Source organism: Sander vitreus, chromosome 23 (genome assembly GCF_031162955.1).
Source record: "Sander vitreus isolate 19-12246 chromosome 23, sanVit1, whole genome shotgun sequence".
Lineage (NCBI taxonomy): Eukaryota > Metazoa > Chordata > Actinopteri > Perciformes > Percidae > Sander > Sander vitreus.
This window is the reverse complement of record NC_135877.1, coordinates 6,307,878-6,452,056: the sequence shown is the minus strand read 5'-3', so window position 1 is coordinate 6,452,056 and position 144,179 is coordinate 6,307,878. Positions and strand designations below refer to the sequence as shown.

At 41.9% G+C, this 144,179-nt stretch overlaps 5 protein-coding genes across 6 annotated transcripts in view; 2 read left to right on the top strand and 3 right to left on the bottom strand.

Moving 5' to 3' along the window:
• ucmaa (upper zone of growth plate and cartilage matrix associated a) overlaps positions 1–8,704 on the top strand; it is a 9,152-nt gene extending 448 nt beyond the window's left edge. Inside the window, exons 2-5 of the mRNA XM_078243011.1 lie at positions 1,037–1,096; positions 1,189–1,281; positions 6,627–6,725; positions 8,171–8,704. Of these exons, the coding sequence (XP_078099137.1) occupies positions 1,037–1,096; positions 1,189–1,281; positions 6,627–6,725; positions 8,171–8,259 (341 nt within the window). The 3' untranslated portion in view covers positions 8,260–8,704. The remainder of the gene's footprint in view (positions 1–1,036; positions 1,097–1,188; positions 1,282–6,626; positions 6,726–8,170) is intronic.
• Positions 8,705–11,599: 2,895 nt separating this feature from the next.
• Positions 11,600–29,849, bottom strand: mcm10 (minichromosome maintenance 10 replication initiation factor). Of its 2 annotated transcripts, none has more exons than XM_078242980.1 (18): positions 29,631–29,849; positions 28,336–28,387; positions 27,963–28,244; positions 27,176–27,382; positions 26,853–26,996; positions 26,514–26,721; positions 26,258–26,423; positions 23,601–23,768; positions 17,465–17,581; positions 15,838–16,034; positions 15,402–15,496; positions 14,953–15,066; positions 13,864–14,346; positions 13,474–13,604; positions 13,169–13,282; positions 12,088–12,233; positions 11,954–11,996; positions 11,600–11,856 (listed from the first exon to the last, which is right to left on the bottom strand). In XM_078242980.1, the coding sequence occupies exons 2-18, from the start codon at positions 28,340–28,342 to the stop codon at positions 11,776–11,778; spliced, it is 2,703 nt and encodes a 900-aa protein (XP_078099106.1). In that variant the 5' UTR covers positions 28,343–28,387; positions 29,631–29,849; the 3' UTR covers positions 11,600–11,775. The 2 variants fall into 2 exon arrangements, with proteins under 2 accessions (XP_078099106.1, XP_078099107.1); XM_078242981.1 differs by having other exon boundaries at positions 26,853–26,993.
• Positions 29,850–30,699: 850 nt separating this feature from the next.
• optn (optineurin) lies at positions 30,700–42,091 on the bottom strand. The gene is made up of 13 exons (XM_078242579.1): positions 41,964–42,091; positions 40,834–40,958; positions 40,313–40,503; positions 39,920–40,084; positions 39,355–39,539; positions 38,262–38,352; positions 37,876–37,991; positions 35,553–35,702; positions 34,928–35,012; positions 34,631–34,789; positions 34,340–34,482; positions 33,424–33,506; positions 30,700–31,277 (listed from the first exon to the last, which is right to left on the bottom strand). The coding sequence occupies exons 2-13, from the start codon at positions 40,952–40,954 to the stop codon at positions 31,165–31,167; spliced, it is 1,602 nt and encodes a 533-aa protein (XP_078098705.1). The 5' UTR covers positions 40,955–40,958; positions 41,964–42,091; the 3' UTR covers positions 30,700–31,164.
• A 2,569-nt stretch (positions 42,092–44,660) lies between these two features.
• ccdc3a (coiled-coil domain containing 3a) lies at positions 44,661–56,557 on the top strand. Its single transcript, XM_078242516.1, has 3 exons — positions 44,661–45,448; positions 46,026–46,203; positions 54,352–56,557. The coding sequence occupies exons 1-3, from the start codon at positions 44,943–44,945 to the stop codon at positions 54,655–54,657; spliced, it is 990 nt and encodes a 329-aa protein (XP_078098642.1). The 5' UTR covers positions 44,661–44,942; the 3' UTR covers positions 54,658–56,557.
• Positions 56,558–67,110: 10,553 nt separating this feature from the next.
• camk1da (calcium/calmodulin-dependent protein kinase 1Da) lies at positions 67,111–132,718 on the bottom strand. The gene is made up of 11 exons (XM_078242557.1): positions 132,512–132,718; positions 97,371–97,502; positions 95,072–95,146; positions 80,324–80,462; positions 79,393–79,519; positions 74,782–74,857; positions 70,551–70,663; positions 69,794–69,872; positions 69,473–69,560; positions 68,484–68,745; positions 67,111–67,722 (listed from the first exon to the last, which is right to left on the bottom strand). The coding sequence occupies exons 1-11, from the start codon at positions 132,607–132,609 to the stop codon at positions 67,598–67,600; spliced, it is 1,314 nt and encodes a 437-aa protein (XP_078098683.1). The 5' UTR covers positions 132,610–132,718; the 3' UTR covers positions 67,111–67,597.
• Positions 132,719–144,179: the final 11,461 nt, after the last annotated feature.

The window sequence follows — 144,179 nt, the reverse complement described above, 5'->3', positions numbered from 1 at the left end:
TTTTAAAAACATTTTGTAAAAGTTGGAAATGTCTGTGGGTAGAGCAGGCGCACATATACCTCGAGGCTGATGCCTCGACGCAGAGGTCCAGGGTTCGAATCTGACCTGTGACAATTTCCTGCATGTCTCCCCTCCCCTTTCTCACCCAGCTGTCCTGTCAAAATAAAGACAGAAAAAGCCCCCCAAAAAAAATATAAAAGTAAATGTCAATTTGTACAATAAATGCTACTTGTTAAGATTGACTCTCATTTTTGCATCAAAGTTTTAAGTCATATTTTGAGTAAAAAGTACAGGAAAGTAAGAAAAGTAAGCACTGTATGTTTGTCTATATATTATATATATATATATATATATATACGAACCAAAAAAACATGTTTTTTTAATTTAAAGACGGGAAATAACGCTGTTTTTTGCCTGAAGATGTTCAGTAGTCCAGAGGAAAGCCTGAATCTCACAAGCTTAGTTTCCACTATCGTGGTATAGATGACAATCAGCAACACTAATTTGAATTGAGCCTTACCAGACCACAGTGAGTAAAGTGGAATTTGGTAGATGGCAGTGTAAGGCGAAACTTCTTACGATTTATGGTTATTATGAAAAAATGATGCTTATGGCTATTTTAATCTCCTTTCAATCTTCCATTTGTAAAGGGTCAATTATGGTTTCTTTCTGCAATTTCAGGCTTTTTTTCAGGCTAGCAGTGTCATGATCTGGTGCCCCTGCATAGAAGTTTGGGATCGATTCTGTACATGGGGTTTTCATGGGCCACTTTATCACTGGGATATAGTAATACGCACATTTGAATTTTGTTTTTTCCAGCTCTTTATGCCAAATAGTCCTAAATAAAGTTAATTTACATCACCTTTTTTTAAGTATGTACTTTCAGAATCTTGTAAACATTTACAAGTCTGACTGTGCAAACTAAAATAACTGAGATACAGTTTCAGAAATCTCACTATGCATTTTTATAATATTGGCCCCATACACATGCTTTAGTGTAAGGACAGGACATTGTTATTTCTCTTTTTTCTTAAAGTTTGTAGTGTGGTGAGAAGTGCAACAGTGCGGGACAACACAAAAGCGGCCGATTCTAAAGGTGATACATGTTCAACCCTTTTAACTATTCACAAAACCTTGCTCCAAATGTCCTCCTTATATGACCCTAACCTTCCGGCCTCTGATTTTTAGGAGCAGCACGGAAAGTGTTTACGCCTGAGTCAGACGCCTCCAACTTCCTCAAACTCCGCAGTCGCCGCTCAACCCGATACTATGAGTTTCAAGGTGAGTTCATTAACATCTGTAAAGGCGAAGAGAACAGTAGTTGGCTGTGGTTATCCGCCTGGAAGAAATTTGTTTTGAGCTGTCTGCTTAAGGGCTGTCCGCATCTCGCTGGCAGGAAAGCAGCAGGATCATGAGTAAAGTGGTTGGTCTGAATATGGGGGTAATATTTATTTATATTTGGTGTTATGTGTGGTTGATGTGGCCACACTGTGGACAGTCTTAAATATGGCAAGTTTGGCCGCCCATAGAGAAATGACTGTATGTGTGAGTTAGTGGGAGTGTTGGTTTATTGGTTTGTAGTAGGACTCTGAGGATGATATGTTTGAGGTTTTGACTGCAAGATGTGAAAGTTCAAGAGAGAAATAGAAAGAGAGTAATGGAAACTCGAGCAGGTGTGGTTCTATACAGTACTGGCTCTTTAATCACACACACACACACACACACACACACACACACACACACACACACTGGAGCATGCAGAAGGAGTCACAGGATAGTATGGAGCAGGCTCTCTCTCTTTCAGTTTCTCAGTACAGTAAGCTCATTGTTCCACTGCCAGCATCAGTACGATACACAACGCCAACACACTTTAAACCAAATGAACAAACACACGGATGAAAGGTGTTCCAGGACAATCCTGCAAACACAAGGGAACTTGTTATCATACTACTCCCATCACCCAAAAAAACGTTTCACAAATCAAAACACGATTCCTGTTTTCCTTTGGCTCTAAGATAAAAGCATAAAAATGACCAGACTTGCTAAAATGCTGCCGACAACAGTGATATTCATCTTTTCACTAAAGTACGTCCTTGTTAATTTATCTCCTTTCTGGTGGAAAACCCATTAGAGAAGTCCTGAGCAGGCCTCCGGAGACAGGCTGTGGGTCATTTCCCCTTGCCCGCCCATCAGAGCACTGAACGGGGCCTCGTCTCTGGACTAACAGGCCCACATTCTTGGAAAAAAACAAACACTTATGTTCATGACTTATGTACATCTCTTGCCAGCATGGTTCATGAGAACTTGAGGGGGCAGCCGAGTGAGTGATTTAAGGGACGTTTTTTGTTGCCAGAAAGTGAGGCACAGGTTGTGTTGGCCCTGGGAATAGCCGACTGTAGTTTTATCAGTTTCATATCATCTATTTAACCTTATTTAATCTAAAATACAAAATGTACTAAGAGAAATTTATTCCTTGCTGCATTGCAACGATTTTTCGGTATTGGGTATATGCAATATTTCCAACAGATATTGGATGATTGCATAACCAAATGTGACTTCAGTGCACTTTTCTTATAGCATGGCTATTTTCAGATTACAGTGGTGTGAAAAGTGTTTGCCCCTCTTCTCATTTCTCTCTGTGTTCCCTTAGAGCATGTTTAAAGTCACACTTTAAGTAGTTTGGGAATATCAGCCACTTAAACAGTCAAGTGACAACACAGTAAACACAAAATGCAATTTGTAAATGAAGGTGTTAATTATTAAAGGTGAAAAAAATCCAAACCATCATGGCCCTGTGTGAAAAAAGTGATTGCCCCCTAAACCTAATAACTGGTTGGGCCACCCTTAGCAGCAACAACTGCAACCAAGCCGCTTTGCGATAACGTGCAATGAGGCTTTTACAGCGTCCCTGGAGGAATTTTTGGCCCACTCATCTTGCAGAATTGTCCTAATTCAGTTACATTAGAGGGTTTTCGAGCATGAACGGCCTTTTTAAAGGTCATACCACAACATCTCAATAGGGATTCAGGTCAGACTTTGGCTAGGCCACTCCAAAGTCTTCATTTAGTTTTTCTTCAGCCATTTCGGTGGTGGACTTGCTGGTGTGTTTAGGATCATTGTCCTGCTGCAGAACCCAAGTTCGCTTTCAGCTTGAGTACACGAACAGATGGTCGGACATTCTCCTTCAGGATCTCTTGGTAGACAGCAGAATTCATAGTTCCTTTTATCACGGCAAGTCTTCCAGGTCCTGAAGCAGCAAAACAGCCCCAGACCATCACACTACCACCACCATATTTTTACAGTTGGTATAATGTTCTTTTATGAAATGCAGTGTTCCTTCTACGCCAGATATACTTGGACACACACCTTCCAAAGAGTTCCACTTTGTCTCATCGGTCCACAGAATGTTGTCCCAAAAGTCTTGGGGATCATCAAGATGTGTTCTGGAGAAATTGAGACAAGCTTTGATGTTCTTTTGCTCAGCAGTGGTTTTCTCCTTGGAACTCTGCCATGCAGGCCATTTTTGCCCAGTCTTTTCCTGATGGTGGAGGCATGAACGCTGACCTTAACTGGAGGCAAGTGAGGCCTGCAGTTCTTTGGACGTTTGTTGTGGGGTCTTTGTGACCTCTTGATGAGTCGTCGCTGCGCTCTTGGGGTAATTTTGGGCGGCCGGCCACTCCTGGGAAGGTTCACCACTGTTCCATGTCTTCGCCATTTGTGGATAATGGCTCTCACTGTGGTTCGCTGGATTCCCAAAGCTTTGGAAATGGCTTTATAACCCTTTCCAGACTGATAGATCTCAATTACTTTCTTCTCAATTGTTCCTGAATTTCTTTGGGTCTCGGCATGATGTGTAGCTTTTAAGGATCTTCTGGTGGACCTTACTGTGTCAAGCAGCTCCTATTTAAGTGATGCCTTGATTGTGAACAGGTGTGGCAATAATCAGGCCTGGGTGTGGCTAGAGAAATTGAACTCAGGTGTGGACAACCACAGTTATAGTATGTTTTAACAAGGGGGGCAATCACTTTTTCACACAGGGCCATGATGGTTTGGATTTTTTTTCTCCTTTAATAATAAACACCTTCATTTACAAATTGCATTTTGTGTTTACTTGTGTTGTCCTTGACTATTGTTTAAATTGGTTTGATGTTCCGAAACACTTAAGTGTGACAAACATGCAAAGGAACAGGAAATGAGGAAGGGGGCAAACACTTTTTCACACCACTGTACTTATGAGTTCCCCCCCCCCTCCTTTATACCTTTCTTTTAGCATGCAATCTTTTATTCTGAGGTCAAGGAGAGGGTTAGAAAAGACAAAAGGACATTATTTCTTCCACATTGGAAAAGTTGTTGTTACAGTAACATAATAGTCTTCTAATTAGAGTAAGTCTCATGCTATCACTTTAGCATCCATGTTCAATAACAGTAGGCTAAATACTAATGAGAAAATAGTTGATAAATAAGTTCAGGTTCTGTCTATTCAATTCTCACCAAAGAACACCAATAATCTAACAACCAGCTAAGAAGAGGGACCAGAAAGATACTTGATCATGGTGAAGTGAGTGTGAAGGTGGTGAGCCATATTCCCTATACACCTAGTCTCGCTTTGCTAGACCTTCCTCCACAGCGCTGCGGAGGAGGGTCTAGCGAGTCCACACAGCATTACGGGATGGGAGAAAAACATGCTCTGGTTTATTGGCATTTCTTTAAACCAATCACAATTGTCTTGGGCGGCGTTAAGCGCCGGACGGAGCAATGGTCCATCCATCCATCTTCATCCGCTTATCCGGGGTCGGGTCGCGGGGGTAGCAGCTCCAGCAGGGGACCCCAAACTTCCCTTTCCCGGGCCACATTAACCAGCTCCGACTGGGGGATCCCGAGGCGTTCCCAGGCCAGGTTAGAGATATAATCCCTCCACCTAGTCCTGGGTCTCCCCCGAGGCCTCCTCCCAGCTGGACGTGCCTGGAACACCTCCCAGGGAGGCGCCCAGGGGGCATCCTTACCAGATGCCCGAACCACCTCAACTGGCTGGAGCAATGGTGCCTCTGCAAAATAGCCTCGGGAAGGAACACCGGAGTTTAAAATGCCAACACAAAGAAAGCAGAAGGTAACGGACATCGGACGAAAATACATGCATCGGGCGGAATTTCCGGTGGGACTGGAGCAATCTGGGGAAGTGGAACGTTGTGGATATAGACTACTACACACCTAAGCCCCAAATCACTAGCCTACAGTATTAGGTGTAAAATTATGTTTACAGAGTGGATACTGCTCTGTGTTTACATGAAATGTTGTGATGTAATTCCCTACACTAAAAGAAAAACACAGACAACGTTGTAATGTCTGATGTATACAGTGGCTGCCCTGTACCTGCATGGGTGGGGGTGTTTGGTTTTGTACAGGGAGGGAGCAGGAGGGAGCCGTAAGTATTTACACCCATTTCTAATTCATTACAGTGAGTGGTATGGGTTACCCCTACCCACATGTATTTGTTTTAACACAAATTTGTTTTCAACCTTGGCTTAATAGAGTTTAAATGACTCTATTTGGGGTTTTCCCATGTTTCTAATGGGTAACAAGACAGCCATGTTAGCTGCTCTGTGAGGCTGTACTCAGGCACAGAGGTGCTTTGAGCTCAATGCTAAAATCGGCTTGATACACATGCTTACAATGACAATGCTACATTGTAAATACTGTAAAAAAAGAAAGAAAAATATCCCCGCTATGGGCGCCACCATCTTGTGATTTTGGAGCCAGAGTCTGCGCAGTAGTGATCGGGCGGTCGAACCCATAGATATGTGGTCGAGCGCAGTATCAAAGTCCCGCCTATACACCCGCCCGACCAATCACGAGTCAATCACAGCTGTCAATCATCAAACGTTTCCCAGGCTAACTAATAAAAACCAAACTGATCAACAAAATAAATACTTCCACAGACATCAGCGGGATTAGAAGAACCACCTAAAGTGACAGAAACCGTCTTTGGGAAAAGTTTATTTGAGGTGAAGGCTACTTTAGTTTGGCCCATGTCCTAGCCACTAACATGAAGGGGGCTGGGTTTACAACCTATACTGCAGCCAGCCACCAGGGGGCGATCCAGATGTTTGGGCTTCACTTATACAGTCTATGCATCTACCCCTGGTTTACACTTATAGTTTAATGTGTTAGCATGCTAACATTTGCTACTAAGCAATAACAGCAAAGTGCAGCTGAGGCTGTCAGATGTTTGCATTGGTTTTAGCCATGAACCAATGTACTGGAAGTAAAATAAACTGACCCGATGATGGTGCCAATCCATTCAGTAGTTGTTGACACACTAGAGGAAATGTCAGGGGATCATCGAAGTCAATAGGTTTCCTTTCTCTGGATCCTTTAAATAATATCTGGTAGATGGTGAGATATTTCACAGGACAAAGGAAAACTTTGACCTGCTAATGAGGCTAGAGGAAAGATCATGGAATCACTAAAGTAATTACGGCTCATCCTCTGGAACCATGAATGTCCGCACAAAATGTTATGGCGGTCCATCAAATAGCCGTTTAGATGTTTCAGTGATGATCAAAGTGGTTGAAGTGGCTGACCTTCATCTATCAGTATCAGTGACTTTTCCCTTCTTCTCTCCACAGCCGAGCAGAGGGTGAAGATCGCTGCGAACGAGCGGTGGAGGGAGAAGAACGAAGAGCAGAGAGATGAGTACGAGCACTACGTCAGGGAGGAGCGCGATGGTGAGACACGGATGCAGCTGCTTTGGCTTCCATGTCAAATGCTTTCCTCTTGACACTCTTGTCTTTCCTCAAACTGAGGGTACAATCAGCAAAACTACTTCCAACTTCTGTGAAATAATAGAGAACTAACCCTCCATCAAACCCTGCTTTTCACCCCTTCCAATAACAACTGAAAAGACATTTAACAGTACGTGTATCTTAAAATCACTCTGTTCCGATACACTGAAGATGACGCACAGAGACTTCGTATCAGTAAACACATCCTTGCGAAAAACCTAAGATTTACTTGCATGCCAGTCGTCACGAAAGGGCTCACTAGAGAAAACACACACAGAGGCACGATAGAGTTTGGATCTTGAACGAAACTCTCGGCACCCACGAGCCTCTGGACCACAGTGGAGTGCCTGAGACTCCACACCAAATCAAAGTGTCCATTTGTGGTCGACCCCAAGCTGACAATCTTCCCTGCGGTTGTCTGTCTGGTGTGATATAGTTGCAGTGACAGTTTCTAAACTAAGAACTGTTAACCATAAAGATGTGAGTGGGTTTTAAGATACACCGTGTTTTGGGTGGTTTGGGTCAACAAGATGTTATAGGAAAACAAAAAGATCTCCACCAGGCCACGGAACACACTAAGGTTTTGTAGAAACTGGCTTATTGGTCATATTACATAAATCAGTACAAAGGGGAAGAACACAAATACCTCCGGGAATTAGCTATTTTTTATCATGTTATATGTTTGTAGCGTGTCATTAACAAGTGGAAGCGGATACAGACAAAGTTTATTAGCTGAATTCATTGAATTATTGTTAATATTTGATTATATAGTTGTAACTGCCAACGATGGCGTCATTCCTTAGCCATCCTTGAAAACGCAAATTTGCTAACACTAAAGCATACACCTAGCTAAATGCTAACAATTTAGAGCACTAGCGTTAGCCTTAATTAACAAATGTTTTAGCAAAAATTAGTCGCCACTTGTTTTTTTACTTAAACCTGCAATGAAACACTGACATATTATCACCTGATAAGGCTGATATGGCACTAACCATTAGCAAACAGTTGCCTATTTATACATCCAATAGACAGGGAGCATCATTAGCAATCCGTTTTGGTCTCTCTGCAATTCCAGAGGGAAATATCTGGCTCTTCAGTCGCTAAATGCTCCACTATGTTCAGCAGCTAGTCGCTAATTTAGTCCGTCTGTCTTTAAACTCTGATGAGAGCGGTGAGAGTGAACCAAAACAGGAAAGATGTTAGCTGGGAAACCGAAACAATTAGCTAAAAGACGATATAAAGCTCCGTAGAGCTGAGGGAAACTGCAAAGTCCGGTGATAATTCTCACTAAGACTGACACGTCACATTTAAGGAGTCATGCAATCCTTTGATAATTTAGAAAATATTGATCGTAGCCACTTTAATTTAACCTTTTTTTTTGTCCACAGAGCAAAATGAGAGATCGAGGGAGACGAATGAGCAGTACAGAGAGTATCACTACGACGGCCTCCAGCCTCGCTACTACTGGTTCCACTGAGCGTGCTCTGTGGCGTGGAGGGCCGGCCTACAGCACCTCTCATTGGAGCAGTGAAAAAACTGCCATCACCTGTACCAAAGAGGATTCATCACACTTTGAGAGCAAGTGCTCAAGTTATGGCCATATTTCTTTCTACTTTAATCTAAAGGTTTTCTTTGCTTTTTATTTTTTATAAACCAAACAATTGTGCAATATGTCTCCACATCAAACCGTAAAATGTATTAAAAGTGCAGTTTTTGTATTGTAAGCTAAACTTTATATCATATTAAATGTTTTGCATGCTTGTTTTTACTGCCTTTTGTACATGTACAGTACACAAAAGCTATACAATGTCAGCCTGTGGCATTAGCAGCAATAAAAATCAACCCCGTACATTAACAACTGATGTTTATTGTAGTTTTATTTTTGCAAAGAAATGGACTTCAAATAAAGAAGGGTTTCCTGATTTCGAGTACACTGATGTGTTTTAACTTACGGTAGCACCGTCTGGTATTTGGAGTATTTAAAGGGAGGGAGGCGGTGTGGAATAAAAGAGAGGATGAGGTGAGCTGCAGAAGTCATCAGGCTGAAATGAATTCCACATTCCAGAGTGGAAATATTAGACACAAACTGGGCAAAAGAGAGACAGATGAGGCAGAGAGAGAGGAAAAAACAGTAGCAACAACATAAGGAGCACAACTCAATCCCTAAATGTGGCATGGCACTCCATACTTACTAATCACAAAGCTGTAAATCCAAAAGCCTTAATTTACCTCTGTACTGTGATTCTACCTCAGACCATTCCTCTTCACAGCCATGTGGATTGGCTTGCATACTTGTGTGAGCGCCAGCTGGCCTCAGTCATCGCTCCAACACATGGAGTGTGTTTGTGACCATACAGGAGACTGGTTCAGTCCCTATGAAATATAAAACAGTAAGTGAGCTTCTTCAAAAGGCGGTTATGTAATATCTCCCTACTGATATAATAAAGAAGTGCTTTTATATAAGCAACCTGGCTCATCTTTATACTCCGTTTCCTATATTTCCCAGGGTACCTTTAAACAACCCGAGCAGGAGAGGCATTAAAATGCTTTCAATCAAATGTGGTTGTAGATGTTGGCCAAATAAACACCGGACCATTCACCTGTGGGTTTTAGACATCTGTAGTCTCTCATTGCCAGACCTTCCTCCACAGCGCTGCGGAGGAGGGTCTGGCTAGTCCACACAGCATTCCTGGATGGGACCAAAATGTGCTCTGGTTTATTGGCATTTCTTAAAACCAATCACAATCGTCTTGGGCGGCACTAAGTACCGGACGGAGCCACGGTGTCTCTGCAAAATGGCCTCGGGGAGGAACTTGTTTTGGTGGAACGTGTGTACGTTCAAAAGTTGTTTTAGTCGTGCAACAGAAAACTCAGATTGGACAGATAGTCTAGCTAGCTGTCTGGATTTACCCTGCAGAGATCTGAGGAGCAGTTAACCATAGTCCTCAGAAATCCACCAGAGTTTAGAACGCCAACTCAAAGAAAGCGGATGGTGACGGACATCCGGCCGAAATGAAAGACATTCGGCCGAATCTCCGGTGGCACCGGAGCAATCCTGGAAGTGGAACCCTGACGGATGTCTGTGATGATAAGCCCATGCCATTACTCAACCTGCAGGTGGATGCATTATGTTGTATTTGATGCATTGTATGATTTCTACATTCTGATGCAAAAGTTTTAACTACAGAAAGAAGTCCTGAGATCCTGAAAGAAAACTAAACTGATGATTTAAATTGCTCAAGTGTTTTCTGCCCTCAGACAGTTGCAGCTGGAAACAACTGAAACAATCTAGTTGTGCAGTAAATTAAAAAAATAACCAAGTTTACCATTGTATAGCATTGCTAACATGTTTAAGGCAGGCCTTTAAGATTAGCTTTTTGACATTTTGCAGCAGATCAATTTGCATAAGGATAAAACAACTTAGAAATATTGTAGGTTGCCTACCTTTGATGAAATGCCCATTCTTGTTCAGATCACATAGCCATGTGGTGAGACCCTCTTTAGATTTTCTGTTGATCAACTTATATAGTAGGAATACCTATTTGTGGAACGTTTCCAAACACCACTACCCAGTTCTACCATTTATTCAAAAGAAAACCCCCAAAAAATCACAACCGGTGCAGCAGCAACAGACACCACGTTATATATATTAAAAGGCAATGAGTATTTGAAAAGAAAAAGAAGTTTGTGGTTTGTGTTTAAGCTTGTATCTAGAAGGAAAGAGGCAGCAGATGCTTAGGGTCTTCATAATAGGAAAAGCACAGCTGTTACTAATAATAATAATAATGATGGCTCAGTGTGTCCCAGTAAGCTTTGACAGTGAGCACATTATGTCAGGAATTCAGCAATCATTCATTTTATTATCTACACCTGTGCTTTTCCTAATTGTTCCAACATGTCAAAACATGTTCTGTAAAAAAAGAAAAAAAAGAAGAAAAAAAAGCTTTCTTTCCCAGACTCTGGCACTTTTTTCTCAACTGCCTTTTTTCTCAAAAAAAACTCGCCCACATTCCTGTTTGAAGTTCCTCAATTAGTGATACCACGAATTGAGAATGTCAGCCCAGTTTTTCATATGTGCAATCATTGGTGCTGCCAGAAGCTTCAAATATACGTTTATGCTCAACGCATTGTTCGTTGTAGTATTCTCCTAAACATCAGAGGGCGTACAAACAAAATAATCTGTGAATAACAAAGCAGGCTGCCTGGCAACAGTAGTAAACAGATCACACAGATGTTTGTTCAGGCGAACCTGCTCCACTAGTTTTTCCCAACTAAACTCAAAGCGCAGCGCGTACAGTGGGCGCACAGTTACAAAAATTCAGGAGGTGTATGAACATGCGACAGCTCGCGGAGCCTTCGCACTGGAAACGACTGCCGTGGTGACGTCATTTTATGGCTCTCGCGCTGGAACACCATGGCTACCATAAACCTCGCTTTGAGCAAGCACAGCCCGCCCAGTGGCTTGTTTGAATTTGGTTGACCAATTACAACAGAGTGGGCCAACTGACCAATCAGAGCAGACTGGGCTTGTCGGGGAGGCGGGCCAAGAGCTCAGACAGTGTTTCAGGCAGAGGCGCTGCAGCAATGGGCAGTATGAGAAACAGAAGATATTTTTTGAACATCTAAGCATTTAAACCTATTCTAGTAGACCCCAAGAGTACAAATATGACGCTGGAAAGGAATATAATAGGAGCTCTTTAATGTTGCTGGATTAAGTTAAAACATGTTTGCGACATAGTATTAAATATTATAGGATTCCAGATCAACACCAGAATCTGTGTGCTCAGCTTTTTCAGAAACACACATTTGACATAAAATGTTGTAAATTATTGCTTTAATCATCCCGTTTCCATATCCAATATAATCAAAGACTTTTAAATCTCCATAATCAGTTACACAACATCAAACTTTAAAAACATAATTCATACAAATGTAAAAATGCTACAAAGACACTTAAATTACAAAAATTATAAAAAAAGAAATCCTGGTGCGTTCATGTGCTGTTGAGGAACTTGCCGTGCTCCTCTCCTCGAGGCTGCAGAAGCTCTCCGGCGATCTTTGGTCCCTTTTTCTCCTGCAATAAAAAAAACGTAAAGAGCAACATCAGGTCTGTGCTCTTTCAATGTGAGAGAACAAGGAGAGGTAATCCATGAGTCACAGAGAGATTTTACCTTCAGCATCCCATCACGCTCCCATTTAAACAGGCCGCAGTTACTGAAATGGTAAAACATTAATGTACATATCATTTCATTGAAAAACTATTAAAGGAATGAGAAAGAGCTTGAGGAATATGTATTTAATGTACCTGCAGTGTTTGTTTGGCAGTCTGTCCAGAGCGATGGCTCTCTGTCCACAGGGGCATTTGAAGAAACGTTTCAGGGCATCGTGCCACCGCAGGTCATGATTCTCCTCCACACAACGATCCGCCGGCTTGAAGTAGGTGTAACCACACTGGAAACAAAGGAACATAACAGCTTACTTTTCCTTCTTCTAACTGAGACACAGTCAACCCATCATGCTGTACAGTTCCCAGTTTCTACAACATGTTCACCATTTCTAACAAAAACAAACTTACCTCCAAAACGATCAGCTCCCCTACACCCAACATCTCAGACCTGAACGATGGAGCCATCACACGCCTTGCCCTCACCATTGTCAAGGACACCAATCACCCTCTAAATCTACAGGACTCGGAGGTGTAGAAGGACTTGCTTTGGCAGAAGTTTTGTCGATCTGCCCTAGCACTGCTGAGCAAACTAGCTCGCTAACTTTGTATAGATCCAGTGTTGTTGTAGTAAATGTGGTTGTTTCCATGTGTACCTTCCTCCACAGCGCTGCGGAGGAGGGTCTGGCTAGTACACACAGCATTCTGGGATGGGAGGAAAATGTGCTCTGGTTTATTGGCATTTCTTTAAACCAATCACAATCGTCTTGGGCGGTGCTAAGCTCCGCACGGAGCCACGGTGCCTCTGCAAAATAGCCTCCGGAAGGAACTTGTTTTGGTGGAACATGTGTACGTTTAAAAGTTGTTTTAGTCGTGCAACAGAAAACTCAGATTGGACAGATAGTCTAGCTAGCTGTCTGGATTTACCCTGCAGAGATCTGAGGAGCAGTTAACCATAGTCCTCAGAAATCCACCGGAGTGTAAAATTCCAACACAACGAAAGCGGAAGGAAATGGACATCGGCTAAAAAGACATGCATCTGGCGGAATATCCAGCGGCACCTGAGCAATCCCGGAAGTGGATCATCGTGGATATAGACTATGTCAATGTACCTGTCTTTATGCAATCTGTTGATGTATTCTATCTATCAGCATTATTTCAAAGATCAATCTTAACTTTTTTAATATATCTGAACCAAATGGGTGTCAATTTAACTCAGTACCTTTTTACAGGATACAGCACGACACTTCATCTCTCTGATGCCCTTCATCTTCTCCTCCATCTGCTCCTTCTTCACCAGTGGATCAAAGTACTTCTCCTGCAGTTGGTACTCCGCCTGAGAGAGAGAGAGAGAGAGAGAGAGAGAGAGAGAGAGAGAGAGAGAGAGAGAGAGAGAGAGAGAGAGGAGATTCAGAGACCTCAGATCTACCTTACTGTATATCTATGTGCAACAGCTGTAAATTAAAATGGGCTAAGCAAAACAAGTCTTAACAGATATAGCACATGGTAAAGTGCCACTGGTCGTACCGCCTGTAGCGCAGCTCCGTGGCGAGATTTGGCGTTGAGGATCTTTTGAAATTCCTCCGACTGGATGTAGAGGAGCTGCTCTCGCTTCTTCTTCAGGGCCGGCTCCTCTTCCACATTACTGGACGATTCACCTGCACAGTGGGTTAAAGGACCGGTTATAACAAGCAACAATAAAGTCATTTTATATATGACTTTACTGGGAGAAAAATTCTACATTTTACTAATCAAATCAAGTACTCAAATGTCTTCACATTCATTAGTGAGCTCTTTGTGGTCTGCCATGAATTTATTTTCTTATGTGAGCTGCTATCAAGTTAAATATCTAAACTCAGCTAGGTGTACGTTGGAGATATACGGTGGCTGTAAGAGCTCTACGCTGCGACTGTGTACCATTGGGTGAGGTCAGATTCTTCTCCACTCGGGCGCTGACCTCACTGCCGTTACTCCTCTTCCTTTTCACAGCGTTGGGATCTTCCTTTTCAAGCCCCGTCCCTTTGTTTCTCAGCTTCTTCAGAGCAGCCAGCTTGGCGGCTGATAGGCTGAGAGCGGGCACCGGAGGCGGGCTGTTCTCAAAGAAGAGGATGTCTTCCCCCTCAGAGAAGCCTCGGCCCAGTGTGGGAGCGCAGGGAGCTGCGGGGCTTTGGGTGGCCTTGGGGACCTCAGAAGCTGCTTTCGGGGACATCAGACCATCTCGGCCCAGTGAGGACGTAGACCCAGGTCTGGGCCCCACTGAGCTATGCAGCACCCTCTTTTGGAGCTCGTCTGCCCGCCGCCGCCGGTTCTGCAGAAACTCCCGCTGCTTCTGTTTCTGCTGCTTCAGCAGGTCTGAGGCTGAGATGGACTGAACTGGAGCTCCCCCTGCATCTTTGGAGACTAAAGATAGATACTAAAAAGGTTAATAAAATGGGTGAAGGGTGGACTTGAATATCGAACTTCTTATGTTCTTATAATCTACTTGTGGTCTTTTTGGTGCTCAGATTAGAGCTGACATACTGCCTCTTCAAATTTAAATGGGTCGGTAAGCTGCTGTGGAAGAATAATGGAATGGAATGTGTCCAGTGTGTCATCTGAGAGAAATAGAAAATGAGTATCATTTTGTTTTTCTTACTGCCCTTTGTACTGGAAATGTCATGACATTTTTAAATAATGATTTAAAGACTACAAGTGAGTTGATGGATATGAATGACTCACATTGTCTGAAATGGTTGTTTGAAAAAGAGACCTTCAAATTGGCATCTTATTTAGAGAATGCATGGGAGTTCAGGAAGAAAATGTATCAGTAAGGGTTGGGAACTGTTGCTTTTTAAATCAGACCACCTGGACTGATCTGTGACCAGCGCAAATATTGACGTGTTGTAAACGTGTCTTATAATCCAATGAGGGATGGGCCGTTTGATGGCACTCAAACAGAATTAAAGTCATTCATTCATTCTCAGCTAAAGTGGTGAAAAGGCACAGAGATATTTCCAGGTGGTGTACCTGATTGGCTGCCCTGTGCCAAGTGCTTCTTCAGCTGCAGAGCTCCGGGGGTCGGCGCTGACAGCAGGCTCTTAAATTCATTCGTACAACCTGAAACTTCACCAGACTTCAGGGCTAAAAAAGAAACGTAAAACACAAACAAACAAAAAAACAATAATAAAAAAACAAAAAAAAAAGGGGATTGGTTCACCGTCAAGATTAGAACTAAAACGTGTGCATAAGTACATTTTGTTTGTTTGTTTTGGTCATGTAATACAAGACATCCCCAAAAACCCAACGGGTCCTTAAAGCACAGACAAATGTATTGTAGACTTTTATAAGCTGTGAAACTCCAAAATATTTCAATATTTTCAAAAGAGGCAACTAGCCAAGGTTAGTTGGCAGTCTTTGGGTTTGTGTGTATGAGTGTGTGTATGAGAGAGAGAGAGAGAGACACTATCAGTCCTTACCCAGCCTCTTGGCCTGATCCGCGAGCTGAGCCGAGCCTTTCACAAACAGCTTGCTCAGAGTCGTCTGGCTGGGTTTGTTCGGTTTGGACGCCGTTCTGCAACACACAGACCATTTACTGAAAATGCCCGGCGGCTTAGATTCTGCCCAGTCCCACACAGTGTTACTGGCTTCGGAAGTTGCAGTTAGCCTGCACAAACTGACTTTAACAACAACACACTGTCAAAAAAATACAAACAGAATTTCTGCCAGAATCCAAATTGTACCGGGTTGTGGCCTCGGTATGCATCACTGTCTGCTGTCAGTTGAATTTTAAAATGGTGCACACTGTGGCTTTTATTACTGCCTTAAGTATTATTATTATTATTATTATTATTAGTGCATTAAAACACATTTAAAGGAATATACAATGAAACGACAACATCTAACATCACTCACAGTGAGGCGGCGCAGGCGGCTGAGGACACACCGCCATAGTGGAAGCCATCCTGACACAGACGCTCCTTCAGGCTGCCGCCCTTCCCCTTCAACCTGTTGGGAGCTTTTCCTGAAAAAGCCGACTGCAGCTCGGACCTCTTCGAGCTCATCTGCTTATACTGGGCCTTGACGTGATACTGGCAGTACTGGCACTCGTACTGTAATCAAACAGCCACACAGAGACATGAAGGGGGTGCCTTTTGGACATTTTAGAAATCTGATTTTGGACTTTCAAACGTCTCCTTGTAGTTGCTTTACATAGTTGTATTTCTTTTGCATCCTGGTTGTCCTGATCTGTTTATCAAACAGTTTTTCCATCTCGGAAAGTTTTAGTGTCTATGTTCTTATGATGGTGCTGCTTCCTTTTCTGTGTTGTTGTCTTTGTAACTGACTCTCGAATTTTTCAAGTGTAAATAAAGGTTGAATCAATGAAAAAAAGATGCGATGGAATCCTGATCCCTGACACAAAAACTGGGTCCGAACCCGTTCCCTATCACGGAAATAGTGCAATATTTAGCGTGTTCGCCATTTTGTAGTGGTGCTCAAATTCTCCGCGGTTAATTTCATTCACTATATAGTCCACTGTAAAATACCCACTATGCACAACTCAGTTGAGTGTACATACAGGTCCTACCAGACTCTGGTACATTTCATTTGTACAGGCGAGCGAAGAGAGCAGAGGTCTGGCTGGTTCGATGACAAGTGTTAGCTTCCTTGAGGCGGGTACTCTGTTAAAGTTTAAAAACTGTGGATCTGCCATAACCAATCGCTAACGTTTGGTCGTGACGTCGGCTTAAGCGTCGCTAGTTAGCCTTAGCCCAACTCCCCTTCACCACTAACCCGGAGCGAGCTGGAAAATCAAACTTTTCCTGAACAGTGGGGGAGAGACCCATTATCATGGCCACCAACAAAACTCAGCAAAGATTGTTCTTGCTCGGGCTTTAACTTCTGGATATTCGGCAGCGTTGCCTGGACAGATAAGCCGCTCGCATCTTTCTCTGCCGCCATTACGGAACTACAACTCAGACTAGCGACACGACCTCAACGTCATTCTCAGCCACTCCCTGTGTTCGCTGATTGGACAGGTAAAGATTGGCTGGAGAAAACCCAAGAATATACCGCAAACCCAGACGGAGTACTGAAGGAAAATTGAGCGGAAGTACGTAGGAGAGTACGATGTGGCCTCGATTTTACTCCTGTATCCCATAATGCAACACGGCCGTGTTTTCCTGGAGAAGCAGAAGCACCCGCGAAAACTGGAAAGGAAAAATGGAGCGGGCTTTCATTTCTTAACATTGGAAATGTAACATGCAACGTATATACAACCTTTTACTATTCTCCTGATATTTCAGGGATGTTTTAGAAGAGATTTTTGTCTTGGTTTGTTTACATGATGCTGGGCGTGCCCGCCTCCGTCACACAAATAACCGGCGCATCTACTGACGCAAAGATGTTTTCAATGAGAATAAAATCTTGTTTGGTCGTTCCCTATATAGTGCACTATTTAATAGAACACTTTACAGAGAATAGTGAGTGGGAACGGTTTCGAACACAGCTAAACACACGCACACGGAGAAGATGGACCCACCATGTTGACGATCTGAGAGCAGGGGTCTCCGTTCTTCTTCATGCCCTTGCAGTTGCTGTAGTCCTGAGCTTCGCCCATCAGCAACACCTTCTGGGGGTTGTCCACCGTCAGGCTCACCTACACACGTTCAACACAAGCTTTTATATCTGGAAGTGGAAACAGCTTACAGTAGTAACAAGCGATGATCATTGAAATCATCAAGTATAACAAATGCATACAATACACAACTAATCAGCTATTTCCCCGTGTTGCCTTGTCTCATGTTATTATTATTTTCTTCTCCTTGTGGTTGGGACTCATTTTGTACTTGTTGTGTTTGTTTTACAGACTTATGTGTTGTCGTTATTTTACTCAGTTACAATTAGTCAATGAATCGATGAGTTCATCGACAGAAAACTAACGTGCAACTATTTTGATAGCAATTTAATCGTTTCAGTCATTTTTTAAGCAAAACTACAAGGCAATGTATTTATTTATGTAGCACAATGCATGCACTAGAGCAATTCAAAGTGTTTCACAGAATAAAAACAAACAAAAACAGATTACACTTCAACAACAATAAAATACACATTAATGGTAAAAACAAGGACTGAACAAGGGGTGAAATTTGAAAAGAGTGGGAGGAAAAAAAAAAAATCAGTTACAACTTCTGCAGTTGGTAATCTCCAGACATGCGATTTGCAAAAGGTCCAAAAAGCAGAAGAAATATACGGAATTCAACGTCTGCATCCACCCACGCCACGCACAAAATACCACCTTGCCCTGAGCCTATGTCACCATCATACGTTATATTGCTTTTTGTTTGTTTAACTGGTTGCACTTGCAAGAAGCAATGATTCTACCTCTCGAGTACCATACATAGGGCTCAATATTAAGCTTTTTCATGCATATTTGACATTTGTTTACAGGACCCCTAAGAGGCCAAGACATGAATAGATCTTTCAACATGTGGGTTAACAGCATGAAGATGCAGCATCCCTCTAATGTTCATCAAAATCTGACCAGAGATCTGTGAAATGTCACGGTTTAAGGACCTTCAGACACAAAGGGCCAATAGGGACAAAGTTGTCCTGTTTAGGGAACATCTTTACCTTTTAAGTACCTTAAAAAAAACCAAAAAAAAAACAGTTCTCGTAATTTCTAATGCTGGCCTGTTGGTGTCGGCACCATGATTGTAGTATGGATTAATAAACGCACCCAAGAAGATTTCCGGCTTCTTTTTAGCCTTGAGATGTTCAGCAGTGTGTGGGCTCCCTTCTTTTTCTTTAGACAAGATGTGAAATTAAAACCTCTCCGTACGGCTCAGGGCAACCAGAGGATCTCATAGTACTCTGCTACGTACATGAAGAGGTTAACACTTTGCCGGTGGAGCGGCCCTGAATGAGCAATCAGATGCTCACTCATCATTCAGAACACAGCGCAAATAGACTGACATGCCCAGGAGGAAATTCAACCCCGAGGCGGGGAGCGATGGATGGACGGACACCCTTCCACTGTGATACCTTCACTGTGTCTTTGAGTCTTCCACATTTTATTCAGACCGTACAATCTTTTGCCAAGAAATCACTGATACATTTAGACACATTTAAGGGGTCATGTTCATGTTATTAGTTATAATAAGGAGCCAACACTGAGTATCTGCTGATGCAGTGTCCCACTTTAATAATTAGATTTTCCTGCAGTTGTAAACACTGAAGTAGGCCTACTATAAAACACGTAAATCACAGAATAGACTTCAAGTAATATATAACACTGACTAAGAAATGTCTTGATATATGGATAGAATTTTATTTTTGTCCTTATGCTCTAATCACTCCAAATGATTTTGTTAATTTGACTCTGGATGTCAGTTTGTTATGTCATTAAACCAAAACTACATGTAATCAAATCACAGGATGTATCGATTATTCCCAAAACAAAAAGTAAACTGATAATTGATCTTTACTAGAGCTGCACCGATTACAACTTTCTAGGCCGATTCCGATTTTCATTGAGTTAGGCCAGCCGATACCGATTTTAGCCGATTCCATTTTTTCTAACCACTTTACAGCACACACAAATATTTATTTTCTATCTTTTCTTTAATAGAACATTCTGCACAGAACATAGAACATTTTTTGAACAGATAATGGATCACTATAAAATAGAACTATATAAATTACTCCTGGTGTGGGAAATTCACACACATCTAAATGTGATTTTGGTTTTTGGTGTCCTACTTTTTCCCTGCAGGTGTTGCAAACTTATTATCTTCTGCACACACGCTGAAGAATTTCCAAACAGCTGACATGTTGCAGGTTAAGACAATAACCAGTGTATGATGCCGCTTAACCTTGTTTATAGAGATTATATTTTAATCTTCATTACGTTTACAAATATTCTAAAGCATTTCTTCTTCATAAAACGTTGAACTGCAGCTGTGTTTGAAAGGCTCTGTGACACTAAATAAACCTGTTTGGTCTTAAAGTCTAAAGCTACATGAGACTCGTAGTAAACCTGCAAAATGGCCCTGAAAGAAATGCTCCGTGTTTTTAATTGAATTATTTTCTTTGGATGACCAACATGTACCTCCAGACAGAAAACTATATTTAGACCAACTTATATTTTTGGGGGTTTAGGATGCAAATGAGAACTCATGAGTGTTAGTCCCCTGAGTTATACATCAAACTAAGCATGTCATATTACACATGACTGTAGTGCAACTTAACATTTTAAACAGACCAACAAACATGACATCATTTGTATGCATTTATTTTTAAAAGATTGTTTGTGAATGAATGCATATTCTTTTTTTCAGCCGGGCATTAGAGAAGCTTTCTGTACCACTTCTTCTTCTTGTGTTTCTTCATTATCTGGCTCTGAAGATCTACCAGCTGGGACCTCATGGTGCTCTCAGTCCTCTGCCACTCCTGCTCCTTTTCCTGCTGAGTCAGCTTCAGGCTTTCTGTGGCCTGAAGGAGGGATGACTTGTCCTCCTTCCACTTGTTGAGATGACTCTCCAGCTGCTGCTCAGCCTTCTTCAGAGCAGCCACGAGGCAGTCACTCACAAAGCTTTGCTCGTCATTCTGATCCACATAGGAGGCTCTTGTTTTCTGGCTCTCCTCCAGCAGGGAGGTTTTTCTCCTGCTGCCATAGGACGCGCTCACTCTCCAGCTGATGTTCAAACTGTTTAAGAGCAGCCATGAGGTTCTTGTTGTCATTGTCCTGCATCTCCAGCTGGGCTCTATGCGAAGCCTGGGATCTTTCCAGTATGTCTTTTGTCTCCTCCTCCTGTTTTAGGAGAGCTTCCTCCATCTTGGTGAACTCATTCTTCAGCTCCTGAGCGTGAGCCCTCTCAATCTCCAGACAGCTCTCCAACTCCAACTCCACGTTGGTCTTAGCTACAGCGAGCATCTGTCTTTCCTTACGAAGCTCCGTCTTCTGAGTCTCCACATGATTTTTAAGGGCCTCCTTCTCTCCCTTCATCTGCTCCAATTTGACTTTCAGGTCTTCAGTAATCAAGGTCTGCAGGTCCAGATCTTTTTGGGCTTTTCGCAGCATGTTGCAGATTTTTCCCAGCTGGGATTTCAGGTACTCTGTTTCCCTGGATGAGGAGCGGACACGTTCAGCCAGAGCCTCATCCAGCTGGGCTCTATGGGAAGCCTCAGATCTTTCCTGTATCTCCTTTGCCTCCTCTTCCTGTTTTCGGAGAGCTTCCTCCATTTTGCTCAATTTATCTTTCAGCTCCTGAGCTTGAGCCCTCTCAATCTCCAGATTGCTCTCCAACGTCACGTTGGTGATCTTAGCTACAGCGAGCATCTGTCTTTCCTTACGAAGCTCCGTCTTCTGAGTCTCCACATTATTTTTAAGGGCCTCCTTCTCTCCCTTCATCTGCTCCAATTTGACTTTCAGGTCTTCAGTAATCAAGGTCTGCAGGTCCAGATCTTTTTGGGCTTTTCGCAGCATGTTGCAGATTTTTCCCAGCTGGGATTTCAGGTACTCTGTTTCCCTGGATGAGGAGTGGACACGTTCAGCCAGCTGAACTTTCAGGTCACACATCTCCCTCTGCATCAGCTCTTTCTCACGGCTCCAACTGCTGTCCTCTCTCTGTTGTTGGAGCTCATCGAGGACATTGGCCAGCAAGTCCTCTCGGATTATTAGGTGAACTCTTCCCTCAGATTCACACTGGGTGAGCCTCGCCTCGCTGTCCTTCAGTTCACACCGTACTTGTTCTTCAAGTGAACTGAGATAGAAATTAATTTGCGGTTCAATCTCTCTGGAGTTGAATTCCATGTTTTCCAACTTTGTATTCTGCTGGACCACAGTGTTTTTTCTCCTGTTGCAATGTGCACCTTTGGATTGTCACAGTCAAATGACTCTCTGATACAAACTGTCTGAGTGAATTTGTGTCAGAACTAAAGTTGGGTCCCAGTATTCATAGATTCTCAACATTCTTAAAAGTCTTGTTATGACATCATAGATTGCCTATGCCTCTTTATGTTTTCATTCCAAATGGTTATTGATTCTATTCCATTCTATCTTTGATTCTAATGTTGCTATGGGATACCAATTTGTTTATGTTTAAATATACAAATGTAATGATTTCTGATGATTCCTAACATTATGGCAAAGAAAGAACACTTTATTCAGACTAAAGATTTGTGATGAGATGAGTTGAAACTTGGTCTGTAACGTCCTAAAAGCTGCCAGTTCACACCAATGCAACGACTCTTGACTCTTTGTACTTCTGTCTAACTTCCAGCTTTTTAGTAGCTGGATATATCATTTGTTGCGTCTAAATATGAATGTGGATCATGTTAGTGATAGTGAGATGCTTGCTACAGTTGTAGTGATGAATCACATGCCTTGAGTTGAGCTGAGACGGGTCGGTTCAGACCGCTGCAACTTCTCCCTGCAACGTTCTAAAATGGTTTCGTCTCGCCGCGAATCTTTGGTCTGAACTAGGCTTAAGAAATAAAATATTGATGTCTTTGCACAAGAGCAGTACACACAAGGATGCACCAGTTGGGATGCCATTTTCTCTAACTCCAGCACTTAGATACTACCTATTATTTACCACAGCAGACAACAAGGTTGTTTTTTATATAGAAATCTGTCCTATACTTTTTATGTTGGATTTAAAAAGTTGTTTAGTGCTAACTTAACTAGCCCACTACTTTATGATGTTCCCCTTTTCATGTTTGTCTTCTACATGTTAAAAGTTGTCATAATAAGCGAAATATGAAGCTTTATCTGTAGAAGTTTAAAAGGGTCTGTTCTTTGGCGTTTCGGGGGATTTTTCTTTTTATATTTCCCCCTGATTTGATAATAATTCTTAAGAAAAATCACTGATAGTTTGCAGACAACAACATCTGACTGGATAGAAGTCCATCACTCTCCCTTCATTTACACCATCACAAACAAGAAGGAACAGTAGGTAAGAAGTCATAGCATGCATATGGCCTAGATTACACATTTTGCTTTAAGTTTCATTCCAAAGCCAAAATTGTGTTTGATTGACAGCTCTTTATGCAACAAATTTCACATCATCATTTGACCACAGCACAGCATGATTTAGTTCATTAGACACTATAAACTGTGTCCAAACTGTGACTGCAGTAGAGATCATTCCCCATTCCTTCTGTCGTCTGAGATTAGAGGCTCTGAACTAAAACTGCCCTAAGAAGGTGTGTGTGTGTGTGTGTGTGTGTGTGTGTGTGTGTGTGTAGTTGGTAACAGCTTTGGCTTTTGTCGCCACATTCCTCTCTTAACAGCTCTTTTTTGCACGCAATGCTGACAACCTTACTGGCTATTTTCACCCAACACCACCAGTCTGTTTTCGACTTTAATTGGCCGACGCTTTAGTTGCCAGACCAGTCAATGACAAAAAAGTCTTGAAACGCGACTTTAAATCCTTCTGCTCTACTAACATCTACGCATAGCTCATCATCTATTTGTAAAATCAGCAGTGTTCGAGAAGGTTAAGATCCACATTAAAATGTGACTTCTGATTGGTGGAAGTGACTTGAGGCTCTTGACACTGACAGCTGTAAAATGACTGCATCAATGTGAAGGTAATGAAAGTAAACACTGGTTTCTGCTGTCAGAACACTCTCTGCTGTATGTACATTGTATTTAGTTCAGACTGTCCACTCACCCCGTCATATCCTTCTTTCTGCTTCATGGGGTTTGGGTTGAGGAGTCCGATGACGGTGCCCGGCTCCGTCTTCCAGTGCTCTTTGTGAACTTCGCCGAACAGGAGCAGAGACACAAACACTTCCAGGTTATGGAGGTCGTTCAGTTTCCAGATGCTGAAGGTTTTGCCCTGAGGAGAGGAAGCACTCCATCAAAAATGTGACAGTACACAGTGTATTTGCATTTCAGTGGTGTGTGGCCAATGAAAGCTATTACTTTGATTTCCCACATATCAAGATTTGAAGCTGCCAGTTGGGAAAAATCTGTTAAATTGCATTGGCTACAAGTCATTCCACCTATGAAATACTGCCTCTATTCTTGAATAGATGTGTCTGTATGGAATGGAAACAAAGCCTTAAACACCAATAGTTCAGTGGACTCAGTGCAATTCAGGGGTGAAGTTGCAACATTGTTGCATTTGCACGCGATCAAAACGGTCCCTAGTTTATTGGACAGAATATCTGAAATTCGCCGACACTTCAGAAGGCTATTTCACAAAACCTAGATAGGGAATTAAGCCGGGATTTCCCCAGTTATCCTGGATCAATTTAGCCTTCACAAACGCAGCGGCACCTAAGTTACCATGGAGATTTATTCTGTGCAGCTAATTAGCCTGCTCCTGACCAGGCTAACAGCCAGGATTTATTATACCTGGGGACTTTTCTGTTCACTCAGCAGTGCTTTTACCTTTTAGCCTGCATTAAAATACAACAGGTGCATATTGCTGTTCAGTTAAGCACTGTTATTATTTAAAGTTGTTAAAGTTATTTAAAAAATCGTTTTTTAGAATTATTCATGTGACATTGTGTCATTGTTACTGTTATATTGCTGTATGAAAACTTCTGTTCACATATTGTTGTTAGAAGTTTGATGAATATATTACAGCAGTTGTTGAGATATAATACTAGAATTAGAAAAGGCTAATGAAGTCGCAAATGTGTTTTAAATGAAGTCTGTTACTAAGGGCAATACATAAAATGCGTGTTTCTATAGTGGACCAATGCACCTTAAATTATTTTAGTTGATTCATTTTTTTTTTTAATTCTTTAACAATAAGGATCATGTTTGTTCCTCCTCCATGTACATTGTATTTGGCATTCTTAGCACACAATTTGTGTTGTCCAGTAAACTGGGACCATAATTTGGGAGGATTGTACAACTTTAAGAACATATACTAATTGTACAATCCTCCCAAATTATAGTCTTAGTTGACTGGACCAGTAACTATCTTGTGATGTAGGCTACTGTACATTCATGTAACAGGGAGAGGACACCTCAATGGTTTTTGACCTTATATTTAGCTTGGGGGAAATAACAGATGAATATACTCTGTTCCATTCATGTTTACAGTGTGCATGGAATTTATCACTTAATTATCTTTATAGTTTCTAGACTTTAGAGTCCAATTCTTCAGTGTCTTTATTTTCTATGTCCATATATACGAGGGAGCAAAGCATATAATATGTAAAGAAGGAAACAGTGAGAAAAAGTGTGAAAAAAGCGTGGCAGATATTAGCGGACCGACTGAATGATATACAAAAAACTGAAAAAATATACATTTATGAACTACTGTACACTTTGCATTAAAAGTGAGCAGTGGAAGTTAATATGATTTAGGTAATTTATATATTAGCCCATGGGAGAGAGGGAGGAACAGAGTGAAAGAGATATTTACGCATCATATTCTAGCGTTGTAGAAAATGGATCTTCATGGTAAATTTCCTGAGTAACATTATCTTCTGCTTACTTTTAAGGCAAAGAGTACAACTGTTAATTTGTGCAAATGATTAGTAGCCTAGTCATTGAATGGAATGATGATGACAGTTTCAATTCAGAGCAGTGGTCAGTAAATGTCTATATTTAGGCTGCTTAAGCATTCAGTCGGTCCGTGATCATCTGCTATGCTTTCTCTCGCTGTTTCAGCGGCCGTGTTTCTTATCTTTTTTTTTTTTACAAATAAAGTGTTTCACGTCATCATACTTCCACAAGAAGCTGCTGCTCACTCTGTATAAAGTATGATCGACATAGTGGTCTGTTAAGGAAAGCCGTGGACGCGCATCTATCTGAATTACTTCAGCCTGGCTCAACCTAGTCGCTCCTCCTCAGCCTGGCTGGGCCTTCGTGAAACGCACCAAGCCAGGATGCTCAGATTAGACTAGGTCAAGTCTCGCTTTATCAGTTACCCTGGATTTATAAATTCTGCTAACAGGCCCCTGGTCTCAGAAATAATGGAGCAACGCCAAATTCATAACGGCTTGGGTTTTCTGGTTCTGCTTTAGTGTTTTCTAATATTTTAGAGAAAGGCAAACAATGTGAGCAGCTGACAGACAGTGAGTGAAATATCTTTTTATATGGTGAACTAACGTGTATTCAGCTAACAAACACGCCGTGGATGTTGCTGTATCCTTGCTTCACAAAAGTTACTAGAAATAGCAAAATAGCAGAGCTCCAAAGCTTCAAAAAACATTTAGTATTATTGTTACGTATGATAGCTAAAAATGTCCTTAAATCACAACAAATTTGAGATGTGTATGTGATTTGTAACCATTTACATATCGCAGTACTGAGCCAAACACAGAGGGTTACAACCATGGATGGGAGGCTTGAGCATAGACCTACACTGCTGCTGCTTTGTTGTGTGACTTTGTTGACCAGCACAGCGAAGGTCACCCAGTCGCTATCCTCCAGCTTCTCCCGAGCCAAGCGCTCCGGTACCTGGGACAGACGGATTAGGCGGCGGTCGGCCATCTTGCGGTCCATCTCGCTGGAAGAAACGCGCGGTTTTCTGAATCGGAAAAGAGCTCAGCATGAGACTTTTTTTCACTTCAGATTTTTTGATAAAAGACCTGTGTTATCATCACTTTAGTGTCCTCACCTGAGCCGCAGTCCTGAGTATTTCTCAACCCCCACATCTTTAGGAAGGGGAGGAAGCGAAGAAGGTTTGGGCTGTCCTGCTGATGCAGCCGATGCAGGTTTGCTCTGAGAGGCAGGAGGTGAACGCACAGGATTGCAAACTTGGCTGGTGCTCTCTACTGGCAGGAAGGAGCTGCCAATCTTTATCTCCACCAGCGGCCCTCTGTCTTCTGATGAGAAAACCGTGAAATACACTCAAATAAATGCACAAGTATCATTTCATTTGTACATAAATATACCATAACTAAATCCAATGACAAAATGCTTTCAGTAATTCTGGTTCATGTAAATGCTCTTTTACCTGGTGATGTGCTTGGTTTGGGATGGTGAGCTAGCCTGGGTTTACGTTTGAAGGAGTCAGCATTGTTCAGCTGATCAAAAAAGTCAGAGGACTCCTGGAGCTTCAGACCTCCTCCTCTGACTGGAGCGGGTGAAGATGTTGCTGCTGTCAAAAGACAAGGAGAAAACAGAAACACAATCGACTTTTGTTGCCACTGCAGTTATGTGCAGTTGTTTGGGTCTTCATCAATTCATTCTGTACATCCTGTGTAAAATAAAATAACAAAAGTGGCCATTGGACTCAATTTGTCAACCAGTGTGGCTGGTGAACAACTAAATGTCTACCTGATTGTGCCTTGGTCTTCGGTGTCGTAGAGGCTGGTTTGGCCTGGGCCAGTTTGGCGGTCGGCTTCGGTTTGGGAGTCATTGGTTTAGGACGAGCCGTGCTCCCTGCAGCCGTGACCGGAGTGGAAGATGAGGTGGAAACCTTCTGGCTTGCTTCCAGCTGCTGCTGCAACCGCTGCATCTGCTCCTGCATGCGCCTCAGCTCGTCTGAGGAAGGAAGACATAACGCTGGTAAACACAAACATTGCATTGTAGATCAACTAAAAGGCAGGTTAAGGCGGATTTATGGTTGTATGTAGGATCTACGCAGAGCCTACGTAAGTGGCCTGAGGTTTATACTACTTTATTCTGGTGTCTGTGTCGTTCTAGCATATCTCTTTGAGAGAATAGCGGGGCCGGCATGTGTGTATGCTGGGGAGTGTGTGGTAGAGCAAGCGAGAGAGTGGCGGGGATTAGCTTCGGAGCGAGTACCGACTCTAGAGGTGTAGAGGGAGAAACAAAGTGTCTCCCGTGTGCATTCTAACCTGATTTTATGTTGTTTACAGAGGAGAGAAGGAGAACCTGGAAATGAGTAGGGGGGAATGCAACGCTACCAAGCCACGGCCAAATGGACCAATCACAGTTGCTTGGTTCTGCATCGGCACGATGTGTAATTCAATTTTTTGGGAGGTGCACGTCAGACTATGGCGTTGGACCTGAATCTAAGCGTGCCTACACATGTACCTACGGTGTAGATTTAATGCAGGACCATAAATAGGGCGAGAAGAGAGACTTTAATGGCACAAACCTTGTAAATCCTCTTTGGACCTGTCCAGGCTCTCACAGGCTTCTCCATCACTTTCTTTTCTTTTAGTGTCTTTCTCTTCATTTTCAATGTCTCCCACATCTCCAAAGAGATCCGACACATCTCGCCCTTCCTCCTCGACGCCCTCTTTGTACTCTTCTTCCTCATCATTGTCGGCGTCAAACAGGCCGTCCAAGTCGTCTGCCTGCTCCTGACCGCCCTGCTCTTCTCCGACTCCCTCGCTCTCAGCCAGCAGCGCTGTCAGAATGTCCAGATCATCCTCACCTGGACAGAGAAGGCATACAGTGACTTATGTTGTGATCTAGTCATAAAGTTATACTTAAATGTGTTTTAAATCCAATGATGCTGTACTTACTTTCCATTTTAGAGATGCGAATGTTGGTGCTGATTTTAGATGAACTGGTGACCTACGAGAAGGCAGACACTTATATTATTGTGTGGAATGAAGGAAACACTAATTTGGCAGCTCTTATAATAACATTGTTTAGAGACCTAAGAAAATAAGACTGGATCTGCATGCCTTCCTCTCTAGAAAATAAAATTGGAAATATAATTTAAATGTGTGTTGTTTACTGTATTTTCTCGGGTCAGATTAGCACCTACATCAATTGTAGCATATCCGCCCTCTCTTATTTGCTGCAACAATGACAACATTTCCCTATTTACTATTTATTCTCATTTTGCATAATGTTGTTAAACAACATAATGCCTGTTTACCAGTACAACATTTAGTTGCAGTTTCACGGTTTTATTTTCACTTTACCAGTTTGATATTATATTCTGTGCATTTTTGTGTCATGTTTTAATGCACACGCTACTGTATAATATCCCAATGCTCTGATGCAAGTTGGAATGTGGATAGGGGTTTCTTGCACCCTTAACTAAATTAAATGTTGTTTACATGGGCAAATATTAATTGAACCAGTGTCGCACTATATTACACTGTACAAAATAGTATAACACCATAATGTATTTGTACATTGTTAAAGTCCTGCCTTGAGAATACTTTATTCTGATAATTAAATACTACTGGCACAAGCAATGTCTCATTAAAAGTTGGCTGTGTAACCACAACGGTAAAAAAGTTTTGTGTAAACACAGCACACATAGTGGCATACATCATGTCATGGAAAGTAATGTCACATTGTGGAAGCAAAACATAGGCTGACTATAGTGGAAAGAGGTATACGTGCAGTTCAGTGTCCCAAATTCCCCATACAATGTCCTTAATTAATTATGAACCTGCTAAACCACCTGCGCTACCCTAACCCTAACCTGTCTCAAATAAGACCCTCGTCATTTGGGACACTCAAGTTTTTGGAAAATTATTTATAACACTAAACTGCACGTAAGCCGTGGAAAGAAACTTCTATTTGAAAAAGATGAGTGAAGTATTGAAATTCAGGTTCAGCCTCTGTGTCAGAGGAGGCTATGGCCTGCTTCACCGGACCCCTTTAAACTGACAGACAGTTCAACAATTGTAAGTTAAACTAAGAAATAGCTACATGTCAACATTTGGGGGTGTGAAACTCGCTTTTTTTCTTCTGTGAACATCAAAATGAAAAGTAAATTAAAGGTTATCTTTAAAATAAACTGTCCATGTATTTGTATGTTTAACGTTACTCAAAGATAATCAGACAGCCAACTTACCTCTGGTTCTAGAGCTAACGGTAACGTTACAGCTTTGTGTCCTTTGCTAGCTCTAATGCAACTTTGACGGATTTTTCAACTACTTCCAACCTGCCAATGTGTTGTTTCTTCCCCAATAATTAGCACTGCGCGTAGTTATGTACAAGTCATGGGTTATATTTGATAAAAATCGAGATATTAATCTTGTAGTCTTTACATGCTGCACTCGGAGCGAGGGGAGAAAATCTAAACTGGCGCTAAACGAAGGACCCTGCTGTGTTGTCAAAGTTCTGGTAGCTGCCCAACGATCTGCCTAACTGAAAAAATAAATTCCATGTCGTAGAATGGCTTTTAAGGATTGAATTCATTCAAAGTAAATACGGTTGTGAGATACGAATAATATCGAACAACACACATTTCTGCTGATATTGATTGTGATGCAATGGGTTGAGGGGGGTCATAGTTTTGATTTTATACTATTTTATACTTATACTTCAATACTACCACTAGTAGTCGCCAAAGTCACACACCACAACACCATATTCTGCTGCACAATAGCTTACATTTCCAAGTCTTCAAGTCACGTATTTTTCCCTTATGAACACTAACTAACTATTTTGGTAATGTTGACACAAGATATCATTTAAGGCAGAAGGATATTATTCTAACTCAGCTGTTTTTCAAATACTTAGAGAAATAATCTCCCAGGTTTTTTTATGTGACAATATGACTAAAAGCAGACAGAAATTTGCAATCATTTTATTTTCATTCACAGAATTACAACATGGAATCAGAAGTCCTTTATAATCTACAGACTACAGAATCAGCAGGGTGTTGGAGCCTCCTGCACATAGAATTACAAAGGCTGTCGTATACAGTGATAGTTTCATTAACAAGTTAAATATTTTACATTCTAATTACCAGGTATCATCTGCATTACACTCAAAATAAAATATTTATCTTCATATTAAAGTGCCTACATGGTGCATGCTCCTTTTACACACCTCCCCCCCACAACACCAACAACCCAGTCATTAGCCAAAATATACTTTTCAAGCAAGAAATATAAAAAGAATTTCTCGAGGAAACCAATAGCCTTCAGCAACCAAATCCTTGGTAAACAAATACAACTTGTGAAGGCTGCACTTATGTAATGTGCACATGACAGGCAGACAGAACTACACTATAATCTTATCAGGGGTTGTGTGAACTTTCTCTTTTAAAATTCCAGACAAGTTTTTCCTTGAAGAAGTTAATCTTCAGTTTACAATTCTTTTCCCAAAATCTTATAAGCAATCCTCAAATCAAACAAACTACAGAGGACCAATTATTTTCAAAATATATTTATATTTTCAAAAGAACCCTCAATACTGCTTTAAAATCTCTCCATTTAAATCCTTAGAAAAAGCAAAGTGTTGCCACCCGAGAATGAATGTAACAGAGTTTATCATGGAAATATGATGAGTTGTCTCAGGTAAAGATAAAAGCGGAGGAAGACTCAGATTAAGGTGCTAACGTAGCTGCTGTTGTCGTGGATGCTTCTAATGATGGAGGTCTAGTTGATGCAGTCCATGATGTGGATCTGCAGGGAGTCCAGGTCTGGCAGGATCTCATTGCACTTGGGACAGGCGTGTTCGGGAATGTTCCCCTGATGCTGCCAGTCAGTACCTGAGAGTCAAGAGACACTGATCACAATCTGAACATACTGGACAGATGTTCCAGTTACACTGCTGAGCTGTCAATCCTGCACTCCCTTCCACACTGTGTGGTATGTTGCAACAAGTTCCACCAATCACGTTTTAGGTGTTACACAGTCAAGATGGTTAAATGAATGGTTGCACATTTGGAGAAATACACTTATTCTCTTTCTTGTGGAGAGTTAGATGAGAAGATTGATACCACTCTTGTGTCTGTACGCTAAATATTAAAATAGAGCCAGCAGCCGGTTAGCTTAGCTTAGCATAGCGTAAAGACCGGAAACTGAGGGAGACAGCTAGCCAGGCTCTGTCAAAACATAAAACTAATACTTCTAAACTAACTGTAGTAACTATACTAGCATGTTATATCATGTTTGTTCAATCCATACAAAAACTAAAATGCAAAAACTGTGTGGTTTTACGTAGAGTTATGTACTGGAAATATATATTTTTTTAGGCGGGTCAGTGTCTCCCTCCAGTCTTGTCGTCCTGACTTGCCCAGTGTAGAACCTTTGTCTGCGTCCTCCAAAGCAACAAGAAGACTCCACGAAGTCACCGGCCAATCCAAGAAATAGTTCCAGCTCGGTGTTTCGCCCTGCTTCACGTCGTTATGCTAGACTAAAGGCTGTTTCATGCTTCTGCGTCAATGCTTCTATGTTATGTTAGCAAGCAAACATTAGCACAACTGCCCACAAAGTACTGCTTGCTGGCAAAGTGCTAATTTCAAAACGTTACTGACATATAGACACTTTACAAAACGGATAACCCCGTCATTGTAGCCAAAATATATCTGAGCTTATTTGCAAAGCTTATGTCAGTGAACTAGCGTGTTGCTACTCCCCACAGGAGGCTGCTTGAAACACTAGCTAAGTTTCCATCCACTTGTCAATCGAATTATCTGAAGTTCGGTAAAAAAAAACTCATGCGAATAAAGCTGGTGAAAGTGTGGTTCCATCCAACGGCTTTAAAGCGAATACAAACCTGTGCGTAATGACGTCACATTTTGTTTTGCGGTCAAATTGGTATATCGAATTGATTTGAGACATTTTAAGGTGTTTCCATTCATTTTCGCACTGAATCGCACGACATTCAAGCAAACATTTGCGAACAAAGTTTTGCTAGACAAAATGGATCGCGCCATCTACCAACAAATGATCAATATTGCACAAGCTGTAATAGTGTTTATGTGCCAGCTGATAGCGACATATCAAGCTATAATAAGAAAACGACGACGCTATCAACACATTGCTATGATGATGCAGATACAGATTCACGTAAATGCCCGACGACAACGGAGGCGGCCTGTGGTGTGGGAACGACAGCGCTCCAAACAGTTCTGGGAGATCGTGGTTCAGAGACACTTCACGGAAACCCTTTGGTTTTACATCTGTCTTTGTTGACACCCGCCATGTGTGCAAACAGAGCGGCAATACTGGGCGGAAATGAACTAAAACTTCTTCTTCTTCGTTTTGTGGCGGGTTGCAACCGTAAAATGACCTAAAACTTAATCTCAATTCATTATTTATTCGGCAAATAACGTTTCCATCAGCGTTTATCGCATAAGCCGTATATCGATCAAGGGAAAATCCGATGAGACCGAACGTATTTCCTTTGAGTCGATGTTCATGAAATTCAATCAAATTTTACTGTTTCCATGAGGCATTTTTCATTCGATATCACTTAATTCGGATAAAAACGTGTGGATGGACTATCAACACACAGGACGAGTTGACCAATCACAGTCCTTGTGGTCTACCTCGACGCGAAGTTCCAAAGTTTTGGAGGTGCATGTCGAGCTACGGCGGAGGGCTCGGAGGGGGGTTCACGGCGACGCAGAGGGGTCTGCGGGGGTACGCCGTCGATTCGACGCAGAAGCATAAATCAGCCTTAAGCTAACTGTCTCCTTGCTCTAGCATCATATTTATTGTACAGACATGAAAATGGTATTGATCTTCTTATCTACCTTGGCAATAAATAAATAAGCGTATTTCCCAAAATGACAAACTATTATTTTAAGGCTCTATCAATTCAGGTAAAAGACATGGAATTTGGATACAGCCTGAAAGGAAGTATGACTGGAAGGCTACGCTCAGGACATAAAAAAAACCCATGTGTACCTCTTCCAATCAGACTAGCACCAGCTCCGTGTGCATTTCCTCCCTGTGACAAATGTCTCCTCTGCATCTCGTTCAGCGACCGCCTGCGGAGAAACACAAGAAAAAGAGGCGTCTCAGACCGCTTCCAAACTAATTCTGGTGCAGTTCATTTATAGTATTAATTAGTGTCAACGTAGAGGATTTTAGCGGGAACTCAAAAGCTAAACTACTATTAAATCTAACTGCTGTTCGTGAACTGTCAAGAAAGCGATCTTGTATGAGCAAAATACATGTATATATTTATGCAAGATTATTTGGTAACTGTGGTAACACATATGCAGCACAGGTTTCTCTAAATGGGTTCATGTGCCACTGATGATGCAGGATGACATCACCAAAACTGTCCAATGAATGGCTAACTAGTCAGGCCTTCAACTTCATGTTTACAGCTCGGTTACAGAGTGAAAAGGAACCAGACAAGAACTGAAAGGAAACTTTAGGGGTGTAAATCACAAGTTCAAGATACTATACGATATTATATTATATTGATCATTTGGACAACAATACGATTTTTGATTCAATTCAGGGGCCTGCGATCACTATGAGATAATATCATATGCCCATTTAACACAGTTTTATATCGACTCACAAAAAGCAACTAAAATATGATTTGTCAATTTTATAACTAAGCTCTTCCAGACACGTAAATGAAAAAAAACTATTTTTTGAATAGAAATAAATATAAAGTGGGCATTTCAAAATAAAAGGCGCATCGAAAAGATAATATGTATCGATATTTTTCCTTTGCATCGACAATATTGCATCGTTGATCATTGAGTCAATATTGTTACGCACATAGGAACAATGTACTGTATCTTTTTTAATGAACTGAACTCCAGGTGTAAAAGCAAACTTGGTTTTCTGTTTGATTCTATACCTGCCCAGTGATTCCATCTCCTCCTGCAGGTGGTTGTTCTGCTTCTTTACATACTCCAGCTGAGCAGCCAGACGCTCCCTCTCTTCGTGGAGTTTCTCCCTCGCTGCTCGCTCTGCGTAGAAGTCTGAGGAGTAGACCTCTGCCTGCACACAAAGTACCAAAAAAAAAAAAACTGAAGGGAGCCATGTTGGTTATGTGGACTTGTGGTACTTAGGATCCAATGCTAGGGTTAACTAAACATCGGTTAGCAAAGCAGATGATAAAACTTTTTTTTTTTTTACAGCCACTGACCTGAGCCTGGAACACAGATATGGTCTGCAGCTCCTCCTCCTTCTTGTAGATCTCCTGCTTCATGTGATCGATTTGGTTCTGTTTAGCAGCCAGGGCCTCTTCAGCGGCAGTCAGCCGCTCCTGCAGCTGGTCCACCACCTCCTTCTGCACCAGCTGAGACTGCACAACCAGAGGGCAAAGGTCAAACACGTCCAGCTCTCATTTCTAATTGTTTATTCTTATAACTGCATAGGTCTGGTGGAAATTAGATAAAAGTACATTGCGAAAAAGGGTCCTCGTTATGCGATATGAACTAACCTCTCTCTTCTTCTTCTCCTCTTTGAGTTCATTGTAGTCTTCAAACAGCTTGGTGTAGGCATCCTTCAGCTGGGCCAGGTTGTTCCTGTGAGGGGAGAAAGAAGGGGGTTACCGGTAGTCTCGCATTGCCAGACCTTCCTCCACAGCTCTGCGTTGATTTACGGGATGGGAAAAAAAACATGCTCTAGTTTATTGGCATTTCTTTAAACCAATTTTAAACCAACTCAGATTGGACAGATAGTCTAGCTAGCTGTCTGGATTTACCCTGCAGAGATCTGAGGAGCAGTTAACCATAGTCCTCAGAAATCAACTGGAGTTTAGAATTCCAACACGAAGAAATCAGAAGGTAACGGACAACCGGCTGAAATGAAAGATATCTGGCGGAATTTCCGGCGGCACCTGAACAATACAGAAGTGGAACGTCGTAGATATAGACTAGGTTACCGGTGACTCAGTGTGTGCGTCCAAATATATGTTAATCACTACTGAGAAATAGACTATGATGGGGACTCTGTTCCAATGCAAATCATTTCCATAAATATTTTTACTGTACTGGAGAGAAAAAGCAGCTGAGATCAACATTAACATGACCAGTCAATGTCTCTGTATATGTGTCGCCTCTGACCTCTCCTCCCCAGCCTTCCTCTGCTCCATCTGGCCCTGAGCCTGCATGCTGTCCACCTGCAGCTTGAGGCGGTCGTTCTCCGACTGAACAGCCTGCTTCTCCACCAGCTGAGCCTTCAGAGTGACCACGTCCTGCTCCACCTCCCGACATCTAGACACAAAGAGAAAATGAGAATATGTACAGGTCAGGTTTAAGCATAGGAACAGTGATTAAAAGAGAAAAACTTTTGCATATCTGTCTTTGCTTTCCTTTAAAGATCCAAACAGGATTTCCCTGGAATTTGTTTACACAGTTCAGGTATACTGTAAAACACAGTTCAGGTTCATTGTGTTCTTTAACCCCCCCCCACAATGAAGCACAACTAGACTTTATACTTCACAATTATTGTTTTCCATCAGATCGTTTAAGGCTCTGACACACCAACCTGACGGCCGACCTTCGGCAGAAAAGGCAGTCGGACTGACTGCCCCCCCGAGTCAGTCCAAAAAGTGCCTCGGAACACAACGAAGCGGCCACGACTTGAGCGTACGTTCTGCGCTTGCGCGAGACGTAATACGTCTCCATAACAGCAGGCGGCGCTAATCTGTACTGTCGCCCAAAAAATGAAAACCGGCAGCTGAACGAACGCATCACGTGGGTCTGGCTGCTCCCGGATTTCACAACCGAGCATAATGGCGGCTCGTTCGGAATACGATCTCATATTTTACGAAGATAGTTCACCGAAACGTGTTTCTGAAAACATTTTAAGCGAGGAATAGGCCGTGCAGTTGCTGAACCTGTCTTCATTTCAGATCGACAAAAGGTCAGTTTAAAAGATTTTCGCCAGATTTTGAGAGGCTTTAGTCACGCTCATCCCGCTCGTCATTTCCGGGTTAGCGCTCCACCAATCAGATTGGCCATTGAGTCTGACTGCCCGCCTTCCGATTCCACATGTCAAATCGGCCCAAATGAAGGCCGACGGCACGGAACACACGGAACAGACTCGAGTCACTGACCTCACCAGACTGTCCGACGGCCAATAATCAGATCGGTGTGTCAGGGCCTTTAAAGATCTTGACATTTCCAACCGTACTTGAATGTAACGGACGTTCATTCAAAAAGTTACGCACTAGAGCTTTAAAGACAGGTGGGAACAAGAGGATAAACGTACTTGTATCACACGAGGTCTGGCTTGATGTATGTAAATTTCAGTGGAAATGTACCAACTCCCACATATGGCAGGAATTTGGTTGGAAATGTCTTATATGATTTTTTATTACACCGAAACAGAAGGTACAAATTGATGGTGGAGATACAACATGTTGGAGACAGTGTGGACTTCCTGAAGGCCAACCACTGGCATATATTTTGGGACTGCCCAGTCATAAGACCTTACTGGACCGAGTGAGCTTCACAAAACATTAACAAGCATACTAAAAATAGATTTACCGCTCTAGTTCTCTACATTATTTTTTAGGAAACGCTGATTTCCATGCGAGACGGTCTGATGAGTATTTGTTTGGTATTCTGACATCTGCTGGTAAAAAAAAAAACACTCACAAGGTGTCGAATGCTTCCTGAAGCACCCACAATACAGCAGTGGATAGATATAGTAAATGACATCTATGTTATGGAGACGATAAGATTCAAGATTCAAAATCCGTTATTAATCCCACAATGGGGGAATTCACACTGTTGCAGCAGCAAGGGATTAAGAGGAGAAGTAGAAGACACATGTTAACACACAATAATAAATATAATTAAAATAGTAAACCTTGTCTCTTCGTCTTCAGAAAAATGTTTTCATTAAACGTTGGACTAAGTGTGTCAAATATGTGAAGCCCTTAAGGCCAGAATTTGTTTAAATGATCGAATACACGAGTAATGTTTAAATATTCAAAAGGACCCTGAAAAAATGACTAATGTCGTTTGAAAACTTCCTTTTGTTATTTTCTGTCAACATCATTTTTAATACTATTTTTTAAGTTTCTTTAAAGTCCTCCCCGGTCTTTCCAACCTTTGTTTTACGTAAACACTCTGCACTCTACGACTTACCTCTCCCAAACTGTATTAAGTTCCGGTTGTCTTTGTGTATGAAAAAGAAAAATGGACAGCAGAGTAAATGAAACTATTGGTCGGACTAAAAAAAATTTAAATAATAATGAATGGGAAGCTTTGCATTTTCGACGTAGCGCCCGACGACCACCTGACGACCACCTGAGTGTATGTGAATGCAGCCTTAATTGTCTGAGCACGTTATAGGTTGCCATGTTTGATTCTTGTTGACTCCTTCACTAAATGGTCTGGTGTGGGCATACTGTATATGTGTATGTGATGGCCTAACCTGTCCTGCAGGTTCTTCTTCATGCCTTCTGCTTCATCCAGCTTGCTCTGGGCCTGCTGCAGTTCTTTAAACAGCGTTCTCATCTGACACTTCAGATTCTCCACCTCAGATGCTGCCTGAAATATATTTTAATAATGACAGACAGCGCATTACGATGAGCAAACTGAACATTAAAAACATCAGTGGACCATCTGCCAGTTGCGGTTGTAAAGTCAGAGATCAACGACAGTGAACTTCAAAATGAGGTTATTTAAACGTGTGTAACTTTAACAGTCATCAGAACCTCACATTGCAATGCTACAGTTAAACTACCTGTCTGAATTACATTATTCTTTCACTACAACAAACTGCTTTTAGTTTTAGTATTTTCCCTTTTGAGTAGATACCTTGTCCTCTTTCCCAGAATCCTCCTTGGTCTCTGCTTGGGTCTGAGTTGACTCCTCCACATTAGACTTCCTCTCTTCCAGCTCTCTAATTCTGTTTTGGATCATTTGTTTCAAAAACGGTTCAAAATGTCAGAAAAACACAATAGAAAAAAAGACAGGGGGTCCGGGACCCTTAGGGGGTCCTTAGAGTTACTGCAGGGAGGCCCCAAGTTATTGTTTAATCCAAAAAAAAAAAAACGTTTTACTAAAAGTTAAAATGTCTGAAAATATGCATAAACACAAGTCCAACATGTTATAAGCAAAGATAAATCGACCTATTTGTGATTTGTTTTCAAACTTACACAACATTGATGACAGGCTACTGGCCTGTAGGTAAGGTAGCCATCCACAGATACAGTTAAGGATATACTGCTACATGTATGTTTAAAGTGCTCATATTATGTTTTTTGACTTTTTCCTTTTCCTTTATTGTGCTATATATATATATATCTATATATATATATATATATATATATATATATAACAGAAAACACTGTTCACAAACTGCTCCAACCAGCTCTGTTGTAGTCCAGCCTTTACTTCAGAGACAAACGTGCATCACTTTGTAACACACGTGATATGCTCGCCTAGCTGCTAGCGTGGCACGCCCTCATACTCTGCTTCTGACTGGCTAGTAGTCCTTACCTAGCTACTGAGCATGTGCGACTCCCAACAAAGATGGAACAGAAGTGAGATGCCTCACTCTGTAGCTAAAACAGAGAGCTCAACACACAGGGTGAAAAGAGGAGCTGCAGCAATGTGCAGTACAACAAAAATATGATGTTTTTTGAAAATTAAACCATGTAAACCTATTCTGATATAATTATGAACCTGAAAATGAGCATAATATGAGCACTTTAACATTATTATTATTTTAACTTAGTATTGTATGCACTACAAAAAGGTATGTGTATAGGCTTTAGGCAGCCCTACACGTTATTGTAGGCCCAGTTAAATGCAACTTAATTGTATACGTATATATGTAGTGGAGGGGGGGGGGGCTGCAGTAGATTATTTAGTGGTGAACTGCTCCTTTAAATTGCGGCCCTCTAACCTGGCAGAAGAAGCCTGCAGCTCGGCTTGCAGCCGCTCGGCGCGCTGCGTCTCGTTCCTCAGTGACTGGAGGAGCTGGCTGATAGTCATCTCCTTGCTGTCCTGCTGGGATGCCGTCATGCTCAGTTCCGGACGTCTGCTGTGTTCCGAACCACACGCATCGTTCGTGCCGTCTACACCTCCATCCTGAGAAGAAAACCCCCCAGTTACATCTCAAAAGCTTGTTTTACAGCTGTGTATCTTTTCATAATTAAAAAAATAAATAAATAAATAAAAAAATCACAGAATGCTTTATGACTGTATTGCTATTGAAAATCTGATCTGGATTTCTTTAAACTAGCGTGTAATAATTTTAGAATGAATAAACACTACTCTGCTTGTCTAAAACAGCATGGTTGGGGGGTTAAAGTGGAGGCTTGTTGTGTTAGTGAGGCCTTTCTATGCTGAATAGAAGATAATTCAGAGGGAAAAACTGATTGTATAGAATTGTCCGTCTAATTTCTTTAATGTGTGTGTGTGTGTGTGTGTGTGTGTGTGTGCGTGCGTGTGTGCATGTCGCTCTTCACCGAGACTCTGATGATCTCAATGAAGGAGTCGTCTTGTGAGTTGTCGGCTCTCAGCTGCAGCTCAGAGTTCATGGCCACCAGGTCGTTCTTCTCTGCCTGCAGGCGAGCAACCTGGGCACGCAGGGCAAGCAGCTCTGCACTCTGATTGGATTTGGATGACACCGCCTGGAGATGACATCACACGTCATGCAGAATATTATGTGGTTAATGGGTTCATTTTGTTACAGTTTGACGGAAGCTTAAATCTAGTGCAACTTCATATAGACTCAGCCAGCTAAAAGTCTCATTAGGAAATGTATAACATAAAGATAATTTAAAAAATGTGAACATAGGAACATGGCTCTTAGCTGCTTTGATAAATAAACAGAAAGCAGTAGCAGGTTATACCCTCACCAGCAAGCCTCCCCCTGTCCTCCCCTCCTCCTCCGTCCTCTTGTTCAGTTCCAGGGTCAGCTCCTCCATGCGGCCCCGAGCGTCCTCCAGCCTGCTCTCCAGGAAGCCCCGCTCCTCCCGCTGCTTCTCCCGCCACGCAGACAGACCCTCGAAACGCTCCTTCATCGTCAGGTTGGTCTGACGCAGGGCCTCTGAGCGAGACGCACAGATGGAGAATTTGAATAAATTGTGCAAGCCAAGTCATTTGAATTACGACCCTTTCCACAGCTATTATGCCTTCCCCGTCCCAACACCCTGCTCCAGCTGCTCATATCACACCACGACTGGAAAAACTCCACCCTGACATGAGCCGTCAGGAACTCAACGTTCACTGACCTTTGACCCTCGATACTTTGCCCTAACCTGATAAGAGTATTAAGTCTGGAACAGACTTCTTTATTGTGGAATAGTGCCGGAAAAACAAAACAAAAAGCTCAAATAAAAAGACATTTTCCTCAGCTCTGAACCACACCTACTCTCACCTTTCAGGTCTCGGTTCTCCTGGATGAGGATGTTCATCTGCTGCAGGGTTTCCTCCAGCGCACCCGACTGACCCGCAGAGCAAGAGACGTCGCCATTCATCACGGGGCCTCCAGACGCCATGACGCTGAGAGGGAGAAAATTAAAGAAGACGCCGAGATGTTTGATCTTGTATGTAGTTTGATTATTGATACAATATTGCTAATGACACTGTAACTATCAGGGGAAGTAGCCCAGTTGTAGTAGAAGACCCACTACCTGGTCTCTCCATCACTTTAACATGATTCATGTCAATTCCAAAAAATAAATAAATGAAAAGGTGTAGCAGATTTTCTCTTTGGAATATTAGATTTATAATCCGTGTGGAGACCGTGGGATTCACTTTATACACACTGAGATGCAATGTTGATTCAATTCAGAGGTAATTACCATGTAGTCTGGGCATAATCATGTCCACATTTTTATTGTCCATGTTTGTATTTGATATATACATGCCAGAATTGAAAACAAAGTATAAGTATAGGTCATTTAGTCTATTATGAAACACCAATTCATTCCCCTCTGTCTTATTAACTTTACTTGTGTGTTTTCATGTCAACAGAACACGTAAAAAAAAAAAAAAACGCTCCATGCTTACATCACCAATGACTCAGTGATTCAGCATGCAGCAGCAGAAAAGGAGCATACAACCGGAATTATCTCCCCATCACATGATACCTTAATTACATTACAATAGAAGGGGGCTGTATGCTAAGCACACTGTGGTCTGCTTTAGCCCTCACACAATGGCCAAATGACAGACACTATAAATAATAATATCGGCTAATATCACGGTTAACTGTAACCCTGTTTAGCGAAACGACAATGAATACCAGTGGGATAAATGCTACTTTAAAACCACCACTGGATACTACAGACACACTGCCGCACCGTGACAATGTTATGGATGTATGTTTTAATACATGGTCGTATGGTTTTACTTTCACTTTCTTCAAGTGGGCCTATCCGGTGTGCGACACCTGGTATAAACACTGAAAAGTTATAAGTAACTTAACACAACGCGGATATGGTTTAACCTGAGCCAAACTGCGTCACACCAAACGTTAGAAGCACGTATAAATGTTTAACTCACCTGCTGTCAACTTCGGAACTAAACACAGTCTGAATGTTGACTCCAAACGCAGAAACAGTTGGAGAAATGGCAAAATGTGTCGTCCAACCTTGTACTGAACTGCTTCTGGTTACTAACGTTTACAACGTCAAGTCACGTACGGAAACCGAGCACTTCCGGTGATTGTTTTCGAAATAAAATCACACTTTGATGTTTCTTTTGTCTTCAAAAGGTTAAACGAATTGAGCATATGTAGTATCTGATTGACTTAAAGTCTGAGGTATAACAAACATGGTTCCATTTGGCTGAGGTATATGGTTAGAGGGCACATTCCAGAGGAAGTAGCTCTGTGGGAGCAAATGGGGTTACTGATTGATTGACCTACCCCCATCACAACGTCTCATGTTACACACAGCTCAGGGTACATGTCTTCAGGTTTGAACAGAAGAACCTCAGAGCGACAATATTTGAGGATTGGGTTGGTCGTCTCTCCGAGCTCCTGCAGAAGCTTGTAAATTGATGCTGGAATCTTTTATGTAATAAACCTTTTTTATAATCAAGAACAGTGTCAACAAAGTTCCTTCTCCACACATCGGCAACGCAGTGCTGCAACTTAATTTACCACACATACCTTTTGCCAATCATTTCTATTCGATTGTGTTTTTAAAGGGGCTTTTTTTTTCTTAGAAAGAGATACCATTCTAAGTTTTTTTTTATTTTTATTGGCCATTAATGTTATTTAGCCACATAACGGCTAACAGTCACTGAAACATAGAAACAGGGAAAATAGCAACAATGAGATGGAAAAGAGAAATTAGTATAAATTAGTAACAGCTTGAGTATGATACAATTTAGCCGATAATATGAAACAACTTAATCTTTTAATGTGTATTTTCTCAAAAATGACCGAATTCTATTGCATTTAATCTAATGACTCCATTCCTCATTATTAAATCATGTGATACATCTTCACGTTTCATAAACAATGATTTTTTTTTTTACTCAACCTCATCAGTCTAATAATATATTGACACATAGCTATATATTCGAACTTCAAGTTCTAGCTCTTATTTTGAAAGCGCATTTGCCTTACTTCCTATCCTTATTGAACTAAGTTGGCTCGACGCAGCTCTGACTTGAAACGAAGGTTTTCATTTCCTCGAAGTGACGTCGCAGAACAGTGAAGATCTGAGTATAGACGGCAGCAGCGCACTTTGGAGCAGACTGTCACATTTTGTTGCTGTTCATATTTACCCTCAATTCACATTACTTTGGGAAAATGTATTGTTTGGATTCACTCAATGTGATATAAAGCTTTATTCAGAGTATTATATGATACATTTAATAAAAATGGCAGAAGCGCATGAACAGACCCGCTGTGCCGAAACTGTCCATCATCAGGTCCATCCGCTTGTTTTACTCATCAGGGCAGATGAGGGCGGGGACAGCCATCAGCTGACAGCGGGAATTCCCTTCAGGAGTCACCTTGCAGAAACTGGAGACTCCCTAACACCCCCTGTCAGATTTAGCTGACACATATTACAACAATTAAGACATCATGAATCCTGATGTAATACCTGACAATATCATTAGGCTATACAAAAAGGTCACTAGGCTATAGTAATAAAAAACAAGCATCTCTATTTTTTTGTTGTTGCTTTAATCCAAACGTGTGTACAAAACGCCCATAAAGGCAAATATAATACATCACAGCATTTATTCGATTATTTAGATGATCTATTATATAAATAGGACAAATACAAGCATACACATGCTGTTTTGTCAGTGTCCGTTAGATGGCAGTGTTTTCTAAGCAAAAATCCATAGCTGTAAAAAGTCACACCACTGAAATATTTGGCTGTCGTTAAACGAAACAGCCTGAGCAGCAATACTATGCTAAATAAGGTCATTATAGTTTATCATGAGCTATTTTGGAGCCAATCTGTCTGCTATTATATGCAGAATGTATAAAACAGGAGCAGCTGATAGATCCATACAGAATGTTCTCTGACACGTCATGATTTCTGTAGTAGAGATTTAGTAGCCTATTAAACTGATTACGAGAAATGTACAGTCATAATAATGAATGTCATTATCCTAATCTTTATCTCATGTGTTCCACTGCAGACTACTGTTATCCATCAGTGATGCCATTGTGAAATGTATCCAAATTATTCACTTTGAACCTCTTTAAAGAAGAACTTCTCCTGGACATGCTCTCCAACAGTAGAAAGCACTTCCATACTTCACTGGCCTGGGACATTTGGGTTTTCCCTCTAGATGCTTTTAAGAGCGCTATCGGGAAAATGGAAACTTCTTAAAAAGTGCATCTAATGCAGAGTTTCTGAATTCAGTCTGATGATGACATTGACTGGTGAAAAATCTTGTGATAAAAATGTAATGCTTGCGGTTTTCTAGAAAAGCCACTAAAGAATAGGCTGCTATTTGTTTAGAAAAAAAAAGAAAAAGAAAAAAAAGATGTATGGATGAAGCCTACTATTTGCTTTACAATGTTATGGAAATTATCCAGTTCATGCAGTTATCCAGTATCCAGTTATCAACCTTATTGATATTTTCCGAATAATAGCACGTATATGCGCACCAACCAGCTCACACGGAAACATCAAATGTCGGAGCGTCACAATAGTCCTTGAACGCAGCACCCGTGCGCCTTGGTGAAGTGTGTCGCTCCCAGCGCAGACAGACAGATGAGGTGGAAACACTGGGAACACAGCAACAGGTTGGAGTAGTCCAAGTTTCTGCGAATTGATTGGACTTTTGAGTTCTCTTCAAGAGTCTGGAGGTGAAGAGGTCAGAGTTTGTGCAAGTTAAATTAATGGGCAAAGGAACTGTGGTCGAATGTTGTGCAAAAAGTTATTTTGGCATACTTTTAAGAGTTTTTCGTCAAGTAACGTTGGAGCATCCTCAAGCGTCCAGGTAACCATCCCGCGCGTTTAGTTCTACAAACGCAGCATTTACAACTCACTTTTTGCAGCTTGTATGTTTGAAGAGACTGTCCTCCAGCATAAAACAGCCAATTTTGATCGAATACGAAATTACCACTTTTTTTCCGTGACCCTTCTCGGGCCCTTCAGGATGTTGTCCATGGCTGTCCTCCTCCTGGCAGCGCTCGGCGTTTTTGCGCATCTGGGCACTTTTACGCACGGGTGCCAGCTCCCCTCCGAGTGGCGGCCGCTGAGCGAGGGCTGCCGGGCGGAGCTGGCGGAAATCATCGTCTACGCCCGGGTCCTGGCGATCCACCGGGAGCCCCCGGGCGGCGGGGCGGGCAGCCTGTATAACTCGCTGCCCTTCGGGTTCGGGTATGGGTACGAGGGCGCGGAGGAAGGGCTGCTGTACTCTGCGGAGGTGGAGATGCTGTGCGACCAGGCCTGGGGCAGCATGCTGGAGGTGCCCACTGGATCAAGGCTCAACCTGACCGGACTGGGCTACCTGTCCTGCCAGTCCCACACCGTGATGGAGAACTACTCCTACTTCTTCTTCCTCAGGTGAGGTGCAAGGCCTGGACTCATTTATCCAAATATTATCGACAGACACACATGACTCTAAATATGTATTCAACTCACAGCAGCCTAAAATTGAGTTTCATTGCTGTCACTGAAATTAGACTGGTCCCTTAAAACGTTTTGCCAGACAGAAATGCATTTTGCAAAATAGCAACTTTAAATGAACACTCCAATAACTCTTCAGAGTTCTTGTCTTTTGTCAGTCAGATTTAAAAACAAGACAACTGTGTTTAAACATAATCTTGAGGTATACCACTTGAGGCTGCCTAAGTACTTTCCATTAAGTGAGATTTGAAATGTCATACTATTTGTTCACAACATCTATCTGACAGCTGTGGTTGCTATATTTGCAAAAGAAAGATTTTACAATGCAAAGCAAACTACAGGCTCATTAAATATGATGCTTTTCTAAACTATGAAATGCATTGACCTATGGAACAATGCATTGAAACCTGTATTTCATTTGGTTGTTGCAAATTCATAATGCAGCTACAACCCATTGATTCCTGCAGCAGCTTCAGCTTTCTGCTCACAGTTTTCCTGTTTATCTGCTGTGCAGGATGGATGAGAACTACAACATCCTCCCCCATGGTGTCAACTTCCAGGACGCCATCTTCCCAGACACGTCCGACAACAGGCGCATGTTCTCCAGCCTCTTCCAGTTCTCCAACTGCACCCAAGGGAGCCAGCCTTTCCACACCTTCAGCCCTGAGTGGGACACCCAGGAGGACAGCAGGGTAGGGCAGCAAATTGTTTTCACCACACACACACACACACACACACCTTTTCATGTATATAGTACAATGTTATCATGCAACTGTTCTCCCTTTGAATGTCTAAACCCAAGAATTATTACCCTGAGGACTGCCACGCAGCATGATTGGATAGTTGGTTGCCATAGTTATACTTGCTGCTTCCTTAAAAACAAAAATGACTCCCATCTTCTTGTACAACCTCATTACTGTCTGAGAAAAATAAGCTAAAAAAGTCTCTCCATCTTCAGTCAGGTCAGCTTTTTAGGTGTTTAGAGAGGATGTAAACAAACCCGACACTATCTCGTTACCATGGAGATAACAGATTAACAGTCCAGACGAAAAGCATGGTGCAGGGAACTGGAGGTGGGGGGGGGGGGAGTAAGAACTGTGTTTTTTTTGTAATATATGCAGTTTCAGTTTGTGTATGTGTGTGTGTGTGTGTGTGTGTGTGTGTGTGTGTGTGTGTGTGTGTGTGTGGACACCTAATCGTAAATTGAGTTGTGACTCTGCTGACAGGAATGTGGTGAGGATCAGTAGAAACACAGTTTAACTACTATCCTCTAGCACAGTGCAGAGCTACACACACACACACACACACACACACACACACACACACACACACACACACACACTCTGATACGATTCCCAGCATGTGATTGGTCACATGCAATCACATCCCAGCCAGTTGAAAATCAAAGCAATTTCTGATTGGCCAAGGTCCGTCCGTCTGGCTCCTCAGGCAGACAGGATATTGGCCATCCTGAGGTCAAAGATCAAATAGCAGGGATCCAAATATTTGACAGGCAGCAGTTTGGAAGTGTGTCAGTCAGCAGTCTTGATGTACATCATGAAGCAAAATCTGCTGAACTATGACCAGTGATAAGCCTGTCAACAGAAGAAGAAAGGGCTGCAGGATTTATCAATACAGCTTCTCTGAGTGAATCGAGCAGGTCGCTTTACGGACAAGACAGAACACGGAGGCTGGAGACGGAGCTACACAAGTCTTTGCCCTCATTTTGAAAAGTTACCAGGGCAACTGTATAGATGTTGAAGAGGTTTTCACTCGGTGTCATTACAGTCACTTCAAATTCATCATATTTGTATCCGAGTTGTAGACTTGAGACTTGAACTGGAGTTAAGTCACAAAAATGAGGGCTTGAAACATGGCTTGGACTTAAGTGCTGTAAGATTTGACTTCATTTAGCGCTGACTCCTTAAAGACTTCAATTGATCAGTTAAAAACTGAGACTTTGCTTTCAAGCCTCCAGTTTTGAACTGTTGTATCTTGGAAGGACATAACATATAAATAAGATAGTGACAGACAGGCCTTGCATGGCCACAAACAGGTTTGTACTTTGTAGAACCTCACGTCAGCTACATTTTGTCTCAATATAATGGTCAGCGTTGAGAAACCTGAAAGACTTACAATTGACTTGCAATTCCTTACTTGTCCTGTCCTGAGACTTGACTCGGACTTGCCTCCATTTGTCTCCATTGACTTGAAACTTGGCTTCTCGGACTTGTTTCAAATGAGTTTTGACGTCACTTTTTTTCAAAAGACTTGAGACCTGATTTGGGCTTGCCCTGAGGGACTCCATTGACATGGGACAGAACTTGCACTGATTTTGTTTTTCTTTTTAGATTTGTGTCCGCTGACTTGAAACTGGACTTTGAAATGTCTCCATTGCCTTGAGCCTTGACTTGGACTTAACCTCCATTGACTTGACCTGCTATCGCCATTGACTTGAAATCGACTCAGGCTTTGTATCCAGAAAACCAAACAGTAATACTGATCCAACATCACACAGCAGCTGCACCATTTGCATCATTATAGTAACTGCGAAAAATCAATACATTCGCACCTATGTGTGTAATTTGGGACAGGAGATGTTTAAATGTACATCTATGAGCGTCACTGCAGTACAACAGTCAGGATGTTGCACCTTGATCCTGACTGACCTGCACACTGCCTGCAGCAGACGTTTGAAAAGCCACGGTTAATTGGATTGGATTTATGGCATTTTTGTTATTATCAACAGTCAGAACTGCAGAACTAAATCAGGAAAGGTCACAGTGGTGTGGCGTCTTCCTCTTCGAGTTTGACCCCCAGGCTCTGAGCTATATCATCAAAGGGCCAGGGGTCAGGGTTAAACACACTGATCATTTAGACAACGAGTACTCGCATGTAGAGGCCGCGACCCTCAGGCAGGGCGGGACAAAACAGGTGCTTCAGGAATTTACGCCAGATGAGATGAGAGGACCATCTTCTTCCTCTTCATGTCTCTTCTTTCCCGTCCACACTTTTCGCTTTCTTTCCTTCTGCTTTGCTGGGACTGTAATTAAACTTAAATTAAAAGCAACAAGATCCAATTTCGGATTACATATATCTAAATATCCATCTATCTCCAAAGGATCTTGAAAGTGTTTCCCTAGCTGCATCACTCCCTCAGTGCTTTGAGGTTTTCGAGACATCATTCAGCTGGAGTTCAAACACAAAACATGCCTTAAAATTGGAGTTGGGAGGCCGTTGGTTTCAGCCTCGTGGGAACCAGATGCCCCTCCAGAAGGATAAAAAGAAAGACTTCCTCCACTTTTCTGCCAGAACCTTCAATTAGCTTCTGTTAAAGCCTCCTCTTATCAGCAGCACTCAGAGCAGCTTTTACCATGACACTGCTGTAAGCCCACCGTTCATCTGTTCAACCTATCCTCATACAACGCTTCGTATGATATCTTTTTCGTGCGTTATGCTACGAATATCCAGGAACAAGAGCAATCGGTGCGCCTGCCAAGCCCCTGCAGTGCAGAAGCTGTTTCGGCAAAAAAAAAAAAAACCTACTCGGTTAGGGTTTAAAAAAAGATCGAGGTTTGGGTTAAAATAAGTACGTTTGTTACGTACATGGTGTTAAGGACGTAAGTTACGTAACAAAAGAAGGTGAAAATAAGTCATACGTTGTCTTTTGCTTCCACACAGGACACAAACAGTGGTCTGCTGGGTGAAAGTCTTGAAAGTTTGTTTGACCCATTCATCCCTCTTTACATTATGTCACCTGACTTCCTCTTCGGCACCCGTATCCGGGATATTTTGGATTCCCTTTTGTACTTTTTTTTTTTTTACAGTCTATGGTCCTGACTCACAATGACGTGTTATATATGAATGAAAAAGTGCATTACTTTTCAGGTATAAGTAGGGACAGTGAATGTGAACAGCCCGATCTGTTTAATACAGGTTTCCTATTCCTTCTCAGATATTCTGTTTGTATTCTTTTGTGCCCTTTAGCCTGCACTTGATAGCCCACAGCAAGATAGAGACAAATCCCCCAAACACTTTTTAATCAGCACATTTCCATGTTTACATGCGCTCTAATGATTTGATTATAACAACAGCGAGGGAATACTCTGGTTGGAACAGCCATGTAAACACCTTTTACAAGTTTTCTGACTCTCATTAACATTTTATGAGGATGCCTAAAGCAGAGTTTTCAGTCTTTTTTTTCAGCCAAGAACCTCTTACAGGATAGGATAGAGCATATACCTGGGACCCCCTCATGTTTGTCTCTTGGAATAATTTGACTTAGCCTATTGTTTTTTTTAGATAAATAGTCTTATTTATGTGAAAGAATTCCACAAGAGAAATGTAGAACAATATTAGACATGTATTATGCAGATTCTAAGATTTCGATTTGTTAGATTAGAACATAATCTATGAACTGTTATAGATTATATATATATATATATATATATATATATATATATATATATATATTATTTGTTGAACTATAAAGCCTTTTGTAAAAAATAAAAATAGTTTTCGCGGACCTCCTGGCAGAGTGCAACAGACCCTACTTTGAGAATCCCTGGCTTAGAGGGATAAAAGGAGGACAACACAGCCAGCCTGTTTCACTCAGTAGTTAGGCTCCCACTTTCTCCGTCTCGTCTGTTTTCTTCTTCTCTCTGCCTCCCTTTTGTTCTTTTATCTCTTCATCTCTCACTCTCTTTTTGTCTGTTTTCTAATCACCCATCCCTATTCACACACACACACACACACACACACACACACACACACACACACACACACACACGCACACACGCGCACACACACAGTCTGCAGAAATAAATGAGCAGTCAGGTCAGCCTGGACACACACAAAGGCCCGTCTAGCAATCCCTTCAACCCCATTAGGCCTACTCTCTCTTTTCTTCATATTTCTTTTTTTCTTTCATTCTTTCTTTCATTCTTTCTTTGTCAATCTGTTGATGAATGAACAATACTGAACAACACATACTGTCGTCTGATAAGCATCGTGCAAAAGCTCCAGCCTTACGTTTTGCTCATTATGAACCGATGCTTCCCTCATGTGATTGGTCAGTGAGTAGGAAGAGGTGGAAACTGCAACACAAATTGACCTCTGACATTACACAACTGATGCAGTGATCTATCCAACTGAAGGGATCCATCGAACTCTTGCCTCTCTGCTGTCGACAGTAAATGGTAGACATTAAAATAGGCCATGTCTTACATCTGTACAAAAGATGTGTATTTAGTCCATATTTGACCACATATGTTACATGTTAGAGAACTAAATATGTTTTGAATGTTGTTCACATTGTCAGTAGCATGTCAATGTTTCAGCAAGTAGCAAACGCAACACTAACCTTAAAAAGTTGAAATGGCGATCATGTTTCTGGCCAACTGAGTCAGTCCATTATTTTTATTTATTTTTGTAACTTTCTTTGAGCTTTGTTTTTGGTCTCCACCAACTCCTGAAGGAAATATCTGGCTTTGCAGCTGGTAAATGGACCTTTTTCACAGCAGACATTTTGACTTGTCATTGTAGGAAAAGCACAGCTGAAACTGATAACCTTAATGATGGCTCAGTTCCATCAAGTGTCCCAGTAAGCTAGTTCAGTGAGTCAGCAGCACAATACCAGGGCCTCTCCTAAGTGGAATGCAGCCATCATTAATGGTTTGGAATTGGCACCTGTGCTAATCCTAGGGCTGCACAATTAATCGCAATTGTATCGAAATCGCAATATGGACTAGTGCAATATCCAAATCGCAGGGGGGCACAATATTTGTTAATGGCAAAATGTGTGTCAAACCATTCTGAATGAAGTATTGTGGTGCTGCAGAGACGTCCCGGCCTACAAGGCAGACTAAAGGAAGAAATCTTTTGTTGGTACAGAGCCTCGCAAAAATCACACTATAATCATTTTAATTTCTTTCAACGTTAATAATTTTCAATGAAAATGAAAAAGATTATACAAAAAGCTTTTCCTACTATGGCATATCGACATGTCTGCTGTGAAAAAAGGTCTATTCTCCACTGTGTTTAACAGCTAGTAACTAACTCTGTCGATAACTTTCTGCTGAGGCTGGAAACCATGATGAGGGCGGTGAGACTCAACCAGAACAGCAAAGTTGCTGCCCCTAAAACCAAAACAATGAACTGAAAGATGCTAAAATGCTCCAGAGCAAAGTTGGGTGTTAATTATCTGTGGGTTCGTCACAACAAGCGACGATTTTTGTTTTTTTAATGCAGTCTTTTTATTCCATTGTTAGTGTGACAGTGCAGCTTTAAATGCATTTGAGTGGATTTTGAATATATGATGATCTCTCCTCCTCCATATTCTGCAGTCTTGATAGAGTTATGGACAAAAGAGACATTGTCTTTCTGTGATTAAAAAAAAATTGTTACACTTGAATTTGAGGACATGTTGTACATGCATGTGTGTCTTCACATGTCCTCTAAATACTGTTTATACAGATGATGCTAAACAGCAGGCAGGTAACACCCGGATGTTTTGACAGGTGGTGTGTGTGTGTGTGTGTTGGGGGCGCCCCACTGAGAGCCTTCCTATGAGCATGAGAAAGGGTTCAAACTGTTACAAACAAAAAAGTTACATCATCTGGATTCGACCTGTGTTTGGATAAATGGGAAGAAAAATACTTCCCTTAAAGGGTCAGGTCACCCAAATAAAAAAAATTAAAAAAGGTTTAGGTTACCTTTGTTACGTGTCAAAAGAAATGCAACTTCCCTGTCCAGAGAAATTGTCCCCATTACTCAGGATGATCCACAGACCTCATCGTGAACAGTTTTCACACTAACGCAAAGTAGCTCCCATGAAACCGTTAGATTTAATTTAGCTGTCCATTTAATGAAATATATATTCAACATGGAGACAATTACAAACACGTTTTGCATTTAATATATGATAACATGCTAAATCTTTGCATATCAGAACAGAGTCAACAGTACATTCTACTTGTTAAATATTCAAACTAAATATTTACCCAAGAGTGATATCTATCTTCTCATCTTACTCTTGGCAAAAAAAAAAAAAGTGTATTTCCTAAACCTTACTGCAATAACATCATAGTTCTCAAAACTGGTGCCAAGACACACCTTAGAATATGTCTAAAGCAACCACTGAGGCCATCATCATCTGTAGCCATCAGAGGCTGGTGTGAACAGGCCACAGCAAGTTCATTTGCCGGTATGGGAACTTGTTCATTATTGCCAGGTGGGGCAAAAAAAAAAGTACTGTAGCTATTTTCTATCAGTGATATACTTTATGTTGTTTCAATGCATTTAGTAAAGCCAAAAAATATTCATATACTGACTCAAATACAGAATACACTGTCGACACACAGCCACTGGTGATACTGATATAGGCTTGCAGTGCCACAGCACTGTGGAGTAAGGTCTGGCTGGCTGCACCACAGTTATATTCTGGGATAGGAGAAAAAAATGCTCTGGGTTGTTTGCATTTCTTTAAACCAATCACAATCGTCTTGTGCGGCGCTAAGCTCCGGACGCAGCGACGGTGCCTCTGCTAAATAGTCTCTGGAAGGAACTTGTTTTGGTGGAACATTTGCACCCCGCGAAAGAACCACATATAATGTTAAATAAAGTTAACTGTTCACACAATACAGTAATGTGAGCTATTTAAATTAGCTGGATACAAATTTAAACGTCATTTGCTCTTAGCAGTGTATCGCTGTGTGTACTTTGTCCATAGGAATCCCACCAATCAGTCCCAAAAAGTCCCAGTTAGATAGTAAATGCCGTAAACATATCCTTTGTAAATCTTTACAATCATTCCTTGAAAGAACCAAGCAGGCCTGCCTCGTTGCACGATCCAAATGTTCTTCAAAACTTGTCATTTTCAGCGTGTAGTTTGCTAGCTCGAAGTTTGTTGTGGTTTCCCGAAGCGAAGGGATTTTGAAAAAGGCCAAAACGTCCCAGTTAGAGACTAAATGCCATAAACATATTCTTTATAAATCTTTACAGCCATTCCCCGAAAGAACCAAGCAGGCCTGCCTCGTTGCACAATCCAAATGTTCTTCAAAACTGGCCATTTTCAGCGTGTAGCTTGCTAGCTTGAAGTTTGTTGTCGTTTCCCGAAGCGAAGGGATTTGGAGACCGGCAACACGCACAGAGAGCGGAAGGTGAGGGACATGTCAGGCAATTATCCTGGAAATGTACTTCCGTTGATCCAGACTACTGGTGTTGTGCCTTTGTTAGCAAAGTACTAGTGGCACACAAGGAACAATTAGCATTAACCATCAACTGAGGGGACATTTCCTAGATTTGTATGTTCCTCTGACTAAGTGCAGCGGAACATGAACACACATGCGTTCCCCACTGTGACTAAGAGAGCTGTTAACCCTAAGGGCCTTTGTGCTCTACCAACGAGATGGAAAATTAGGGCCCCCGAAATATCAAAGTATGTGACCCTGGAATTGTCCGGGAGGGAAGGGCGCTCCATGTGCATTTATGTTACACAGACACACATAAACTTCGTCCCCTCGTGTTTCTGCACTGGCAGTAAGCAGCCTGTGTGGATAAATGTAAATGACGAGGGTCAAGACCTCCATTTTTATTACCCCCTCCTCTCTCCTTCCAAGTGTAAGGGAGAGTAAGGGAGAAATAACAACACTGTGGACATCAAAGCGAGAAAGACTTTTTCCTTTGCTCAAAGAGGCTGCTGGGAAAATCCCATCCCCAGTGCTCCCACACTACACAACCAGCTGACAAAGATGGCAACTGGTGGTTTACAACAGTCTGGTTTGCCTGTTAGGAAAACAACCCTTCCTGTACTGTATGTTAACTTACTTTCCCCTCTCCAGCTGCTGTGTTCCTCGGTGCAGGCCGCGCTGTTCGAGGAGGAGGAGCGAGGCCGCAAGATGCAGGAGCGCCTGGCCGCGGCTGAGCGCAGGAACCGGCAGCTGAAGGAGCGCGTTCGCAAGGCGAAGCGCTCCCTGAGGAATGCCCGCAAGGCCGCGCGCAGGGCCCAGCAGGAGGCGCAGGAGCTGCAGGAGAAGCTGAAGGCTGCAGAGCGCAGGGTGGGGCACCACCTCAACGCCATAACACAGGAGGAGCCTCCACCCGGGCGTTACGCAAGCACGACGCTACGCAAGAGGATGCAACTTTAACTATTCCAACACCTGCCCCAAACTGGCAACCCACCTGGACTGAAAACTGGCCGCGGAGATCGAGAGACTGCTGGGCGGTCTCTATGTAAGGGACAAAGAAATAGCAAATTACACATATGACTAAACACACTAATAATCTACATAGGTTTTTTTGGTAAATACACTACTTCTCTCTTTTGTTTCCCTGATTGCCGTAACACAAGAGTAATGGTAAGAACAGTTCCTGGTCATCTGACAAAAGAACAACAATTTTCCTGAAAGGGAATCAAACATTTATTTTCCCGATGATTACTCTTGCAGGTGGAGCAGTGCTGTTAGCTCTGCTGCCTTCTACAACTGGGTTCAGTTGCGGCTCTGTCCTCTTCCCAGGCCGTGATCACATAGGATGGGGGGGTTTTGCTCCAGCACAAAGCAAAGCCGTGAGCGAACAACAGTAACAGCAACAGCAGGAGCTTACTGTATTATCGGAATGCTGGTTTTCCCAAGCTGAAGTAAAAGTAGTTTCAGTTTTAAAACAAAAGAAAGTCATGGATAGGTCTGTTTATGCTGGAGCAAGACGAAGAGAACTAATAATTTAAAGGGGCACGTCACCTATTTCACATGTCAAAGTCACTTTACGGTTTGGTTGGACGGAGAACTACTCAGCCTGTGAAACAGGTGTATAATATCTTTTGTGGCTCTGTCGGAGCTTTGTCAATTCTTAAAAATAACCCAAGTGATGTCATTGGGGTTATCTTGGTATGTTTGAAAGTGTTACCCATTTGGGGCATGAAGTTTGAAAGACATACGTGTTTACAAGGTAGGGTCAGGTCGGAGGCAGTGGTGGAAGGAGTATTCAGATCCTTTACTTAAGTAAAAGTACTAATACCACAATGTAAAAAGACTCAGTTACAAGTAAACATCCTGCATTGAAAATGATACTTAAATAACAGTATGTAAGTACCGTCAGGTAAATGTACTTAAAAGTATTAAAAGTAAAAGTAGTCAATGCAGAAAAATCCTCACATTATAGAAACTAGAACGATCCAAACAGTTCTGTCAATCAACTAAGTGTTTAATGGTGTAATCATTTCAGCTGGACTTGTAGGCCGTTATATTGTTGGGTAGTTTAATTTATAATATATTAAATGTTTTGTGTTCAAAATCTTAACTTGTAAAGTATCAACTAAAGCTGTCTAAATTAATGTAGTGGAGTAAAAAGTACTATATTTCTTTTTGAAATGAGTAGAAATGGAAAGTGGCTTGAAAAGAAAAGACTCAAGTGAAGTACAAGTACCTCAAATTTGTACTTAAGTGCAGTACTTGAGTAAATGTACTCTGCCTGCTGTTTGGTGCTGGTCAGGTGGTGTACAGTGGGTTTATTAGAGCTTTTTTTATTCTTTTAGTACAGAAAACATCCCCCTGCTGCGACTGGAAACAACACAGATTAGACTGAATAAAAACAAAACAAAAAAAAAACTAAATAATGAGCTAAAAGATGCCACAAATGTACAGAGAGCTGGGTGGATCTGCAGAGTTGGGTGGTCATTCTCTGTGGGTTCATCACTACAAGCTTATAGCAGATTTAAAGACATATCTAGGACAATCTGCAACAACCAAACATTAGAACTTAACCAAAGAAAAGACACTGAAAAATGCCTTTTATGTTATCACGGCCTGGCGAAGCAATGATACGAAACATTACATTTCATTCGAAATGATGTTGTGATTTTTCGACTTTTTTCTTACTTTGTGAGCAGAGAGAGGTGTAACTGAGAATGAGAAGTCTGGGGTGTTTGAGAAGGGTCATTTATTATTAATTTCGAGCTTTTGAAAGTTTGAAACATCAGCTTGCATGTGGATATATTTTTTTTTGTAATGTTTGAATGTTCATCTGCATATAAAATTGAACTTGGATGAACACCAGTGTGAACGTGACAATGTTTGAAGAAGACCATAACATCTGGGTCAGCGGAGTACAAAAAAACAAACAGCCAGACACACAGCCACACACACACACACACACACACACACACACACACTCAGCAGTTCAGCTAAGCCCTACAGCATCACGCAGAGAGTGTAAAGAGAGGTTAAGGTCAGAGGAGACACTGTATGTGTGTATGTGTAGTATATAGGGAGAGAAAGAGACGTGTGTGTGTGTGTCTGGTCCAGCAAGTGACTGGAATGTGTGTGTGTGGGCAGCAATGTTCTGAACAGCGGGACGTCGCTAAAATATTCCTCTAATTCAGTCTGGAAAACCAAAAGCTCGGGAGGGAGCCAAGCAGCCGTCGCATCACGAGTCCACAGCAAAGGAAAACACATCGTCGAAAACACGACAAAACGAGAGGCAGGGTGGATGGAGAGGGATGCAGAGAGAGAGAGAGAGAGAGAGAGAGAGAGAGAGAGAGGGCGGTCCGTTCATCAAAAGCCAAAGTCAAAATTGCCATTTCTCTCTTGTGGGACATAATCAGTGAAGGTGAGGCGAGGAATGCAGCATAAAATAAGGAATGTTTTTACATTGTGTCAGACAGTCTCCTTTTTGCAAAAAGTGTAGCAGACCTTCATCTTCTTGGTCTATGCTTAGTTAGCATGCAAGTAACCCAGGTTACAGGAAGTACTTTATATCTTTGCTAACAGTGCAGCAGCCAAACATGCATATCTGATGACTGAGTTTCTGAATTTTTTTTTTGCTGCCGAGCACAGAATCATTGAAAGAAATACAGGAACTACTATCAAATTTATTTTTTTTTGTTCCAATAAGTGTTGTGAGACTTTGTATCTGACAACCCACGCTGTACTGTTGACAGAGTTGCTTGCCAAAGGACTCAGTCGTAGTCATAGTCTATATCTTAGACGTTCCACTTACGGGATTGCTCAGGTGCCGCCGGAATTTTCGCCGGATGTCCCTCTTTTCGGCCGGATGTCCGTCACCTTCCTCTTTCATTGTGTTGGAATTCTAAACTCCGGTGGATGTGGACTATGGTTACCTGCTCCTCAGATCTCTGCAGGGTAAATCCAGACAGCTAGCTAGACTATCTGTCCAATCTGAGTTTTCTGTTGCACGACTAAAACAACCTTTGAACGTACACGTGTTCCGCCGAAACAAGTTCCTTCCTGAGGCTATTCATGTTTACTCAAAAACTCTAATAGTCTCCAGACAAAAAAAACAAACTAACTTTTGATTGAAATAAATGGTGCAGGTAAAGTGCACAGTATGAAGCAATTAAAGCCAAGAGAAAACAAAGAAAGAATAAAAGAAGGGCTGGCATAGGTGGCGAGGAAAATATTGTCACTTCTCCAAGTAATCCATTCAAATGACAGCAGTGATGGCAGACAGTGAAATAATCAATATTGTGATTACTCCATGTCTAATTCTTGTGATAAACAGTGAGTGAATGGCCACAGCACTGCACTGTAAGTAGGCTTAACACACTGTCACAGACAGTCACTCCTGTGAACACATCACTTAGAGTAAACAGCGAGCTATCGCTGCACCATGGACACTTTGGAGCAGGTGACAGTTCTGGCCTGATTCACCGTCATCTACCAGATTTCCTGTTTATGGTTGCGAGAGGATGTTGAGATGTTGAGTAAATGCATTTAAAAGAACATAAGCTTATACCAAAGTCTTTTCTAAAGTTAAAATGTTTCTTTATGGCATTGCTGGTGTAATTGTGCTACTGTGAGAGGATTTTCAACACAGTTTAATGTTTGGTTTTAATTTGTAGCTTACTAACTGCTAGCAAACAGACAATAAAGGGGAAACATCACGTCACCCCCTGCTGTTTAAATTCAGAACTGTCGGCCCAAATGACACGGATGGTCGTTGCACAGTTCCAATTCCCCCAGCGTGCCATGATCCCACCTCTTAATTTTTTCTATTAAAAAACGGTGTGTTATCACACGGTTTCAGATGATCTGCCTTTTTTTAGGCAATTAGTTTTATGGAATAAATATACGCTGCTTAGTAAAGAACAAAGCAACATGTCTCTGCGGGGGAGAGAGGAGAGAGGAGGGGAAGGAAGCCTGCAGCGAGAGAAGGGCTGGAGGAGAGGATGAGAGAGGGTAAAAAGCCCTGAATTAAAGATGAGAAAAAAATCAGTTTAAGAAGCAAAGAGATCAGTGACTCTGAGCACAAACACACTTACAGCTTGACAGCCAAAGTCAACAAGCTGTGTGGGTATGTGTGGGTATGTGTGTGTGTGTGTGTGTGAGTGTGCACGGGCATGTTTATACGAATTTGTGAAAATGACAATGGCAATTTTGATTTAACAGAAATACAATGTTGCTGCTTTGTGTGTGTGTGTGTGTGTGTGTGTGTGTGTGTTTGAGCCTGTGATGCTGTACATGTGCATAGTATTGTGCATGAGTGTCAAAGGGATTTAAAATACTTTGATTTCACAATTTTCATTTCAGTGCTTTGGGGTGTGTGTGTGTGTGTGTGTGTGTGTGTGTGTGTCAGAGGGATGAATAATTTCGAATGAGCATTCAATGTGTGTGTGCTATTCTCAGTGCAGAACCGAGATAGACGGGCAGTCAGGAGGAAAAACTCCAACTGAGACGGAGGGAAAAGCAGAGGAAGTGTCTTGACTTGAACCACAGGAAGCTTCAAACTCTGCTAATAACAGACCAACATTAACACAACTTTCAGTATCTGTGGTGAGCAAATACAAACCTTCAGGCTAACGCTGCTCAGCAGGGAAAACTCAACATCATGTCAAGCTACAGGAAGTCACTTCAGTCGAGATTGCTTTTAAATATAAGCAATGTGTATTAGCTTATTAACTATAGCGTAGAGAGGGAATAGAAGGGCAGAGGGTAGCCTGCACCTTTTGTTGCTATATCACCTCCCATTGTTTTCTTCTCTCTTAAGTTGTGTTCAGAGAAAATACGGCACCGATGCATATGAAGTCAATGGAGAAAAGAGACGCATATTTACTGCGGTGCAAATTGAAGTTTGTTTCCACTCCAGTGAGAAACAATCACGAAGTTGAGCAAAAGTCAAACGAGCATCGTTGGGAACCCCAACCAGGCACCAAATGCAATCGAGATGGAGAAGCCGGAAAGTCGTGGTTTGCTGTGATTGTGTAAACGTACAGAATGAAAAAGACTACTGCTGCATTCACAGAAGGACAACGCCTTTTGGACAGAGCGGGAAAAACAAACACGGGATGGCAGGATGGCAAAACGAAACATGCGTGATGATATGCTGCTATCGTGATGTCGTATTGTTTACAAAGAATAGAATAAAGCATATTAAAGGGGCGGTTCAGAATTTTGGACATAGGACTTCATTTCCAAGTTAGCCAGTGTGTTAGTTATCAGTGGAGACAGTTTTCAACCCTTTTCATCCAGTCCTTCCAGTTGCAGAGTTCGCTGGTGCTAGGCTAGCGCAAGTCAATAGTATCTGCTAGCCTGCCACTAAAAAAACAGTCTTACCCACTCCACAGTACAGCCGAGGCAAATAAATTATAACGCCAGACTATCGATGTAAATGTCTGTGTTGATAGAATAATGTTAGAAAGTTTTATTGGAAATGAGGTCATATGTCCAAAATTCTGAACCACCCCCAAAATGTAGTGTGTCTATTGTTTACGTAATTACTCTAATAATGCATGTTGCTTCTTGTAATATCTCTGTAGGATTTAATTTCTCCTTGTGTGAGGGAGCTACAGAACATCCGGTTGTAAAATCCATTTTGGAGGACGGAAAAAAATCCTAGATTTTGCGAAAACTCACGAAAATTCTTGTGAGACTTGCTGCTCAACGACCTCTCCTAACCCTTAACCATTCAAGGCCAATGCCTAACTGCAACCATCTCGCGAGACTTTCGTAAATCTTGAGTTACCGTCTACACGATATTTGACATATTTGATGTTAAACAGCAGCTTATTTCACATCTTCCAATAATTCCAATAATGTTGATTTTCAAAGTAAAAATATCATTAACCATTAATGGGTTTTGCTTAATTCAGCCAATACCTTATCAATACCTACTGAATCATCCACACTTTGCAGCCGTGAAGATTCAGAGATGTTTGGAAACTGCTGTCCCAGAAAAAAACACTAATAAGGCAGAACTACTGAGTAGTATTTTCTGTTTTTTTTCAAGGCTGTTTTTATCTGAACTCTTACTGAACCCTTAGTTTCAACTGCACAATCATTTACTGAAGTGTAAGGAGGCTGAACACATTTTTTTTTTATGGGGAAATAACATCTGTAGACAATGTGTTTAATGCTTTACGCCTAATAATGTATCCCATGTGCTATTAAAGGCAACATGTGCCTTATGTGTTTGCAACATCTGTCTTCTGTCTGCTAAACACCTGCTGTGCAGCATATCTAGACAATATGTCGGTTAAAGTGGGTCTGGTGTCTGCTTTACATCCACATGCATGGATCCTGGAGTTGCAAGCTTTGAAATACTGAATACACACACACACACACACACACACACACACACACACAAAAAGGAAATGTACTCCTAATTCTAATAAGTGGTACTAATAAGATAAGTAGTACTAATAAGCCAGCCCTATTTTTTCAGACCCAAACACAAAAATATATTACCATCATTCAGGATTTATTCCAGGAAAAAGACAAACAAAACACAATCAGTCGCTCTGCCCTGTGTTGTCATGGTAACTCTGATATGTGCACATGATTGTCGAAGGCATCTGATATACAAGCCCCATTAACAGAAAGTCATCATCATCATCATAATCGTCATCACAGCACATTAAGTGCGGCAGGCGGTGCCTGCTCTGAGAAACATGGGTGTCGTCGGCGTGGTGACGGTGCACAGGATGGGAATTCGTTGTGGTCACATGCAGAGAGTAAATACAATACAGCCAGCTACAACTCAGCAGGGTCTGGACGAGGACACCCACAGGGAGACACTGGGTCCCAAAAAAGGAGATTGTATAAAGTTTTAGTCCTACAAACAATTCTCAGAGGCAGAGCTGCTCTCATTAAATTAAATGTGAAATTCCCCTTACGGGATAAATAAAGGCATGTCTTCTTCTATTAGTTGAGTCAAATATTGAGGTAAAGGGCTGTTTTTAACATTAGCTGCTAGCAAGGCAGCTTTGCACTGGATTTACTAATGCTTACAACCTTTTGAGTACATGAGAGACAATGCTATTATTGTGACTCCTAAAGTATTTGGCAACAATTTATACCGAAACATTTACATATAAGTAAACTCACATCTTTGTTTAGTTCAGTAGAAGAATTCTGAGCCAAAAAAGCAAATATATTAATGTGTAGAATTAAGCATGACATCCACCGCTAACTATGTAGCCTAAGTAAAGAACATAGCCAATAGCTATGGACTTGACTTCCTTGGAAGCAGAGTTAGCAACAGTGCTAGCCTTTGCTCGTTTGGGATAAAATAGTCACGATATATATACACAATGCAATCTAAGTTAGCTACCTAGCTTTCCAACTAGGCCTACAAGGCTATTGCTAGCTAGGTAAGTTAATGCACATAGCCAATAGGACATAGCCAATAGCTACATGTAGCCTACTTGAATTACTTAAAAGCAAAGTAAGCAACAGGGCTGGCCTTTGACTTTTTGGAATACATTATATAAGCTATCTTAGTTAGCTACCTAGCCTAGCTGAATTTCCAACTAGCTTTATAAGGCTATTGCTAACTAGGTAAGTTAAAGTAAGAAATGTAAAGGTCATGAATGAATAAACAACATTCCTTGCCACAATACAAATGTTATTGTTAATAAATAATTTTCATGCCATGTCCACATGTTATGCAGGAAATCAGCTGGAAGTCACTCTCATAAGCAGCATTAGAGCAACTTACATTGGAACATGGTATCCAGCCCTCCTTATTTAAATGTCAGTTAGCTGTGTTGCAATAAGTGATGAGATTATTTCCGCCTATCAAAACTGTTTGTAGAAGTGAAACTCTTCTACTGAGTAAACTCAGCCTTTTGTGGACTTGAAACTCTCAACCTGTGTACATCTTTACATATTACAGAGATACTAACATCATACAAGGGCATATACGATTATGCAAAACACTCATGGTGAAGTTGACTTCTTGAAGCACTTTTTTCGACATGCTTGTGTTTTCATCTTTTGTGACGGCGACTTCTTTAAAAAAAAAAAAAAAAAAAAAAAAAAAAAAAGGGAGTGTGAGCTCAAAGGGGAAAGGATGGACGAGAGCGCCCCTCGTCCTTAACAGTGTGTTTCGGAGTCGGTCACAGCTTTGGATTTCTTCCTTTAGAATGGCAAAATCATAAGCCTGAGTTCAGTAAACGATGCTTTCACTTTTAGTTGGACTGACACTGAAGTGGTGGTGGAACACTAATGGCGTTAAACTGCACTGTGTAGCTCTGCAGATGGCAGCCACACAGTGCTGGACAGTATATATGACAGCAAACTGTAAAGGGGATTTTTTTTAGCTTTTTTTGTTTTTACATTAAACATTCCATAGAGAATACAATCAACTTCCCTCGACACGCTCACTCGCTTACTCGTTCACTCTCACATGCCTTAACAGCAAAACTTTTGTAAATATTATCTTGAAAATGATCATTCATATTCACAATCTATTTACAGTGCAGTAGTAGTGTACAGTAGCATCTTTAACATGAAAAGAGTCATTCAGAAAACTTTTTAACAGCAGACATAAAACCACAGAGCAGCATGAACCTGAACCCTCAGCCTGCCTCCCGATACATTCGTAAACCCAAACGTCCACACTGAAGTGGACGACGTCACATTTGACGAAACATATTCTTAAAGTGTTGGCTGTCGATTGGTTAACAGCTTTTGCGCCAGAGGAGAAACCTGGTACACCACTTTTACAATGACGCTCATTCAATAATAATAATAATTATAATAATAATTAATAGTTAAGTGATTGTAATTGTCTAAGATCTGGCAGGTTTTTTTTAACTATAGGTGCTGATGTTGTTTCCTGATCCCACTTCCAAGAAAAAGCATAGACAACACTTCAAAATGTTTAAAAAAATGCATAGCAATCAATGGGGATGTACAGTATACATGGTTACAGTGAATAATTAGATTAAGGTGAACATTGGAATAAAGCCCTTACATGGTTAAAAGTTCCCCTCATTGACACATGGATAACTACATGGATTGACTTTAGAGTTTGGTTAGTAGAGAAACATGTAACACAAGACCCCACTGTAAAAACGTCAGAATAAATATATATTTCTGAAAGGTGAACGGTGTAGTGCAATGTGGGTGCTGTAAATCAGTAAGAAACACTAAAACGTTAGCTTTCTCTATGACTGCACATTTAAAATAAAATAAATCAGGCTAACTGGCCTTTTCTTACACACCGAACCCTAACAAAACTATTGAACATAAATAAACTCTATTATGACTGGATTAGTTGCTAGGACAACGTTCCTAAAGTTTCACATCTGCAAGTTTCACACTTTATGCCTAAGTGCTTGAACAACAACATACAGTAGATCTGGTGTGCGTGTTTGGAGCCCCATACATAGGAACGAGGTGGACAATTCCCGTGTGATTAGAGGTTTCTGACAAAAATGTACTATCCTTTTAACGGTTTGTCTTGTTTTTACATTCCTACAACGCCAAAAAGAAATTAGAAATCAGTTTCGCTAAAATGTTTTCAATTACACCGTGAGCCGTGTATTGCAGTGAGTGTAAATCCTAATTACTGTGAATGACGGCTTACAACCAGACCGCTAATATAAAATTGTAGATTTACATGTTTTAGTATACTGATGTGCACATTCAGGGACAGTGATTTGGTACTGCATTTCTGCTGGTTAATAAAGCAAAAACTTAAGATTCAAAGTAAAACTTTCAACCAATAGCTGGTAGCCTTTTTCGTTACATTAGGCTCTTTCTCTTGTCGACTACAGATCTGTGACTCAATTTGAAAGATGTAAGTCTTCAGTTGGAGCCAATGGGCTTGGGGCTGAGAGCTACAGATGGGGCAGGGAAGGTTGTAAAGTATTGGGGGGGGGGGGGGGGAGGACTAACACATTTTTGGTTTAGGAAAACAGTGGGAAAGAGCAGAAAATCCAAACACACTGAAATTGTCCTTGCAGAGCTTATTGAAGGAAGTAGGTGCTGCTGTCGAAGGACGGAGAACACAGTAAGGAGGGAGACAGATTTAGACTGGACAGCATCCACAAATGCCTTGTCATGGTTTGTTTTAGTCAACTTCAGTGCCAAATCGGTGGAACTCAATACACACGACGCGTCGAGCCAAAAGTGAATTCCAGAAAGCTTGGGTGAGTGTTGATTTACTGTCATTTGCCTTTTATCCAGCTGTGATCTCACTTTTTCAGCAGCACTCTGTGTAGCTAATGAAAAGGTAAATGGGAACAGATTAGGAAGGGATCAAAGGCGAATACGTTTCTCTCCAAACTAATTTGCAGCTAGAGTTCAGCCCTTAGTTGTAGTCCACTCGAACAGCTTCCTATCTAGTTCTGTTCTCCCTAATTCATCGAGTAGAATGAACCAAACTATCTTTGCACCTAGCACTAGTCTTTGGCTACAATTCACAATAAAGGGATCAGAAGAATTGCATCATGACAATCTGATATGTGTGCGTAGGGAGGCACCCAACATCGTACAGTTCTGCCCTCTGAGTTATGTCTATAAAGACATTACAAGCAGTGACACAATCCAGGCTGCTGCAATCATGAGTCAGAGTCGTGAGAAGGTTCCATCAAGAACAAATTAAAACAAAGTCAGTCTGTCATATGGAACTTAGAATTATTAAAAAGGGACTCCAAGTTGTGGATTTAAGTCATTCATACCAGAATCAACTGAAGTGATAATGAGGTGTAAACAATAAATGAATACAAAATAAAACTTTCCTTGACTGGGTTACAGGTGCGTAGCATTGGCGACAGCGACACAGGATATTAATTGTTTGCCCTCTGTCACTAACAGACAAGTTCGCAAACTCTAACTTGAAGCACTGAGACACGTTTTTCATTATTATAATTTTTAGGGGGGCTGAGATGAAATTTAGGGGGGCTTGAGCCCCCCTAAAAAGGGTCTGAAAATCGCCACTGGTGTGAACCACGCCACGCTAACCAAGCTTCCGATTTCGGTCACAATAACTGTCTGCTGTTGGGCCATAAAGGAAGGGATCCCCGAATACAGCAAGAACTAACCTATCCTCCATGTTGTTTTGGCGCTTCCGTCCAAATCCCGTCAAGCAAAGAGCTCTGACTCGCTGTTCCAGGGTTGGGGACTGCGTCAACAAAATAGAGAAGAGCCAAAAAATTGCGGAACAAGTTCTGCAAGATGATCGAGTAAAAAAAACAACAACCTTGGAGTCCTCGATGGAATAGTCTGGGCCCAAGTCTGAGTCTTCAATATTCAAGTCAGAAGTCACTACAACACTGCAATGGGGACGCAGCTAACGCCTTGAGCTCTGGATCATTAACTGTGATGCCACAACACCTGGACCAAAAACACTGACGGAACAACCTAAACCAGGAAAATGGGTATTCACCAGCTCACAGTGCAGCCACAGTTTTCCCTGAGCACTTCTGAACTGGGTGCAGCTTGACGATGCAAAAATGGCTTCTTTGGAGGAAGGGGGGGAGCAAAAGCGGCAGGCGACAGCCTCTCCATCTTGTCTCCACCCAAGCCAAATACTCTGAGGACCCATGTGGGAAGCAGTTTGGTGTCTTGAGATGCTTTGTAGCATGTCTTGTAGCCATCTTGGAACTGCACTGCGCTGCTTGTGGCTCCTTAGTTTAGGAAAATCAAACGCCAAGCTATCGTGTCGTCGCTAACATTCTCAACTGGAGGCAGTTTCCAGCAAATACCTCTATCCTATCCTATTCTAAACCTGCTGCATGTTCCTTAGTAACCTGTGTGTGTGTCCCTTAAAGGGTGATTGTTATATAAGTCTTATAAAGTAAGAAAATAATAAACAGATCAGAATCTTTCAGGCAATAAACAACCTGTACAATGCTCTAACATCCACTCTGGGTTATTATTTCTTTTTTTTATATATATAAAGATTTACAATCTTTACTCTCTGATAAACATAGGTGGATGGCGGCTAATCTGTGTCTGAAAACATATCTGACCCTCTGTGTGCAAAATACATAAAGCGCTTAGTCGTGTTTCCCCATCTCAACAGTCGTATGGTACTTTTAAAGCACTTATTAAAGCACAAACAGACAAACAAGCCCATAAGGACATAAAGTAAAATGTCTCAAAGGTGCAATATGTAGCGTTTTCACATGACATCATTGTCACATTAGTTTGCTACATTAGTACAATTAGTGCAAACGAATCAGATCATCCCTAAGAACACAGCCTCTGTCACCAGGTCAGATTTGGAGGTAATCTGCTGGATGTGACTCATCGTCCCTGCGATGGTCGTGATTATTTCCAGTAATTATACCAAAGTAGCACTATCAATTTTTTTAAAAAGTTACACATACCACCTTTAACATTAACTGTAATAATCCAATTGTCAACAGTCAAACCTAATTTGGAAGGAAAAACAAAAGCTAAATAAAGTGTCGAAGGAAAGACCAGATTCAAGAGGGAAGTTGATGTTGACTGACATTGAATAATATGATACCACCGGCCCCACCGTGAACCACCAATTAACTGCGCGAGCTCGCAGCAGTCGACACCCCATTTATCATTAGACAGCAACCAATCACAGCCGGCCGTACAAACGGGCGAACGTAAAGTACGGCGCAGTGTGGCTTGAATCGGTGGGGCAGGGGTAAAGTCATCTGCTCTCTCTGGAGCAGGGCGGGGAACTTGCTGGGGGGTGGGGGGGGCGCATCCAAGTAGAAATGCAGTGAGGAGAGGGAGGAACGAAGAAGAGGGGGGGGGGAGAGAAGAGGGAGCTCCTCTTCCTCTTCTGTCGTTCTCCGTCTCTTTCCGTCTCTCTGCCTCACAGCGCCGTGGCCTCCCAGCTGGTTCCCCGCGGGACCTGGCGTCACTTGGTCTCCGTGAGCACCGGGGCGGCGACCGCGGAGGGATGTGGCCGGTTCAGCTCTGCCCCGGCGGCGGGAGAAGAGGCTGCAGACGCCAGACTGCAGGGCGTGATCGGTGCAGCTGCACCTGAGAAGGAAGAGTCGGCAGAGGGATCAGCAGCGATGTATGTTTTCTTAATAATGCTGTCGCTGACCCTTCTCTAAGCCACGTCCCCTTTCGTTACGAAACCGTACCTTCTATTCACACACGGCACGTGTGCAATATAAAAGCACGTGTATTTGAGTTTGTGGGGTGACCTTTTGGAATGGTCTAAACAATGAGATCAAACAGAGTCATAATATTATACAGTTCAAAAATAAATTCAAGAAAACAATACTTGACAAATACAGAAAGGTGACCTGAATATATAAATGGGAATGTACACACAGTGTATAGTTGTATGCTGTTTAAGTTATTGGCTTATTGTATGACTTAAAATGTGGTATGCTTGTTTATGCATATCTGTTTGTTTTTTTATGTAATAATATGATATTGTAAAGTAGGGGCAAGACTTTATAAGCATTATGCTTCTGCCTGCTCCTTGTCGAACTCATCCTTTTTGTTTAATCCATTCCCCACATTTATACTCTTTTGTTTTTTGTTTTTGAAAACACTCTCCACACACCACCCTCCACACTCTTTATACATACAGAGTATCACTCTACACATCACTTCCGCTTGTGGGGAAATCCAAATGAAAGGACTGCTGTGCCTATTAGCGGTTGCTAAACTAGGATTGGACAATTGCTGTCCAGGGGAGGGGTTTTAGCCAATTATCCATTCTTTAACTTTGTGTAATACACATATGTTCTCTTGACTTTCTGGTGCTACTGATACTACTGACTCACATTCCTTGCGGGGAGCTGCTATGTTGTTGTCTATGGAAGAGCTTTTGCTGGCGGCTGTGTTGGCGCTCTGGCTCTGCGCCGCCTGGCCGGTGTTTTGGCTCTGAGCTGGCTGGTTCTGGCCCGCCTGGCTCTGGCTCTGGGCCGGCCTCTGCGTCTGGCTCGGCCTGTTCGGCGGGTTGGAGGCGTCCACGCTGCTCCCCATGCTGCTGCCAAGCTGCAGCCGCCTCATGTGCCGAACCACGGCGGTGGCATTGAACGCTTGCTGGAGAGAGGTAGGAAATGGGAAGATGACAATTTTTTTTTTTTTACATTTCAGTAGCATCTTTTATGACGTGTCTCTAAAATAAGATGTTTTGTGACATAATGGCAACGGGTCATTCAGAAGTTTAAAACAAAGGAATATCAGTTGAGAGGCGGGAAGGAGCAGAACTTCTCTGTGATGGTTTTATTTTTATCTTTTGGTTCAGGATGAGGTCTCCGTACTATCAGTGTGCTGTGGAGCAGCAGGGGATTATACTAAGGATTATTAAGGATATTACGTCATTGAAAAGAAAGATTTTTCATTTCATAATGGCTCTGAGGTTGCAGACCAGAATCTGCTTTTGATGAACTAGTGCACAAAAGCCATGATAGTGTCTTCTGTTGCACTTTATCTTTGATTAAAAACGTGCAAGGTTTAAATATTACACAAGCTGGATGTGCTATTAACACCCAGAGCTGGAAATGGCATGCTGTGTGAGGAGCAGTTCTTAAAGAGACAGGAATTTGTTTCGAGGCTGCGGGTTAGTCACTCTTCTTCTAAGAGCTGCAGGAGGAAAAGTGGATGATGAAGGTCAACTCCTGGCCATATGGTGGTGGGCCCGGTTTTTACTTTTACGGAGTGATTCATCTTCTAAAAACACAGACAATCGTTTGAGGAGTCGTACTGGAGTGATATGCTGCAATAGAACCGAAACCACAAAGAATAAACTGCAGTAAACAAAATTTACCCTCCATTTGCTCTTGGCGAAGTTCTTTTTGATCTGTCGGCTGACTGACTCATGGATGTTCTTGCAGAGTGCTGTATCCCCGGCGATCCTGATATACACACACAAAGTCTCTGTTAACATTTCTGACTGTAAATTAATATCTGTATAGATTTTATGTCTTTTTGTTAGCCTGTGTACATTCTGTGTGAGTGTGTTCCTCACTCTACACACACACACACACACACACACACACACACACACACACACACACACACACACACACACACATACCCAAATGCATTAATTCCTGTGCATGACATTCTGTGTGAGTGTGTTTCTCACCAGGGGTGTCTGAGTGCCTGATCGCAGGTGAAACGCTTGGCTGGATCTTTCTCCATCAGACTGCCAATGAAATCCTTGGCTGGGAGAAGAAAAAAAAAAAGAAAGAAAAAAGATTGAAAGGGCAATTAAACAATAACTTTAGACCACAAAACACCATACCAACTTGACACAGCATTTTGAAACCTTTCTTTGTCAGGGTTTCTGCAGGTTTCAACAAGTCAAATGTACGACTTTTTAACATGGTAAACACATCTTGACGTTAGTTTAACGACAATAGCTTGTTGAGTTCGGGTTTCAGTGGTGGAAAAAGTGGCACCACAGACAGAGCTGCATCTTCAGTTAAGGTGAAAAATGATTTTATTTCTTACAAAATAGCAGAAATCTGCAAAAGCCCACGTAAATATGGAGATTTCCATTTGATCTGAGCACCGTCTGCTATCTTTGCTTCAAGAGGAAACCTGACACTTTTGAAAACGAGGCTTTACCTGACAGCACATGAATGCTATTTTATCCCCAATCGACACACACACACACACACACACACACACACACACACACACACACACACACACACACACACACTCCCAAATGCATTAATTCCAGGCAGATGCTGTCAGGCCGTGATGTAGAGGTGCTGTGTGGTCCATATGTGCCATGTGTGGTGGACGGAGGAGGAGGAAGGGAAAATGGTCAAGGAATCAGAGAAAGAAGAAGGTGGAGGAGGAGGAGGAGGAGGAAGAGGAGGAAGAAGACTAACCTGAGTCTGATATGTCGTCCCAGTAGGGTGTGTCAAACTCGTAGTCGGCTTTCAGGATCTGTTCGAACAGCTTGGAGTCGTTTTCATCGTAGAACGGAGGGTAGCCACACAGCCTGCAGACAAGACACGTACTCAGTCAACCGTTGATTCGTTCATTACGTCTTTCATTTAGTCTATTCCTCATTCAGTCGTTTGCTAACTCACTGTGTCATTTCATGCAGTACAAAATACGTTAATTTACTGATTGCTTTATCTATTAACAGTCATTAAATCATTCATTCATTTGCTAATGTATTAAGTCATTCATTTAGGGCTGAAACAATCAGTTGTATTATCACTGGTTGGACAAAACATTATTATTTTTTTTTACTAACTAACAATTATACGTTAAAGTAATGGACATATTCATTAATGAATGCAACCCTACAGTACATTCATTTACTCATTCTGATGACTCGTTGATAAGAGTGGTAACAATATATCATGAACACCCATAGCCCTGGAAAAGGCCTGGGCAATATTATATTACTTTATATTGACCTTTGGTAGAATATTAAGGTGAACATATGATCATGTTATCATTTTACAAAATATCGCTGTCTAAATTGATGATTCCAACCATATTATAACTATACATGAACAAAATGTGTTCAGGTTTTTTGTCTCTACATTTGCATATATCTGCCATCATGGGATTTGTATCAATACCTGGCAAATTGTGTCCGTTTGTTAATGGTTTTCTTGCCTGTATTTGTTGCAGGGGAAAAAGTCATGTTGGTCCAGCAGTAGTTAATGTGACAGCCTCTTTATTCGTAGTCCTGGCAGTAGTTGGCTGTATCATCTTAATCGGGTGAACATTAGATAACTGGTTCTCAGTGCCAACTGAAGCTTCAGGCTCCAGTCTGATTCTCCATAATGAGCCAACTGAACCAACAGCTGAGCTGCTGCTCAACCAAAAACATCATCTGCACCTCATTACTAAAGTTCTGGATGCACCAAGAGATTCTGATAAAAACTCATTAAAATGCCGTTCTCCATCAATACACACACACACACGCACACACAAACGGATTGAAAGAAAAACACACCGGGAAGAAAGGAAGGAGTCTGCCTGCCGTGAGGAAAGTAAGGCTTTCCGTTTGTTCTTCTGGCTTCTCATTTAGTTACAGACTCATCTGTCACTCAGCCAACCCTCCACTCCATTAAACCCACTCACAACACACACTCATACACATGTTTGAACACACACACCAGGAAGAAACTAAGTGTCTGCCTGGTGTCATAAGATGCTTCCCTTTTGGTTGGCGACTCAGCCGTCACTCACCATCCATCCAACTGAACACACACACACACACACACACACACACACACACACACACACACACACACACACACACACACACATCCCAGGTGATTATCATGGCTAATTACCTGACGTGATCTTTCCACCTGAGCAGCAGCTAAAAGCTAACATGGTCTGAATCCCAACACTAATTGTGCTAATTGCCAGCAGGGAGCTGCTCTTTCTCTCTTTCACCCTCACACGCATGCATGCGCGTGCACACACACACACTCACGCACGCACGCGCACACACACACACACACACACACACACACACACACACACACACACATATACACACACACACTCCACTAAGATGGCAGCTGCACCAAAACCTAATTTCATTCATTTTTATAGAAAAAGATTAATTTAACATGTGGTTCACAGACATATAAAGAAACTTATTGTGACACCAAAAACTCACCAATGTATATAATAGAAAAAGAAGGCCGCGACACAGAGAGAGAGAGACAATGAGAGACCTTTGCAGAGTACCCTGCTGTAGTTGGCCGTTCTGTACCATACTGGGATGTTTGGTTTTGATCCCCGTGTGGAGGTTTGAGGTAGTCATTAACTGATTATTAAACAGATATTTAGATCAGATGTGCTGACATAAAGCAAGTAGGCTTACACCTTTCAATTTGTGCAATATTAATATTTATGTGCTGTCAAACTCGTTCATATGTGCATTCTGTATGTACAGTTGAATGACAATAAAATCTATTCATCCATCCATCATCATCTATCTATCTATCTACAGTATCTATCTATCTACAGTATCTATCTATCTATCTTTGCAACAAGAGTCAGCCACACGCATGCACGCACGTACGCACTCATGCACGCACACACACACACACACACACACACACACACACACACACACACACACACAGTAAAACAACCTTATGCACATAACAGTAAGCTTAGCACACAGATGTTGGAGGTTTTAATGTTCACGCACACTGAAACACGTGCACAGACACACACACAAAAAAGTGAAAGTGTGTGTGTGTGTGTGTGTGCATGGTGGTAAGAGGTGAGGGGGGTGACACGGCAGAAGAAAAACAAAAAGCAGAGAAAAAGAAGTCTAGCCTGCAGCTCCATGTTCATACAAGGCCATTACACAGAGCTCCATCTGGCCCTGATGACGGCACACACACACACACACACACACACACGCGCACGCACGCACGCACGCACACACACACACACGTGGGACCAACAAAAGTGTTTCAAGTTCTGTTACCTTTGAGGGGAGAAGGCTCCATACACACATTTGCGTTTACTAGCATTGCAAGCTTTGAAACTTTTGATTGAGATTGCAGTTGCTAGAGCATAACAAATTGATGCTACCTAGCTTAATGAAAAGAATGTGGAGGTGGTTTTAGGTGTTTAAGTTAGTAATACATCCCCACTCAGCCAGTGGTTGTGTGTGTGTGTGTGTGTGTGTGTGTGTACAAGCTAAGCTCCAGGTGAGTCACTGTGTGTGTTTCCAATAGATGTCACTGATTCCTTCGTGAAGGAGAAGACAGATGTCTAAGCAGGACTGTTTTCAATTGATTTGAGAGACGTTCCAGCACTGTGGGGTGCAGATATTATTTACCCGTGTTTTATAAGATTTGCAAATGTAAATACGGTTTTGTGAAGTGAAACAAAAATTGGACACTAAATATTTGTGCGCAACAAACTAAATTCACATTTGGACATTTCCGTGCACAAATTCACACAGCTGGATCTCTCAAGTACTAAACTGGTGTCGAGAGTACAAATCTTCATTTGTGGATGTTACTGTAATATGAGACACTTGAACAGAACAGATCCATTGTTAATGTTATTAGTAGCCCCTGTGCTGTCCTTGCTATGACAATGTAAATGTTGCTGTGAAAAAAAGTCTATTCAATTGAATTAAGACTAAATGAATGGATATTATTAATTTCTATTAGCCTACAACCTCAAAATTAGTTACAATAACCCCGCAATCACACAGGTGTTTCCACTTGTTCTGGCTAATTGACCCTTCGCAGCAAAAGATAGTAGCAGAACTCTGCGATGTGTTCAGCCAACTTGATTATAATACATAAGTATATATATGAAGTTTTATATATATAAGTTTTATAAATACATAAGTTTACGTAAAACTTCTTATTGTTGAGTCAATCCTGAACCAATCATCTGTTAGATCAGCTCAGAGCCAGGCGCTTCCCATCATGCCCTGGGTCTTGCAGTCGGTAGAAAAAAACTGTGTGCGGCCGCATCTGACATGAGGTGTTAATGTGGCTCCTGGTGAGAAACTCATGTAAACTGTGAACCTGACACCAGTGTTGTAGTACTCGAGACCGGTCTCAGAATTGACCGCGTCTTGTCTCTGGTCTCGGATGAAGAGGCCTCTGGACAAAATCTAAAAGAAAACCCACAGCAGCGAGTAAATTCTGCGATGTAACGCTAATCGACACAGGTGGGACCACCTACATTTTATATCTGCACTAAGGATAGGAAGCATAAAGAACGGTAAGTATAAGTGATGCTAGCGAAGCTAGCTGGCTGATGTTATCGATCTGCCTCTGTACCAAAACTTTAAAAATGTCTTCACCCCTAACTCAAAGGGATTCAGTGATTATTAGCTATACATATAAGTTGTGTATATACTGTATGTTTCAGTTGTCTGGTCTGGTCTTGGTCTTGTCTCGGTCTCAACCCCTTAAAGTCTCGGTCTTGTCTTGGTCTCGATATGCTCTGGTCTTGGTAATGACTTGGTCTCGGTTTAGGTGCTCTTGGCTATAACACCGCCTGACACCAACTGAACATGTGCTGATCAGTCAGGCTGCCTGGATGAAACCACTTGCTGTACAGTGTGATGTAATACAAAGAAGAGCAGTTGGTACTTACAGGATGTAGGCGATCACTCCAATGGACCAGCAGTCCACAGCCTTACTGTACGGCTTCTGGGCAAGAACCTCTGGAGCTGAAAGAAAGAAAGAAATGGTGGGCTTTAGTCGCTTGCTTTTGCTACTAATAGGCTCGTTCGAGATGAGCTGCGCCTCGCCTGTAAAGTGGACGGGAGCAGGCGGCAGCAGCAGTGGGCGGTGACAAAACGCTGAGGTGAATTCAGACAGTTTCCAGCCGTTTCAGGCAGCCTTCACTCTGAACAGGAAGTCACAGAAACTCACATCCTGTTCAATCAGGTCCAATTCTGATGTATTAAAATGTTACCAGATCCATGTGTCAGCTTGCCTGAGAGCCAGGCGTTTCCCATCATGCCCTGGGTCTGGCAGTCGGTGGAAAATGCGGGCGCATTGATCTCGTGAGCTTATCGTTGCCCGCGTGTGCGTGACGTCAAGTCGGGATCAAGTCGGACAAAAAGCTGACCGTCATGCATTGGGCGGCGATAGCCGGCGAGTGATTCCGCGCAGACCTGGCCTATCTCGAACGAGCCTAATGTTACTCCATGTTGCAGTAGCCTGGTGTTTGGAGAACTAAGCTTAAATTGGGATTGTGTTATTAGGAGCATATTCCTTTCTTGTCAGCTTGAGGTCCAGTTAAAACTCCCGTGCGATTTTTACATGGAAATGTAGCTGTTTTATGAGCCTGAATACAGAGAAAATGTGCAGACTCTCCAAATTGAAATCACATGTCAGTGCGGTTAAAGGTGGGAAATCTTCTGCGGGAGGTACAGGTTCTCACGGCTGCAAGAAGTTTAACTGACATGAACAAGACCTAAATTAAAAACCCAAACAAAGCAATGATGTCATGATTTAGCGACTATATTTATCTTTTAATGCCGCCTACACATGATCAGCGGTAAAACCGCTCTGCGCTTGCTGTGCCGTTGTTTTACTATGGGGAGATCGGTGGAGTCGAATCGGAGGAAGCGATACAAAAGAAACTATTTCTCTTTCGGCTGTTTTGTAAAATCTTCTTCTCTGTTGTTTTCTCTGATCTTGGTGTTTATACAACAGACAGGCCTGGCCTGACCTTCCCCTGCGACTCATTAGCCTTGGACAGAGCAAATTACTGACAACAGTGAGCTCACCATAACATCCCCTCTCACACACACACACACACACACACACACACACACACACACACAGACAATTTGGCACCCAACCACACACGAGCAAGATATGAAGAAATACCAATCATATCTGGGGCAAAAACAGAAACTTTGCGCACATGTGCTGAATCAGAGCTTTGTTTATAGATCGACCCTGACTCATTTGGAAGATGTGTGTTGTTTTTCTGGATTCAGAATTAGGACATTTTTACACACTGAGATCATTTTGCCTGATGCACACTACTTCACAAACTGAGTTCAGGGTAAAAAATGATCTAAATGCAGTATGGTAGTAATCTGAAACGTTGACACTATATATAGTTCCTTATTAACAAGGCCCCGGACCCCCACCACCTGACACCCCTAGTCACTACACTTTGCATTGACTTCCATCAGTGGGCGGTTCTAGACCATTTCAAATGGAGGGGCCAGGCTGGGGGCACCTGCGATTTTAGGTGTAGCAAATATACTAAGCACAAGTGTAACAAACCACCAACCCTCCATAGGTTTGGTTCTACAAAGTACTAACGCTACACATTTAACATGAACACAAGAATACTCATTCAGTGTTAACCTATATTTAATTTATCAGTGCACATGAATAATATCCCCTCTTTGGGGATATAGGTGGGGTTAAAAATGCATGAAGATATTTGCCACAGTTAGGGGGGCCATAAGGGGGGTCAAGGCTTAATATTACGGGGCACTGGCCACCCTTGGCCTCTTCCTAGAACCGCCACTGACCTCCATCCTGGACGATACACCTGCCAATTACACATGCTACATATATCTTTTGCACATTCTGCACTTAACCCATTGAGCCTCCTTTTTCTTATGTTAAACACCTATTTTGTATATATTTGTTTTTGTATTTCTTGTTTATTTCATATTAATGCTTAATATGTTTGTTTATATATGCACCAAACTTGTAAGTGTAACTTACTTTGACAATAAGCCCTTTTCTGATTCTGATCATTCTCATAACTTTGGTATTTCTACACAGCATGCTCTACATATCACCTGTCAGACTCTGGGAGGGACCTTATCATCTTTGTGTTGGACTGTTTGGACTCTGTTTTTAGTTGCTGTTGCTGCTGATTGTGTTGTGCCAGAATGTGTGTGTGTCCCGTTACACATCACAGACCCGTCAGACACGCGACAGACAGTTTGTGCGTGCCTTCCTCTCTGCCACCTCGCACGCTCTGCATCCCATCAACCTCTGACTCCTGATCTGACCTCACGCTCAAGATAATAATAGCTCTGTTCGAAACCTCATTCCCTCACTCACTATTCCCTACATAGTGTTTATGGAATAGTGAATTATATAGGGAACGACCAAACCGGGTCCTTTCTGCTTTTTCTTCTCCTCCCGGAAAACATGACCGCGTTGCATTGTGGTATACGGGAGTAAAATGTAGTGTAGGTTCCAGGGCTTTTTTTTTTTTAGCTGAGTCACATTTAGAGTGGAAATGCCCTGTGGCCAAGCAAACTTCTGCAGGAGGGCGAGGAGGCTCGGAGTGGGGGGTGAAGCCCAAAATGAGCTGGATGAGAGAGGTACAGAGAGACATAGGAAGAAAGAGAGAGAAAAGAGAGAGAAAATGATGTGAGGATTTGACCATTTAAAGAATGTAGAGGTGGTGTTTAAGTTAGTAATACATCCCCACTCAGCCAGTGGTTTTGTGTGTGTGTGTGTGTGTGTGTGTGTGTGTGTGTGTGTGTGTGTGTACAAGCTAAGCTCCAGGTGAGTCATTGTGTGTGTTTCCAATAGATGTCACTGATTCCTTCGTGAAGGAGGAGACAGATGTGTAAGCAGGACTGTTTTCAATTGATTTGAGAGACGTTCCAGCACTGTGGGGTGCAGATATTATTTACCCGTGTTTTATAAGATTTGCAAATGTAAATACGGTTTTGTGAAGTGAAACAAAAATTGGACACTAAATATTTGTGCGCAACAAACTAAATTCACATTTGGACATTTCCGTGCACAAATTCACACAGCTGGATCTCTCAAGTACTAAACTGGCGTCGAGAGTTTTTAAAGAGTTTATTTGCAAAACGACATCTGAAAGAAAACACACAGCAGTGTGTAAATTCTGCAATGTAACGCTGACTGAGACAGGTGGGACCACCTCACATTTTTATCTGCACTAAGTTAGGAAGCATAAAGAACGGTAAGCTAAGTGTAAGTGACGCTAGCGAAGCTAGCTGGCTGATGTTATCGATCTGCCTCTCTGTACCAAAACGCTCCATAATCTCTTCACCCCTCATCCAAAGGGATTTAGGGATACACATAATCATATACATATTAGCAAGTTGTGTATATACTGTATGTTTCAGTTGTTTGGTCTGGTCTTGGTCTTGTCTCGGTCTCTACATACACTCTGGTCTTGGTAATGACTCGGTCTCGGTTGACTACAACGATGGTGTGTTTTGCCTCCACATGTGCATATCTGACTCATTCAACAAATTCTTGACTCAAGACAAATTCCAATCAACTATGTTGACATGGCAATAAAGTTTTGAATTGAATTATGATCTGCGGTTTTTGTTGAAGTCAAATTTCAAAGGTTTAAAAAAACAAAAAACAAGATCAAAATGAAGAAAAGCAGGCAGTTTATGAGAAGCTGATTTAACTAAAACTACTACAAATATTGAACTGTTACACAACATGGACTCCAGCTGGGTGTAGTAAAGTTGGCCCAGTGGCGGCAATACAAAATCAATTTTCAAGTTCAACATTAAAATTAAAACTGTATTTCTATGACAGATTTGTTTATGACAGAGTTTGTATGCTGTTTGTCAGAACAACCGGTCTGTTTGTGCTCCAACATGGAAGTGTGTGCGCTGTTAACACTGATCATCTGTCTCCTATAATAACAAACACACACGCACGCACGCACGCACCAGTTTTGTTCGGCTTCATGTTGACTCTACGGTGGGGGGGGGGGGTCCTGTCAGAGAGTGATAAGCCAGATCTGTGAGCGTGTGTAAGTGTGTAAATGGGAAATATGAATGGTGTCAGATGGGAACAACATGCGCTCTTTTCATTTTTCATGTGTTTTGTTGGACCAACGCCTGCAGGAGTCCAAAGAGACAGCTCAGTTCATGTTTACACCAACATGTAGTGACATAATGAGACATAAAAACCAGTGGGAGCTACGACCGCCATCACCAAACCGCGACACCGATATGATAGATAGACATCTACAAATCAAGGAGCCATTGTTTCAAAAAAGATTTTCGACACACCATCACGTGTATGTGCCGTGCAGGAATGGAAAGCTTAACCGACAGACGTCTCTGTTAACTGTCTCTTCAGAAAGGTTTTTTAGTGTTCTCCAACAGTTTCCAGGACACTAGAGCATGGTGACTTTGTTCAAGGGGAAACAAAGAAGTAGAAGAAGGATTACAGACTGTTGGAGGCCAGGGAAGACTGACTAACTTACCCACATATCCCGGCGTGCCACAGGCAGTGGACATGACATCCCCGCTGCCCTCCATCTTGGAAAGACCAAAGTCGCTGATCATGATCTTTGACTCGTCTTGGGGATTAAAATACAGCAAGTTCTCTGGCTGGAGGAAGGAGACAGAGAATGAGAGTGAGAACCAAGTGTTTTGATTTGATTTTTGAGGTTTTCATGGGTTTTAAATTTAGGGTTGTCTTATGTAAAAAAAAAGAAAAAAGAAAAAAGTCTTACGGCTCAAAAGATCTGAGCCGCTAATATTTATACAACTTTAAAAGTGACAGACACAACCCTCTTTTATGGGGGTTGCTCTGACCAATCCCCTTCCTTCTAACAGCCGGCACGCGAAGCGCTGACCCACAATTCACTGCATGTGTCGAGACACTGCTCTTATTGCTCCAGTAAGTCATTGGCTGTCAAGTGAGAACAAACGGCTCGTGTGGTTTTAAAATGTGGGGAGTGTTTGTGTGTGTGTGTGTGTGTGTGAGTCTGTGTGTGTGTCAGAGATGGGAACTGGAGTTTGAGACTCAGACTTGAGTCGCACACGCACACAGTGACTTCAGACTTGACTTAAGACTCGTCCTCAAAAGACTTCAGACTCGACTCGGACTCGAGATGCGGGACTTGTGAACAATCTTTATTTTTAGGAAATGTCTGATGAGCTGACCGTAACCTACAAACCTACCTACGTAACACATAACACGTAACATATCTGCTGCACGCAGCCACACGTGAGGACAACAAACATGTTGACCGCACCGGCAGCTGCTGTGTCATTCATCTGAAATACTTCAGACAACAAGGCCCAAACAAAAGAAGTGCTGAATGCTAAATATGTGGACTCTAGCTCAGAGACAGAGAGTGTGAGTGTGTGTGTGTGTGTGTGTGTGTGTGTGTGTCTGTCTTACAGTACCTTCAGGTCTCGGTGTACAATGCCCATCTTGTGCAGGTAGTTCACAGCGTCCAGAACTTGTCGGATCAGCGTGCTCGCATCCTTCTCCGTGTAGAAACCTTTTTCCACGATTCGGTCAAACAGCTCTCCGCCAGACACCCTGCAAAACGAGAAGGATTGTGTGTGTGTGTGTGTGTGTCAGTGTATGCTTGTTAAAAACATTAGCATGCATGCACAAACTCTGCCAGGCACACATTTACACATGGCAGTAACTGGTAAAAGGCTGGAGGGGGGGGGGTCTTGCTGGGTCTAGATTTCTGGTAATTTATGAGCTGTAGATGTTTCCAGCCAAGAGTGTGTGGAAGCTGTGAGCCATGTGCTACCTCACACCTAAACACATAAAAAACTCATATACGCTGCAGCGTTGACCATACCTTGTAACATGTTGCTTTTCAAAGTGTGATAAAAAGTTGGAAAATGCATCCTCCTATAATCCTGGACACTGTTTCTATTTTTTTTTTTTTTTTTTTTACAAATGTCCTGACTTGTCTGTTTCCTATGCAGCTCCAAAAAAAATCCTAGAATTCCGAGATTATTGCTTGCAGCAGAAAGGCTTTAACTAAAAGATTGCCCTGGAGTCCTGGGAAGGTAAAAGCTGAAATGCACAGGTGTTTGTGTGTGTGGCTTTGTAAACCATAAAGATGAGAATATTTCACGTGTTTAAAATAGATGATAAAAAAAATCGACCCATACAGAAATCCAAAAACTTGCAGTAATGCAGCTATACATCCTTAATGTCCTGACCTGAAAACATGTAGATTGGATTTCAAAATGAATGAAATCCCAATATTATCACAATAGCACAATTTCGAGAACAATCTCAAACAACTGTTTTGCTTCTTTCAAAGGGAAATTACAAACCATACTGATAAAATAATGTGAAATTAGTAGTTTAGTAGTTTTTTTGCTCCATTTTCAAAGAAATATCTGTTCTTGAAAGGAGTCTACGCTCCTGCCAAGTTGATAAAATACTCTGACGTACTTGCAGTGCAGCTCTGTGCAAGCAGAAAAAAAAAAAGACACTTACATTTGACACAAGAAAAAAAAACAGTTTATCTGTAATTTCTCCCCTGTGGCAGATTCTTTCAATATTTAGTTTGATGTTTTACGACTCCAGACCACGTGACATGACTTGTTCAGGTGTGCAGACAGTATGTACAGATGGGAACTGGCTCACCATCTGCTGTACAGACACATAGCTCCCCCTGCTGGAGGATCACCTCCTCCTTCACCTCTCCATATCACCTAATCTAAAGGTTTGGACTATTTGCAAGTTGTAGCAAAAAGTGCCAACGTACTGTATGTAAGCAGCATGTAAGTAATAAATGCAGCAACACAGTAGCAGTACTTGTAATATATACTGGTAGTAATAATAATAGTAGTCTGTGTTTTCCCTAGGTTTGTGGAAGACTTGGGTGCACATATATTATTATTACCATTTCTGTGTCTAAAATGTTGCAAAAGCTAGAGCAGATAATACATTAATAACACTACAATCAGATCTGCGGAAAGTAATTTAGTTAGTTTTAATGCTCACATAGTTTTCTCTATATACTGCATGTTAATACTACTGAAGGACACACAGGCACACATGCATATGCACACACACACACACACACACACACACACACACACACACACACACACACACACACACAGGCACACACACACACACAGGCACACACAGGCACACATGCATATGCACACAAGCACCAACATACACTAGAGGCAAGAAATGTGCATGTACAACACCACAGACACACAAGTATGCACAAAGGCAAACTGCGTGCGCGCACGCACACACAGAGTTGTGAGGCGTATCTGCGGGGGCGTCGCCACGGCAACAAATCAGATTAGAGCCTGTGGACGTTAAACTCTAATGAAGTTTTCTGAAAAAAAGAGATCAGAATTAATTGCTAATCCTCTCTCTCTCTCAGCAGCGACTTGTTCGGTTTCAGAGGCAGTCATGTCTGGGAATGACAAGAAAGGGGTAACACACACACACACACACACACACACACACACACACACACACAGAAAAAGGAGATCAGCCACAAGGCTGCATGGTTGCGTAAAGAGACCATGGCATTCAGATAGAAGCACCCACACAAGAGAATACACACACACACACACACACACACACACACACACACACACACACACACGTTAAAAGCAAGCGTGCACACACAAACGTGCAAAGGCATGAAAAACCCAAAGACACACATACAAGGTCACGCACACATCAAACAAACACAGCACACACACAATTAATACGTTGTCACACAATACACACAGCCAGTCAAATAAGGCTGTGCGATTGTCAAATAAGCTCAGATCACCTCCTTTCATTTGATACACAATAGAAACTCTTAAAACATCCAGTAGAAAAGCCACAAGCACCTTGACAATATATGAATATAATCATATTTACTATAGCACACTATATTTACTGTCCGCCATTTTTATTTGATTGTAAAATGTAAACTCCCTTCTCCCTGATGTTAAGCGTCAAACACTTCATTTGCTGCATTCTGAAATGTCTTTATTTATGTGAAGGAAAACACAAAATTCAGGAAGTAGGTGACAATTCAAACTATAAAAATATAATGGTATTATGCAGTAAGGCGGCACCTGGGCCAGGGACCTGGGCCCGGATACGAGTACACTTGACCCCAACGTCCAGTTTGTTTGATAAGTGTGAACACTGTGTACCGTAACCGGTTGCTCGATCCCAAACTGAGATGGCATTAGTGGTAGCTTTACAACAGAACATTCAGTTCCAGTCACAACAATGCAGCTTGGCTGGTTTATCAGACACATGTGTAAAATATAGCAGCTGTGGATGAGAGGGGAGTTTACTGCTCAAAGTCAAAGACGTTTTGGTGCTGGTGATTTTCCTTTGGCGCTGGCTAAAACCTCTTTGAGGGGGGCGCCAACAATTCCTCAATGCAGGAAAAATCCTGGGAATAATTGCCCTCACTTATAAGCAATTTTTTTTTAACCGCATGAAACTTTTTTTTCCCCTGTGACCTCAACCCCCACTTTCACTTAGGGACAGTTCGTTATTTATTTCAGGGGCCACCGGAGGAGTTTTGGGATCTTTAGTCAAAATAGAACTGACCCTCCCTTCACCAGCAATAGATTTTGGATGACCCTCCAAAATGATATGGTAAAAAAAGGGATGACCCTCCCCAACAATTTATTGATGCCTTCTGTACTGGTTTGGGCTTGACAAAGGCATATAGATAGCCATTGTTTTTTATACAGCCATGACTTGCGTGACTAAACCGCTGCATTCTCATCTTACGCATCCCACTCCTCTGTTATGGTGTGGGGGCCATTTCAGTAGATTTACTCACTAACATTGTTGTGGAAACAAATTCAACACTGGTTGCTATGGACTCATCACTAGGCTTCCTCAGTCATTGTATATTTTAGCATATAGGTAAAGCTGCCGAAGCTGAACATTATCCAAAACTCCATTTCTCAGACGAGCGTCAATTTGGGAGCTTGCATGCTACCACTCCTTCCTTCTCAAATGCCTTGAAAAGGCTGTCGTTTATATATATATATATATAGCCTGGAGACCTCCCGTCTCATGCCCTCCCAGGTTGGTGCAGTCCGCAAGCTTTGACTTTTCAAAATAAAAGTTTCGTACGGTGTTTTGGATGTTTTTGAACTAAACAGTACGGCAATCATGCTAATGAATAAAATTATTTTTTCATCAGATGTCTTAGTTACAACACGATGGAGCTAGCAAAGCAGTTTTGTGTTTATATGTGCGAGCGGGATTTATTCAGTTTGGGAAATCCCACGGTCTCTAAAGCTACAGTTCAAATTGTCTGGCTGACTAAATAGGGAGGAACCCATCTGCTAGCGATAGGGGCCGAGACTGAGAGAGCTACATGGAGCTACATGGATAAATATGCACCAAACAAGCCACTTTGAAATGTTGCTGTTCTCATGAATACAAAAGTTGGGTAACCCTCCCCGCTAGACTAAAAAAAATTGGATGACCCTCCCCTCAACAAAGAATAAAAAGACATGACCCTATTTTCCTCCGGTGGTCCATTCCATAAATACCGAACGGTCCCTTATTAATGCAGATTGAAGATCTTCTGAGCACTGTGTGGGCGTGTACAGACTGCTTTCAGTGGGCGAGCTTAAAATCAGACCGGCACAGAGCTCAAAATTCGGCACATGCTGCTTTTGCCGACCTGAGTCAACAGCACCGTGCAGCACGTAAACACAACACAATGTGTTCCAGCGGCATTGGTAAACATATAGACTAAAGAACACGTTTTACACACGGCTTCTCGGGCAACAAGCTGCAAAGTCATCTGTTTCTGGGGGTGGAGTCATCTCTACTTTCTAACTATTTGACGGATGAATTTCAGGTATTAACATTTTTCCAGGATAACTGTTGTAATGTCAGGGTTTTTCCTGCAAAGAGAATTTCTTTTTAAAGATTATTTTTTTGGGGCTTTTCCGACTTTAATTGATAGGATAGCTAGGTGAGGAAGACATGCAGGAAATGGTCACAGGTCAGATTCGAACCCTGGACCGCTGCGTCGAGGCATAAACCTCTCAGCATATGTGCGCCTGCTCTACCCACTGTCCCAACCCAGCCACACTTAACATCATCTTTTTTAACCAGTTTTGTTAATTGCGGTTTCATTTACTCAAGGATAATATACATTTTTGTTTGTCGAATTGTTAGAAATAACAGGTAAATGTAAATAGATTTCTGTCAAATAAGGTAACACAGACTCATTGCCTTTACTATACGCAGACCGGTAATGCTTACTGCTGTGCTTAGCCACCGCCCCCCCTCTCCCAAAGGCCCATTTTGAGCCAGGAAAAACCCTGAACGTTCCTCCCTCCTTCCTGTTTCACCCTCCCTTCATCCATCTCTCCTCCGTCAGCTCATCTGTTTAGCAGCTGGCAGCCGTATCGCTGTCTCGAGGCGATAGTTATGCATCATGGCTGACAGCAAGCCTTATTTTCAAGTGTGTGTGTGTGTGTGTGTGTGTGTGTGTGTGTGTGTGTGATACATGCTGTTCAAAGTGGCTGAGATGAAGAGCCATCACAGTCTTGGGAGACCTGACTAACTAATCCCAGTTGCCCCGCTGTTTCAAAGGCTGCCCTTTCTTTGCTTTCTTTGATCCAGTCGTTGGATCCAGTTGTTTTGGATCAGATTAAGGCATTTCTGTGGAAACTGTCACGTAAACACTATGGTTACACTAACTGTTAAACTCCTAATCTTTGTACACATCACCTGATTACCACAGAGAGACAGTAGTTAAGCAATAGATCAATAATTAGATTTTTTTTGGGCATTTGTTCTTTGAATATGTGTATGCAGCACCATTTAAAATAACGGGAGACCAATAAAATCCCTCCTGTTTCTTATTTAGAAGAATTAGTGAAGTCACACCCTTCCAGACATTAAATAGATTGTTAACTAAACCGAGAAAAAACATTGTGAACTGTGTAAACACTTTCATTTGACGTATAAAGTGTAGTCATATTAAGTGTGAGCACTTTAAATCATTTGGTTTGACTGATTTTAATCTTAAAGCACGGAGATTCCGATTTTGTGTTTGGTCTGGCTTTTTGACAACATTCTAATATATTAATAAAATACAACATATCAGACTTTGTCTGAACGATAACGTCCTGGACTTATTCCCATCTTTGTCGCCGTCATTTACACAGTCCAAAGTTGTTTTCTTTTAAAGACGAAGACAATAATGTCTGATATTCAGAATGAAAAAAAACAACAACAAAAAGTAGAAAATGTAATTAAAAAAAGTCTAACATTTTATGTAAACACAATATCAAACAAAATGACCATCAGATCTAATTTACTTGGCGTAGTTAGCATTGTAGCTAAGCTAATGGTTTACACATGTTCCCTCAGACAGGACTTGACAAAAGAAATCCAGGGCTAGCTGATATGGCTGAAATCAATCCTAATATTGACATTCCATATTGATATATCTATATCTATCTGGAGATAGGTCTTGCAAGCGAGACTACAAATTCACCAATATATATATATATATATATATACACATACACATACACATAATGGTGAAGAATTGCCCAGCAGTACAAAAGGAGAAGCTGCGAAATCAAGCAGCAACTCAAAACCCCACGGAAAACTATATTCTAAGAATTATATTTATACCACACATCTATTTATCTGCAACATATCCTGTCTGAGGTTTGATGACAGCCTCATCCCAGTCAGATGCTGCGTACTTTGAAACTCTTTCCTCTGGATTTGTTAGAAGCCAGTTTCTCTTCACACTACAGTACATGTGCTTTAATCTCTTTACTAATATGCAATTGGCAATACAAACAGCATCAATATCAAGCCCCCGTTGCACTCAGTTGCATGGATTTTCATAGCAGCGCGGACTGATTGCCTCCCTGCGGTGGAGGGTTACGTAAGACGAGCTGGGATGAACGGGAGGGAAGGAAGGCGTTTGTCAGACTGCATCGATCTGCCCCGCCGCAATTACACAGAAAATATTTAGGAACCCTTGCACCTAAATGAGATTCCTGTCTGCTGAAAATTAAACCCTGGCATCTCAATAAATGCGCATAATTATAACACATGAGGTTACTTATTACAGTCGTGACTGGTACAAATGAATGCAGCAGAAAGCCCCACTTTCCGCTTTAATGTTTGCTGAAGCACTGATGACAGATTGCCGTCACCAGTTACAGCAAGCGATGGACACATTTGCTTTCTGTTTCGGCAGATGGGTTGTACAGTGATGAAGCTACTGTGTACAGCAGAAAGAAGAACCGCCTGCAGCACTGGGGCCAGATGAAAAGGAGGACTAAACTACTCTCTCTCTCCCCCTTCTCTCTTGTTACACTGAGTCCTCTATATTTTAACATATTTTTCAGAGTGAAGCGTGTCCTTCTCGGATTCTCTGTCTGAACATAAGACATGCAGAATCTTAAAACAGCACTGTGAAGCCATCAGTCAACTGGAATAAGAAGTGACATAGCAAAGATACAAATGATAACAGAGGTAGTCTCTTAGATTATCTGAACGCTCTCGTCTAGTTTAAAAAAAGAAAGAAAATTCACATAAACAAACAAACATTTCAAAACTTCACAACAAATCCCTCATGCTGATAATGCCACCCTGAAAGGTTATAACCCAGGTGTTACCTTTGACCCTGTAACTATGGCACTCGACCTATATCCCATGAATAGAAAAAGGGTAAAAATATAAGTGAGCAGGCAAAAAGTCAAGAGGCGATGGAAATGAGGTGCAAGAGGAGAGGAAAGAAAGAAAGAAAGAAAGAAAGAAAGAAAGAAAGAAAGAAAGAAAGAAAGAAAGAAAGAAAGCCATTGAGTGAAAGAAGCACAGAGCAGATGGTGTGAGAGAGGAGGGAAAAGATAGAGGGAGGTGTGCAGGAGGACGAAGGAGCAGAGGTGGGGTCTTTCCTGTTTCTGTCTCTGTTTAGGACTGGGTATCGTAAAAAAAAATGTCGATACTGGTACCAATACCAATACACAAAAACAAAAATAAATTACAACATTACAAATTACAGCACAAATCTATCTATTTGTTTTGTTCAGCTCCTACTACGTGAGCCCCGTCTCTCTGTGTAACGTAGAGTTTTTCTCGCCTGCCTCTACGACGTGTAACACTAGACAGCCAATCACAGACATCATTAGATCTTGGTAGAAGCATGCTGCGTGCTTATTGGCTCACTGACGCTGATGGGATCTGCTCCTTAGGTATTGAAATTTGGCATTGAATGACAGGACATTTTTTGATACTCGATACTAAGGAGGCGATTCGGTCGGTGCCTAAAAAGTATTGAATTTGGCACCCAGCCCTATCTCTGTCACGCTTTGTGAGAATTAAAATGGTCTTTTGCTGTGAAAGTAAAAGCAGTTAAATGAAACCGCAGGTTTGTACCGTCAAAACCTCTTGGGATGATGATTTATTGACTCTGCTATAGCAGAAATAACAACATAACATACAAGTAATTAACCATACTAAAACATATAAGTGCCTGGAAGATTATTAATGTTTTACCAGTAAGTTAAAGTGCTCACATTATGCTAATTTTCAGGTTCATAATTGTATTTAGAGGTTGTACCAGAATAGGTTTATGTGGTTTAATTATCAGAAAACACCATATTTTTGTTGTGCTGCACATTGCTGCAGCTCCTCTTTTCACCCTGTGTGTTGAGCTCTCTGTTTTAGCTACAGAATGAGACATCTCACTTCTGTACCATCTTTGTTGGGAGTCACACATGCGCGGTAAGGACTACTAGCCAGTCAGAAGCAGAGTATGAGGGCGTGCCACGCTAGCAGCTAGGCGAGCATTATAACGTGTGTTACAAAGTGACCACGTTTGTCTCTGAAGTAAAGGCTGGACTACAATAGAGATGTTTGGAGCAGTTTGTGAACAGTGTTTTCTGTTGGAGATGGTAAGTCCCTTTGGGGGGGGGACTTCGGGCTTTTCACCAGTGGACACCAGTGGTGGAAGAAGTATTCAGATTCTCTACTTAAGTAAAAGTACTAATACCACACTGTGAAAATACTCTGTTACAAGTAAAAGTCCTGCATTGAAAATGTTACTTAAGTAAAAGTATGTAAATATCATCAGGTAAATGTACTTAAAGTATTAAAAGTGAAAGTACTCGATGCAGAAAAATCCTCCCATTTTAGAAACTGGAAACGATCCAAACAGTTCTGTCAATCAAACTGAGTGTTTAATCTTCTAATCATTTCAGCTGGACTTGTAGGCCTATATGTTATTGGGTCGTTTAACATTGTATTTTATAAACTACATGTGTTTTGTGTGCAAACATTTGAATTTGTAAAGTAACTAGTAACTGAAGCTGTCAGATTAATGTAGTGGAGTAAAAAGTACCATATTTCTCTCTGAAATGTAGCAGAGTAGAAGTAGGCAGTGGCAAGAAAAGAAAAGACTCAAGTAAAGTACAAGTACCTCAAATGTGTACTTAGGTACAGAGCTTGAGTAAATGTACTTAGTTACATTCCACCACTGGCATTCACAATTTATTTCCGTTAACATTACAAGATAGGACATTTGTGCTGCATTCATGTGGTGTCAAGAGTAATCGGAAAAATAGTTCCCAATCATATCTCATGGCTCACAGGATTGGGGATCACAACAATGGGAATGTATAAACGGCCTTGGCGGAGGTCTGCGTTCTCCGAGTGCCATTCTAGTTTCCACCTGTTGCTACAGTGAGTGCTGTTCAGCAAAAGTGGCAAAACTCTAAGCTTTAAAGCATTCTGGATCTAACCTGTTTTCAACTTCATCCGTGAAAAAGCATGAATTCATTCATGTAGTACTTCATGAAATATGATTAATGTACAAGGATTAACAGTACTTAATGCAGGAACAATACATTCATTAATGCATCAATTAAGGTATTTGAATCATCATGACTTCTGATTTCTATGATGTTCATGTCTTCTTTATCAGGGAGTTGGGTTGGGAACCGGAGGGTTGCTGGTTCAAGTCCCCATACGGACCAAAGTATGGTGGTGAACTGGTAGCTGGAGATGTGCCATTTTGCCTCCTGGGCACTGCCAAGGTGCTCCTGAGCAAGGCACCGAACCCAATTACTCGGGGCACCTTTCCATGGGCAGCCCACTCACTCTGACATCTCTCCATTAGTGCATGTATAGGTACCGAGCATGTGTGTGTAATTCATTCTGTGTGTAATGTGTGTAATAATAACAGAGTGACATTGTTTCCTTGTGGGATTAATAAAGTATACATTATTATTATTATTATTATTTATATAGTTCTATTTTATAGCGATCAATTATCTGTTAAAAAATGTTCAATGTTCTATGCAAAATGTTCCATTAAAGAAAAGATAGAAAATAAATATTTTTTCGGGAATTTTAGTCCTTTATTTCCATAGGACAGAAGAAGACATGAAAGGGGAGAGAGAATGACATGCAGCAAAGGGCTGCAGGTAGGAGTCGAACCCGCGGCAGCTGGGTCAAGGAGTAAAACTCTATATATGTGCACCTGCTCTATCAACTGAGCTAACCCGGCCATGGAAAATTTAATATTTGTGTGTGGTGTAAAGTGGCTAGAAAAAATGAAATCAGAATCGACTAAAATCAGTATCGGCAGGTCAAACTCAATGAAAAAACGGAAATCGGAATCGGCCTAGAAAATTGTAATCGGTGCATCTCTACTTAACATTACTTCTTCAATTCTTCATCATGAATTCATGATAATTCATGTACCATTATTTTAAAGTGTTACCAATAAAAAATACCCCTTAAGTATACATTAACAGGGATACTATTATGAATGCCTTAAGCCATACAATCTCCAGCAGAAACAGTTTTCTTTAGGTGGATGCCTGTAGCCTGGATTGAAAATGTCACTGCAGCTATACATGAATACCATTAAATATCAGTGATGTCAGTTAAAAGATCCATTATCAGATGAGGTCTGACGTAACTATGTCACAGTAACCTATTTAGGAGCCAAATCCTATCAACCTATTAGTGAGAATGTTACTACTGTACGGCCACACCACAACAACCGGCTGAAGCTACAGTGGATCTCTGTTTGCCACTAACACTAACATGTTTGCCAGTTTTCTTCCACATTTGTTGCTATTACATTGATACTGATACACTGTCACCCTTTGATTTGCCTGTCTTTTAAAAAATATCGTGCTCTGTGGGCTGTAAACCTTTGATAAGCTTTAAGCCTACTGGTCCATCATCACCATAAATGTAGTCCCGCTTTGCCAGACCTTCCTCCACCGCGGCCCTTCCGAGGAGGGTCTGGCTAGTCCACATAGCATTACGGGATGGAAGAAAAACGTGCTCTGGTTTATTGGCATTTCTTTAAACCAATCACAATCGCCGCGGCAAAATAGCCTCTGGAAGGAACTTGTTTTGGTGGAACGTGTGTACGTTCAAAAGTTGTTTTAGTCGTGCAACAGAAAACTCAGATTGGACAGATAGTCTAGCTAGCTGTCTGGATTTACCCTGCAGAGATCTGAGGAGCAGTTAACCATAGTCCTCAGAAATCCACCGGAGTTTAGAATGCCAACACAAAGGAAGCCCTAAATGAGTGAAATCCGGCAGGGGGGTAATGGGTGGGTGGGTGCAGAAGAATAAGATTAAAAGTGTGAGAATGACAGAGATGGAGTATTTTGTGTAGGAATGCACCGAACCCAGAGTTTGGGTTTGGGTTTGGCTGAATATTGGGCTTTTTGACGGAGTTTTCTTCCGAAATTAAGAATGTTTTTCCACCGAACCGAACTCTACCAAAGAGAAGTAACAAGAGGCGAAACTCAATAGAACGTTCCATTGAGTTTCACCTCTTGTTACTTCTATACTCTTTGACTCTACGCTTGCACTACGCGCGCTACGCTAGTCGACGTAATGCCGCCGCCGTTGATTACGGGAAGGTGTTTACGTAGGTGGACCGTTCAATGCAGTAGGCTGTGAGAAAGTAAAAATGGAACTCGTGAGCAGAAAAAGTGTTGTTTGGCAGTACTTTCAGTCAAAAGAAGGCCATTCAAGTCCAGCTACATGTTCAATTTGCAATGTCGATTTGTCTCTCGTGGTGGCAAGGACCCTAAACAATACACAACATCGCCGCTGTTAAGACATTTGCGTATGAAACATCCAAAAGAATACGAGTTGTGCATGAAGGAATCTACGGACAGCAGCCAAAATGCAGCAACTTCAGGTACGGCAAAGGAAGGACAGTCACAGCTAAAAACTTAGCCTTAGACCTACTTAGCCTACTTTATGGGATTATAAATCTAAAAGGCTAATATTTTGGATATTGATTGGATCTTGAGATAGGGTAAACATTGGCCTTGTCAAAAATAGTTTATCCCACTTGTGTGCCTGGTATAATGTTGCCTATTCTTTTCTTTTTTTACAGTTAAAATAAAATAAAATGAAAAATGCACTGCTGTGGACATTGTTTACTTCATTAATGTGTTTACTGTGTTAATGGACTGAGGATGGGAGTAGGATTCGGTTCGGTTCAGGGTTCGGCAGAATCTTAACCAGTGGGTTCGGTATTCGGCCGAACCCCAAAAATCTGGGTTTGGTGCATCCCTAATTTTGTGTATAAAGTGTTTTATGAATAACTCAAGAAAGAAATCCCTCTGTAAACTACCAACTATTTAAATCTAAATCAAATAACAAAGTTGTCATCAACTAAGAAATTATAGCTCTTATATAGGGCTGCACTTCAACTTCAACTTTATTTGTGTCCTCAAAGGGCGATTAGGTGTGCAGCAAGTATAAACACAAACAAGACACATAAATACATACAGGTTCTACAAACAGTCCAACTGGAACACAACCGTACAACCGTAACAGTACGAGGACAAATGAATACCAGTACAAGGATGCATGGATAGCAGCGTCAAAGTAACCTACAGAGGATAGGAAAAAGTGCATATCAGCCTACAAAGTTGACACAATACAATCAACAATGACCATCGTCAACAACGACATCAGCATCCATTACATTACATCACCAACCCCTTTTATCAACGTTTCTGACATCCTCAACACATAGTCAACAGACTAGAATATATAACCAACCAAGGAATAAAGAAAGAAAGAAAAGAAAGAGGACGAAATGAGGTAGCCAAGAGTTCAAAGAGGACTCCTCCCCTGACCCTTATTCAAGAAGGATATGGCTACAGGTATAAAGGAGTACTTGTACCTGTTACTCACGCACGATATGAGGAAAATATGCGATATGTGATAAGGTTGTTGAATATCGCGATCAACGATATTTCTCGCGATAAATAAACAGATATTGAAGTGTATTCAGTTCTGCGTTTCTGCAGCTTTCAGTATTCTGCTAAAATACAACAAATTGCGTGTTAAATTTAAAACAAACAAATTAATTTCCAACATTATTTTATTGACCACATTTAACATTGAATTGAATATAAAAGGCAGCACTAAAAAAAGAAGAAAGAAAAGAATGAAATTATTTTTAAACTGTAATTTTCTACTGATATTTTCTTTCAACTAACACAAAAAATCGGAGTGTCTATCGCGATATGTCGCAGCCTTTCGCGATGCGTATATAGCGCCAGTTGACATTGCGATAACGATAAAAAAACGACATATTGTGCAGCCCTACTCTTATATTATATAATATAGAAATATTACTAAAGATAAAACTCCCAACAAACAGCAAGTGTATATTTTGTCTAGATTCAATATAAAAACAAAAAAGTCTGTCAGGATTAAAGGATTCAGGGTGCCCGGTTAGCTCAGTTGGTAGAGCCCCGGGCACATATATAGAGGTTTACTCCTTGACGCAGCGGGTGAGGGTTTGACTCCGACCTGCAGCCCTTCGCTGCATGTCGTTCCCTTTCATGTCTTCAGCTGTCCTGTCAAAATAAATGCCTAATATGCCCAAAAAATAATAAGAAGGATTCTTTGTTTGATGTGAAAATCAAACACTCAGAATAGTATAGTCTTTCCTGTCGCTCATCATGTTTGCTTAATAGTTTACTTCAGCAATGTAGTATTTCACTTACCCAAAGAGACAGATTAACAGCGGAGGCCAAAATAATATTTTGGGTCAAGCTCCAAAAACACTGTATCCTACATTACCCACAATGCAGTTAGATATAGTAGCATATTTTCATTAGTCATGTGTCAGGAGTCTCAAAGTCAAATGACCTATGGGTTAGCCCTACATTAGACCATCCCTACCTCCTAAATGCCCACTTCTTCCAAACCCCATATCTTCAATTTGTAACAAACTGGAGTTATGTAAATATCATCAGGTAAATGTACTTAAAGTATTAAAAGTGAAAGTACTCGATGCAGAAAAATCCTCCCATTTTAGAAACTGGAAACGATCCAAACAGTTCTGTCAATCAAACTAAGTGTTTAATCTTCTAATCATTTCAGCTGGACTTGTAGGCCTATATGTTATTGGGTCGTTTAACATTGTATTTTATAAACTACATGTGTTTTGTGTGCAAACATTTGAATTTGTAAAGTAACTAGTAACTGAAGCTGTCAGATTAATGTAGTGGAGTAAAAAGTACCATATTTCTCTCTGAAATGTAGCAGAGTAAAAGTAGGCAGTGGCAAGAAAAGAAAAGACTCAAGTAAAGTACAAGTACCTCAAATGTGTACTTAGGTACAGAGCTTGAGTAAATGTACTTAGTTACATTCCACCACTGGCATTCACAATTTATTTTCGTTAACATTACAAGATAGGACATTTGTGCTGCATTCATGTGGTGTCAAGAGTAATCGGAAAAATAGTTCCCAATCATATCTCATGGCTCACAGGATTGGGGATCACAACAATGGGAATGTATAAACGGCCTTGGCGGAGGTCTGCGTTCTCCGAGTGCCATTCTAGTTTCCACCTGTTGCTACAGTGAGTGCTGTTCAGCAAAAGTGGCAAAACTCGAAGCTTTAAAGCATTCTGGATCTAACCTGTTTTCTGGGCCTTTGGTTGACGACAGCTCTGCATGACTTCATCCGTGAAAAAGCATGAATTCATTATCATTCACTATCACCAGATTACCTAATGAAATGATCTCCCAGGGATGAGTTTGGGGTCTGTTTTCTCAACAGCTAAATTGATCAACACTGCCGAAAGCTCAAGTAGAGAACAACAAAACAAACATCAAACTTTGACTCACAGCTGCATGATCAGGTAGAGGTGGTCAGGGCTCTCATGGATGTCCTCCAGTGCCACAATGTTCTCATGCTTGATCCTGCAAAGCAAAGGCAAAAGCGTTTTTTATTTCATAGCTGCAACATGCATCACACAATAACCCATTAACAGAACTAAACTTTTAATCCTACATGATTGCTGTTAAACTGCAAACATTTTTGCTTCCCCATTAAACTTCTGCCACATGTATGAACCCAACTGATAATCCAGATGAGAGACTCCAATGGTGTTTTACCTTGGGTGGCTTTATAATCCAGACATCAGTATCCAGATTCACACGCACGCACACACGCGCGCACACACACACGCACACGCACACACACAGCAGGTGATCAACACTTATTATGGAGCGTGCGACCTGTGCGACGGAAGGCAGGCGACGCACCGCAGAGCTGAGGCGTGACTCACACACGTGTCATGTGTATTCGAGCCCTGCCTGAGATAATGACGAGAGTGTAATGGCAGAGCAGAGCCAGGAGGCGTTCAGAGAAACCCTCTCATACATTATCTTTAGGCTTTACGCTACAGCCAGTTGTTCTCATTCATGGCTTTCTCCTGCATGTGTCCTCTATTACTGCTGTACAGATGGAGCTGCTGTGCACTACCAGATGTAATGTGTGGCATTTTTATTTATTTTTTATCTTTAAAAAATAAATAAAAAATTAAGTCATTTATCAAGTAAAATTCACAAACCTCCTCTTATTTCAGCTTTACGGTTGTGAGTATTTGCTGCTTTTCTGTTATGTATATATAACTGTAAACTGAATACCTTTGACTTTTGGACCGATTAAAACGATAAATCAATTGATAAATATTGAAAATGATCCTACGGTATTGACAAGGAGACTTTGCAATCACTGTTGTGGTACAATTTCTGAAAACTGATAAGACCACTGGTTTGCTCTCTTTAGCACTCGGGCTGGGACACTCCCTGGACATTTTCTACCAGGGGAAATTAAGAAGAAATGTCAACTATGAGGATGATGCTGTTGGCCTCTACCTACTGTAATACGGGTGGTGTTGTTAGTTGTTTGTGTTCCTCCAAATAAACATCCAATTCTTTCCACCAGCTGCTGTCACAAGATTCCCGGAAAGCGTTAGCTCTATTTGCTGAGGAAGAACAACATCCTCTTCCTGGTTTGTGCAAGTAAAGTAATCCATCGGATTTCCCTCCAAAGTCAACCTGGTGTCTCACAGTGTACAGGCTAATACAGACTGCCAGTCGGCTCACTTATGCTCTCAAGTGTAGTGACGCTCATTTGTCTAAATTCAAGTGTGAATCTCTCCTTCATTACTGGAGGCCATTCTCATTTTCACTAATGTTACACAGTGCAGCCGAACGACCAATTTTATCGTCTCTAATAGAATAATACATCTCTATTGCCACAGCGCGCAGAAGCCCAGCAGTTTGATATTTCCGTGTAATCGGGTGGTTACATGCTTGTGTGTAAGGGGGAGACAAACAGATAGTCCTTGTTCAAGTCCTGTTTTTTTGTTTTTTGTTTTTTTCTTCTTCTGAACGTTTTTTTGTAGAAAGTACACCTTACCTCCCTTGCATGCTAGTGTCATGGATCTATGTTGAACACTGCATGGTGTATCCAAACATGGCATTCATCCCAGTTCAAATCTGCTCATGTGCGGCACATCGCTTCCAACAAACGCAAACAGCACTGGTATCTTTTTCTGTCTCTGTCTGCTCGACTGCTGGCATACATTCATTCCGTAAAACAAATATAGTGATGTGTGACTCTTGGTGGCTGTTAAATATACAGTACAGCATACTGGCCCTGATGGGTTGAATCATGAATATGAATGAATATGTAATTTTAGGTGGTGCTGCTTCATATATCGTTTTTTTGCTCAGGAGTTTTTTTTTTCACAGTTTTAAAAACAATGGATGTCTTTCAATGCAGAGAGTGCATTTCTGACTCTGGCAAAAAGACTTCTTCTCGTATGAATTTCAGAATGATGTTGATACTTTACCTCTTCGTGGACTGGAACATTCACATTTACTTGAAACTCCAGCAAAAAGAAACAGGATCCAAATAGAGTTCCCTACAGGATTTGTGTGGGTAATATTGTGAAGCTGTGTTGAGCTCAGACAAATAGAAGTTTCAGTCGTGATGTGTGTATATGTGGTAGGTGGGCTGTGGATCGTGACCTGGGGGTGGGGTGTGGGGGGGGTACAGTTGCCCCGGTAACTAGGAATTAGGAGGCTTATGTTTCGTGTGTGTGTGTGTGTGTGTTTGTCTAACTGCACTCACTTCCTCAGCACGGCGATCTCGTTCTCGATGCTGCTCTCCTTCCCCTTCAGAGCCTTCTTAGGGATGCACTTCACCGCAAACATCCGTCCGGTCAGCTTCTCCTGGGCCAAGACCACCTCGGAAAACGCTCCTCTGTCAACACATACACAAAAAGTCACGTGAGTCACAAGCAGATCATTCACTGGATGACATAACCTGGCAGCCTGTTTCCATAAACAATTCGTACATATAGCTACGAAAAGAAATGCACTGTAATTCAGATCTACAAGAAATTCAACTGAAATAGAGGAACTCATCCTTAAGTCTATACCCTTACATAGACCAGCGTGATAAAAACAAGCAGAAAATGGTTCTTCTAGTAGTCGTATAGAGGCTATTTGAGGACAAAGACAAGTTGCCGGATTTCTTCCTGGCTGAAATCATTCCAGATGTTTCATGCAGTAAGAGGTTTAACTGTCATTCTTTTTTTAAGATCAATTTTTTATTGTTTTTTTATTTTTTTTAGCATTAAACATACAGAACGGAGAAACACAAACTGAACAAGAACAAAAACCCTCTCCCACCCCCCACCCTCTGCGGTCTCGAGGAAAACTGTCATTCTTAAAGAAGTGCGTCAGTTATTTAGTATTGCACTTCCATAAATTTGGAGCAGAAGAGACACATACAAAAAGAATCAAGCTCGAGATAACCTTACTTTTAGCCCCTGGTGCGGGTCAAGCTCCAAAAACAGTGCAGTGCCCCTTTAAACCCTAGCATTTGGTGGGTATTTCCTGTAGTTGGTTGATTATGTACTACCTCTTAGAGAACTGAGACTCACATGTCCAGTGCCATTGCTGTAGCCACATTAAACATAGCAAACAAAAGCGGGAAAAGTATATAATCATGAATAAAAAACAGTCAGTGTAGCTCCGGATTTAACACTATGTGAATTCAGGTATGTTGCTGCCTTATAGATCCCATTCACAAAAAGGTACAGGTTTCTGATAATCTTAATATGCAGAATATTACACCGCAATGACAATGTGATCGGACCTGCCAAGTGTAACATTAGATCATTAGCAATCTTTTTGTTTATTCACTTGTAACGGCGGCTACGGTTGAAGATAATATCAAATCTTAGTCGCCGGCATCATCAAATTTGACGACCCTCAATAATAATCACCAATATTTCTTGTATGTGTATGTGTGTGTGTGTGTGTGTGTGTGTGTGTGTGTGTGTGTTTGTGTGTGTGCACCAGGAAGACAAGCAGGGCGATGAATGAAGATGAGCCTATTGCGAGTTAATCTGCCTGAACCGTGTTGACGCCTGTGTCGATCTGCCATCAGCCGTCGCATTAGGGTAAACATCCTTATCTCTTCTCTCTCCGTTTCTCTGCCCTTCTTCTGTCTCTTCCTGCACAACATTAAAACTACCTGCAGCTGACACAAATCCAGATTTATAATGTTTTAAGACCCGCTAAATGCACAATGATATTGAATTTAAGACCACAAGAAGGCTCTTTTGTAAAGCCCTTCATGGCCTGTCTGCTGTCTATACTATACTTCTGACTTTTTAGTCCCATATGTGCTTGTACGTAGCTTAAAAAACCCTCAGCCAGAGGTCTTTTTCTGTTTTGGAGTCCAGGCTTAGAACTAAGCGGGAAAGAAACAATATGGCACTAGAACGAGCTGCCTGTGGAAATAATGCTGGCTGAGTCAGTATCATCTGTTAAATCTCATCGTAAAACGCACTTTTATAGGAGAGAGCTTTTTGCATTAACAGATTTTTTTTGTCCACTTTTGGACAGAGGAACAAACTGTTAACACAACATTTGAATGTTATCACCTTATAAAGTTGTTCAGGTGTATTAGCATGTTCTAGAAGGCGCAGACATCTTCAGTCGCCTCTCCGTCAACTCCGCAAAATGTATGCTGTATTGTCTATTTTACAAATATTACTTTGTAAAATAGACAATGGTGATGGCATGTGGCTATGACTCAACTTGCCAGTCTCCTGCCCACTTTGCCTAACTCCTGCCAACTATGCTAGCCAGGCCATCAAGGTTTTCAAATGCAATCAGAGTATCACCGAGAAGCAAGACCATCAAGACATTAGCATTCAAAGTGTTTCTGGACTCCACAAACTCCTGGGGTAAACAGTTGGCTTTTTGCTGAATGCTCCACTACTGTATGTTCATCAGCTAGCTGCTAACTTTACTGTCTGCCGTTGTGGGCCGTAAAACCAAAATAGTTAGCTGAAACGTATAAATGCAGTTGTGTTCAGAATAATAGGATGGGATTGAGGTCTGGGGATTGGGCTGGCCACTCCATAACATCAATCTTGTTCATCTGGAACCAAGACTTTGCTTGCTTACTGGTGCGTTTTGGGTCATTGTCTTGTTGAAAGACCCATTTCAAAGGCATTTCCTCTTCAGCATAAGGAAACATGACCTAAAATTCATGAGTATTTTGATGTATTGAAACTGATCCATGATCCCTGGTATGCGATAAATAGGCCCAACACCACAGTATGAGAAACATCCCCATAACATGATTTTTGCACCACCATGCTTTACTGTCTTCACAGTGTACTGTGGCTTGTATTCAGTGCATGGGGGTCGTCGGACAAACTGTCTGCGGCCCCTAGACCCAAAAAAAACAATTTTGCTCTCATCAGTCCACAGAATGTTGCCCCATTTCTGCTTTGGCCAGTCAATGTGTCCTTTGGCAAATTTCAACCTATTCAGTACATGTCTTTTCTTCAGCAATGGGACTTTGCGGGGGCTTCTAGCTGATAGCTTTGCTTCACATAGCCTTCTTCTGATCGTAACAGTACTCACAGGTAACTTTAAGTCTTCTTTGATTTTCCTGGAGCTGATCATTGGTTGAGCCTTTGCCATTTTGGCTATTCTTCGATCCATTCGAATGGTAGTTGACCGTTTCTTCCCACGTCGTTCAGGCTTTGGATGCCATTTCAAGGCATTTGAAATCATTTTGGCTGAGCAGCCTATCATTTTCTGCACTTCTTTATATGTTTTCCCCTCTCCAATCAACTTTTTAATCAAAGTCCGCTGTTCCTCAGAGCAATGTCTGGAACGACCCATTTTTCAGTGTATTTCAGTGTGAAATGCACTATAACCAGCATGCACAACATTTGCTTCCTTCCTTCCTTAAATATGGGCCATAATTGACACCTGTTTCTTCACAGAATCAATCACCTCACTAATTGAACACAACACCGCTATTATTTTGAACATGCCCCTTTCAATTACAGATTCAATTACACAGAATGAGCAGCATGCATGTCATGACTGTTGGGTCTGTTGGTTTTCTATGACTCTACAACACTTACTAGTAAATTATTTGCCATGTAGAAATATCACTTCTACCAAAAAATGTTATTTATGAGGTAAGTGATGTTGGACTGCTATTATTTGGACACAACTGTACCTGCAACGCTAATGGCATTACTATTAGCTTCAGATGTCCTGTGTATGTGTTTAGTGCTAATTAGCAAATGTTAGCATGCTATCACGCCAAACCAAAATAGTGACCACAGTTAATTACATCTGCTAAACATCAGCATGTCAGCATTGTCATTGTGACGTAGCATTTAGCTCAAAGTGCAGATGTGCAGCCTCACATAGCTGCTAGCATGACTGTAGACTCTTCAGCTATAGCGTAGACCACTGCACTTCATCAAACCTTCCTCCTCCTCCATGCTGAGGTTTTCATTCCTTCATTGTTACGTTTGTGTGTATTTCGGTGTGTATATTTGTGCTGTAAGTGTGTTTAACCTCCTCATTCGAGTGGAAAGAGTCTGCTGTGAATGAGCTCTCTATCACAGCGATATGTGCTGCTGTGCAGAAAGCCCTGGAGCTCTTTAGAGTGAAGCACATTTGACAAGCCGCCCATCTGCCACCAGGGTGACTGGCAATAAGAACACCAGCGTGCCATCACAGCGGTAAACACTTTGTTGCCGCCGTCCCTGAAGCGCTTGCTCCAGGTGTTTTTCTCACGACTCTCAGCGAGAATCTCGCTCTCTTCTCACCTTCACTGTCTTCTCCCTCGCTCTGTCACCCTCTCTTTGTTTGTCACCTCACGCTCCGCACATCTTTTTCAGCGACAAAGTGATCATACTGCCGGTTGCCCCTGGTGATCAAGGTGGACTGTCTGGCGACCAATCAGATCTCTTCAACTGCCTCACACACACACACTAAAGACACCTGCTTGCACTGATAATGGCTGTTGTGGGTTTAAGTATGCTCACTACTAGGGGTGGGAAAACAAATCGGTTCACGTATGTATCGTGATTGTTTTTGCGACGACTTTTGAAAAAATTTATATATTTTTTAATAATTCACCTTAAAATTTTCTGTTTATACGGAACCGCCCGTGGCGACTACATCATATCTGTTTCCAGCAAAACAGAGCGAAAGCAGAAATGTTATGTACTTCTTTAAAGGTCCAGTGTGTAACATGTTTAGTTCATTAACAAAATCTGTGTTGCCCGTTCACAAACTTGTCCTTTTTCATGAATATTTACCACCACCATCAATTCCGAGTATTCCTTTTGGCTTGAAATTTTACGTTTGCATTCGCATGAACTGGGGTAGACGCTCCATATTCATGCGCCATCTTGAAATACGTTAGCCGGTAAGGGACATACGGGACATACTGCTTCGCCTTTCGCGTTTTCGCTGTCACATGATGAAGTCACAGGTACTGCTAATGGGTATCGTAGCTTCCCGGCACCGGCAAGTTTGAAGAAGGAAACGTGGGGGACCAAATCCAAATTTCAGGAACAGGAGTCCTCTGTTTTTGAGACCGGCTTTTTGAGGCGTGAAGGCTACCGTAGCTGTAATACGTACTTTGAACTGCGTGGTGTGAGAGAGTTGATTGCGATATATGATCTCAACGCTAGAAATTCCTACACATTGGTTCCTTTAAAAATGTGCATTATTTAAAAAAAACAAAAAACAATTAGGTTTTAGAAATGTAACATGATATATTGTCTCTAGAAGTGTATTATTCAACTTTTGTTTTTGTTAAGGAAGGAAAAGAAAATCGCAATTCTATCGAATCAGCACCCATATGTCGTGAAAGAATGGAATTAGGACAAAAGCATATCGCCCCAGCCCTACTCACTACCTCTCAATCTCTCTCCTAACACAAACTCCGGGCCTGTGTATGTGTGTGTGTGTGTGTGTGTGTGTGTGTGTGTGTGTGTGTGTGTGTGTGTGAGTGTGTGTTTATATGCGGGGTGTCTTCTACCCAACCGACAGTACACGAACACAACCTTAATCTGCACTGAACTCCATTCCCCCTAATCCCAATAATCTCACAATTACAACAGATAGAGAACAAACTGAAAATTCCTGTTTCCTCAGTCACTGTAAAATAATAACATGGCCACATTAGTGTAATTACTGTAAGCAAACATTCCCATCGCATCCCCATTGCACTGGTTAGCTTTAACCCCATCTCATCACACCAGTGGCATTGGTAATAATGACACACAGTGGCTTTTACGTTTTCACTGCTGCAGTGCTTATTAATCATTACACGTGGGCAGATGGCAGCTGCAGTTGTCTTTGTGTTGTGAGTTTGCCAGTAAATCCAGGATTTAAAGAAAAATACAGTATATCCCTAATAAATAATGGGTGCAAAAAAAATCGGTGATAATACATTATGCATCAGGGGAACAACTGTTAAAACCCACTATCGTCCATGTCTTTATAATAGCGTTGGATCAAATGACCATTTGCAATGTTAAAAAGGGCGCATCTGCACTTTACCCCAACTCAGCTCATTGTTTTGGCTTTGCGGCTCACAACTTTATGACTTTGGTTTAGTCTCCAAGGGAGAGTAAGGACAGATCAAACCATTCTCTATGGTTGAGAATTGGTTTTTGTTTCTACCTCAAAGACAGTGTACTTCTAAGAGGGATTGTTGTTCTACAAAAATTGTTCCACAAAATTGAACAAATGTGACAGAATAAGATCAGACACTTTGAATGAATGTCTGATGAAAACGTGTTCTTCCAAACTAACTTTTTCAATTTTAAAATGCCAGACAAACAACCCCCAAATCAACCCTACTGTGGCTCTCATGGCGAATAGATCTCAACCAAATACAGCTTCAGCGCTCTCCACCACCATTATCAAAACACTGAATGAAGAAATAGGCATCCGTCCTGTAGAATGTGTCTATTTCAGGATGCAGTGAAGCTTTTTTTAAGGCTTGTAGTGGCTCAACATGTTAAAAAGACACTTTATGTTGTCACCCGGTGGACGAGTCCCTCATAAACTGCTGCGCTGATTGGAACCTATCCTGCTTTCAGAGTCACAATCACAACAGGTAACGCTAAAAACAATGATCAACACTGATGTGACCGTCAACAACATGTGGATGGGCTTTAATCTCCAGTTAGCAATTATGATAATGCGACCGGGAGCAACAATAATTGATTCCTACATTAGTAAAGAAAGGATGTGTACATCATTTGCATTTACACGCACTCTCTCTGTTCATTCATGCTGAATGTTGTGTCTGAATGGTGGGAAGAAGTGAAAGAAAAGTGAGGCTAAACTGTACTGAAATGAGGAAAAAGGTCAGGAGAGAGAGGGGGAGAGACTGTGTGTGTGCGTAAGTGTGTGTGTGTGTGTGTGTGTGTTACAAATGTAAATGGAGGCAGAATGGACCAAATAAATAAGCTACTCACAGGTTCTGCATGCAACACAGACACACACATGCACGGACGCGCGCGTGCACACATACACACACACACACACACACACACACACACACACACTAAAGGACCTGTTCATTTGTTCGGAGAATGGGGGCTTGCATAACATCTGGCAGCCGAGTTTACAAACTGGGCTGTGTGTGTGTATGTGTGTGTGAGCGTGTCGGGGTTGACTGGCTGGCAGTCCTCGCTTGCAGTTACCCGCGGCAACAATGATTGCATTTCCTCCTGTATGAACCTGTGTAATTGTGTCAGTCGAGCTCCACTGCCTCTGTCAGTGCGCCGCGCAGGAAGAGTATTGGCAGCAAAGGTGTGTGCATGTGTGTGTTTCTCCATCAAGTGCATATCCAACAGGGAAACAGTCTGTCACACACGCACGCACGCACGCACACACACACACACACAATAAGACAGGGATAGGAACGAAGAGAATAGAATAGGCTGACAAGGTGACAGTGACACACTTAACAAGGAGACTGACATCAGCTCTCAGTGTTTCTCAATGTCAAGGTGAAAATATACGGATTATAAAAAGTTGTTCAGTCATCAGATTCCTCTGTGATCTTACACAGCAGTGTTCACTAGGGGTGTCCCCGACTAAGAATTTACATAGTCGAATGAGATTCGTCAAGTCTTGCCTACGCGACTGATTGGCAGTAGAATTAGGCTCCTTCGATTGAAGCAGTGGATATTGGACTATTCAGGGTCACCTAGTGTTTACCATTAGGTTTTGGTGTCAAAGAGCAATAGCAAAGTGGCCTTTCTGAGGGCCACCATGACACCATATACACAGAGAAATCCATTATAGAAGAGGCTAAGAGGTCATAGTAGGAAAACAGACCAGAATGCAATGCGACAGCAAGATGAGTGGGGATGTGATTAAAACAAAGACTTTACCACCAACTGCAGTGGTACCAACTTTGCTTCAACAACAAGAACACATGTTCCGCCCCCTGATTAGTGGTGCAGGGTTGTGTGCGGCGGGGGGGGGAGTGTCAATGAAACGTCTCATTTGTGTGACGTCCCGTTGTGTTCTTAACCCCCCACCCCCACCCCAACAAAGCACAAGTAGACTTTATATTTCACAGGTACTGTTTTCCGTCCGATCGTTTATAGATTTCGACGTTTCCGACCGCACTTGAAGGCAGCTTATTTCACTGGGGGGGAGAGAGAGAGAGAGAGAGAGAGAGAGAAAGAAAACAGACGAGCGAGGCATAGCGAGTGCTTAGTGTTGCAGGAAACATTCAGCTATTACACAAACTCCCGGGCAGTTCAGTGCTTGTGATTCGTTTTTTTACCCTCGTAGTGTTTTAAACTAAAGCGATAAAGGCAGCGATACTTCCTGTTTACTGTACGGGATTCTCACACCGCCTCAAACCAGAGCTCAACACACTCTGACAAGTCTGATCTCCGGTTACATGATTGGCCAACGCAGCGTGACGTGGGGTTGCGTTCCTCCAAAAGTTGAGTGGGCCTCATGGTGTGTACTGTTCTTATACTTCCTTTTGCTGCTGTTACATTTTTCCCTGCATTGGATCAATAGATGGTATAGATATACCAGTGTTCACCCTATATTTGTACAAGCCTGGTGGGCTGCCAGGCCAACGGGAACCCCCGCCAGGCCAGAAAAATCATTTTTTTTATGCCAAAAAATATCGCCAAATATCCATTAGGTTTTCCCTATATTCACTCTGCAGCGGCGTAGTGCCATGAACTTCGGCGAGGCACTGCTGTGAGTCCATGAATGAGGCAACTGTCTGTGGTTAGTTCACATCTGTAACAGCAGGACAGTCGAGTGTGTTATCTAAACTGCTAAATCAGTTGAAACGTTGTCGGTAGCCTAGTCTCGCTTTGCCAGACCCTCCTCCAAAGCGCTCTGAAGGAGGGTCTGGCTACTCAACACAGCATTCGGGGATGGGAGGACAACGTGCTCTGGTTTAATGGCATTTCTTTAAACCAATCAGAATTGTCATGGGCGGTGCTGAATGCCGCACAGAGCCGCTGCAAAATAGTCGTGCGAGAGAAAACTCAGATTGGACAGATAGTCTAGCTAGCTGTCTGGATTTACCCTGCAGAGATCTGAGGAGCAGGTAACCATAGTCCTCAGAAATCCACCGGATTTAAAATTCCAACACAAAGAAAGCGGAAGGAAACGGAAAATGCATGCATCTGGCGGAATTTCCTGCAGCACCGGAGAAATCCCGGAAGTGGAACGTGAAGGATAAAGACTAACTAACTCAGTAGCCTAACAGTTACAAACAGGCTTGGTAGTGAACGACACACTAACACGCTGAATGATGATGTGTTTTAGCTGAGCTGGACTAGAGAATATTTGGTTGAAACAGATCAGTGAAGCTGTTTTGCCCTCATTGTTCTCCGTGAAGTTTACTGGAAGTGATGTAGTATAGTGTTTAAAGTGGAGTGAGAACGTAAAAGAATAGCCTTTTAAATATTACATTGCTTGTCATTGCTCAAGCTTATGTCTAATTGGCATGATTTCACACCTGTATTAACAAACCTCCATAAAAAGGGTCATTAAACAAGAGTCAGTTATGTAGACACGTATCCTAGACAACACCAGAAAGTCCATCAACGCCTTTCTGCTCAGGTACAGTGGAAGTGACATAAATTGAGGCAGTGAAATGGCATTAATGGCGCACAGCAATTGTAGCAATTCATTAAGTGCAAAATGTTAACACGTCTATCACGAGATCAGGCTGAAGGTTGGTTTGGTCAGCAATCGTACTACTACTAGCCTTCTAGGCTACTACTGCTTGGAGTGAAGCTGGATGTTTCAACCATTTATCCATCAACGTTACTTTTAGCTTATCATTTGAACTGATCATGCATTACTTTTAGCTACCTGTTTAAACGTCTGTGCTCGCTTGCTGACTAGTTTTTTCGCACACTCTTACATAACTGCAACATGTAGTATTCAGGTGTTACAGTTGATTTAATGTTAATACGTGGATGTATATATATATTTTTAATTAAATCATATATTTTATTTTTCACTGCTACTTTAGGATCTTTCCAAGTACCCCTGGTTGGGAGTCACTTAAGTACAGCTTTGAAAAAACACTGATTTAGCCAATGAGAATGGGAGCTAAATGACATATATTGTTACAAAAAAAGGCAGCTGGGAAAGAACAGGTTAGCTCTCTGGATGCATATGGTTTACACGCACGCACGCAGAGAGGGATAAGGTCAGCTCTGTAGGTCTGCTCCAGCCCGATCAATAATTAGTAGTTTAATCAAAGCAGAAGTGGTTGCCTCTGAGAAGACTCACACACCCACGCATGGACACACATCCAGCGGGCAGAAGGCCTGATAATGACAGAGCGTGGACAAGGACAATTGTGCAGCGCCAAGCTTCCGTCATTGCTGAGCAGACCACGTACACGCTCATTAACACACACGTGCACCGTTATCTTCGTGTGCTTTGAATACAAAGTAATCTGCTTGAATCGCGTGTCATTGTCTTGATGCCATTGAAAACATAGGCCAGTTCCTGACACACACACACACACACACACACACACACACACACACACACACACACACACACACATAGTTGATAGGCTGTAAATGAGAAAAAGATACAAGGAATCAGAGAGAAAATGGAAAGACAGGAAGAAAGAATAACAGTGAAGTGATTACTGTAAAGGGTTTGTGTGCAGCAGATGAGGAGGAGAGAGAGAGCGACCCTGACAGGTTTGATGAAGAAAAAAAGCCCTGGCTCGTTCCCGCTTCAGTTTTGGGCACAAGGCATTTGGCTCTCAGACAGAAACATTTCATCTGAAGCATCTTCCACTACCCAGCAGGCTGAGTGGTTTTTTGGCACACTGGGAGTCCAACGCATGACCTCATGTTGCATTTATTGTACAGAATTGGGTTCATTTAGGCTCAAATTGCCCAATTGCAAGGCAGCCAGGGCTATCAGTTTTAACAATTAAGTTTTAGTAACACATCGTCCTTCACCCCCTTAATCCATTGCATTTTGAAGTCCTTCCTTGTATCCAAGACTCACAATTTCTTGGAACTGACATTTTCAGGAGTCTCAGTGTTTCTGCGGTTTCGGTGCCACCACAGTTCACATCTGCAGAGTTCAGAGAACGCAGCCTATTACACACTGAGCAGTGTGTGGAGGGAAGTCTCTTTACACAGCAGCGGGTAGGTGAACTTGGTGGCAACACGAAGATAGGAATACATTGAAGCCAGGTTGCCATAGCAACATTAACAAAACATAGCACAGCCCACTACTATAACACAGTCTAAACATAAATGTGAATGAAGTGATGCAAAAGAAACTGAATATTTTCACCTCTTTTCATTCATCTTGGGTTTAAATATTGAACACAGCATTCCGGGGGTAAGAGAAAAATGTGCTCTGGTTTATTGGCATTTCTTTAAACCAATCACCAATTGTCATGGGCGTGCAAAATAGCCTCGTGAAAGAACTTGTTTTGGGTGGAACATGTGTACATTTGAAAGTTGTTTTAGTCGTGCAACAGAAAACTCAGATTGGACAGATAGTTTAGCTAACTGTCTGGATTTACCCTGCAGAGATCTGAGGAGCCGTTAACCATAGTCCTCAGAAATCAGCCGGAGTTTAGAATGCCAACACAAAGAAAGTGGAAGGTGACGGACATCGGGCTGAAAACGAGGGACATCCGGCGGATTTTCCGACGGCAACGGAGCAATCCCCTGAATGAATCATCGTCGATATATACTAACGGCCATTTGTCTACCTGGAATTTTTTTGTGTTAGGCCGACGTCTCGATGATTCAGTCTGTGAGTCGGTTGGTGAAATGAGGTAATAACATTAACGGTCACACAGTGTAGCTTAACTGGTCAGTTTTTCACGTTCATTTAATTAGATGACAATTCAAACGAGGCCAAGAGATCAGCCAACAACACTTGGAGAGAAATGAGGGAAAGAGAGCTTCCATGTGTGTCTTCCTTCCCCTTTTTTGTGACTGTGTGTGTGTGTGTGTGTGTGTGTGTGTGTGTGTGTGTGCGCATTATATGCTTTAGTTGCAGAGTGCGTAGGCTTAAATAGCACTGTTGCCACGGCAGCAATTAAGTGCCAATTATAGTCTGTATTCTCACTGTGGCTCCGACAGCATTAGATGAAGATGAGAGAGAGATTATGCCTGTACAGCCTTCTATACAATTAGGACAAAAAAAATGCAGAAAACAGACATGTCAAGCAAAATGTGGTCTAAAGGCTCCGAACACTGTAATCCAATCCATTGTCCATATGGGTGTGAAGAATGGGCTCCACTCCACCGGTAATACCACAACAGATGGGACATGCATGCAGAGCTCTGTAGGACAAAATTAAACATTAACAGAAAAACATGAACCGATTCATGCACGGCAAGATTGCTTACAGGTTACGGGGTCGCGATCGAATGATATAATAAACAGTCAAAAGAGGTGAATCAATGCACATCCATAATTCAGAGGAACCCAAAATAGAGATTCAACAAAAAACAGATGCAGATGCTAGTAGCCAAGGAAGACACGGAGGGTAAAAAAAAAACACGATGGACTCTTCACAAGAGGTAATTACTAGGGTTGGGTACCGTTTGAATTTTTACGATTCCGATGCCGAACCGGTACTTTTAAAACGATTCCGATTCCTAAACCGATTCTTGAAAAACTGAAAAATGACATCAAAGAAAGGCTCTTTTATGGAGTTTTTTTAAAATTGAAAATTATTTAAATTTAACAATATATTAATGTTTTAAAGTACTCAAATATATAATAAGTAAACCTAAGTCACCTAATAATAATAATTTATACTTTATTTATTTAACAAATAACAGTTCCACTATTAACAAGTAACAACTAAATAAATGTTGTTAAGTTGGTATGCCAACCAGCTTCAAACTTTAGCAGTTCTTTTGCAGAAAAATGACCATATTTGCCTTCTCTGGCAAGAAATACACCTCAACTGACTTATGGCATGTCCTGCACAGGAGAAAACTCTCACATGGTGTCAAAGAGGCCTGTACACACAGGTATGAGTTTGAAAGGGCAGACAATTTGGGGAGGCTGTCCCGCCTCCCCCACCACCAGGCTGCAGGGTCTTGTCCTGAACGACAGACTAGCAGAGCAAGTGTAATATGTTTACTAGCGATCACGTGCAGTCAATGGTTAATATGCCTTTACGTCCGTTTTGGTGAGCCAAGAGGGTAAATATGGCATTTTAAAAGTAGCCTACATTAACGATAGCTTACTAACGGTAGACTACAGAGAAAGTGTGATATTTTTACGTCCGTTTCGGAGCGTGTACAAAAAGCCGTCTATCGGCTGTGATAGTAGAGTGCATGTCGGGGGAATAGCGTGGGCACGCGCGTCACACCGCGAGTGGGCACGTGCGCCACTGGGCAGAAAAGGGAGAAAGAAAAAAAGAGTCTGCCGCTGTCCGGAGCGGACAGAGGGAAAATATTTCAGTCTGAACCGAAATGAGGAACCGAAATTTGCGTTCTAATCCGGTCCGAATACTACCGTTTGCGTAGGAACCGGATCCATAGTGGAACCGGGTTTCGGTACCCAACCCTAGTAATTATCTTCACTCAAGTTTCTGCGCGGGAAAGTCACCGGACGACACCGGTTTCTAAACATAGCCATACTGAGAAATACAGAGAGTTGAGTGAAGCTGATAGTCTTAATCAGCTTTGTAGCAACTCATTTGGCAACGGCTTGAATGTAACGGACGTTCTTTAATATCAAAAAGTTACACACTTAAGCTTTAAGGGACCACTGTGTTTAAAGATCATGTATAAGGCAGCAGGCAACATGCAGTGTATATTTCTTTCAACTGTAAGGACTGTTAATGTTTAATTATCAGAATGTTTTTATACCTTTTTTGGCAGCATCAGTCATTTTTCGTTCCCCCAATGTTCAGTATTTGTTATTTGAAAATGTTTATGAGTTAACTGATTTTGTTTCATTTTCTAGTTTTAGCTAATTATTCTTAGACATCTTGGCAGAATTGTTTTTCTAAAGTACAGTACATGCTACAAAGCCTGATCAACTGGACTCCCATGAGACATGGGAAACCGAATTCAGGAGTGGCATAAGAGGTGTGTGTGTGTGTGTGTGTGTGTGTGTGTGTGTGTGTGTGTGTGTGTGTGTGTGTTATTAAGTGGAAAATGGGAGTGACTACACAGGAAAGAAAGAAAGGTGATGCTTCCTGTCTGCTTTGTGTGTTCACATCACACAGACATGGGCACACAGGCACACACACACACACACACACACACACACACACCAACACAGCCTCTGAGGTATGGATTTGCCATGGCAACAGCCCTGGCCACTACTGGGATGTCAGGAGACTTCCCTTGTGTTTACATGCGAGAGAGCATGCGAGGAGTTTATCATGAGTGCAGCGGATGTTTTTAAGAGGGAAAAAAAAGAGGGAAATGAAAGGGAAAAACATAAAGACACATGATGACAACCAACCTGCCGGCAACACCACTCAATGGATCAAATGTGTAATGGGAGTAGGAGTAACTACATTGTGTAGTGTCTTGCAATTGCGAATCTACAGATAATATGACCCAACCATGCATTTCCCCTCAGCTCTACCGAGCATTTTAACACATCTGAACGTCTTGTTTTGGTTTTCCGTTCCGACATTTTGACTTTTTTGGTTCACCCCTCTCATCAACTTTTTTTCCAGACCAGATTGCAGGCAGCTGTTTTCAGACAAAAAGCTGTGACAGACCCTCTGTATGCTAGCTGCCCAGATCGGCAGACACATAAAGTTAGCGACTAGCTGGTCAACAAAGAGCAGTTGAGCAGCTAAAGAGACCAATATTGCTCTCAGGAGTTGGTGGAGACCAAAACAAAGCTAAAAGGAGAGTGAACATTGGCGTGATATCGTCAGCTGGTCAGAAACTCTAAACCAATGCTAATGATGCTGTACATTTCTCAAATAGGCAACTCTTTGCTCCTTATATACATATGACATTTAATAATGGCCTAAATCAACAATAACAGCAAAACACTGCTTTAATAAACTGCCACAGCGAGAAAGCTGTTTTGATGACGGAGCAGTAGGTGACTCGGCAATTTGTCTGCTGTGACCTTGGAGATACCCTAACCACAACACACACACACACACACACACACACACACACACACACACACACACACACACAGGATGGCCCGCAATAGCATCCAATGTGGCAAATAGGTACAGGCTGACTGCAGTGACAGCAACATGAACACTGCCAGCACAGCACCACAGACTCCCAGTCAGTATAACAAGAAACCATGATGCTTAGTGAGAGAGGCATACAGAGAGACACAAAGAGAGAGAGAGGGGGGGGGGCAGTAAAATAATTGAAACAGGAGATGGGGCAGACAGAGAGAAACATTTCCTGAGTCTTCTTTTTTTTCAAAGGCTAGAAATAAAAACACATGACCTGACAGGTTGAAGGTCCTCGGCTCTAATAACTGGTGTGGAAGTAGTGGTGAGGATTGTAAAAAAGGATTTGTTAGGAGATGAGAAGGAAGACACTTTCATGGCATCTGGCCTGAGTGGAAATGTCACATGTGTAGAGCTAGTTAGTGTAAGTCAGCTAATTTTCGAGAAGTATGGGGTTATACTATTTATAATTCAGTATACACATTACAGTCACAAATCCAAAAAATGGTTGTCTTGCAAGGCCATATTTAGCTATAGTATAAGTTAACACATATTTACTGTATTGTGACATAAAATACAACTTTTATTTGTGCCTTGGTGATAACCCAAATCCAGCCAGGCCTTAAGAAGCCGAGTACAAAGACAACTTGTGAAAATCTATTTATATTTTGACAGCCCTGTGATTGCCTGGAAAGCTGTGCAGGGTTTACCCCACCTCTAGGCCAATGTCAGCTCGGATCGGCTAAAGCCCCCCCCCCGCGACCCTGAATAGGATAAGTGGTTACAGATAATGGATGGATGGATGGATTTATATTTTGCCACAGAAGAGGGGAAAACAACTACATTGCCACTCTTTAGTACCTATTGTGTCAGAGGCGATATTATCTACATGTATCTCACGCTGAGTAAACGTCATTGTGTTTGCCTGATATGCAGCCCTTTCATTAAGTTTCCAATCCTGTTATCCCCCCAGGGGGGGGCAACATATGGTCTTCCTCTTACTTTTCTGTTAGCAGAGTGACACAGCCACCTCGTCCTTTTAAAGTATAATGTACCATAAATACCCACAATCCAAAATCAAAACGCAACAAAAAGTACAACGGAGACGCAAATCCTTTCATCTGTGAAGCAGAGGTGACTCGTGCGTAGGGCTGCACAATATATCATGTTTTTTATCATGTCAGCGCAATATTAACTGGCGCAATAAACATATCGCGAAAGGCTGCGACATATCGCGAAAGACACTCAAGAGCTTTTTTATCAGTAGAACAAAAAAACTACACTTTAACTGTCATTCTTTTTTAGTTGTGCCTTATTTATTCAATTCAATGTTCAATGTGTTCAATAAAAGAATGTTGGAAAGGATTTCCTTTCATTTGTTTTAAATTCAACAAGCAATTTGATGTATTTTAGCAGAACACTGGAAGCAGCAGAACTGAGTACACTTTAATATCTGTTTATTTAACGCAAGTAATACTGCCATTGCGATATTCAACTACATTATCGCATATGGCACATTTCCCTCATATCGTGCAGCCCTAATCGTGCGTTAGCTGACTGGCATCAGCTCGGTCTCATTATAACAAAAAAAGAATTACAATAGGATTTCACCTTACGTAACCTTCGCAGACAATTAAATGAGAACATGAATGAGTGTTACTGAAGGGCTCTACAGCTTCCCCTCAACGAGCTGTTGAGATGTAGCTCTTTGTCTCCAGTCTGGCTGTTGGAACTGGAAACACATGGAAATAAGTCCTTAACAAGCAAATCCTCCACCATAATGGAGGCATACAGTACATGGTTGCTTTAGAGATTCGTGATCAAACGGCCTCTATTGTATTGGTTGTATGAGTATAAATAAGCCTTTTGCTGCCAATATTTGAAGATGATGTCGTGAGGTGGCTGCTGTTTTTTAAAAATCCTGTAGCCAAGTATCGGCACACACACATGCTCGTACTTGTTTTTCCTTCTGATGAAACTATGCATTCACTTTCCCAGCAGGTCTACTTTATCTCTTTCACACACATACAAACCTAACCAAACATATAACTCCGTCACACCCAGACACAGTCACATACACACACACACACACACACACACACCTAAGTACAGTAGTGGGACTTTGTGAAAGTACGTCTGCTATAATACAGACACACACACACACGCGCACACACACACACACACACACACACACACACACACACACACACACACACACACACACACAAGATAACAGGTGTTAACAGGACTGTGGTACAAGCATTAGTCAGCTTTATCTTGGCTCCGTTCAACGGAATACAAATTAATTTAATCGCTGCTGCTGACGTCACAATAGCTTAAGTTACACATACACAAACCTAACAAGGGAGGTGTGTAAACAGCAGCAGAAGGCTGCGTCGGGGTGCGGCAGGCCCTGAGGTTACACAGAGAGAAAGGCATCCAGCAACAGCAAAGCGAGCCCGCGTATTAGGGACAACTATGGGTGATAGATAGATAGATAGATATGAGTGTTAGCTACATGAATGAAATGTAAATGTTATATTAGCGCTGAAGTGGGGCTGGGCGATATGACCTAATGATGTCACCCCCCCGGCATGATGCAGACTCCACGAGTCAATCCGGAGCCAGTGACTCCAAATTGTTTAGTTTTGTGTAAAAAAGATTCAACAGTGTTTCAAGAGAGTTTCATCAAATCTACCCAGCGGCGTCTGAGATATTTAGTGTATATTTGTTCGAGAACAGGGCTGCAACTAACGATTATTTTCATTGGCGATTAATCTGTCGATTATTTTCCCAGTAAATCGATCGGTTGTTTGGTCTATAAAATGTCGATCAGTGTTTCCCAAAGCCCAAGATGACGTCCTCAAATGTCTTGATTTGTCGAAAACTCAAAGATATTGGGTTTACTATCACAGAGGAGCGAAGACACTCGGAAATATTCACATTTAAGAAGCTGGAATCAGAGATTTTTCCTTTAAAAATGTCTCAAACCAATTAATCGATTATCATAATAGTTGCCGATTAATTAAATAGTTGACAACTAATCGATTCATATTTGCAGCCCTACTCAAGAAACCTGGTTACTCTGAAAAATGATGTAATGATGTAATGATTTGTGTGTTTGTGGTTTTACGGAGCAGTTATGTGCTAAACTATTTTATAGAGTCTTGTGGGCAGTCAACCAGCTGAGCTGTCGTTTTTACACTTTGGTTTTTGTACAGATACCATGCTTATTAGTTATTAGTTGAGTTACAGAGTTGTAGATGAGTGGATTTTGTTACCTTTGGACAGAGCCAGGCTAGCTGTTAGGCCTATCCCGTTTCCAGTCTTTGCGCTAAGCTAAGCTAACTGTTGTCTGACGGTGGCTTCATTTTTAGCGTACAGGCATGAGAGTGGTGTCAATCTGAAAGCGGATTTCTTGTCTCTGTGACGTTCACAAAATCTGGTTACTGCAGAAATGCCAACAGTAATCCAGTTACTCAAGTGTGATGGATACCTACAGAAATCTGTGAATTACTCCAGCGCTCCCCGTTGGCCAATCAGTGTAGTTTTAATACCAGGAGGGAGAGCTGGTATGCATCATTCCCCAGACTTCTGCCAAAACCTAACCAGTGATGTCTGAGAAGCTGAGAATACAGATTTGAGCTCAACTATAAGCCCTGATCTGTATTTGCTCCCTACGGTTTTCCCACTACAGACAAAAGGAGGATGATCGACTATTATGTTCCAAAGATGTCATCACACCAACATACAAATTAAAAAGGACGAAATAAACACCTGCTAAGGAGCTTTGGCTGCATGTACTGTGCCTATGTGTGTGTGTGTGTGTGTGTGTGTGTGTGTGTGTGTGTGTGTGTGTAGCTCAAGTGGCATTTGTACAAAAGACTGAAAGCTAGACAGTGCTGCTCTGACTAGACTGCTGATGTCGCAGTCGTAGAACATTTTCTTACACACATACCAACACACACAGCTGTGACCAAACAGTAAAGTGTGACGCATTTTAAAACTTTGACACTTTAAGAATTGTGTTTGTCTCAAGGACAACTTGAGTGGAACTGGGCCAAGCTGCGCCCCATAAACAGCCGACACACACACACACACACACACACACACACACACACACACACACACACACACACACACACACACACACACACACACACACACACACACACACACACACACAGATCTAAGTACAGTAGTGGGACTTTGTGAAAGTAGGTCTGCTATAATACAGAAAAAGCTGCCAAGGTGCAGATGTGTGTTTATGTGTGTCATTTTACAGTAATATGATGTATGTATGTGTGTTAGTTAGTGTGAGAGAGAGACAGAGAGTAAAATTCAAATTGGCTTTTTACCGAAATATCGTACGTCAGACCACATTTACACTCTGCACACCCTTATTAAAAACTACACCAAAATTAAAAATGGGAAAATATTTGCATGTTTTATAGGCAGACACACAGAGAGAGAGAGAGAGAGAGACAGAGAGAGAGAGACAGAGAGAGAGAGAGACAGAGAGAGAGAGAGACAGAGAGAGACAGAGAGAGAGAGACAGAGAGAGAGAGCGAGACAGAGAGAGAGAGAGAGAGAGAGACAGAGAGAGAGAGAGAGAGCGAGACAGAGAGAGAGATAGAGAGAGAGACAGAGAGAGACAGAGAGAGAGAGAGACAGAGAGAGACAGAGACAGAGAGAGAGCAAGACAGAGAGAGACAGAGAGAGAGACAGAGAGAGAGAGAGAGAGAGAGAGAGAGATCCTCTGACATTTTCAGATACTGTGTTGTTATGTTTTTGTGACTTGGCTCATGTATGTGTGTTTCTGTGCGCATGTCTGCCTCTTTATGTGTGTCTTTGAGTGTGTTTTCTGTGTGTGTGTGTGTGTGTGTGTGTGTGTGTGTGTGTGTGTGTGTGTGTATGCAGTGCCCTAAATTACCTGTCCAGAAGACAGAGTGTGTGCTGGCCAGCGGTGTAGCCGCTGCAGCCCTGCTTCCATTAACGGTAGCAATCATTCACAATCTGATGGGCAACAGCAAGTCCGTTACCACGGCAACCTGCTGCACGTCTGCCAAATATTATGCCATATATTATTTGGGTACACGTCATTAATTAATAAAAGTGTAACACTTGAATTAATCTCAGCAATCCGATCGCTATAGGATAAAGTCCCCAGAAAGGTTATTATGGTGAATAAAATGTTAAATGAAGAAGCAGGTGAGTTATTAGCTAATAAAAAAATGACTCAACATGATGAAGATGTATTTTCCATTGGTCACAGTTACCCAGTCGATCACACCGATCCCACGTCAAGGCTGTACAGTCTAAAGTTGTATTTGAACTAAGGCGAGGGGTGGTGCTGGGTAAAGTGTGCAGAGCCGTTCGCATCTCAGAGCCCTTCGTAATTTCGTCATAAACAGTCTTTTGCCGTTACAGGCAGACGAATCTCGTCTCTCCTGTTAGACATTTTTGTCGGCGTCTTCGTGTAATCCACCCTTCTTCTTCACCCGTGGATATTAGTTTTCTTCTGGTTTTGCGCAGGCCGCATAAAACGTCATCAACATGCCCACTCGCTGGCTGGGAATTCTTGCACTTTGGGCTCAATCAGACATGACAGACTTTGTAGCAGGTAGCTGGCAGGGTAAAGACCATTTGATGTCTGATTCAAGTGATTCGGACATTTGCGTTCTCACATACAGCTCTGCCAGTTCAACATGACAGCATGACTTCACGTAAACATGCACGCCACTTTCCTAAACGCCAAGTGGCGTGTTATCTGTACGCATTTTGAGCTATCCGCATGTATGTCTACGCTGTATACAGTGGACAGCAGTCTGCAACGTCACGCCACTTTCTAAAAAGCCACGTGTCGCGTTATCGCGAGGCTACGTGTTATCGCGAGGCTACGGTTGGGTTTAGGAAACGTCACACGCGGGTTGGGTTTAGGACAAGAAAAAACGTGGAAAGGAAACGTCGCACGCCAGAACTAGTTGGGTTTAGGAAAAGAACAAACGTGGAAACGTCACACGCGGGACACGATCCCCGGTCTCCTGGGTGAAAGTCCTGTATTTTCCCCATCCTCCGCCCCGAACGACCGACCTCCCTACGGGGATTTTCAGCCTTTCATACAACTCGCTACGGCGTCAATTCACACGCAATGGCGAGGTAATGTAAGTCAATGGACGCCAAACGGCGTGGATAAACACACTAAAAAGCGAGTATGTGTCTTGATAACACGCCAATAATGGCACACGAATTGGCGTGTCATAGATACGCCACTTCATGAGATCAGTCTGGCTGGTTAATGTCTAAAATCAGGTTTGCAGTGCGTGTGTGAAAGGGGCTTTAGAGTCATTGCAACTGTACATTTACTGTAAATGATTATTTAATATATTGTTATATAAGTCTTTTAAGATTTTTACTAAACAATGAGGTTTATATTCGTTCATATTCATGAGCTAGCACATTCTGCAGAGTAAAGCTAGCTGAAAGCCTAATTACAACACAGCACTTTAATACCCATCCTGTGGAGATTGGACTGAAGTGGTTTCATAACCAATTCCAGAATTGAATATTTTTTAAGTTTTAAGGCTGAAGAGCACTCCAGGCCATGAGGACGAAGACATTGTGCGCCATCTCGGACTGAACACGAGCACTGACTTGCATGGAAATCACCCCTTTCCTATCAGAGTCATCTTTCTTTCTGTTGATCCGTGATTGCCTGACGCAGAATTTTTCGTTGTTAAAAAGACATGCATTCCCTAAGGTGAATCTGTTTTTCCGTATCAAATTTTCTAAATGCCTTGACGGAAATGTTCTAGATCCCTGCAATAGCCATCTATGAATAGGCATGGGCCGGTATGAGATTCTGACGGTATGATAACCTTCAGCAAAAATATCACGGTTTCACGGTATTACAGTATTGCAATGACAGCTATAAATGTATTATTTTTTAAATGCCTGCGTAAAAAAAAAAATATATATATATATACTTATATACTTAAAAAAAAATTTTTTTCCATTTAACACAATGTATTTTATTTTTAAACACACACACTGGCAGGGAGAGGGATTTCTAAACTGCACTTTCTGTCCTTGAAGACAAAAAAGAGCTCATACCTTAGGAACGGTATGACAGAAAATGACTTTTTCAAACCTCAGTATACATTGAAACCGGTAACCGGCCCATGCCTACTCTATGAACATGACGTGATGTATGAAGATCAGATTTCAGCTAATGCCGACACAACATATACAGTGTTAAGTGTTCTTTACTGATGCTACGCTATACTGTATGTTAAACCAGCTGAATGTAACGGCTTCCACTGTATTTACACCACTTCTCTGGCTACTTTTGAACAGCATTTTGGGAAAGATTTGTTATCACTTTAAACACAGACAAGAAAATGAACCTGGTCACTTTGTATTAGCTCCGGCGCTGTTTTTTATTTGTTCTAGGACTGGTTCATCAGCATATTGCATTCATGTGGACACTAAATCTACATGGTGAGTACATTTGCCATGTGAGCGCCCAGAGATGATGCACTTGTATCTCACAAGAAGACACAGTCACCCACATACAACCAATCATGTACATACATGCCCGTTTACTGATAGCAGCCTGAATCTCATCTACCAGGGAACCCTCACAAACATCACGGCCAACTAAATCCTGGAAATAGAATTGAGTTCTGTTAATTATGGAACTGACGATACTGTTTTTTTTCAATTGACAGTGAAAATGAAAATCTTTAAGTCAAAATGAATTAATAATAATTTTGGAATGTTACAAAATCCAACACAAAACCTTGTTTAGATGCTTTAAGCAATTAATTAATAAATTAGAAACTTTCAACATAATACCCAATAAAAGAGAGTCAGATAGTGTTGAGGGCGGGACTCATCAGCGGTGAGTGAAAAAGAAGCAGAGGGACAGACACGGAGCTGTAGCCGAGCCAAAGTAGACCACTTTTTAATTCATTAACTTTATCGGTTATCAGGCAAATACAGATACAGATAATCTGCAAACTGCCAAAAAAAAGGGCCCGGTAATCGGTCTATCCCTACTGTTATTATGGCTAAAACATTGCACTGCATTGTTGATCGCCTGAGGTGAGAAGTACCCCACATTTTTATTCACCACCACATCTCTGGACTGGGCCGAATCTCTTCTCTCGTCTCAACGGGAGATGAGCAGAAAGAAAGGAAAGCTCAGATGTCCGTGTTCCTGCAGAGGACAAAGCCTTACAGAAAGAGAGAGAGAGAGAGAGAGAGAGAGAGAGAGAGAGAGAAAGAGAGAGAGAGAGTCTGGTTGATGATTCGTTCTGGATTCTGAACAGCGCCCCACATTCTCTCTCAACTGGCCAGTCGTTTCTCAGGTGAGCCAGACACCAATAATTCATTATTACCATGATCTGAATCCTTATTGTGCAGATCGTAAGCATCTGCCAGCTCCTTCTCTCCATTTGACATGATGAGCCTCCAGGTTGTATTTGGAGGGAAATCACAGAGGGGGGGAGCACGGAACAGGAAGAGAGTGCTGTTCTTTCAGACCAAAAGCTTTCAGAGTTTGTGGTAATGACAGATGGTGGAAGGAAAGGAAGGCAAATTGGAAAATGACTTCAAACATATTTATCCTTTAGCGGTGGAACAGGACTCCCCTGAGGCCAGCCCCCTTAAGCTTATATGTGCTTCTATTCCACACCCTCATTGCTTTTCATTACAATTCCTCATTTCCAGTCTGTTATATCTTCTTCTTCTTCTTCTTCCTCCTCCTATGCTTTGGTATTTTGTTATATTTTGCCCTGCCACAGTCAGAAGCAGCAGAGCCTCAAGGGAAAATATGCTAAGCTGCTTTCTGACATGCCTTTCTGTTTAGGTAGCGTCAGAAAATCTGTCAGCAGTATCACAGCCATTCGGTTTACTGTTGACGTCCTTTTAAAAGTAAACAAAGTCCTTTATGTTTAGTGCCTCGAACTGTGACGAAATGAATTATGGGAAATCTGAGAATGAATTAAGCATTGACCTGAAACCCAGGTGTGTTATACATACAGTGTGACACTTAAACTGATCACTGTTGTGGTTTGCTGCTCAGCAGGAGTGCTGGTTATGTTTGAGTGATTCACGGGAAATTAGGGCTTGACGATAAATCGTAAATTTCATCAGCATCAAAATTCTGAAGCTGTCATTGACGTATTTTTCCAATGACGATAATTTATTTCTGTTGATAGGCCTACTCTCCCCTTAAAAACATTCTACCGCGTGTGCAGGGTCCGAAATTAACACTCGCCAGTCGCCAAATGCCAGGGCGGGCCGACACACACACACACACACACACACACACACACACACACACCCCGGCGCACACACCAGACACCAGCCACTACCTTCTGTTTACTGATAGCTGGCAATTTTGGCAGCCAGCCTTCCAAAAGAAAGCACAATGAAATTAAATTTGAACCGATCATTACCCGTTGACCGACAAGCAGGAAACGGAGTCTCATTTCACCCGTCCGGGAGGCTCTGACACACTTTCCACACTCCGTGTCCGCCGATCCTGTCCCCCGTGTCCTCACTCCCATCTCGTAAAATACGGACGCTTGGTCCGGTGCCATTGACGTTGTTATTGACGCTAAAAGTCTCCTTTAGCGCCATAGAACGCGCTATATCCAAACGCCCTTGGTCGGGACTATTGGCGTCCCTTTTGACGCAGTTATGTTAACGAAAAGGTCGTGGGTGGGCTTACGTTTCCGTGACACGCGGGAAGAACGGGACGGTTGGGTTTAGGAAAAGAAGAAAGCGACTTTAGGAAACGTGACACGCGGGACACGAGCCCCGGGTCTCCTGGGTGAAAGTCCTGTGTTGTTTGACCCATCCACCACCCCAACCACAATCCCTACGCGGAATTTCTGCCTTACATACTACCCGCTACCATAGTCGCTCTTAGTGTTACGTCATCTTCAAACCCTGCGTAGCTGCTGCTCACAAACACGCTGAGGGGCGCTTTGTTCGTCGCTTCAGACGCTGACAGCCACTGTCCAAACGTCCGTATTTTACGAGTTCGGAGCGAGAACGTGTTGGTCCAAGCCTGTCTCCAGCGCTTCCACCGGCAGGTTGTCAGCTGTGTGTCTGCCTGGTATACTCTCGGACGGCCGATTTAACTCGCCGGTCCTCATCACTATAGTTTCATGTGTCACGTAGCTCTCCACAAACAGAAAAAAAGAGGACGCTACTTGCTGGTTCAAAGTTAGGACTGACAAGTTAATTAACAGTAACGAAATAGATTGTATAGCCTATTTACATTTTTATCACGCAAAAGATGTTTTTTCGAATCACAAAAAAGTTTAATTATGGTTCATTTACCGTTATCGAGGTAAAATGTGCAATTAATCGTGATTTTGATTTTAGCTCATATCGTGCAGCCCTACGGGAAATGTATGGAAGCTTGAAGTAAAACTACGAGCAATGTCATTCCAACACACAATGCAGTCCCCTGAGGGTAACCACAACATTTACTGACAGATATTTCATCTGATCAGTCATATTTCAAATCCCCACAGGCAGAGCAGCAGCTGTTCCAATGCTCTGCTCAAAGGAGAGGATCCTTTCTCTGTAACGTTCAGGTTTACCCAGCAGGTTCAACATTCTTGTCTCTCCCTGCTTTATTTTGCCAAAATACTTGTACACGGTGGTGGTTTTCTAGCAAGTGTAGTTAACACGGCTGTAGCCAGGATTTCAAGGACCCATATTGTAAAAAGGTAGATTTCCATGTTTTTTTAATTTATTTATTTATTATAGAGCGGGTGTAGGTGCTATATAAATACAGTGAAGGTATCAAAATGCTCAATCCACAGAGAAATGCACACAGCCTGTATTCAGAAACGGTGCTTTTAAACGAGCCGTCCGGACTTCCGTACGGTTGTGTCACAACTAGGGCTGGGTATCGAATTGGTACTTTTTTGGGTACTGACCAAATTACGTCAGTACTACCGAGGACCGTTTCACTTTAAATCAAATGGTGCCAAATTTCGGTACCTGAGAGCGCGTAAGCGCAAGCTTATCTGTCCACTCTGCATGTTGACAGAGAGCGGGGCTCCGACACATGCAGACGGAGCGAAGCTATGTCGCCTCGGCAGTTTGTTTAAGTCACAGTGAGTGTGGTTACAGTTTGTTGCAATATATTATAATGGCGACCCCAAAGCGGTTACACTTCCTCTGAGACAGACAGGCACAACAATGTTCTCAATGACCTGGTGACTGTTCCCGGTGTAAGATTTTTCATTTCTTTATTTTAAAAGGGACAACGCTCATTAATCAACATGAGCACAAAGTCATGTAAATGGGCCAGATTTAGCCATGCAGACTAAAAGAGTGTAAAATGTTCTAAATAAATGTTATGCTCAGAGTAAATAGGATAAAAAGGTTTTATTTAGGTTTTTATTATTTTTTTTATTACATATATATGTATATATATATAGGTAGGAAGTGTAGTTACAGTGCCGTTACAGTTAATCCCCGGCTGCAATGAGAGTGCAGATGCAGCAGACCCAGAAACACTGACCAATCAGAGCTAACTGGGCTTTTTGGGGAGGGGTCTTGAAGAGACAGGCGCTAAAACGGAGACTTCAGACAGAGGGTGAATACAGGTACTGTATATTCAGACAGACAGTGTGAAAAAAATTATATTATATGTTCTAGTAGAAACCCAAAATATCCCAAAGTATGAACCTGAAAATAGCGTGATATGGGACCTTTAATAAATACTGAGGTCATGAGTAAAATTCCCCCCAGCACAGCACAACCCACCAATGACATATTTGACTAGCCAGCAAACATACTATTAGTAAAACAAAATCGAAAACATCCCTTTTATCTATTCATTCAACTATTTAAATGTATGTCAATTCTATGACACATGACAGTCTAAATGCTGTTTTAAGCCTTCTTCACACTGCCAGGATACACTCCGCTAACTGACTCTCCCCAGTTCCCAGAAACAATACAGAAGATAGACCTCAGTGTGAATCCTCAGATTCCTTGGCAATTGCATTTGTCAAAGGCAACTAATAAGATACTAGTCATGTTTTCAAACCAAGATTAACCATGTTAAAATGTTAATGCCTTGAAAATGCATTTTCTCAGTTAGCTTCTTGCTACAAGTAACTGGCTCCTACACGAACACACAATTGCCTCCCAAAGTCAAAACTGTTTTGGTTAATTACTCATTACAGCTGGGCGATATGGAGAAAATCAAGTATCACGATATTTTTGACCAAATACCTTGATATCGACATTGCGGCGATATTGTAGGGTTGACTATTGGTGCTTTCACAAAATATTTACACAATGAGATTTTTTGATAATAATAATAATCCTCAGTAATGTGGATATAATGACTCTGTGGGTAAAGGCAAAAGAACAGCCTGGTAAGTTCAGAAAATGACATCACTTTACTGTAATGTAGCCTTTAAAACCAGGAAAAGACAACACTGTGTTATATTACAATATACTTCAAATTTAAGATTATATCTAGTCTCACATAGCGATATAATATCGATATATTGCCCAGCCCTAATTTTACATCAAGGATTTCTGTCTGTGTTGTTTTGTCTGTGCTCTTTTAACAGTTTCAAAGGGGGCGGGGCTCAGTTGGAAAAAGGTGCTTATGTCCATGTCATAGTGTTTACAAGATCAAGATCAAGATTAACTTTATTGTCCCACAATGTGGGAAATTTGTCTTGGGCACTCAACCCATGCTGCAGCCATAGTAAAAACAAATGAATACAGACAGCATGTACAAACAACAAATACTGCACAATACTATACCACAGACCGTACTATGGTCCTGATTGTGTATAAAAACCCAACACGGTGTCATGCAATACACTGGTTAAACGTACTCAAAATAAATAAATCAAAATCAAAATCCCCAAAAGAAAAGAGAGATCACAAATACAACAATTACATATCTTCATCGTCATTCAGGCCTATTCTGCCTATTAGTTGCGGCTATTTAGAAGCTTAATAGACACTGGGATGAATGAGTTTTTGAGTTTTGAAATGCAACCGCTGCTGACTGTCGACATGTGTGCTCCAGGTTAGTGACTCGTTAATATAAACACCAAGATATTTATATGAGTGGGCCTGAGTGATGGTTTGGTTGTGGATGACCACAGGCCTGTGGTCACCGACTCCCCGAGGGTCAAACAACATCTCTTCAGTCTTGGAAACGTTTACAACAAGATGGTTATCGTCGCACCATCTTGTTCTAAACGTTTCCCATGTGTGTCATTTCTAAAAGCCTAACCAGGGACGAGGACTGCAAATTAGCCTACGGCTAGAAGTCTCACATACATTGCATCGGGTTGCACTTTAGATGTAACAACGCCTATATGTATTGTCCCTGACAAATAAACTGATACAAAATAAAAAATAAAATGTATTTCTTTGCACCAATTAGGATTTATCATCAACATTTGAAGCGGACACTTGTTACTCATGAGCGTTAAACTCTTAATAAATAATACCTAGGGGTGTTTCTCTCTGACCTTTAATTTAGCCATGAAAATGTTATGTTAGAGTGAGAAATACTTAAGACTTGAAACTAAGTTTAATAAGGACTGAATTGATTTATTTGGCTTTTTTTTTCAAGCACTTATTCATACATGGTGTAGCTCCTCTCTGCAGAGAGCAGCGCTGTAACAAATGGACCACGGGATATCTGCTGTTGACTTCTAATGATGCTTTGACAGCCCAACAGCCTGCAGGAAGACAGTAAGCAACACTGCTCACGTCCCCACAACTCTGCTGCCCCACCAGCAGCACCCTGTCATCCTTGATCACCAAAATACGGTCACCCGACCAACTGCTAACCTCATCATAATAAATAACATTTGTCCCCCAGCAGGCTGTGGCCCTGATTCCCCTCTCGAACAACAGATGTTGTTGTCGGGACCTTTTATGTTGCGAAACAGGCCTGAAACCAAATCCGCCAATCAGGAGAAACAAACTGAAGCATTACCATCGGGTGTCCCGTTTCCTCAGCTTCCCAAAAGCACCTGCATTCATTTAGTCTCCCTGCGTACTGCGTGTACCTCTTCTGCGCTTGCACATTGAATAAAGGAAAGAATGGGAAATATCTTCAGTGGGAGTAAGTGCACTCAGCAGACATCTTCACCTGTGTTTCCTGAAAGAGTTGTCATTTAATAGGTCATGGGGAAACTGCATTTTTGTCTTCTTTGTCATTTTTACTTCCATAACTGACAAAAATGGAGTCACAGTGGGATACCAGGACAAGTTGCCCCAGACAAAAAAAAAAAGTTAAGTGTTGTTGATGCGTAATGGCCCTGCATTCACAAATATCTGTCTCTTTTTATGTGCTCGTAGGGTTCAATTTTAAGGTTGTTTTTCACTTGTGCGGTCGGGCAGGTGAAAAAAAAACATTCTACTTGCCCAAAGTCAATTTTTAGTGGCCCCTATACAAATAGGTTTTTTTTTTCCGAAGAAATGTTAACAAAAACGTTTGAAAAAAACATGTCAAAAGCGCAAAAAAAAAAATGTGAGTAAAAAATGCTCAACTCTTGTTGTTGAACCCAGGCAACCAACGGTTGGTTTTTTTTTAAACGTCTCCATTTTTTTTTGCAATTGATAATATACGTGTTTTCTTACATTAACATTCTCCGTGCTTCTTTTTTGAAGATGGTGACTGTGGTTACATACGTGAACAGCAACACACTGGCGTGCACACAGCTGTCGGACAGAGCAGAAGGGGAGACGGGGGGGGGGCATTATAAGCTCGATGTGGTTGCCGAGAAGCTTAAAATGGAGCGCTGATCCGATAATGGACTAAAGTTTATTATCATTAATACTCAGAGGTCTGGATACACGTGTCAATCTGTGCAGAGAGATTCCACACACGCACACACGTACGCACGCACACACACACACACACACACACACACACACACACACACACAATTTCACATTAAATGCATTTAGTGATGAGGAAAGTCCTGACAGCTGGCAAAGGCACGTGTATTATTTGCAGCATGTACCAAAAGGAAAAACTGACTTCTTAAATGCTTTTAATTGTGTGGGCGGGGTGTGTGACATGACCGTAGCTCAGATTTAGTAGCACTGAGTTAAGATCAGCATATTCAGTGTTGTGCCTGTGTTGAAATCCTCCGCTCGCCTAGAACTAGAAGACAGACTAAAGTTTCAACATCAAACATGATGAATAGCATCAGCAACAGAGTCATCAACAAAGCAACAAGTACAACAGTAGTACTATTAAGCTTCATACAATTTGGTCTCATTTTTGTAGATTTTAATTCATATTTGTAATATTAACATTTCAGTCGCCAGAGTTTGCTACAACACGGTTTAACAAGGAAAGATTTTACCGTAGGTGTGCTCACTTTTCTTTCCGCATCAGACTTTGTTGTAACCATGTCGCGGTGTTTCGTCTGTTACTCTGGTGAATGGGATGTTATCGCGATGACTAGAAATGGTCGCCAAAACTATGAAAGTGATAAAAGTAAGGCCCAAATTTTCATCGGGTCCTTCATGGGTGTGTGTTTTCCCCGCACACCCATGAAAGTCCCATTGTAATAAACCACAATTCTCCCTTAATATCAGCATCACAAACAGCATCAACAACATCCGTTCAACATAAACATTAACATATCATGTTTATTAAAACTTCAAAAACATTAATAGCGTTGTCAATATATTCATCGACATAGCAGCAGCCATAACAAAGTCAACAGCAACATCCAAACACAGAACAAAGGTCGATGCCAAAACATTAATAGCACCGAAAAACAACACAATTCGCCCATCATCAAAACCACTAACCAGTGCTGTAGGCAAGACCTACTTTGTTGAGTCCAAGAAAAGTCAAAGAGCCAGACTAGTCGAGTCCATGTTGAGACCAAGTCCAAATGAGAGACAGTTAAGACCGAGACAGAAAATAAATCCTCTTCAAGACCACTTACTTACTGTGTACGTCCTGAAGAATCCATAGTACAAAGTGTTCGTCGACGTCGCTTCCAAAATGAAAATGACTGATGGCTCCGTGCGCGCGCGCGGCGTGGAGACATATGGCGCAGCCAGGCCCAGGCATATACCATGGGGCCGATGTCAATGCTCGTTCTAGATGGATTTTGAATCAAACCAATACCTGTTTTCTGAACAAGCGCGCTTTATCAATGGTGTTGTTTTGAAGGAGGAAGTTACTTATAAGCTGGACTCGGACAAAACCAACTGAAATATTTGGCGAGACCAATGGCCAAGTCCGAGAACAAATACCAACGAGTGCAAGACGTCTGGAGTCTGAGCTACAGAACTACAGCACTGCCACCTACCATGTCATCATCATGTTGGCATGCTGTTACTGTCAGCAACAGAACAGAAGCAACAGCGTGATTGTTGACGTACGTCGGCAGCATCAACAATGCCAACGACATCGTCATCATCATCGGTGAATCATCACGGCAACAAACAACACGGACAATTTCATCAGTCACATCAGCAATCCCCGCCACCATAATGACTCATGACATTACCAATGCCATCAAGCAACAACTGCTTCATTACACCAACAAAATCAGCAGCTGACAACAAGGAACAACAACAACAACCAATCACAGCCTGAGAGAGGGACTCGAGAGAGAGAAGGAAAACTGGCAGAAGAAGAGAAGAACATAGAACAGATGGATAGACGAACAGAGGACAAGCCTGCCGACATACTGTGAGTATTCAAATTCCACTGTGTTTGTGACAGCGCACACGCAACGCACACACTTCACAAACACACACGCACGTTCATCTAAAAGTACACATCTAGGCACACACACTCGCACACACGCTGTTAAAACGTGGGCTCGCAGTCCACTGATGAAGTTGGCTTTGTCACATAGCAAACAATCATCTTTTGTTCTATTTATAAGACATTATTTATAACAGGGATAAAAGAATAAAAACTTTCAAATCTGCACCCTGTCCTCACTAGACTGTGCAACAACAACAAAAAAGAGGAAAAGCTTGTTGGAGTTTAACACAGGGACACACGCAGGGAGGTGTATGACGGAGCTTCAGACATACAGAGGGAGATATAGAGAGACATAAAGAGAGAGAGAGAGGGGGGGGGGCTCTGCAGTCCCAGAAACAGTGGAGAGAACAGTGCCAGCAGCAGGGAAATAGAGCATCAATTAAGGGCAGCGTGCCCTAGATGGCACAGTGATGTTCCCACCATGCACACTCACACACTTTGTCTTTCTGTTGAACTACTTGGAAAGACCTTTCACTGTGTCCACTAAGTCCCTGACCCCTCGTCTAGAACACGAGGCCAATCCAAACCAGAACTGCAAAAACATGAATCATCAATGAATGGATCGGTTGTCAACCATTAAGTCAATCGACAGTTTTTATGAAAGAGTCAAAGTAAAAATTCTCTGATTCGTGCATCTTAAATGTGAATATTTTCTGGTTTTCTTCTCTCCTCTGTGACAGTAGACGGAATAGCTTTGAGTTGTGGACAAAACGAGACGTTTGATGACGACATCTTGGGCTTCGTGAAAACACCGATCAACATTTCCCCCCCATCCCCATGTCCTGACATTTTATAGACCGAACAACTAATCGATTAATTGAGAAAATGATCGACAGATTAATCGGCAATGGAAAGTAATCGCGCGTTGATGATTGATAGCACGCTGAAATTTGCTCACGATGACAAAAGCAAACACCCGTTCTCTCGCCTTCTCTCTTCTTCTTTACTTTTGCATTTGTTCTTACTGTGATCCTTCCTGCTGAGAGCTGTGGCTCTACCTGAGACTCACACGCACGCACACAAAGAACACACTATGTTGAATTATTGAATAGTGAGCGACAGGGACACACACACACACAGAGCCTACACACCAGGGGACGGTACTATGACACCGAGGAGAGCCTTTTGTACATGCCTGCAACCTGGCAAGATTAATCCAGTATTAGGTGGAGGAGAAAATGGTACGTGACAAACTGAGGAGGTGTTCAAGTGCACACACACATGCACACAAACGCACAGCCAGGGTGATTCAGTGTGAGCAGACAAAATGTGATGGGTCAGTATCAGATCTGTGACATCACATCCTGTCAGTAGAGATACAGCTCAGAAAACGCTGACGGACAAAATATTCATCACGGCATTAACACTCGGACTTGTGCAATAACAATAAAGTCTATTCTATTCTGTTAAGATTCTGTTTTCACACATGTGCCGTTGCACCTAAACACAACGCTGCTGCTGCTGTTGCTAGTAAATGCAACCATTCAAATCTGTATTTCTGTTCATTTCACTGCCATTGATGACAATCTCTCTTTGGCTGGTCATCCAATCATATGGCACATTTCGGACAACAACTCATTTTTGATTGGTTCCAGGCTGCTGCTTTCATCCCTACTCTGTTCACTGATTAAAAAAAACTCATCTGTTTCCTACTGAGTCATAGCTACCAACTCTCCCCCCCCATCACTCACACACACACACACACGCGCGCACACACACACACACACACACACACACACACACACACACACACACACTCACTTACTCTTTTTTGCTGATGCATCAGGTTCAAAGAGACGTCAGCAGCTCCGGTTAATGTTTGGCTAACAACATCTCGGATCATTGAGTCCTGTACTAGTCTGCATCCATACGTGTGTGTGTGTGTGTGTGTGTGTGTGTGTGTGTTTTTCACATCCGGTCCAAATTTCAGGTGATTTGGAGTAACGAACTCTAGCCCGTCCATCCTCATTCAGTCATTACACAACATTGATTGAACTTTCTTTCTATTCAGGGGAGGTTTTCCTAATCCCTGTGCAGTTAATCCCCCCCAATGTCCCCCTCCAGGCTGCAGTCAAAACAGACGAAGCTCATTCCTCACAGCAGGAAAAACAGAGCGATGCTGACAGGGACTAGCTGTCAGAGATTTCAAGGAACGTCAACCTGTATTCTGTTCCTGTTTGAACGTGAAGGAGAGGGAAGAGGACGACGGAAAAAGAAAAGATGGAACAAGGAAGAAGAAGAGGAAGAGGAAGAGAAGAAATGTCCTAACATGGAGCTGGAGAGTAAAATCTCCTTTATGACCCAGGCGAAAGAGAAATAAAAAAGTGAGAGTAATGGTGAGACTGTTACTGCTTCTGAGAGACTGAAATTCCTGCGGTCGGTTAAAGCCTTTATTTGCTGTCATCAACAAGAAAATCCCCTCCAGGAATATTACAGAATGTGCCAAAAAGATAAACACTACCAGCTCACTTTTAAGCACCTTGGTCATCCTAAATCATTGTACACGTCTCTATATAAACACCACATACAGCAGAACAGGCTACAATAAGATACCAGATATTAATCATGGCATAAGAGATCAAAGGAAATGCTATGAGGGTGTCTGTGAACCTGCCATAAAGTTACTTTGGAATACTCAACATATTAGCACCCAGCATGAATACTGGAGTTTGTAGGCAAACTGAAGTCATTTTATATAAATATGATAGGAATTTCTTTCTTCTTTTTTTTTTCGGAAATCACCATTTCATTAGAAAATATATTACTCACATAAGCTATTGAGTCAGTGAGAGTCTCTGAATATTAGTTAGGATACATGGTTGACATGTTAGCAAAAAACAAAACAAAATAATATAGGCTACCGCTCCAATAGTTAGCTAGAAGTAATGGTTAGATGGTTGACAGTTAGCTTTGGATAAACTGTAGAAATGCATGGCTACAATGGATAAATGGTGAAATAAGACTAGGTAAAATTGTTGAAGTAGTTGACATGTTAGCTAAGGCATAACGAGTTAAAATAGTTAGGTTAATGCAATGGTCTTGATAAATAGATGAAATAGCTCAAAGTTGGATAACTGATAACAGTAGCGTTGGTATGAAGTCCCTATTGCTATGGAGAACTGCACTTTCACTCAGCACAACAGACCCATTCATGAATATTACAGAAACATTATGCATTACACTAGACACAAATATAGCCTATTATCACAGTGACGCCAGTCCAAAATGTGTACCGTTAAGGTCAGTAACGTTACTGGCACACCGTGAGGTGATATCATTGGAAAACTGTAACATTGCTTAACGTTAAGGTCACTGTCAACTCACTACGGAGCCCCACATGTAGCCTACACTGAATACAAGTGTGAATATTACTGGAACGTCATAGAGATATCTGAGGGGAAGTTAGTCAACTCACGTGCCGAGGACTTCTTTAAAATCAAAAAATTTCTTGATGTCGTCGACTTGTTTTTTCCACGTCTCTCCTCTGCCGGTGTCTCCGTTCTCCCGGGCCATGGCGCTGCTTTACCGGCCCAAGTCCGACCGACACTGGGCTGCGGGAGGAGGGATGCGAGAAACAAATGAAATAAAAAGGGAGGAGTAACGTTAACGTTATCTGAAAGTAGAATAAGCCGAACTGAATGTGACGTTAAGAGGTTTGGAGTGTCCCGGTGGTCTGTGCTCCTCTGCTGCAGGACCATGTGAGTCCTCCTGCAGGTTACCGTGTCCCTGCTGCCTCAGTGGCTCCCTCCTCCTCTTCTCTCTCTCCCTCCTCTCCCGCCTCCTCTCCGGCCGTCTGGACCGCGGATGTCAAGTCACGAGGAGATAACAACACTTCTCGTCGGCGCTTTCATAATAAAAGCCTGTGTATTTAACGTAGGCGTATGAAGCTATGAATTGGTTGCTATGATGTTCCATTAATAACAATGAAGTGTATATACCTTAACCACTATTACTACCATTACTAGGACTAATAATATTAAATCAATACCATCATCATCATGATCATCCTCATCATCATACACAGTTCTACGAGCTTTACATAGGCTACATTTTTTAGGATTGATAAAAACATCACATAAACAGCAGAAACAGTAAGCAAGGAACCTTGAAGTATACGCTGTAGTGCAGAGATATTCTACAGGGGGTCCTCAGAGTAAGTGCGGGGGGGGCTGCCAAATTATATAAAAAATTAAAAAAAATAAAAACAAATAGCAAAGTTCAATTGGCCTATTTGTAAAAAACAAAACAAAAAAACACACATTTTATTTACACATTGAAGATAAGCTTACTAAGCCACTATAATAGCCATTCAGTTAAGCTTAGGGATTCACTGTGCCTTCCGTTTAACATGAAAACATTATGTATAAATAATATAATATCCATTCATTTGTATCCATCCAGCCCAGTTTAATAGGCAACTCAATTGTATAGCCTACAATATATGTAGTAGAGGGTCCCTACTCGGTCTCTCTTTCAGCTTAGGGGTCCTTGGCCTAAAAATCGTTGAAGACCCCTGCTCCAGTGAATTAGTGGTTCAATTGCTTTCGAAAGATATTTCGATTATGATAACAGTCAAATCACACTCAATTGCAAAGGGATACCTCCAAAGTGAACAATTTCTCCCCTCCAAACCAATTATTTTTTATTATTTGATCAAACATTTTTACAGTTGGGCTATCATCAATTTAACCAGTTTCTTAAATGAAATCTTTTCTGTTGTGCTTTTAATTTGAAGGCAACATTTCCCAATCTCCTGTATTACGGTGGTTACGCACGTCTAGCTCGACCGCTGAGCTGTTGCCACCTGCACTTGTCTAAACGTCGTTAGTTGGTGCGCTGTCGGCACTTTTTCGGGGTTTCCACTCCTCCACTAACAATAGTATGCGTCGTTTTCGATTGTCAACTCCCTTACTGTATAATGATATAGGCCCTACTGTAAATACACTAAAATCGAGCCGTATTGTGGCAATGCAGGTTATGGCAATAAAGAGAGCTGCATCCTGTCCGACAGAAGGGGGAGAGGTGTGTGTGTGTGTGTGTGTGTGTGTGTGTGTGTGTGTGTGTGTGTGTGTGTGTGTGTGTGTGTGTGTGGCCAGGACGTGGCAGCAGTAAATTCGCAATGCACCAACTTGCTGACAACAGACATCATGCACCCATCACCATTTAGGGACCCCAAAAGGCGTCGTTATATGTCAACACAGCAGCACGGTGATCGGCAGTGACCCCCTGCAGCTGCACGTTCACCTGGGTTTAACCGGCCAGTTTAGGACCTGGATTACAAAGTTTCAGTTTGCAGAGGAGCACTGATCCCCAGGACTCTCTTCTGACAGCTGCTGGGGCTGGGGTCAGCTCAGGCCGGGTTACTGCTCTCTCTCTCTCTCTCACACACACACACACACACACACACACACACACACACACAGGGAGGGAGGGAGAGGACAATGTGTTGCAGCCTCAGCTGCTCATGAGTATTCCGGCTGCAAACTACTGCAGCTCTTCCTCAGCTGCAACCAAGGAAAACCCCTCTCCCTCCCCCAACTCATCCTTTACTCCAAGTCAGCAAACCTGACCTCCCTTCCCCTGATGAAAGATGATTACCCAGCTGCAAAGGGAGGAGGAGGAGGAGGAGGAGGAGGAGGAGGAGAGGCGAGGAGGGCATCAGAGAGATGGTTAAAAAGAGGATGAAGGTCGAGGAAAATAAAGGCACATCCAGCTTAAACATTGCCATACATTTTAGTCGTGCACACATACACAAACAATCATCTCATTGGCTGGGCCATAAAGAAGCATTACATTATAAACCAATATCATCAAATGACTCAGTTATCCTTTAAAATACATGGGGTATTGTCAATTTGACAGATCATATAGGCACGCACACTGAGAGCTCATTTTATCACATTAGCTCATTTAGATGCCGCTCAGGTCGCAGCCACGAACCAGATAGATAGATCTTTTTATGCATTTACAGAAGACATTTTGACATGTCACAGTAACAGTCACAGTCTGTGATTGTCACAGTAACAGTAACAGATGATGACTTCATTTGTGGTATTATACATGCTGGCTCAGTGTCACGCGGGACATTTTAATAGAACAGAGACATCGTTAATGTTATTGGTAACACCTGTGCTTTTCCTACTACGACATGTCCAAATGTCTGCTGGGAAAAATGGCGTTTCCCAGAGGAATAAATAATCTAACTGGTTGAATTAAGCCTCAGTCTAAGTGGGAGGTACAGAAGAAGCTATTTTTTACACTTACTTTAGCTAACGGAAAAGCTTGTTTGGCAAAAAAAATGCCTTTTCTGTATTGTGATATCTTTTCTTCTGAGCTTAAGGCTAACATCTTTAAAGGTGCACTATGAGTTCCTGCATGGTTTCAGCGCGATTTCATTTTTGTCTCAAATCGTAGGCATCTGTCCTTGATCCGCTAGCTGCCTGCCCCCTGAATACACTGTGAAAAAGCCCGGTGTCGGGAGACAACACAGGGGTCGTAAACGTCAAACAAACACTAGGGGGACTGGATAGGCACCAAAATAAAACAAACACGTTCCAGCCAATCACCGACAAGATGGTTGGGGGAGGGGGTGGGGGGGTTAAGGCCGTTACAGACCAACCAGACGGCCGACCGTCGGCAGAAAAGCCAGTTGGACTGATCAGTCTCCACGAGTTAGTCCAAAAAATGCCTCGGAACACGCCAAAGTGACGAGACGTAATGTGTCTCCATAAAAGCAGGCGGCGCTAATCTGTATTGTCGCCCAAAAAATGAAAACCGGCAGCTGATTGGACGAAGACGTCACGTGGGTCTGGCTGCTGCTTCCGGATTTTGGATTTTTCAACCAGCCATTAATGGTGAATACGATCTCATATTGTACTAAAATAGTTCACCGAAACGTGTTTCTGAAAACATTTTACGCGAGAAATAGGCCATGCAGTCGCTGAACCTGTCTTCATTTCAGATCGACAAAGGTCAGTTTAAAAGATTTTCGTCTGATTTTGAGAGGCTTAGTCACGCTCATCCCGCTCGCCATTTCCGGGTGAGTCCCGACTGCCCTGTCTCCGACCGAGCATGTCAGGTCGACCAAAATGAAGGCCGACAGCTCCTCCAACGGACGACGGCACGGAACACACCGAACAGACTCGAGTCACTGACCTCGCCAGACTGTCCGACGGCCGATTATCAGGTTGGTGTGTAGCTGCCTTTAGTGACATGGGAAACATGGGGGGAGGGGCGAGCTTGCTCTGTTTTGTTTGGTATTTACTTGGAATGTCAACAGAAGTGACGTCATGCAGGAACTCATAGTGCACCTTTAAGCTACAGAGACTGTGGTTATTTGGCTCCGCCTACAGATTTTACTCAACCTATGGGATCACTTCTACCTCAGAAATGTTTTTCTTTTCTTCTGTATTTTGATCTACACTTTACGGAAGCGTAGTGCTGCCACGGCAGAAAAAAAGTAAAAACGTTATTACGTGAAAAGCTTATTGTAATAAGATGTTTTTAACGTTATTTTCTTTTTCTGCCGTGGCAGCATTACGCTTCCATAATACTGAAGGTATGTAAGTAAGTTCTCATTTTAAACTGGCATTAACAGATTTTTTGGGATTTGATTAGCTACTTGGGGGCAGCACAACACGCTGTAAACCATTTGCATGCAGTTGCATATCCTCATAGCAACAATAGCATTCATTTGTGTCCTCCAGATGACTCCATCTCCTTTTAGCCGTGTTCTGGTTTCCATCAACTCCTGAGGGAAATATCTGGCTCTGTAGCAGCTAAATGCTCCACTACGTTCACCCGCTGGTCGCTTAAACATATAGTAACTGATGTTAGTCAAATACATAGGCGTAGATTTTCCCCAATATTTAGAAGAGGTGTATTTGTCAAATACAAAACACAACACACTACGAGAAACAAGAATTGTGTCTACTTGTGATACATTGGGGTAGCCTAGAAATCTAGACGCACCCTATCGGCAGCAAATGTAATTTGCGGGCTTAACATAATGATGGCAGAGTCACGATGGTTCCGCGTGAATGGACCTTTTTCACAGCAGACATTTTTTGACTTGTCATAGTAGGAAAAGCACAGCTGAAACTGATAACCTTAATGATGGCTCAGTTCCATCAAGTGTCCCAGTAAGCTAGTTCAGTGAGTCAGCAGCACAATACCAGGGCCTCTCCTAAGTGGAATGCAGCCATCATTAATGGATTTGAATACACCTGTGCTTTTCCTACTATGACACGTCAACATGTCTGCTGTGAAAAACAGATTTGGTATTAAGATGTACATGAACAAAACCTACGCCCTTTGCTGACAATATTCCTACAATAAACACTAAAATCCAAATGACTAAAATAAGTAAATCTACCACAGTCAATACTCATTAAGATGCAGCAAAATATGCGGTTGTATTGAAAATACATGTGGAGAAGATATATGTGAAGAAAATGTGGTCTGTATGGAGGACACACTTTAACACACCCTGCCCATGTATGTTCACTAGTGCGTCTTTCACATATATTTTAACTTATTCTCTCTGAATTTTCAGACACATTATTGAAGCAGTGAAAGGAAACACTTGCTCCGGCCAATAAGAGCCCCTGTTACTTCTGTGTGATTGGTTTTGACCTAAGTGTGGTTCATTTTCTGATTATCTTTAAATTGCAGAAAAATTAAATAGAAGTATATTTAAAAGGGGGCATATTAGAAAAACAAAAATGAATAGGAGATAGGAAGACAACAAATTACATTTATTTCATTGATTTAGAAAGTGACAGTGACACACAGGTCCGTGCGTCTTCCTGGTGCCCAGGACTTTTTTTGCCGAGGGACACTTTGGGCCCTCCCTTGACCCGGGGCCTGCCACATCGGACCACGTGATGCCCACTGACGGTGGCCCTGGTGGCGCATGTTTTGTGGGTTTCTTCTGCCTGGGGGTCCAAATTGCTCTCTTTGGTGAAAAGGTCTGGCACGGTAAAGTGGGGTGCTGGGCTTTTTTGGTCCAGTGTTTCCCCTTTCGTCAAAGCATGACCTGTGTAACGAGAATTTATTTCACAAATTAAAAAAAAGTATGAAGCAACAACACTTACAAGTATGAAGACATCCGAGATTCCGAAAAACGATTCCCAAGTGTTTTTGTGTCCCTATAAAATGACCTCACGTCATGCTTTGCCTTCTGGCTCCCTCCTCTCCAGGTCTTTTCTCCAGGTCCCTTGTGACCCGAGCATTCTGGGTGTCTGCATAGATTATAAATTGTTTCAATCTCTTTAATATTAGAAGTAAAATATAAATTTAAGATGTAATAAACAAATAATAATACAAAACGTAACCAAGGTCTGTGTGTTGCCATTAGAGGACTTACCGCCATTCCTCTGCATCCTGTACAGGCTTCGCACAGCGTCTCCTGTTTCTCCTTCTGGTTCTATTTCCCTGTTTTGGCATGGCAACCATGACAATGTCACCGTCTTCCCGAACATGTTTAAGGACCACTCTTCTCCTCTTCCTCTCTGGACTGAGGCTGTCTGGCCTTTTGAATAAAGACAAAAAGTAGTTTGAATCTCCAGAATCTTAACAGCAACAGTAAATCATTAACACAGGGAAGTGATATAACCCTTACCTTCTGATACCAGCCGATTCCAGATCCTCCCATCTCCTTTTAGGGGAAGGTTTTGGATTGACCTCCAAGCCTTCTCTCAGGGTTTGCTTAACTCTGCGGGACTCTCCAGTAGTGCTCTTCAAGCATTTGGTTGAACTGGGAGTCCTCACAGGGGTATTGGTTTTGTCTTGGGCCTCAGGTGGAATCCTCCGTGACAAAGTCTGCTGGCCGGATTCCCCTTCAATGGCCCTGGAGTGACCGCTACCTTTGGCCTCTCTGATTTCGGTGGACCCCCCATTATTGGATATGCGGCTGTTGGAGGACCTGGACGCTAGCTCAGTCTGTCCACTTATGGAAAGTCTGGCCATTACTTCACTGATCTCTTTAATGAGAGGATCCTCGTCACCTACATCATACTAAAAGAGAATATTTGGATACATGTTTAGACCATCTGTCAACTAAACACAAGACATAAAACTAAATAACACTTAAATCAAATAAGTGCCATTTAGTTTGATCAAAGAATAATCAAATCACCTGTGTAGAATTATTAAACTTGGTAAAAATTGTCATTTATAGACATGTCACTCCTACTGATTTAAATGAAATGGCATCTTCTTTAATTTAATTCAAATCCTGTTCACATTCCTGCCCGTCAAGCAACTTCAAACAATTGTACATTCATTTTTAGCAGACTGTAAATAAATACATTGATACATATAGTCATGTAGAAATGGCAACTATCGGCTTACTTGTGTTAATCTGTTTTTTTCTGCTTAGAATAAAAGATCAGTGGGCTCTACGTTACATACATTAACTTAAAAATCTAATTATATTTAAATTGGAAAAGAAAAGAAAAGCCTCAAATCAATTTGTACTAGATAACAAATAGATCAACACATTTAAATCAGCTTACCGTGTGGTGACTTGGCCTCCGCAAGTTGCTTTTTCCAAACATCTTTAAAATACTTGTTGAATAAAACAGTTAAAAACGGGATGTCTCTCTGTGTCTGTAATCAACGAGTGAAGATATTGGAATGACAACCAGACCTGAAAGGTTCTCTCCTGTAGACTTTTATGATGTAGGATTCCAGAACCATTACGGGGTCATAATGGAACCTCCGGAACAACTTGATGACTTTTAGCTACTACAGTGGTGTGAAAAAGTGTTTGCCCCCCTTCCTCATTTCCTGTTCCTTTGCATGTTTGTCACACTTAAGTGTTTCGAACATCAAACCAATTTAAACAATAGTCAAGGACAACACAAGTAAACACAAAATGCAATTTGTAAATGAAGGTGTTAATTATTAAAGGTGAAAAAAAATCCAAACCATCATGGCCCTGTGTGAAAAAGTGATTGCCCCCCTAAACCTAATAACTGGTTGGGCCACCCTTAGCAGCAACAACTGCAACCAAGCGTTTGCGATAACGTGCAATGAGGCTTTTACAGCGTCCCTGGAGGAATTTTGGCCCACTCATCTTTGCAGAATTGTCCTAATTCAGTTACATTAGAGGGTTTTCGAGCATGAACGGCCTTTTTAAGGTCATACCACAACATCTCAATAGGATTCAGGTCAGGACTTTGGCTAGGCCACTCCAAAGTCTTCATTTAGTTTTTCTTCAGCCATTCGGTGGTGGACTTGCTGGTGTGTTTAGGATCATTGTCCTGCTGCAGAACCCAAGTTCGTTTCAGCTTGAGTACACGAACAGATGGTCGGACATTCTCCTTCAGGATCTCTTGGTAGACAGCAGAATTCATAGTTCCTTTTATCACGGCAAGTCTTCCAGGTCCTGAAGCAGCAAAACAGCCCCAGACCATCACACTACCACCACCATATTTTACAGTTGGTATAATGTTCTTTTTATGAAATGCAGTGTTCCTTCTACGCCAGATATACTTGGACACACACCTTCCAAAGAGTTCCACTTTTGTCTCATCGGTCCACAGAATGTTGTCCCAAAAGTCTTGGGGATCATCAAGATGTGTTCTGGAGAAATTGAGACAAGCTTTGATGTTCTTTTTGCTCAGCAGTGGTTTTCTCCTTGGAACTCTGCCATGCAGGCCATTTTTGCCCAGTCTTTTCCTGATGGTGGAGGCATGAACGCTGACCTTAACTGAGGCAAGTGAGGCCTGCAGTTCTTTGGACGTTGTTGTGGGGTCTTTTGTGACCTCTTGATGAGTCGTCGCTGCGCTCTTGGGGGTAATTTTGGGCGGCCGGCCACTCCTGGGAAGGTTCACCACTGTTCCATGTCTTCGCCATTTGTGGATAATGGCTCTCACTGTGGTTCGCTGGATTCCCAAAGCTTTGGAAATGGCTTTATAACCCTTTCCAGACTGATAGATCTCAATTACTTTCTTTCTCAATTGTTCCTGAATTTCTTTGGGTCTCGGCATGATGTGTAGCTTTTAAGGATCTTCTGGTGGACCTTACTGTGTCAAGCAGCTCCTATTTAAGTGATGCCTTTGATTGTGAACAGGTGTGGCAATAATCAGGCCTGGGTGTGGCTAGAGAAATTGAACTCAGGTGTGGACAACCACAGTTATAGTATGTTTTAACAAGGGGGGCAATCACTTTTTTTCACAGGGCCATGATGGTTTGGATTTTTTTTCTCCTTTAATAATAAACACCTTCATTTACAAATTGCATTTTGTGTTTACTTGTGTTGTCCTTGACTTTTGTTTAAATTGGTTTGATGTTCGAAACACTTAAGTGTGACAAACATGCAAAGGAACAGGAAATGAGGAAGGGGGCAAACACTTTTTCACACCACTGTAAATAAAATACTAATTAAAGGTGTATCATCATTTATATGTTTTACAACTTAGCAAACGTCTGATTCCTTATATTCAGTTGGAAGAAAAAACCTCTGATTCCAGCTCTGCTCCTGCTTCAACCTTGAGCTACACTGTATCAGCTACCACTGATAAATGTCTTTCTTTCACTCTACAGTAGTGACACCTGATCAAACAGTTTGTCCATGTGAATTCATAGAAAGGCAATTGTTTTGGCATTATTACAAGGTCGGTACGTTTAGCTAAGAAGCATTATTTCTTTCATTTACCTATATTTAAAGCTATAGTGCGTCGTTTCTGTCGCCCCCGTGAGGAATTCTTAGCAATGACAACAACACTGTCAGCGCGTCCACATGATACAGCCTTTGCAATCCTGAGTTAGGGGGGCGCAGTCCTTTTTTGGCGTGGGCTCATGGAGCCTGCCGAAATGAGACTGCCCCCCCACCCCGTCCCCTAACTTGGGACAGCAAAGTCTGAATATCACCCAATTCGCTATACTTCCATGGTATGAGGTCTACTAAAAGTCCTGAAAGGTTTGTCTTTGTCAGCCTTTGCAATCCTGAGTTAGGGGGGGGGCGCAGTCCTTTTTTGGCATGGGTTCATGGAGCATGCCGAAATGTGACTGCCCCCCCCTAACTCGGGACAGCAAAGTCTGACAATCACCCATTTTGCTATACTCGCATGGTATGAGGTCTACTAAAAGTCCTGAAAAGTTTGTCTTTGTCAGCCTTTGCAATCCTGAGTTAGGGGGGGGCACAGACGACATGAATTTCAAAACTCTGCTGACTGTATGTTTGTGACAAGTGCTTCTGCTTTTGTGCGACCGCAGCAGATGTGTTTAGCTGTAGCCGAGTCAGAGTACAGTTTTGGCGTTAACTTCATAGCACAGTCAAGCGATCTGTATGAGCGTTGGTGGGTCGCACAGTGGAACACTGAGGTCAGCTCAGCAGCAGCTATTTTATTATACATGGAGTCACCCTCCCGCTTAAAGAAGGATGAAACCAAAGTGTTGGTACGTACAGTTGTGCTGTTAGTTATATGTAGTTTGCTGCTAGCCTGACATCTGACTCTGAAAATTCGCGCCTAGCCGCCTACATATTGTTGCAGCCAATGAGCAGCCGACGGGAGCTGTTCTATCAGAGTATAACTACTCGAGAGTCTGCTCTTGAGACTTTGCTCTAATTTTCGGGACAATTAGGGCAGGATTTGGGATTCGGGACAACTGCTTGGATTTCGGAACTGTCCCAAATTTTTCGGTCACCCTAGTTAATATTGGTGCACATAACTATTTAGACTGACCAACATTGCCCTCTAGCGGCGTGCAGTAGCAGGCAGTCTGTTTTCGGCACAACGCCCCCCTTGCTGACAATTGTCTGGCACCGGTGCTGGACATGCGCCATGTGGATGCGCCAACAGTGTTGTTGTCATTACTTTGAATTCCAGATTGGGGGCGACTGCAACCACGCACTATAGCTTTAAATAATCCTGATTTCAATTCAATATTAACCTAAATAATCGGGATTACGATTTTCTTTTCTTTTTTCCATAATCGAGCAGTCCTAGTCATATTAACTTATTACAATAATGCTCATAATACCTTCTTCGGCAGCATCAGTATTTTTCTGTTTCCCCCATGTTCATTATGTTATTTGAACTTTTTTGGGGATTTATCTGATTTTGTTTCATTGTCTTGTTTATGCTCACTATTCTTGGATTCTAGTTACATGAAAATACTCAGTTGCCAGTTTAGTAAAGGTCCAATGTGTAGGAATTTCTCCCATCTAGCGTTGAGATCATATATTGCAATCAACTCTCTCGCGCCATGCAGTTCAAAGTACGTATTACAGCTACGGTAGCCTTCACGCCTCAAAAAGCCGGTCCTTTTTCTTTTCCTGGGCGAAGAAGAAGACTCCTGTTCCTGAAAGTTGGATTTTGAATACGTGTGGTCCTCCACGTTTCCTTCTTCAAACTTGCCGGTGCCGGGAAGCTACGATACCCATTAGCAGCATTAGCAGCACCTGTGAGTTTATCATGTGACAGCGAAAACGCGAAAGGTGGCGCAGTATGTCCCGTATGTCCCTTACCGGCTAACGTATTTCAAGATGGCGCATGAATATGGAGCGCCTACCCCAGTTCATGCGAATGCAAATGTATAATTTCAAGCCAAAAGGAATACTTGGAATTGATGGTGGTGGTAAATATTCATGAAAAAGGACAAGTTTGTGAACGGGTAACACAGATTTTGATAATGAACTAAACACGTTACACACTGGACCTTTAAGTACACCTAGCTAAAACCAATGCAGTCTAATAAAACAGCTCTGCAAAAAATGAATAGTACTGCATTGTACGAAGGTATTCCTAATACGTCGTGCACTTATTAGAAACATCTATCAGTATAACTCAATACTCAACACGAAGGACAGCCTCTCTAAAACAGTTTCAACAAGAACTGAACATTATTGCCTTCATGAAGGAACATTTACTGCATTGCTGTGTATTATTGTACCTTGTAAAGTAGCAACTGCTTGTATATCGTAAAATCGTGACATAAGTATCGTCTTTTCTTGCTTTTAAAGGCTGAATTACAGTAAAGTGATGTCATTTTCTGAACTTTACAGTCGGTTCTAGCTGTTCTATTAGTTCCTGTTACCCACTTAGTCATTGTATCCACATTATTGGTGATTA

What these genes read in the sequence shown, in the direction of transcription:
- mcm10 (XM_078242980.1), bottom strand. An exon ending in CAAACCAAGCACATCACCAG is followed by an intron (nt 26,722 to 26,852) that starts GTAAAAGAGCAT and finishes TTTTCTCATCAG; the next exon opens with AAGACAGAGGGCCGCTGGTG. An exon ending in AGAAAGAAGGATATGACGGG is followed by an intron (nt 17,582 to 23,600) that starts GTGAGTGGACAG and finishes GAACGTGTGTAG; the next exon opens with GTGAGCCTGACGGTGGACAA.
- optn (XM_078242579.1), bottom strand. Translation starts at nt 40,954, where the DNA reads ATGGCGTCTGGAGGCCCCGTGATGAATGGCGACGTCTCTTGCTCTGCG. An exon ending in CTGCAGGCTTCTTCTGCCAG is followed by an intron (nt 38,353 to 39,354) that starts GTTAGAGGGCCG and finishes GATCCAAAACAG; the next exon opens with AATTAGAGAGCTGGAAGAGA. An exon ending in ATTCTGGGAAAGAGGACAAG is followed by an intron (nt 37,992 to 38,261) that starts GTATCTACTCAA and finishes AATATATTTCAG; the next exon opens with GCAGCATCTGAGGTGGAGAA.
- ccdc3a (XM_078242516.1), top strand. Translation starts at nt 44,943, where the DNA reads ATGTTTGAAGAGACTGTCCTCCAGCATAAAACAGCCAATTTTGATCGA. An exon ending in TCCTACTTCTTCTTCCTCAG is followed by an intron (nt 45,449 to 46,025) that starts GTGAGGTGCAAG and finishes TCTGCTGTGCAG; the next exon opens with GATGGATGAGAACTACAACA. An exon ending in ACACCCAGGAGGACAGCAGG is followed by an intron (nt 46,204 to 54,351) that starts GTAGGGCAGCAA and finishes TCCCCTCTCCAG; the next exon opens with CTGCTGTGTTCCTCGGTGCA.
- camk1da (XM_078242557.1), bottom strand. Translation starts at nt 132,609, where the DNA reads ATGGCCCGGGAGAACGGAGACACCGGCAGAGGAGAGACGTGGAAAAAA. An exon ending in TTGTACACCGAGACCTGAAG is followed by an intron (nt 79,520 to 80,323) that starts GTACTGTAAGAC and finishes TCCTTCCTCCAG; the next exon opens with CCAGAGAACTTGCTGTATTT. An exon ending in CAGGCACTCAGACACCCCTG is followed by an intron (nt 69,561 to 69,793) that starts GTGAGAAACACA and finishes TGTGTATATCAG; the next exon opens with GATCGCCGGGGATACAGCAC.